This window comes from Pituophis catenifer, unplaced genomic scaffold (assembly GCF_029215685.1).
Source record: "Pituophis catenifer annectens isolate HBS135680 unplaced genomic scaffold, rPitCat1.0.hap2 SCAF_8, whole genome shotgun sequence".
Classification (NCBI taxonomy): domain Eukaryota; kingdom Metazoa; phylum Chordata; class Lepidosauria; order Squamata; family Colubridae; genus Pituophis; species Pituophis catenifer.
In genome coordinates this window covers 12,584,268-12,706,163 of record NW_027256888.1, presented here as the reverse complement: position 1 = coordinate 12,706,163, position 121,896 = coordinate 12,584,268, and the positions used below count along the sequence as shown (strand labels likewise).

The window sequence follows — 121,896 nt, the reverse complement described above, 5'->3', positions numbered from 1 at the left end:
GAAGTCCACAAGTCTTCCAAGCGGCCAAGGTTGGAAACCCGTTAGAAGCTATTGCTATTGGGAGACAGACTCTGTTCTGGTAACCAACCAGCCAGCCAATCAGCCTAACGCCCTTTGGCGTTGCGTGCAATCGGGCTCCTCCTTCGCCTCCTCCTCCCCTTTCGGCTTCACCGTCCCTTCTTCCGCCCTTTCGCAGCGCGCCCCGCGGTAGGTAGAAAGGAAAGGCTCGAAGGCGACGGGTGCCCAGAAGGCCCCCGCGGGGGAAAGCGCATCCTGCACCCGTTTCCTTTCTCCAGGAGGCTCCTCGTTCCTGCAAGAAGCGGGCCAGAAGTTGCTTTTTTTTATTATTATTAAGGCCAAAGGCTGCACCTGCGTCGATTCCCCAAGGACCTTTCCTGGTTGGTGCCTTAGGTGGGAAGTTGGAAAAGCATGCTGGAAGGTGGTTTGTATGTGTGTATTTGTGTGTCTCCCACCCTCTTGCCAAGAGGACTTTAATGCAGGGGTGGGAAACGGTGGCCCTTTTATGACTTGTGGGCTTCAATTCCCAGAATTCCCGAGCCATCCCCAAAAAAACCACCCCTACTTCCTTGCAATTAAAAGCCCACTTTCTCCACAGTGCTGGAAATGTGGGCATAGCAATGGAACCTACTTCCACCAATGGTGGACATGTCCACTGGCAGCCAAATATTGGATGAAAATACGGCGATGGTTGCTTGAAATTACACACTGTAGAATAGAACTGAAACCTGAAACTTTTCTGTTGGGACATAATCACTGCAGGGAGACTGGCATTCGCACAAGAATGGAAGAATGAGGACTTACCAACGGACTCAAAAATAATTTATAAAATTATGGAATGTGCGGAGTCCGACAGACTTACAAAACTGATCAAAGGTAAAAGAGATTCAGATTTTTATAATAGTTGGAACATGTGGTATGATTGGATCCAGAAACGATGGGAGAGAGATAAAGGTTAATGTTGGATTATAATTATAGATGATGGTATAATTATGGTAATCAATAAGTATTGGAAATGTAAATTTGTATATAAGAATATGTAAATAATTTCTATTTTTATTTTCTGATTATTGGTGTATATATACATGGATATTTTGGTGATGTTACATCGTGATAGAAAAACTATTATATATATGTTTTTTGTTTTTTGTTTTTTTTTTGAACTATAATAAAAATTTAAAATTTTTTTTTTAAAAAGCCCACTTTTTCTTATCCCATTTTCTGGAACAACGACTCTGCCTCACTTTCTACATAATGTTCCTTCATCAGACACTGGGAGACAGTTACAGTAGTGGCCAAACATTGTGGAAACCTTTTGGGAAAAGTGTATTTTCCAAAACTAGCTAATAACTCCACTTTTTTTTTTCTTGAAATAGTAGCATAAAATTATAGATCAATGGAAAGATCATTTAATCAGGAATGCAATGCAATAACTTTTATGAAGGATTTGCTATTAGAATAGCAGTTACAGTATAAAGAAGAAAAGTGAAACGCGTAGAAAAAAACGAGATATACAAAAATGATCACCATAGAAAAAATGAGATGTACAAAAATTATCACCAGGTCAGTTAATACTTAGTTGGGTAACCTTTAGCATGGATTATGGTCTTACAATGTCTTCCCATGGAGTGAACCAAGTCTTTTAGTTCTGCAGCTGTTACAATGTGAAACCAAGATTGAATGGTTGCTTCTATTAACTGGGTTTTATTGCTGGGTCACTTCTGACTAACAAGTGTCTTTAGTCGGCTCCATAGATTTTCAATTGGGTTAAGGTCTGGGCTGTTCCCAGGCCATTTCAGCAGTGAAATATGATTATCTTGAAACTCCAAAAAAAAAGTGGTGTTATTAGCCATCAAACCTGAAAAATACACTTTTCCCAAAAGGTTTCCACAATTTTGGCCACTACTGTATCTTGTTTCTCTGCAGCCTTCTCTTCCTGAGAGTGAAGATATCTGGCTTGGGAATTCTGGGAGTTGAAGTCCACAAAGCATAAAGCGGCCATCCTCACCTGAATCTTCTGGATGTGCAGGAGCAAAATGTGAGCTTCTCTGGCGAGCCAAGGGTGAAGGCCCCTCTGTGTCTCGGACACTGCTCTTTGGCTTCCAAACTGGATCTGGTCCGGGCCTGGATAGAGTCTTCTGAAGCAGGCTGGAAAATATTCCAGTGCATCTCCTTATAGACCAGGGGTCTCCAACCTTGGCAACTTTAAGACCTGTGGACTTCAACTCCCAGATTTCCCCAGCCAGCTTTGCTTTGCATTCTGGGAGTTGAAGTCCACAAGTCTTAAAAGTTGCCAAGGTTGGAGACTCCTGTTATATACCGATAAAAAGGGTGGGGAAATGCTATTTCCACCATTTTTAATTTTTAACATAGGAAAATGAGAAATGGATCAGAACAGATGACCCTGGAATTTGTTCCCATGGCGATCAGCTAAATAGTTAACTACAGGAAATCCATAAGTTAAGAGTTCAGGGCACAAATATATATATGCGTGTGTAAAATTAAAGTTCCAAAACAGTATGTGTTTAGGTCAGTTCATCATCTTTACATGCACCTCAATATGTTGTATAAAATGTGTTGTCTGTTGGGGCAGGCTGACTATAATCATATGCACACACAACATACATACATACATACCTACCAGGGATGAAATCCAGCAGGTTCTGACAGGTTCTGGAGAACCGGTAGTGGACATTTTGAGCAGTTTGGAGAATCGGCAAATACCACCTCTGGCTGGCCCCAGAGTGGGATGGGAATGGAGATTTTGCAATATCCTTTCCCCAGGAGTGGGAAGGGAATGGGGATTTTGCAGTATCCTTCCCCTGACATGCCCACCAAGCCATGCCACGCCCACCAAGCCACGCCCACCGAACCAGTAGTAAAAAAATTGGATTTCACCACTAATATTAAAGTTTCAAAATAGTATCTGTTTAGGTGAATTCATCACCTTTGTGCATATATGTGTATGTATGTATCACATACATATATCTTGCGCAAAGGTGATGAATTCACCTAAAGACGTACTGTTTTGGAACTTAAATATTAATTTTATTCTATATCCCTGCATTCTACTTTATCTTAGCTTTTTTATCTTTATTTTATCTAAGTATATTTCATTTTACCTCACTGTACAGGTGGTCCTCGACTTACGATCACGGTTGAGCCCAAAATTTCTGTTGCTAAGTAAGATAGTTGTTAAGTACGTTTTGCTCCATTTTACAACCTTTCTTGCCACTGTTGTTAGGTGAGTCATTGCAGTTGTTAGTTGGTAAAACGGTTGTTAAGTGAATCTGGCTTCCCCATTGACTTTGCTTTCAGAAGGTCACAAAGTGTGATCATATGAATCTGGGACACTGCAACCATCATAAATATAGAATAGAATAGAATTCTTTATTGGCCAAGTGTGATTGGACACACAAGGAATTTGTCTTAGGTGTATAGGTATAATGTGTATAAGGTGTATAATATGAACCGGTTGCCAAGCCATCTGAATTTTGATCATGTGACCATAGGGGTTTTGCAACAGTCATCAGTGAAAAATATTCATGTTACCTGTTTCAGTGGTCAAGGACTATCTGTAGTCTATTTTATCTCATTTATCTATACTTCACCTTTACTCATATTATTGCATCTTACTATAGCTCATGCTTTCATATGGTCAGATGATCAGTTTTGATCCTTTGGGAATCCTGAAACAATTGTAAATGTGAGAACAGTCAAAAGTCCCTTTTTTGCTGTTCAGTTGTAACTTTGAACAGTCAGTCATTAAAGGAATAGTTGTAAGTCAATAACTATCAATATAGTAATGCTGCGTCTAACTACAACTTTGGCTTCATAACATTACTAACTGGCTTCTTTTAATTCTTTCAAGTGAAATGAGTATAACTTAATAGTTTAAAAAAACCAACTTGCAAATTTACTAGCTCTTTATGATATTTTATCTCTTTTCTATATTTTATTATTATTTATTTTAATCTTAACAGATGTTTAAGCAATACAGTACAGTACAGTAGTGCCCGATGGAACATGGGCATGTGAAAACATGAGTAATTCTCCCACTCTATGTCTGAATTATAGTATATATCTGGGCTTTCTCTTTTAAATAATAGAAAATAGAATAAAATCCTTTTGTACTCAATGCCACAATATCAGAATAATTATCAGAACTATAAATATAAATATAACGCATACTATGGAAAACATTTATTCTATTTTATATAGCCACCGATTTTGTAGAACACAGCTCTGTACATTAAAATATATATTCCTTTCAAGTTTAAAATTATCTGTTATTGGGTATGTTTTGTAAATTTTTTTAAAAGAACATTTTTATCTAAATTTTTTACCTCACCTTTATTATTTTTAAATAACTCGAGGTGAACATAACTAATACTCCTTCCTCCCTTTTTCCCCACAATAACCCTGTGAGGTGGGTTGGACTGAGAGAGTGACTGGTCCAAAACAGTGGTGGGTTGCTCCTGGTTCGCACCGGTTCGCAAGAACCGGTAGTAAAAATTTGTAGTAGTTCGGAGAACCGGTAATAACATTGGCTGGCCACGCCCCCGAACCGGTCCCCGGCCCAGTCGCCGCTCGCTTACCCCGCCCACCTCATCAGAGGCTTTTTTTTAAAAAAAACTTTTAAAAGGATTTTTTCTACAATCTCTTCGGCCGAAAAAATGCTTTTAAAAGTTAAAAAAAAAGCCTCTGATGATCGCACGGCTCAGCTGGGATCATCAGAGGCATTTAAAAATATTTTTATCTGCAACCTCTTCTGCCAAAGAGATGGTAGGAAAAAAAATTGCCTTTAAAAGCTTCTGGCAATCCCAGCTGAGTTGCCTAATTGTCAGAGGCTTTTAAAAGCATTTTTTTCTGAACCTCTTAAGGTTGTAGAAAAAATGCTTTTAAAAGTTAAAAAAAAAAAGTTGGCCATGCCCACCCAGTCACATTACCCCCCACTAAGCCACGCCCACAAAAGAAGCCACACCCATAGAACCGGTAGTAAAAAAATTTAGAACCCAAAGTCACCCAGCCAGCTTCCATGACTAAGGCAGGACTAGAACTCACTGACTCCTGGTTTCTAGTCTGGTTCATTAACCACTAGACTAAACTAACTCTCAATTAATTGATTGGTTGTTGTTTTTTCTTATTTACATATGCAGGATAAATATTGAGAATGGCTCTGCATGAGATGGTTCAGACTGCGGCCAGATTATATCCTGAAAGAAGAGCCGTGTGTTTTGATGCATGTAACCATCAGATTCCAGTTTCCTACATGTACAAGACAGTTATGAGCCTTGCTACAGAACTTACAGACTTCCTGAGGAAACATTGCAACCTTACTGAAAATTTGGAAATAGGTCTCTACTGTAACCCAGGGATAAATTTACCTTCTTGGATTCTCGGGTAATGCTAATGCTTTTACAGTTATATAAATTGGTTCACATAAATGCAGGACATGCTATTATCACCTCATTATCATCGTTTTTAAAGTATTTATTTGTATAATATGCCCTATTGAATTTGCCTCCTGCAATTTTAATATCACTATAGTAATGTATTAATTTTTAATAGGATATATGATATTGGCACAAATATCTGTAGAATCTTAACTTTTTTTGCTTCACAATTTAAGCCACTAGATGGAGTGAGACATATAGAAATAAACCCTCTTTATTTTTAAAACCTTGGCCTTTTAGTATAGGTAGCTGTGTAGTTTGGCTGCACTCATATATTAATCTTTGTCCAATATCCTGTAAAATATTACAGAACTACATAGAAAGCCATAAGCTTCTCTGCTGGTAAGAACCCTTTGTAAGTTTGGGTGCCTGAAAGTAGCTTGCTTCATTTTGCTAGACTTCTACAGGTACCTGCTGCTTATTCTCCCATCGATCCAGATGCCTTGCCCAGCCTCTCTATTTCCTTTATGAAGAAATGTGGTTTCCAATACGTCCTTGTTGAAGAAGATAAAGTTGATGTAAGTGCAATGCTTCCAATTTCTATTTTAATCGGGATATTTAAAATATAATTGGAATTCTACAAACCTTCTGCTTAGGTTACAATTCAAGGTGTTGGTTATTACCTTTAAAGCCCTACATGGCTCAGGGCCAGGTTATCTTCGAGACCGCCTTCTACCACATAGCTCCCAGCGACCGGTAAGATCCCACAGAGTTGGTCTCCTCTGGGTCCCGTCAGCTAAACAATGCTGGCTGGCGGGCCCGCGGGGGAGGGCCTTCTCTGTGGCTGCCCCAGCTCTCTGGAACCAGTTACCTCCTGAGGTCCGGACAACCCCCACCCTATTGGCCTTCCGAAAAGCAGTGAAGACCTGGCTTTTCCGGCAGGCCTGGAGCCGTTGATCTCGCTGTTGCGATCTTGTGAGATCCGGCCATGAATGGTGTGAATGGCTTTTAATGTTTTAATTTTTAAATGTTTTTATAATGGTTTTTTAAATGCATTGTAAGCCGCCCTGAGTCTTCAGAGAAAGGCGGCATATAAATTGAACTACTACTACTACTACTACTACTACTACTACTACTAATAATAATAATAATAATAATAATAATTTATTTTTATTTTTTATTTTAATTTGATTTATATGCCGCCCTTCTCCGGAGACTCAGGGCGGCTTACAATGTGCTCAGCAATAGCCTTCATCCTTTTGTATATTTATACAAAGTCAGCTTATTGCCCCCACAACTGGGTCCTCAAATAATAATACTAATACGAAGATGAAGACGAAGAAGAAGAAGAAGTAGTTCTAAATTTGCCAGACCTGAACATTTTGACTCTACAAAAAAACCACCTTACTCGGAACAGCTTACATCCTCCAACGATACCTTAACAGTTCCTAGGTCCTTGGTTAGGACTCGAGCTGCTGAGCTATTAACCAGCCTCAAAGGCTGTGAATCTCACTAAAGATTAAATAATAATAATAATAATAATAATAATAATAATAATAATAATAATAATAATATATGTACAATGAAGTAAACCCATAGAATTTTAAATAACATAATTATATCCATTTGTTCCTTGGTACTCAACTGCTTTGAAACTCATCAAACGTGTTACTCAATGCATTTTGATGCAAAAAATGTTTCCCCTGTACTCATTGTTTGTTTGGTACTCAATGCACAAGCTAGAACCTATCAGTTGTTGGCTGCCTTGTGACTCACTATATTATTCCTTTATAGGAAAAAATTGTTTGGTATTTATTGTTTTTGGAACTCATCATGCCTTCCAGAACCAATTAATGTTGAGTACCAAGGTATCACAGTAGTTTACAACCTTATGACTTCATTACAGCTGCTCAATAACTGTTTGAAATTACGATGAGCCCAGAATGGGCACTTCTGGTCATTGTAAAATATCTTGCCTCCCTCACACCTTTACGACTAATTGCAGCGTCATATGACAACAATTTGTGATGCATTTTGTCAATTTCTGCCATATTTTTTTTTGCCAGTTTCTGACAAAAAAAAATGCCCATTTGGATCGCATTTATGATCACGGTGCTTGCTTAACAACTGACGATTCAGTTAATGACCATGATGATTCACTTAAAATCAGGTCTAGTCATGTAGGTGCCTGGACGTACAACTGTTAACAACTTATGACTGGAAATCTGGTTCCAGTTGTTGTAAGTTAAGGACTACCTATAGCAGGGGTGGGCAATTGTGGCCCTTTTACAACCTGTGGACTTCAACTCCCAGAATTCCTGAGACAGCCAAGCTGTCTCAGGAATTCTGGGAGTTGAAGTCCACAGGTTGTAAAAGGGCCACAGTTGCCCACCCCTGACCTACAGTGATTAAAGTAGAAGGCTAGCAACCTGGAGAACCTTACACACAAAGCCAGCTGGGTAACCTTGGGCCAGTCACTCTCTCAGCCCTAGGAAAGAGGCAATGGCAAACACTACTGAAAAATCTTGCCAAGAAAACTACAGGATTTTATCCAGACAGTCTCCCAAGAATCAGACATGATTGAACCATTAATTTTTAAAAAAGCTTACAATATGTTCAGTGTCTCCCACCATCTTGTCTTCTCTCATCTTCTTTTTCAATTGCCTTCCTTTCCCCCCCCCCCCCCCAGTTATGAAGGTCTTCTCCAATAACTCTTTATTTCACATTTTATGTCCAAAATATCTGTTGCTTGGCAACTGACTCACATTTATGACGGGGTTGCAGTGTCCCAGGGTCACGTGATCCCCTTTTGCGACCTTCTGACAAGCAAAGTCAATGGGGAAGCCAGATTCACTTCACAACCGTGTTACTAACTCAACAACTGCAGTGATACACTTCACAAATGTGATGAGAAAGGTCGTAAAATGGGGGAAAACTCACTTAACAAATAGCTCACTTGGCAGCTATTTGGGGCTCGATTGTGCTCGTAAGTCAAGGACTACCTGTATCCTGCAATTAATGGTCATTTGGATTTTTGCAGCCCAAATCTTGGAGCCCTACCTGTTCTGTCCCAGCTACGGATCCCAAAGAACGCAGCACACACAAAGTCTGTACTAACATTAGTTTACTAAATTAAATCAGTCTTTTTCAAACAAAGGCTGTTAATTAACTTTCTTAACAGCCTACAAGAATCCAAAGAATAAATAATCGTAATCTTACTAGGATTGGCAGAAAGACCAGAAGCAATTTGCAGAGAACTAAGAGCAAGACGCGAAGGAGAATGAACGAAGTTGTTCCCTGCAAATTGCCTCAGTCGTCGTCCTTCCTTAAATAGGCTAAGGAAGTGGCCAGTTAGCCCCAAGCCTTACTCTCGAGGAGACCTCCTCCTGAGGAGCCACTCCTGCCTTTTGGCAGCTCTGAGCGCCCGTGCATCGAGAAGAGGCTCCTCCTCTTCTTCCTCTCCACTCATGGAAGCTTCTGGAGGTTCTGAAGGTCCCGGCTGAATCCCCGCCTCTGGCACCACATCTTCTCCAGCCTCATTGTCCGACTCGAGTGCCAGCTGCACAGGCTGCTGACGCAGCACCATACCAGCCTCCTCGCTGTCAGAATCAGCTACTAGCTACACAGGCCGCTGACGGGCCACAGCACTACCATAACAACCACAGTGTGTTCCTAGTTTTTGCACTTGTTGCAGAATCACTTTGGGTTAAAAAAAAAAAGCCATATTCCCTTGAAAGGTATCATATTTGATTAGCTACTCTAAATTTGTTTGACTTTATTTGTTGTGACTAGACACAGAGAAGTAAACACGCGAAAGTTGTGTTAGAATAAGTTTCTTTTTTTGTTTCCAGAAATTCACAATAACCTATGGACACTTGTACAGCCAACATTCCCTTCAAATGAGGAGAATTGGTTTAATTCTTTTCCAAAGGCACAGTGTTGTTCAGTTGACCAAATATGTAAATGCAGATAGTGAAAGTTCTGTGGTCAGAAGCATCTGTAAAGAACAGCAACATGATGTTGGAGCACCCAAAGATCTGTTGGATGTCAGAGAGAAACATTCCCTGGCATATGTTTTGCACACATCTGGAACAACAGGACTTCCCAAAATTGTGAGGGTACCTCATAAATGCATCGTACCAAATATCCTTCATTTTAGGTAAGTTTTCCATATACACTTAGTCATATATTTTGATAAGAGGAGTGATGCCGTGGCCTAGAAATGGAGCTCTCTCCTCACAGTCAGGAGGCTGTGAGTTCGATCCTAGGTAGAGGCAGATATTTCTCTCTCTGGGCACACTGGGAATATATCTGCTAAACAAAACTCCGCATTGGTGACAGGAATGGCATCCGGCCATTAAAACACTCTCCTAGCTCCATTCAGTTGCCCAGACCAATAGTGGGTTTTAATTTAGTTTGCAACCCGTTCGCTCGTGCACGCATGCGCAGAAGTGTCCGGGCAGGTGGGTGGGTGGAGCCACCCTCCACTACCACTACCGGTTCTGTTCCAGGGTGAACCGGTAGCAACCCACCACTGACCCAGACTCCACCCCGCAAGGGATCATGAGGTCATTAAATGAAGATGATAACGATATATTTTGATAAGAAGGAAAGGTTAACAAAAAGAGCAACAATAGCATAAATTGTGTTGGACTTCCAGTTGTTTGCTTCTTATATAATTGGAATAGATCTGAGATAAACTCATAGATCTTGGTTTTGTTTTGTTTTTTTAATTTGATTTATATGCCGCCCTTCTCCGGAGACTCAGGGCGGCTTACAATGCGCTAAGCAATAGCCTTCATCCTTTTGTATATTTATACAAAGTCAGCTTATTGCCCCCACAACTGGGTCCTCAATTTACCTACCTTAGTAAGGATGGAAGGCTGAGTCAACCTTGAGCCTTGGCGAGATTCGAACCTGCAGTAATTGCAGGCAGCTGGTCTTAATAACCAGCTTAATAACAGGGTGCCTTAGATCACTGTACTACCAAGGTTTGCAAGTATTCCGCCTTTAGACAAAAAAATGTGGAAAGCTATAATGTATGTTGGAAATGAATCTCATTCTGGGCTCATCTCATTATAATTCTCCAACTTTTAGAAGGGCTGCTTAGACTGCAACTCAGTCTTTCAGGGTGTAGAGTTTGTGTAATGCTGACCTGAATTAGAGGTGGAATCGGAGGATTTATAACTTGTTAGCGGGCGAAAGAGTCTGATTGATTAACTTGCAAAACTGCTTAAAGTTTCATCTAAATCTAATTTCTCAGAGATGTGTATTTTTTTCCTTATTCTAGAGAGCTTTTTAAAATTACCCCAGATGACGTAGTGTTTATGGCCTCTCCTTTGACTTTTGATCCATCAGTCATTGACCTGTTCATTACTCTGGCGAGCGGGGCATGCCTGCTAATACTACCCACAGTGATTAAAATGATGCCACAGCAGTTATCCAGGGCTCTCTTCCAGAAGCACAGAGTGACCGTATTGCAGGTAAGAAACTTGTTGTTTGGAGACTTAATTAAACTATCCACTTGTCTTGTTTGCTTGAATAAGGAGAAATCTTACCAAGGCCATTTATATTGCAGATTAGCCCAAGGCTATCGTATGCAGTCTGTAGGAATTAAAAAATTGTGTCAATATACTGTACTGTATGTAGCACCTAAACTCAACATTAAGAAAACTAAGATCATGGCATTCGGCCCTATCAATTCCTGGCAAATAGATGGGGAAGAAATGAAGTGTTAGGATATGGTTTGAGCCTAACTAGTTGTCCAGGTAATATGAGTGTACTGTAACTTTAATCTGTAAATGTATTATGTTACTTTAAAGGTATTCATTGTAATGCTGAGTCATGCTGTAATTAGGTAATGACTGGTTGTGAGAGTATTTAAGCAAGATATTGTAACTTGTTCAGTTGCTGCTATGATATACTGCCATTAATGATGAAGCTGCTATGATAAGCTACCATTGAGAGGAGTTGTTATCTGCTAATCATCGTTTGATGGATCTGCTACCATCGTGGTTTGTGAACCAGAGTGAGTTTGTTATTCTAACCAACTAATGTTTGTTTGGTAAGAAGATATCTGTAACTACTGGACTGATTTAACTGGCAAAGACTTGGAATTTGTTTAAAGACTATGAGACTGTTTTTCTACTATAAAGTAAGCTTTTGATAAACCAGTTTGCATATCTCTTATTCATTGCTCTCAGCAACGTTTCCTTGTGCATTTACTCTGCTGGTTGGTAACACAACACCAATATCCTTAACATGGAGGTAGTGACAGATTTTATTTTCCTGGGCTCCAAGATCATTGCAAATGGGGACTGCAGCCAAGAAATTAAAAGATGCTTGATCCTGGGGAGGAAAGCTATGGCAAATCTAGACAGCATACATTCTTCAGTGTTTTAGTCTCCTAATCATCTTTGTCTCACTTCTCTGCACTCTTTCAAGAATCTCAACATCTTTTTTTTTATATTGTGACCAAAACTGGATGGAGTTTTCCAAGTGTGGTTTTACTAAAACTTTATAAAGGGTAATACCAATACTTCACATGACTTTGATTCTATCCCTCTGTTATTGCAGCCTAGGATTGCATTGGGAATGCTGCAATTGTTGTGATTGTGAAAAATAAGTCATACGTCCCTTCTTTCAGTGCCGTTGTAAATTTGAGCAGACACTAAACAAACTATTGTAAAGTCGAGGAATAGCTGTAATAACCTTGAATCCTGCTTTCTTCAGGCTACACCAACTCTTTTGAAAAGATTTGGAGTTGAACATATTAGATCAAGTGTATTGACTGTGGATACTTCCCTGCGAATCTTAGCTCTCGGTGGAGAAGCCTGCCCTGCGCTTAGCGTGTTGAGAAGCTGGAAAGAAAAAGGAAACAAAACTCAACTCTTTAATATTTACGGCATTACTGAAGTTTCGTGTTGGGCCACATGTTACAGGATTCCTGAGGAGGCTTTCGACATGGATCATCGGTAGGAAAATGTTAGTTTTTGCTGCCCATAAGGCTCAATCAGAGGTGGGCTGCTGGGGGTTTGCAGGGGTTCGGGACAAACTCTAGCTAAGATTCTGTGCAGTTCGGAGAACCCCCACATCCCACTTCTGGCTGGCCCCACGCGCCCCTCCCAGGAATCCCCACGTGGTCCCACGCACCTGTTCAGGAAGGGTGAAAAACAGGCATACCAGAAAATCGGGAAGGCCGGAAATGGGCCTGTTTCTGACCTCCAGAGGGCCTCCAGAGCCTGGGAACGCCGTTTTTGCCCTCTCCAGGCTCCGGAGGCTTTTCTCAAACCTCCGGGAGGGCGAAAATGGTGTTCCCAGGTGCAGGAGGCTGACTAGGCCACGCCCACCATGGCCACGCCCATCCAGCAACCGGGCAAAGAACCCCTTGCTAAAATTTTTGAAGCCCACCCCTTGGCTCAATGCTGTGGGGATTTTGAATTGGGAATGTTTCATATGTGAAATGGGTTGTTTTATCCATTCCAGAAACATTTTGAGTTCAGAGTTGGGCGTGCATCACTTGAACCATGCATACTTCTGGAATGAGCCAAATCATTCATTCCAAACGCAGAACACTTGAACTCAAAGCAGTCTTTTAAATTCAGCATGTTGTATACTTAAAAGTACACAACTGAACTTGAGTGCTGGACATAATTAAAAGTGACTGAGCCACGTTCTGCAATATTTGACTTGTGGATAAAACATGTAAATGTTGGCAATGATTTTACTTTCTATTTTTTTTATCTAATTAATACGCGTGAACAATTTGGATAGTGGCTTGATTCTTTTTCTGATGGTCTGAATGAAGAAATTAGTTCTTTACTTACTGTTCATCCTTGTTTCACATCTCTCTCTCTTCTGCCGGCTCACCCCATCCTTTTTCAGATTTGATTCCCCTGTACCACTGGGAACACCATTATCTGGAACAGCAGTTGAAGTTAAAGATGCCAATGGCTTACTTGTCCAAGAAGGTGAAGGACAAGTATTTATAGGTAATTTTATTTTTTATTTTTTAAATTAAAATAATCATTACTTGAAGATGATCATAATAGCCATTGGATTCCAGTGAATGAGGAAACTATTTCCAGGGCGCTAACCAGAGGTGGTATTGAGCAGGTTCTGACCAGTTCTGGAGAACCGGTAGCGGAAATTTTGGGTAGTTTGGAGAACTGGTAAATACCACCTCTGACTGGCCCCGCCCCCATCTATTCTCTGCCTCCTGAGTCCCAGCTGATCGGAAGATAATAGGGATTTTGCAGCAACCTTCTCCTGGAGTGGGGTGAGAATGGAAATTTTACAGTATCCTTCCCCTGCCACACCCACAGAACCGGTAGTAAAAAAATTTGAATCCCACCACTGGCGCTAACGTTTTACTTCAAACTTCTAGAGATTTCTGATTAGGTAGTGCGCGAATTAGTTTGGCCAGAGTATTAAAATAGCAGGGTTTTTCTTACCTATAGTTAGTAATTGGAATAATTGGGAACAGCCCAGTTATTATATTGAAGGCTTTGAATAAACTTAAAAGATTTCCCCAAAATAAGCGATTTTTTTTTCTAACTGGGATTTAAATATTTTGATTTCTGAACACTATAAAATAAAAATGCAGTTAAAAGGTTTTTAAAAACTGGCATCAGATTTTAATAATTTGACATAATGTTTGTTTTCAACCTCATCAGTAAGGCAAGGTCTGGGGTTAATTGGAATACAGGTAGTCCTTGATTTACAACAGTTTGTTTAGTGACTGTTTGAAGTTACAACGGCACTGAAAAAAGTGACTTACAACCGTTTTTCATACTTGCAACGGTTGTAGCAGCCCCATGGTCACATGATCAAAATTCAGATTGCTTAGCAATTGACTCATATTTATGATCATTACAGTATCCCAAGCAGGGGTAGGGTTCTACTTACGTTTACTACCGGTTCGCAACGGGATTGCGCAGAAGCTTCTGCGCATGCGCAGATCGCTGATGACAACATCCGGGACAGTGGGCGGAGCCTCCCGCAGGTTTTATGACCAGTTCTTGCGAACCGGTCTGAACCGGGGGCAACCCACCACTGGTCCCAGGTCATGTGATCACCTTATCTGACTTTCTGACAAGCAAAGTCAATGGGGAAGCCAGATTCACTTAACAACCATGTTACAAACTGCCGTGATTCACTTAACAACTTTGGCAAGGAAACACAGATTTTGAGCTCTTCATTCGAGGACTACCGGTATTGTGTTTTAAACACTTTATTTTGAGCGCTACATTTTCTTGTAATGCTATGCAGTTATGAATCCGGATTCTCGGAATAATGTACCCCCAATTCCCATCAATTTCAGCTAACACAAAGAGTAGCTATGAATGGAAGTTTTAACCTAGTGATGGAAGGCGCTATAATTAGTTTGCATCACAGTCAGAAGTGGCTATCGGCTATCATGCTAAAGAATTATAATATGCACAAGGCTCTAATGTTTTTGCATTTTCTCTTATCTCACATCAAAATAAGCCAATATCAAACCATGGGAAGCGAAGTAGGCTTATTAAAAATAATCACAGTTAATGTTTACGCACAGGAAGCTATATTCAACAAAAATGAAAATAGAGCCTTCTGCATTCTTCATGGAGCAGATAGGATGGTGGCAGCGTGCAAGACTGAACTCTTTCTCACGCTACATGCAGTAGTTCAGTGTGATAAAAATTACCGTATTTTTCGGACTATAAAACGCACGTTTCCCCCCCCCCCAAAAAAGTGGGTGGAAATGTCTGTGCGTCTTATAGACCAAATACGGGCCTCTTTTTGGCGTCCCATTTTTGCCCTCCCTGGCCCCCAGAAGCACTCCCGAACCCTCTGCGTGTCCTGTTTTCACCAAAAATGGGCCTGTTTTTGGCCGCCTGAACCCTCTGCACGTCCCGTTTTCACCAAAAATGGGTCCATTTTTGCCAAAAACGGGCCTGTTTTTAGCTTTCTCAAACCTTCCGCGCATCCTGTTTTCACCCTCTCTGGCCCCCAGAAGCACTCTGCAGGCCAAAAACGGGCCTGTTTTTGGTAAAAACGAGACACGCGGAAGCTTCGGGAGGCCAAAAATGGCTCCGTTTTTGGCCTGCAAAGTACTTCTGGGGCCGGGGAGGGCGAAAACGGGACACACGGAGGCCAAAACCTATTTTTTTTTCTTGTTTTCCTCCTCTAAATCTAGGTGCATCTTATAGTCTGATGCGTCTTATAGTCTGAAAAATATGGTAGCTATTAGATGGGCAAGTTGATCAAGTTTGAAAGACTCTTTGTGTTGTTTTCCTGTATTGAGTTAATGGTATGTGGGAATGACTTTGGTAGACAGGAGGAAGAGCCATACAGCAAATAACAGTCAGATAAGAGGCAGCTGAACCTGAGGTGTGGCAAACATTTCAGAAAGGATTTGCCCTAATTTCTTGGGCTGTAAAAACAATGGGGAGAAATACACTTTCAGACTTGCAAGATTCTGATAATGTAACCTTACAATAAAGTAGAATTCAGCTCATCTGGGTATGCTTTGCGTCTGAACTATGTCACAAGGCTGATAAATCTCATTTTAGGGCAGTGGTAAAATCCAATTTTTTTTTACTACTGGTTCTGTGGGCGTGGTGTGGCTTGGTGGGCGTGGCAGGGGAAGGATACTGCAAAATCTCCATTCCCACCCCATTCCAGGGGAAGGATACTGCAAAATCCCCATTTCCTCCCCACTCCTGAGGGAAGGATATTGTAAAATCTCCATTCCCACCCCACTCTGGGGCCAGCCAGAGGTGGTATTTGCCGGTTCTCCAAACTGCTCAAAATTTCCACTACCGGTTCTCCAGAACTTGTCAGAATCTGCTGGATTTTACCCCTGCTTTAAGATCATTTTTAGCCTGCATTATATGGATTGATAAGGGGAAGCCTGACTTACTGCTTAAAATTGCTCTGCATAGGAGGAAATGGACGTGTCTGCTTCATTGACGGCGAAACAACATTACCTGTGGACACCATGAGAGCCACCGGAGATTTCGTAAAAGTTAAGAACGCTGAAATGTTTTTCTTGGGGCGGAAGGACAATCAAATTAAGCGTCATGGCAAGCGTCTCAATACTGAGTATGTACAGCAGGTGAGGTAATAGGTAACTATGAAAAGTTTTTTTAAAAACTAATACAGAAGTGAGATTGGGCCATGAAGAGTCTGAAAGATAGATATTACCTGAGTTTTTAAGATTACTTCGATATTAAGGTAAAGGTTCCCCCACATATGCGTGCTAGTCGTTTCTGGCTCTAGGGGGCGGTGCTCATCTCCGTTTCAAAGCCGAAGAGCCAGTACTGTCCAAAGACGTCTCTGTGGTCATGTGGCTGGCACGACTAAACGCCAAAAGCGCATAGAATACTGTTACCTTCCCACCAAAGGTGGTCCCTATTTTTCTACTTGCATTTTTTACATGCTTTCGAACTGCTAGGTTGGCAGAAGCTGGGACAAGTAATGGGAGCTCACCCCATTACATGGCACTAGGGATTCGAACTGCTGAACTACCGACCTTTTGATCGACAAGCTCAGCATCTTAGCCTTTGAGCCATCGCGGCCCTTTACTGAACACGCGGCCCTCCCGAGCTCCATTTTCGCTAGCAGAGAGTTGCAGGAGGCCGTTCCAGCCAAAAACAAAGATTGGGAGCCAGTTTTCACTGACAGAGCACTGAAGCCACCACAGGCACCCCGACACGAGTGAAGTTGACCACACCCATCCTGCCCCCCAAAACGTTCCCCCCCTGAGGTCAAACAACTCTGAGGTGGCCCTCAGTGAAATCAAGTTTGACACCCCTGGTCTCTGCATTCATGGGACTGAAAGTTACTTGAATGACGAGGTGAAGAGAAATATAGGTGTTCATCTTCATGGATTTCTGCACGTTTTCTCAGAATTATCGTGGTTTTATTTTCCAGGTGGCAGAGAGCCTCTGCACAGTGGAAACCTGTGCCTTGATATGGTACCAACAAGAAAAATTAATTCTGTTTGTTGCCCCCAAAGCTGTTTCAAAGCAGCACCTTTTAAAAAAGCTCCAGGAACGTCTCCCAAGCTATGCAATTCCAGATGAAGTTTTGCTGATTGATACTTTGCCATTCACATCCCATGGTAAATATACGTATATATGCCTACTGTGTGTATTTTTCGGACTATAAGACGGACCTAAATTTAGAAGAGAAAAACAACAACAAAAAGTTTTGGCCTACTTTTTTTCGGCCCTTTTCCAGTCTTTTTTTGGCCTGTTTCCTGGGCTTTTTTCATCCTGTTTTGGGAGCTTTTTTCAGCCTGTTTTCAAGGCTTTTTTTGGCCCATTTATTAGGCTTTATTGGGGCTGTTTACTAGGCTTTTGGGGGCCATATTTTAGGCTTTTGGGGGACATTTTTTAGGCTTTTTGGGGCCGTTGTCTAGGTTTTTTTGGCCCATTTTGAAGCTTTTTTTGGTCTGTTTTTTCAGAAAAAACGGGCCAAAAAAAAGAGCCTTGAAAACAAGCCAAAAAAAGCCCCAAAAACAGGCCAAAAAAACCCTCAAAAACATGGCCCAAAAAGCCTCAAAAACAGGCCTAAAAAGCCCTGAAAATGGCCCTAAAACCCCCCAAAACGGGCCGAAAAAAGCCTCGAAAACGGGCCCAAAAAAGGTCGAAAAAAGGCCCGAAAACAGGGCGTGCAGAGGCCAAAAAATGGCTGGTAGGTGAGCGGGGCTTTGGAAATATTCGGTCTATAAGACACACAGACATTTTCGCCCTCTTTTGGGAGACAAAAAAGTGCTTCTTATAGTCAGAAAAATACAGTATATTTATTTCTTAAATTTATAAGCCTCTCAATTCCATCACGACTCGGAAGGCAATACGGCCCGGACTAATTAAGACAGAACGACATAAAACCAGACGAGAACAAACGTACTGATGGAACACCAGTTCTACCAGATCAAACATCACACAAGGGAGCCATCTGCCACTCTGGCTCATTAATTCAGAGACCGATTGGGTGTTTTCTTCGGCTTCCAGATGTAAATAACATTTTATTGGAACATCTTGTTATGAAAATAGCTTGTATTTTTAGAGCATGGGGAAACCTGAGAGAAGCCAAGTCAGACTGATTATGTGCCATCAAGTCAATGTCAGTTCTTATACGGATCACATACAGAAATTTTCTCCAGGATGACCTGTTTGTGTGTGGTCCTTCAGATCTTGAAGTGCACTCACAACTACTTTGATACTCTGTCCATTCAGTTTGCTTCTAGTCATCCTCTTTTTCTTTCCACCTTTTCCAGCATTATAGACTCCTCAAGGGAGTTGAGAATATGTCCAAAGTCTGAAAATTTGTTCTGGTTATTTTTAACTCAAGTGAGAACACTGGATTGAGTTGTTCTGTGAGCCTCGTGTTTATTTTCTTGGCTATCTGTGGAGATTCTCAGTCATTCAGATCATGGTTGTCCCAACGGTGCTTTTTCAAGAGGCAACTGGACTTTTTGGTTTTTCTTTGAAGACGTTTTGCTTCTCATCCAAGAAACTTCTTCAGCTCTGACTGGAAAATGGGGAATGGAAGGATTTATACTCCTTGCAAACAGCTGGTCATTTGCATTCTTTTTAGTGAGTTGTTGAGGCCACTTGGAGGTTTATCTGTGTCCATTTGCATCCCTCAGGTGATCCTGGGGACAGAGATAAACCTCCAGGTGGCCTTAACGACTCACTAAAAGCATGCAGATGACTGGCTGTATAAATCCTTCTATACCCCACCATCCAATCAGAGTTGAAGAAGCTTCTTGGATGAGTAGCGAAATGTCTTCAAAGAAAAAAAGAAGAAAGTCCAGTTGTCTTTTGAAAAAAGCATCTTTGGGACATTTCTTGGCTATCCGTGGTATTCTCAGGAGATTTCTCCAACTTCAGAGTTCAAAAGCATCGATACTTTTTCTGCTCTTCATTGTCCAGATTTCACTTCCATGGAGTGTCACGTGGAAAAGTATTCCTCGCACCATTCTGATATTTGTAGATATGCTGGCACTCCTCGACTTACAACAGTTCATTTAGTGACCATTCAAAGTTACAACAGGACTGAAAAAAGTGATTTATGACCATTTTTTCACACTTACAACCGTTGCAGCATCCTCTTGGTCACATGATCAAAATTTGGATGCTTGGCAACTGGTTCATCTTTATGACGGTTGCCATGCCCTGGGGTCAAGCAATCCCCTTTTATGACCTTCTCACAAGCAAAGTCAACCGGGAAGCCAGACTCACTTAACAACCATGTTACTTACTTAAACAACTGCAATAGTTCACTTAACAACTTTGGCAAGAAAGGATGTAAAATGGAGCAAAACTTACTTAACAAATGTTTCACTTAGCCACATAAATTTTGGGCTAAATTTTGGTCACAAGTCGAGAACTACCTGCACATATATCGCAGCATCTGAATTTTATTTATTTATTTATTTATTTTATTTTTTATTTATATGCCGCCCTTCTCCGAAGACTCAGGGCGGCTTACAATGTGCTCAGCAATAGCCTTCATCCTTTTTGTATATTTATACAAAGTCAGCTTATTGCCCCCACAACTGGGTCCTCATTTCACCTACCTTAGAAAGGATGGAAGGCTGAGTCAACCTTGAGCCTTGGCGAGATTCGAACCCTGCAGTAATTGCAGGCAGCTGGTCTTAATAAGCTTAATAACAGGGTGCCTTAAACCCCTGTACTACCAAGGCTCTTGAATATATTTTCCAAGGGCTTCTTGGTTAATGTACCAAGTTTTAGTTCGTGGCATATTTCTTGATTGCTGGTCGGTTTGCTGTGAAAACGGATGGCATAAGACGGAAGCTATCCACCGTTTACATATTCTACGAAAATACATAGTCACATCTCATTCCCTTGATGACCTGGAGCCAGTCCATTTCTCTATGTTTGATTCACAATTGGGCTTCCTGAATTGTATATACTGTATTTTTCGGAGTATAAGACGCACTTTCCCCCCCACCTCTAAAAGGGGGTGAAAATTTGGCCGTGTCTTATACACCTAATGTATTCCCACCCACCCACTGGCCCCCACCCTTTGGCCTCTGCCTCCCAGCAATTTACCTCCAGCAGCAAACAGCCCGTTTCAGCTTCAGCACAGCCTGATTAGCACAAACAATTGATTGTCAGTTGGATCAGCCTCCCGACCCTCAGCTGTTTCAGGCTGCAGGGGTTGCCATTGCCTATTGCTGCGCTGGCCTCCGCTGTTTGCTGCAAGGAGGTAAATTGCTGAGAGGCAGATTTTTTTTTCCTTGTGCTAATCAGGCTGTGCTGAAAATGAAAATGAAACTAAAGCAGGCTGTTTGCTTTTTGCTGCAAGGAGGCAAATTGCTCAGAGGCAGAGGCAGATTTTTTCCCTTTGTTTTCCTCCCCAAAATAGGTAGGTGCGTCTTATAGTCCGGAGTGTCTTATATTCCGAAAAATACCGTAGGTGTTGCATGAAGACAGAGAGATGTTCTGAGATTCCCATTTTTCTAGGCACGTGGCTGGCACAGTTCAAGACAAATAAATAATATACTGATTTCTTTTTGTTGTCCTTTGGCTGTCTCAATTTTCTAGGATACATTAGCAGTAATGTTGCTTGTTCTTTGACTTATTCTAAAGCCAGCTTGAACAGCTGGCATTTCCATCCTATTTTAGGGCTCTAATCTGTGTTGGATGATCCTAAGCATTATTTTAATAGTATGTACGAAGTCCAGCTAACCTGAATTGATGGCTAATCTGTGTACCGCTGATTTGTGTTCTAACCAGAATCTCACTCTGCATGCTATGATGATGTTCTTATTTCTCTTATTCAGATATATCTATATCTACACTATATCTAAGTGTCTGAATGTGTGATTTGGAATATATATATTGCATTTAGTACAGTATATAGTACACATGGGAGTGGTGTGGTGGTCTAGAGGTGGATCAGGAGGCTGTGAGTTCGATCCTAGGTATAGGCAGATATTTCTCTCTAGGCACGATGAGAATATATCTGTTGAAAAAAAAACTCCACATTGGCAACAGGAAGGGCATCTGGCCAGTAAACACTCAGCTCCATTCAGTTGCCCAGACTCCACCCCGCAAGGGATTATGGCTGTGATGGCAAACCTATGGCACGCGTGCCACAGGTGGCACGCAGAGCCATATTAGTGGGCATGCCAGCCAGCTGATTTTCAGGCCTTCTGGGACCACCAGAAGTAGGGAAACAGGCTGTTTCCTACCTCCGGAGGGCCTGGGGTGGGTGGGTGGGCAAGGCCCGATTTTCTTTCTTACCTGGCTCCAGATCCTCTCTATTTATCTGGGAAGGGCGAAAACAGCCTTTCCCACTCCCTTGGAGGCCCTACGGAGGCTGAAAGGGCCCATTTCCCAACTCCCGGTGGGACAGGAAGTGACTTTTTTGCTGTCCCCAGCCTCTAGAGACTCCTAGAGAGGCTCCTCTCTAGGAGGGGGGGAAGAGGGGTTGCCCGCGCATGCGCGTGGGCACGTGTGCCGTGACCCTCCCCCGCCCGCCCCTCTCCTGGCACGCGATGGCAAAAAGGTTAGCCATCACTGGATTATGGGGTCGTTAAAATATGATGATATAGTACGTGTGTGTGTGTGTGTGTGTGTGTGTGTAACCTGTTTGTAGTTCTACTTTCACTAAAATCATTTGTGGACTCAAACATACATATAGATTGGGCCTGCAATGGAGTGTTAAGTTACAATAAAGATATAGGATATAATATTTGTTTTATTATAACAAAAACTTGTTTTATTTTTCGCTTTGTGCAAAGGCAAAATTGATGTGTCCGAGCTGAACCAGATTTACAGCAGCCACCTGAATTCTCGAAAAAATGACAGCAAGCTAAGCGAAGAAGAACTATGGCAAGGCTTGCAGAGTCTCTGGCAGGTAGTCCATTAAACTGCATTATTCCCATATCGTAAGAATTCTCTTAAGCATCCATAATTCAGTCATTTGAACAAGGGAGAGAAGAACAGGAATGAATATTCTTGGGTCTTTGCATGCTGTAGCTTCTATCATTGACTTGGATTCTTTGCAATAGCTTTAGAGAAATTATTAATATTTCTCTAAAACCTCAGGACTCAGATAATGGTAGGCAGTTGTAATGAATAGCGCTGTGCCCAATGAGCCATTAATGCTTGCCTCTCTGGGATAAGTTGAAACGCGACTTATTTTTTTTAATAAAGGCATGACCAAAATAATCAAACAGATCCAGCATTTCTGCATAGATTGAATATCAGATATTCAAAGTATCTGTTTTATTCACTGCAACTGTTTCTGATTTATTATAAGTGAGAAGACACGTTGAGGATTAACTGCCCTGTCTAATAAGCAAACCCTAGAACAGGATTAAATTAAATTAAACATTGAGCTTCTAATTTTTATGAGCTAGAATCCATAGTGGCAATATAGGTATTCCAATAAATTGCGTCCTTCTACTGTGCTTGCATGTCGTTTCCCTATATACTGTAAAATTATAAAATGGCTACAGTCCTATATATCGGTAGACGTTCCTATCCATTTTATGCTACTAAAATGTTCAACCTGTACTGCATAAAATTTGATCAGGTGCTGTATCCAGAAACGTCCATGGCAATTAAGCATATGAATCAGTTACAGCTTTGCTCAGATGGTGACTTTATCCATCACTTCATTTTAATACTGTTGCTTCCTTTTTCCCAGAAGTTTTTATCTGCTTTAAAAGATTGAAAGATAGTCTTCTTATCTAGCTTCAGAGAGCTGATGTCTCTTCTTAAGTATCAGTAGCGTCTATAGCTTGTCTTAGTTTCTCTTTGAATCTATTTGGTCCTTACTGCTTTGTAGATTACTCACTTGCTTTGCTACTAGGTGTGTACTTCTGATGTAAGTTAATCTATACACAATAACCAGTGGTAGGATTCAACCAGTTCGGGCCGGTTCAGGCAAACCAGTTTTTAAATTGCTGGCTGGCCCCGCCCTTTCCAGGAGTCCCCAGGCGCCCCGTTTTGTCTCCCAGATAAGTGCAGGGAGGCCTACTAGGCCCAAAACGGGGCACGGGGGTGTGACGCGCTCTCCCCGCGGCCTGTTTTTGCTCCCAGGAGGCTGCAGAGAGGCCTACTAGGCCCAAAATGGGGCATGGGGGACAGTATGCCCCCCATGGTCCGTGTTTGCTTCAAGGGGGGTGCAGGAGGCTGAGTGCTGCCTGTCACACCCCCTGGCCACGCCCACCATGGTCATGCCCACCCAACCGGTCATTAGGGCAGAGAGCCTGTTGTTAAATTATTTGAATCCCCACCACTGACGATAACACTTTGCTTCTTCCTTTTTCTCCCTCTGCCCCCAGGCTATTCTTAATCTTCCAGATGGTTCCAGTTGTATTTTGGAAGAGTCACAGTTCTTGCCTAGTGGCGGGGATTCTTTAAAATTGCTGCAACTTCATGACGAAATTGAACGTATGGTAGGTAGGCCTGTTCCTGACTTAGTAGAAATTATTCTCAATCATTCCATTAGCGAGATCTACAAACACGTCCTAAAATCAGCTTTCCCAAGGGACAACCTAACTATAAGCCCTCACAGTGCTGTAAAAAGAAAACCGAGTGACCCTCTCGGTGAAGAACCGAACAATAAGTATGTGGAGCTTACCCCTGAAAATTCACTGAAAACTGACGTGGGCCCCATAGGTTTTATTGCCGTTAGTCGAGGAAACCACTTGGTGTCTATCAGTGAGCCTGTGAAAAATCAGATTGAAGCAGAACCGGCAGAAAAGGATGAAGTGTCGCCAGATAGCGACACGAATCTAAATATAACAGAAGATTATTCTGCTGAAGGAAATTTGGACGAAGCAAATCTTGGTGAAGTTACCCAAAAGCTGACACTGCATGTAAGATGGACCTCGGATCTCGGCAAATGTGTCGATGCCTCTCCGCTACTTGTAATCCCAGTTCCTGACAGATCGTCTGCTCTTGTTTATATCGGATCTCATTCTCACGTGGTTCAAGCGATTGGCTTACATTCAGGCAAAGTGAAATGGACAAGAAACCTCGCAGGCCGCATCGAATCCTCCGCCTGTGTATCTAAGTGTGGAAACTTCATTGTTGTTGGTAAGTATTCAGAATCCTTGGTCGTATCCCGTGGAAAATACTATCAAAGAGTAATATATTTTGTAACGTAAAATGAACAAGTGTTGCAGGATCTAATCTCGGTTTGTCATCAGGACCAGAAGCTTAGGTCTTCTGAGCTTCCAGACACATTCTGTTCTGCCCCAGCTACGGACCCCAAAGAATGCAGCACACACAAAGTCTGTACAAACCTTAGTTTACTCAATTAAATCAGTCTTTTTCAAACAAAGGCTGTTAATTAACTTTCGTAACAGCCTACAAGAATCCAAAGAATAAATAATCGTAATCTTACTATGGTTGGCAGAAAGCCCAGAAGCAATTTCCAGGAAACTAAGATCAAGACACGAAGGAGAGTGAACGAAATTGTTCCCTGCAAATTGCCTCAGTCGTCGTCCTTCCTTAAATAGGCTAAGCGAGTGGCCAACTAGCCCCAAGCCTTACTCTCGAGGAGACCTCCTCTTGAGGAGCCACTCCTGCCTTTTGGCAGCTCTGTGCGCCCGTGCATCGAGAAGAGGCTCCTCCTCTTCTTCCTCTTCACTTATGGGAGCTTCTGGAGGTTCTGAAGGTCCCGGCTGAATCCACATCTTCTCCAGCCTCCTCATTGTCTGACTCGAGTGCCAGCTGCACAGGCTGCTAGCGCAGCACCATACCAGCCTCCTCGCTGTCAGAATCAGCTACTAGCTGCACAGGCCGCTGACGGCCACAACACATTCTGGAACCCATCCTCGGGGAATATGTTTGTGCTTTGGGCTATTCTGTGTGTGATATTTATACCGTGGCTTTTGTGTGTGGCTTTTTAGTTGTTGATTGGGGTGTTGATGGCTGGCTATTAAGTTGATGGCTGTTGTTTCCAAGCCCTTAGGACGGGTGTCAGCAACCCACAGCTCCAGAGCCGCATGCGGCTCTTTCATCCCCCTGCTGTGGCTCCCTATTGGCTGAACCCACCACTGGCTGGCCCCACCCCTCACCTTCTTCCAGTCACTCCTTACCTGGCCTGAGAGAGAGGAGAGAGAAAGAGAGAGACAGAGAAAGAGACACACACAGAGAGATACCTTTTCCCACAGAAAACACTGGTAGCCACAAAACCTGGGTAGGCGTGGCGGGGGGGTCATGTGACTGGGTGGGAATGAGTGACGTCGAGTTGATCACACCCACTCAGATTTTGTGGCTCCCGGTGTTTTCTTTTCTGTGGGAAATGGATCCAAATGGCTCTTTGAGTGTTTAAGGTTGCAGACCCCTGCCTTAGGAGGATGGGCTCCAGCACGCGTCCGAAAGCTCGGAAAACTAAAACTCTGGTCCCAGGTGACCGACCTAAATTGGATGCTGCAACATTATCCTGGAACACGTATATTCGCCTTCCTTCGTGAATGAACAGTATTGTAGATTCAACAGTGATGGTTTTATGAATTCACCTTAATTATTTGAAAGTTTGAAAACTGGTTTAGTGGCTAATATAGTGATTAATTTTGTCTGCTGCAAATGAAATAAGCATATACAGGTGTGTGAAAAATATTTTGAGATTAGACCACCCCCTGCAAAGTGAGAAAAGCGTCAGCACCAGGGGCTCCAGAGAAAGGCCAGCATTGGCAAGATGGCGGACATAGTGTTGCAATCCAAACTCTGGTCCTTTGGTATATGCCTGCCTTGCCAATTTTCACCACAAGGCCTACAGACATTCCTTGTGATCAGAACTGCCTATTTGGAACTTGAAAATATTTTCACATCACCCGTTACAACATTTTTCCAAAGCAACTGTGTTTCTGTGGCTGTGATTTTTTTTTTTTTTATGCAGGTTGTTATAACGGACTGGTATATGTTCTCCAGAACAGTAATGGGGAAGTCCACTGGGCATTTCCCACACAAGATGCTGTGAAAAGTTCTCCGGCTTTGGATCCTTCCACAGGATTAGTCTTTATTGGCTCTCATGACCAGCATATATATGCTTTGGATATCTATGTAAGTAAATGTGAATGTCGAGTGCTAGTTTCATCCAGTTGGGTTAAGGCGGGGGGGGGGGTCCACAACCCACAGGCCACGGCCCAGTACCAGACCACAGCCCTTTCGGAACTGGGTCGCACAAGTGGTGGGCGAGTGCATATGCGCAAAGCTCCATTTCTCCAAGCAGCGTGTGTGCGCGCCCGCCATTTGCAAATGGAGCTGCGTGTATGCGCTTGTGGGACCATCCCCTCTCTCTCTTCCCCACCCCCCCACCCGCTGCCACCACAAAGCCAGAATGGTTGGGAACCACAGTATTGCAGGCTACTTCTGCTGACTGCCGGCCTCCTGCAGTTTGGCAATTCGAGTCTCACTGGCTCAAGGTGGACTCAGCCTTCCATCCTTCCGAGGTGGGTAAAATGAGGACCCTGATTGTTGGGAGCAATATGCTGACTCTGTAAACCGCTTAGAGAGGGCTGCAAAGCACCGTGAAGCGGTATATAAGTCTAAGTGCTATTGCTATTAAGAGCGTTGAGCTAAAAATTAAGAGGCTAAGAGTTCTAGTCCTTCCTTAGGCACGAAGCCACCTCGGTTTATTTCAGTTCTGTCACTCCCTCTCTCTCAGTCCTAAGAAAAATACAATAGAATAGAATAGAATAACAGAGTTAGAAGGGACCTTGGAGGTCTTCTAGTCCAATCCCCTCTTAGGCAGGAAACCCTACATCACTTCAGACAAACGGTTATCCAACATCTTCTTTAAAACTTCCAGTGTTGGAGCATTCACAACTTCTGGAGGCAAGTTGTTCCACTGATTAATTGTTCTAACTGTCAGGAAATTTCTCCTTAGTTCTAAGTTGCTTCTCTCCTTGATTAGTTTCCATCCATTGCTTCTTGTCTTACTCTCAGGTGCTTTGGAGAATAGCTTGACTCCCTCTTCTTTGTGGCAGCCCCTGAGATATTGGAAGACTGCTATCATGTCTCCCCTAGTCCTTCTCTTCATCAAACTAGACATACCCAGTTCCTGCAACCGTTCTTCATATGTTTTAGCCTCCAGTCCCCTAAAAAAGGTCATGGCAAACATGTGAAAATGTTACCAAGAAAATTGTGTGTACACCTGTCCAGCTAGTCATCAGGAATGAAGACTGACTCAAAGGAATAATTAAAAAAAAAAAACAACAACTAGGAATGTTGTTATTAATGGGAATGTTTTCCAGCCTAGCGTTCATTTCATATCAAATCAAGCCATATGGATTTCAGTGGAACGAATGCCAAATCAGGGCACTAAGACATACCCAGTTCCTGCAACCGTTCTTCATATGTTTTAGCCTCCAGTCCCCTAAAAAAGGTCATGGCAAACATGTGAAAATGTTACCAAGAAAATTGTGTGTACACCTGTCCAGCTAGTCATCAGGAATGAAGACTGACTCAAAGGAATAATTAATGGGAATGTTTTCCAGCCTAGCGTTCATTTCATATCAAATCAAGCCATATGGATTTCAGTGGAACGAATGCCAAATCAGGGCACTAAGAACTGCAGCCTTAGAGGTTGACGTTTAAAATCGAATTCCCGTTCCAGAATACATTGTCAACAGGAACTATAGATCATAATCAGCTACTGGCCTTGCTTTGGTTTTGATTGATCGATTAAAAATATTTCGGTTCCACTTCTTATTTTAAATGTCCCAAAATATAGTGCTGACGACTCTAGCCGTTTAATTATTTAACCACGCCATTATTATTTTTTTGCTTCTGCTCAGAGAAATAAAACCCCTGAGAGATCACACACATTTGCAGCCTGTGGTTCTTAATTCATTATTTCCTCCATTGCCTTCACCAAGCAAGAGCTTGGTGGTTGTGATGCTACTTTTATTATGCTTGCATGCTATGCTGCAGCGTTATTTTTAACACAATATTTAAGGTACATCCTTCTGTATTTTGTATTAGTTTGTGATATACAGTGGATCATTCTTCTGCAAAGAAGCAATTTAAATACTGATATAATAATAATAACTATAACAATGGTGGAATAGATATAGATGTAGAAATTGCTACTAAGCATAAGAAAGCTAGTTGGTGTATCAGACTAGAAACCAGGGGACCAGTGAATTCTGGTCCTGCCTTAGTCAAAAGGACAGCTGGATGGCAAACTACTTCTGAAAAATCTTACCAAGAAAACTGGAGAGATTTGTCCAGGCAGCCTCTGAGACAGTGGTGGGATTCAAACTATTTATTTATTTATTAATTAATTAATTAATTAATTAATTAATTAATTAATTAATTAATTATATTTCTATGCTGCCCACTCTCTGAGGACTCTGGGCGGCTTACAACAATCGACAGTATACTAAATAGCATATTGCCCCCAACAATCTGGGTCCTCATTTTACCCACCTCGGAAGGATGGAAGGCTGAGTCAACCTTGAGCCGGTGAGATTTGATCTGCTGATCTGCTGAACTAGCAGTCAGCTGAAGTAGCTGCAGTACTGCACTCTAACCACTGCGCCACCTCGGCTCATTTAACAATCAGTTCTCTGCCCTAAGGACCAGCTAGGTAGGCATGGCCAGGGTGGGACAGGCAGCACTCGGCCTCTTGAACCCCCCTGAGAGCAAAAATGGGCTGTGGGGGGGGAAGAATGCACCCCCCCCCCCGTGTCCTGTTTTGGGCCTAGTAGGCCTCCCTACACTTACCTGGGAACCAAAATGTGGCACATGAGGACTCCTGGAAGGGGCGGGCGGGAAGGGGCAGGGCCACCCAGCAATTTAACTACCGTTTCATCTGAACCGGCCCGAACCGGCTGAATCCCACCGCTGCTCTGAGAATCATATACGATTAAAAGGAAAAGGAAAAAAAAAACCCTGATCATAAAGATTCATATCAAGATAATACAATATTTTAAAATAGATTGCTCTAAAGCAGGGGTGGGGAACTATGGCCCTTTTATGACTTGTGGACTTCAACTCCCAGAATTCCTGAGCCGGCATGTCGGTCTTGGGAATTCTGGGAGTTGAAATCCACAAGTCATAAAAGGGCCATTGTTCCCCACCAGAGGTGGGTCTCAGCAGGTTCTGACCAGTTCTGGAGAACTGGTAGCGGAAATTTTGAGTAGTTCGGAGAACCGGTAGTAAAAATTCTGACTGGCCCCGCCCCCATCTATTCTCTGCCTCCCAGCTGATCGGAAGGAAATGGGGATTTTGCAGTATCCTTCCCCTGGACTGGGGTGGGAATGGAGATTTTACAGTATCCTTCCCCTGCCACGCCCACCACGCCACACCCACAGAAGCGGTAGTAAAAAAATTTGAAACCCACCACTGTTCCCCACCCCTGCTCTACAGTAAGGCCTTCTATGTTAACCTTAAATTAAGGTGTATCATATTGTGAAATGTAAATTTTGTTACTCTGACAGAAGAAGGAATGTGTTTGGAGGTTACACAGTGAGTCTGGAGGTATATTTTCTTCTCCTCATCTACACCTGTTTCCACATCACCTGTACGTTGGTACTCTGGGAGGACTACTACTTGCTGTTAATCCTGTACGTAACTTCCTAGTTATGTATGCATGAAGTTCTAGATTCACTGTAGGCTTTAAAAACTCTGAATAAAGGGGCTACAGAGAAGAAGACTTTTGATAACATTACAGTTACTGAATATATTCAATATATTCTTTTCTGATGCAAGGATTTCAAACTATGTTAGCATTTATTAATTCAATGTAATGATAGAAATGGCACATGTTAAGGGATCAGAAGCTAATTATTTTATTTATCAGCTCCTTGTTAATTTAATTCTTGTGGAATTGTAACCACCTATGTAAAATGATATTTATTTATTTATTTATTAAATTTTTATACCGCCCCTTCTCCCGAAAGACTCGGGGCAGTGAACAGCCAAAATTAAAAACACACAATACAAATATTAAAATACATTAAAACGAAATTAAATTATCTTTGGCTTCTCCAATTTAAAACCCCTTGCCCATAAAATTCCCCAATTAAAAGATTTTTATAGTATTTACAAAGATGTACACAAGTAAAACTTAGTGAATGATTTTTGCATAGGTATTACTGCAGTAGTGAATTAATCCCTCTTCGTTATTTAATATGATTTCATGTTGCCTCATTTCAACAACAGATGCTTTTTCTTTAAAATATTTGAAATATAGGAAAGCAGAATTGGCAGTTGCTCCTTTGTTATCTGATTAAGTTAGGTAGCTATAACAATCTGTCCCTCCCTATGTGAGAAGGCATAGAAAATGACCTTGAAGGACAGGAAAAAAAGCTTGTTACCAAAGCAATGGTTAGATAAACAGGACTTGAGCTCAGGCTAGCAAAGTAATTAGAGAAAACAGCCCCTTCCCTAGCTCATATGAAGATGACGTAAGGGAGGGGGAAGCACATTCAGACTTGCAAGGTTCTGTAACTGTAGCTCTTACAATAAAATTAGTCCTGTCCTATACGGCATTGTTTTCTACTATGATCTACCTTGTCAGGTTGACATATAGGCGTTTCTGAGAATCTGAACTTAGAAAAATTCTTTCCACTGCTGCTTTTTAGTTAATTGTTTGTTTGGTTCCAGTCTTTCTTTGAATGCCTTAATTTCTCATTAGTTTAACATATGGAGCATCTTAAAGGCAGCTTGTGTTAATTATTTGCTTTTGCAGGTTATGGGGAAAACTGTTTGGAAAACGATTTGTGGGAAACCTATCTTCTCCTCACCCCATTGCGACAAAGATTATGTATACGTTGGCTGCGTGGATGGAAATTTTTACTGCTTTAGTCACTTTGGAGAAAAGGTTAAAAATTATTGTACTATTTAATAGTTGAAACCTCTAAAATAACAACTTCAACCTGGAGTTTTTTTTTTTACTATTAACTTTAAATTTGGTTTTTATGTTGCCCATAGAAGCTTTTGTTTTAATATCTGTCATTTTGCTTCCCACAGTAGTTCCCATTAAATGCCTGTGAGAAGCCCCAAAAGAGCACAAGAAGCAGGGGTGAAATCCAGCAGGTTCTGACAGGTTCTGGAAAACCGGTAGCGGAAATTTTGAGCAGTTCGGAGAACCGGTAGCGGAAATTTTGAGTAGTTTGGAGAACCAGTAGCGGAAATTTTGAGCAGTTCGGAGAACCGGTAGCGGAAATTTTGAGTAGTTCGGAGAACCGGTAGCGGAAATTTTGAGTAGTTTGGAGAACCAGTAGCGGAAATTTTGAGCAGTTCGGAGAACCAGTAGCGGAAATTTTGAGCAGTTCGGAGAACCGGTAGCGGAAATTTTGAGTAGTTCGGAGAACCGGTAGCGGAAATTTTGAGTAGTTCGGAGAACCGGTAGCGGAAATTTTGAGCAGTTTGGAGAACCGGTAGCGGAAATTTTGAGCAGTTCGGAGAACCGGTAGCGGAAATTTTGAGTAGTTTGGAGAACCGGCAAATACCACCTCTGGCTGGCCCCAGAGTGGGGTGGGAATGGAGATTTTGCAATATCCTTCCCCCAGGAGTGGGGAGGGAATGGGGATTTTGCAGGATCCTTCCCCTGCCACGCCCACCAAGCCACAACATGCCCACCAAGCCACGCCCACAGAACCGGTAGTAAAAAAAATATTGGATTTCGCCACTGACAAGAAGCCACAGCATTGTTCCAAACCTGTCTTCTCAAATGCAGCATACATGATTACAATAGATAAGATAGTACCAATCTATACTACCAATAGATAGTACCAATCATAGAACGGGGCAATTTTGGATGGGTGTGAAACTCACTTGAGCAAAGCATAGAATGAGACTCCTGTTTTTGATTTGCGGTTCCAGAATACCGAAAAGCACAAGACATTATCAATGCAAGCAAAATAGAGCTTTTCTGGATTATTTTTCTAATTCTTTGACACCTGATAGAGAAACTCTTGGTGCGAGAAGGGAAATTTGGATCTATTGTTGATAGCTTCTTCATCAAACAATACTGAATGTTGTGTCTGGGCAGTTTCTGAGATTGTGAGGAATTGACACAGTCATTGTTGCTTATATCACACTTTCCTGTTGAGCAGAATCTTTATTGTGGTAGCAATCTGATGCAAAGAACCAACTGATTAATGCTTATATCATTCTTGGCCTCTCTTGATTATACTTCATTTAGCTCCTTCCATCTCCATTCCTTCCTTCCTTCCTCTTCGCTTCATTTCTTTTCACAGCGTCTTCTGCTCTTTTGATTTGCCTTAAAGACATTTTTGAATTGCTCTTTGAAAATTCTTCTCTCTTGCTCGTTTGTTCTTCCTGCCGATTGTTCATTATTGTTCGCTTCTGTTTTTTGTTTTGTTTTTTTCAATCATGTAAATAATTGCAAACAATGCATTCTTGTATGTGTGTGTCATCGTCCTGTGGGTTTAAACATTTTGCCTCTTTATAACTTTGTACGTAACTCTGCATCTGCATCTCGGACCCGTTTGGGCTCTACTGATAGGGAATGGCTGCTGGTGGTATAATAAATAGTGACATCACAGTGATTGAGTGTAGAATGTCCCTGGGGGAAAAAAATGTACCAAAACTGGACTGAGGAAGCCTTTGCTATGATTTAAAGAAACCCTTTAAATCCCCATATAGATAGTCCTTGACTTACGACCACAATTGAGCCCAGCGTTTCTGTTGTTAAGTGAAACCAGGCTCTAATCTATTTTTTACATTTATTTATTAATTCAATTTGTATGCCGCCCCTCTCGAAGATTCAGGGCGGCTCACAATGCATTTAAAAAACATTTAAAAATTTAAAACATTAAAACTCATTCACACCATTCATGGCCGGATCTCGCTGGATCGCAAGAGTGAGATCAACGGCCCCAGGCCTGCCGGAAAAGCCAGGTCTTCACTGCTTTTCAGAAGGCCAACAGGGTGGGGATGGTCCAGACCTCAGGAGGTAACTGGTTCCAGAGAGCTGGGGCAGCCACAGAGAAGGCCCTCCCCCGCGGGCCTGCCAGCCGGCATTGTTTAGCTGACGGGACCCGGAGGAGACCAACTCTGTGGGATCTTACCGGTCGCTGGGAGCTATGCGGTAGAAGGCGGTCTCAAAGATAACCTGGCCCTGAGCCATGTAGGGCTTTAAACATAATAACCAACACCTTGAATTGTGACTGGAGACCAATAGGGAGCCAGTACAGCTCACGGAGAATTGGTGTAATGTGGGTGCACCTAGGTGCACCCATGACAGCTCGCGTGGCTGCGTTCTGGACCAACTGTAGTCTCCGAACACTTTTCAAGGGTAGCCCCATGTAGAGCGCGTTGCAATAATCTAACCATGAGGTGACAAGGGCATGAGTGACTGTGAGGAGAGCCTCCTGATCCAAGTAGGGTCACAATTGGTGCACCAGGTGAACCTGTGCAAAGATCCCCCTAGCCACAGCTGCTAGATGTTGCTCTAATCTTAGCTGACATGTTGAACTGTTATATACAGTACATTAATATTGTTGCAATATATGACTAAGATTTACAAAAGCAAATACAGATAGCCCTCGACTTCTCACCACAATTGAGTCCAAAATTTCTGTTGCTAAGTGAGACATTTGTTAAGTGAGTTTTGCCCCATTTTTACAACCTTTCTTGCCACAGTTGTTAAGTGAATCCCTGGCAGCTGATAAATTAGTAACCCGGGTTGTTAAGTGAATCTGGCTTCCCCGTTGACTTTGCTTGTCAGAAGGAGATCACACAACCCTGGGAAACAGCAACGGTCATAAGTATGAACCAGTTGCCAAGCATCTGAGTTTTGATCACATGATCGTGGGGATGCCGCAAAGGTTGGAACTGTGAAAAACGGTGATGAGTCACATTTTTAAATGCCGTGGTAACTTTGAGCAGTCACTAAACAAACTATTGTAAGTCAGAGACTATCTGTACTGCTTCCTATGACACTGGATAAATTTACATTTCTTCCATTCTAGTGAAATTCTGTGACGCTAATAACCCAGTTTGTAAAGGAGTGTAATTTGGACCCACCCTTGTGCTGATTTCTGTGGAGTTGGATGGGCTTTGTCCTTTTTATAATGGCGTATCTTTTCTTGGAAATGTTGAGCCATTCTGGGTTTGTTTGTTTTTTGTTTTTAATTTGATTTATATGCCGCCCTTCTCCGGAGACTCAGGGCGGCTTACAATGTGCTCAGCAATAGCCTTCATCCTTTTGTATATTTATACAAAGTCAGCTTATTGCCCCCACAACTGGGTCCTCAATTTACCTACCTTAGAAAGGATGGAAGGCTGAGTCAACCTTGAGCCTTGGCGAGATTCGAACCCTGCAGTAATTGCAGGCAGCTGGTCTTAATAACCAGCTTAATAACAGGGTGCCTTAAACCCCTGTACTAGCAAGGCTCTTTAATGTCACAAAAGCCAACAGCGTTCCTGTATTTCCTGTTTTAAAACATTGGGAAGGTAGAGAATCCGGAACGCGTTTCAATGCGCTACACTCCACCTCTGAATTAACAGAAAGATGGTTGAGTTTTTTTTCCAAGCTAAGGATCTGGCCTCAGATGGATCCCTGTTAGTTATCTGAGTTGTTTTCTGTTTTTGAAAAGCTCAAATACTGAAAATTCCTTGGTGTCCTTGGAAGAAAGCTGTTCTATGAAGAAATTTCATTATAGTTTGGGTGACTTTTTCTGCATCCTTTCCAGCAATTAGTTACCGTATTTTTCGGAGTATAAGACACACTTTTTCCCGCCTAAAAGAGGCTGAAAATTTGGGTTTGTCTTATATTCTGAATGTAGCTTTTTCAAAGCTTTTTCTCAGCCTTAACGAGGCGCTAGCAAGTGCAGCGATCTTCTGGGCTTTGCCTGCTCCCTCTGAGTCCCAGCTGTGTTTTAGAAGCTTTTTTCAGTGAAGCAATCTTCCCTGCTTTGCCTGCTTCCTCCTACTCTCAGCTGTGCTTTAGAAGCCTTTTTTACAGCCCTAACGAGTCCGTGCTTTGCCTGCTTTTCTCATTGCTTCTCTCTCCAAAGATCAGTTGTGCTTTAGAAGCTGTTTTTTATCCCCAAGCAGGGGATAAAAACCAGCAAATTAATGTGCTGAAGCTGACCAGACTAAGGACGCTAGCCAGATGAGTCCCTGGTATGCAGATTTTTTCCCCCCTAGTTTCCTCCCCAAAAACTAAGCTGTGTCTTATACTCTGGTGCGTCTTATATTCCAAAAAATATGGTAAATGCCTCAAGTTGGCCCAGTCCCTAGTTGAATGGGTCAGGGATTGTCATCTCAGTCTCTCCTCTGCAGAAATCTGTAGCTCTTCCAAGACTTATCTAGTTTCATTTTTATCTTCTTCAATAATTTCCTATTATTTGCAAACATGGTTGCAGCCCGGATCGTTTATTATTCTAAATCATTTCTAAACCAGCACATTATTCTGTACAGTTGCTTTACAGACCCCATATTTTGCATACTGTAATGAAGGATGTAAGAAACATTCCATTTATTTCTAGAGTCTGGTTTCAATTTTTTAACTTGTTACTAATTCATAAGTAAAGGTAAAGGTTCCCCTCGCACATATCTGCTAGTCGTTCCCGACTCTAGGGGGCGGTGCTCATCTCCGTTTCAAAGCCGAAGAGCCAGAGCTGTCCAAAGACGTCTCCATGGTCATGTGACCGGCATGATTAAACGCCAAAGGCGCACAGAACACTGTTACCTTCCCACCAAAGGTGGTCCCTATTTTTCTACTTGCATTTTTTACATGCTTTCGATCTGCTAGGTTGACAGAAGCTGGGACAAGTAACGGGAGCTCACCCCGTTATGCTGCACTAGGGATTCGAACCGCTAAACTGGCAATTTTTCAATCAACAATCTCAGCGTCTTAGTTGCTGAGCCATCACGTCCCTTTACTAATTCATAAGAGCATAGTGTGATTTTAAATAATCATTCTGGAAAGATCTTAACCATCTTGGTTTGGTTGGAATTTTCTTTTGAAATCAACTATGATCGCTACGATTGAGTTCCTGAGAGTTTCTCACTTAGCAAACTGTTGAAATCGGCCTTGATGTTAGGATTAAATTCAAGGTTCTTCCTTTGACTTAAATTCAGTGATAGATTGTCCTACAGCACAATGATCTATGTTGTATAAAATGCTGTTGGAGAAGTATGCATTGACCAAAACTATCCTAGAGAAATGATTGTCAAAAATCATGACAAAGCTATCTTCATTTCTGGTATAACCTTGGTATTTTCTCCAGGGTACAATGGTAAAATTCTCCTACTAAATTACTTGTGGCTCATTAAAATATACCCTTTTTAAATGTTCTAATTTGTTTGGCATGCCCAATAGGATCATTTTTTTTTTTAATTTGATTTATATGCCGCCCTTCTCCGAAGACTCAGGGCGGCTTACAATGTGCTCAGCAATAGCCTTCATCCTTTTGTATATTTATACAAAGTCAGCTTATTGCCCCCACAACTGGGTCCTCAATTTACCTACCTTAGAAAGGATGGAAGGCTGAGTCAACCTTGAGCCTTGGCGAGATTCGAACCTGCAGTAATTGCAGGCAGCTGGTCTTAAGCAGCTTAATAACAGGGTGCCTTAAACCCTTGTACTACCAAGGCTCTTATTTCTGACTCTAACCGAAACAATTTGCTATACTGTTTGTTCAGCATACAGTATATATATAGGACGCGGTGGCTCAGTGGCTAAGACGCTGAGCTTGTTGATCGAAAGGTTGGCAGTTCAATCCCTAGTGCCGCGTAACGGGGTGAGCTCCCGTTACTTGTCCCAGCTTCTGCCAACCTAGCAGTTCGAAAGCATGTAGAAATGCAAGTAGAATAGGGGCTACCTTTGGTGGGAAGGTAACCGCGTTCCGTGCGCCTTTGGTGTTGAGTCATGCCGGCCACATGACCACGGAGACGTCTTCGGACAGCGCTGGCTCTTCAGCTTTGAAACGGAGATGAGCACCGTCAAGAACGACTAGCACATATGTGCGACGGGAACCTTTACCTTTACCTTTATGTTCAGCAGGCCCTCTCAATAAGCAAAAAATATACAAAAATGGAATGCATTGGCCTGAGTATCTTATATATTGAATATATAATATATATATTATATATTATATATATTGAGATATATAATTGATTGGAAGAATTAGCCCTTTTCTTAGATATTTTGTAAACATGGCTATAAAGTTGAACGTTTGTATATGCATCATAAACTTATAACAACGTATACAATGATTCTATCACACTAACTGAAATTACAATAACTGGTTTAATATTTTATTACTGTCCTACAGGTTTGGGCATTTTCCAGCAGTGGGCCAATCTTTTCATCACCTTGTGTTTCACCTTTTTCCAGAGATATATTCTTTGGGTCCCATGACCACTTCATTTATTGCTGCAACAGGGAAGGAAATGTATTATGGAAGTTTGAAACTACATCAAGAGTTTATGCAACTCCATTTGTTTTCTGCAGTCCTAAGTTGGACAGTAGAACATTTCTGGTGGCGACTTCCACAGATGGTAGAATATGGATCCTGAATGCTAAGACTGGGGTGGCCGAAGGTCGAGGACAACTTCCAGGAGAGGTCTTCTCTTCGCCTATAGCCTGGGGATCGACAATTGTTGTAGGGTGTAGAAACAACTACCTTTATTGTTTAGATCTACGTTTATCTAAAGCTAATAAAATTCTGTAACGATGAGCTTTGTAGAGTTTTTAATTTTTTTTACTTGAGAGCTAAATATTTTCCTTGGTGTGAACTTTCTGGTTCAATATGTAGGGGAGGAAAGCTAATTTTACATTTGATTTAAAGCATTTTAAAAGCAGGGACATCACCCTGCCAACAAAAGTGCGTATAGTCAAGGCGATGGTTTTCCCAGTTGCAATGCATGGCTGTGAAAGTTGGACCATAAGAAAGGCTGAGCGCCCAAAGAATTGAGGCCTTTGAAGGTTGGTGCTGGAGAAGACTCCTGCGAGTCCCTTGGACTGCAAGCCCATCAAACCAGACAGTCCTAGAGGAGATCAACCCTGACTGCTCTTTAGAAGGCCAGATCCTGAAGATGGAACTCAAATACTTGGGCCGCCTAATGAGAAGGAAGGACTCGCTGGAGAAGAGCCTAATGCTGGGAACGATGGAGGGCAAAAGAAGAAGGGGACGAGAGAGAATGAGGCGGCTGGATGGAGTCACTGAAGCAGTTGGCATGAGATTAAATGGACTCCAGAGGATGATAGAGGACAGGAAGGCCTGGAGGAACGTTGTCCATGGGGTCGCGATGGGTCACACACAACTTCGCAACTAACAACAACAAAAAGTACCATGTCAAGACCCCTATAAATCTGGGAGTTAGTGCTCTGTATTGAGTATTATATCCAAAATGGAATATGATACTTCTAGAAACCAAACTGATGAATATTTATTTATTTACAAATTTAAAATTAAATTTTTTAAAAAATTATAACATATTTTGGCAGAAATTATTTGGGGTTGTGACTACATTACAGGTTAAAGGCCAAATATTAGGCTATGTGGGAAAAGGTTATTGGATGTTGCAGATATCTAAAGAAATTATATGTTCAGTTGAGAGTTTGGTATATAATAAAACTTGCCAGGTACTAAAATTCTAAGTATAATTATGAAGGTTGGAAAGACATTGTCAAAAGAATACCTGGAGTTTATGACATCAATTTAACATTGATTTCAAATAAAATGGAAGATTTCTAACCAACACTGTGATTTTCTTTCTTATAGCTGTCCTTTTTATTTAGGGTTACTACCCTGTTTCCCCCAAAATAAGACATCCCCTGATAAGAAACCCAATAGGGTTTTTGAGCGCATGGCAATAAGGCCAAGCACTTATTTCAGGGTTCAAAAAAATATAAGACAGGGTCTTATTTTCGGGGAAACACGGTATAACAAGGATATTATAATATACTGTATAATTATATCATTATCGTTATACAATGATACTGTTATACAGTGTGGAAGAGCAATATCCTACAAAAAGTAATTGTACATAGGAACCTTTTGCAATATAGTTTCTAACCGAATCACTGTATGTCTTAATGTGATGTCTAAATATCGCAAAAAAGGATTTCCAAAATTATGATTTATTTATTTACCACTTTAAACCAAAAATAAGCCAGCCATCCTGCGGGTTAATGTGATCTTGAAGCGTTGATTATCCATCTCGAAATAAAAGAGTTTTCTCTTGTCTCAAGACATTTCAGCAAAACTCTTGAGGGAAAAGCATTGCTCAGTCTTTTTTCTCCTCTCCTCGTAAAGGTAGTCCTCAACGATCACAGTGGAGCCCAAAATTTCTGTCACAAGCGAGACATCCGTTAAGTGAATTTTGTCCCATTTTACCACCTTGTTTGCCACACTTGTTAACTGCAGTTGTTAAGTGAATAACGTGGTTGTTAAGTGAATCTGGCTTCCCCATTGACTTTGTTTGTCAAAAGGTCACAAAAAAGTATTTACATGACCCCAGGACACAGCAGCCGTCATAAATATGAGTCAGTTGCCAAAGTTCTGGATTTTGATCAAGTAGCCATTGGGGATGCTGCAATGGTCGTAAGTGTAAAAATGGTCATAAGTCATTTTTTTCATGCTGTTGTAACTTCAAACGGTCACTAAACGAATTGTAAGTTGACTACCTGACAGCCTGACTAGGTGGCTCAGTGGCTAAGACACTGAGCTTGTCGATCAGAAAGGTCAGCAGTTCGGCGGTTCGAATCCCTAGTACAGGTCTCCTGTGTGAATAGGGGGTTGGACTACATGACCTCCAAGGTCCCTTCCAACTCTCTTACTGTATTTTTAAGCAGCCCTTAATAATTTTATTTATTTATTTTATTAGTCATATTTCTATGCCGCCCACTCTCCAAGGACTCTGGGCGGCTTACACCAAAGACAGTATACTAAATAGCATATTGCCCCCAACAATCTGGGTCCTCATTTTACCCACCTCGGAAGGATGGAAGGCTGAGTCAACCTTGAGCCGGTGAGATTTGATCCGCTGAACTAGCAGTCAGCTGAAGTAGCTGCAGTACTGCACTCTAACCACTGTGCCACCTCGGCCCTTTTTATGTATAAAATGCCAAGTATAGTTGCAATAAATGTGTTTCCTCCCATTAATAATTATCAACAATGGCTTTACTAAAAGTTTACTTAAGTCTTTCACACCTTTATGATTTTTTGAAATGACTCAGTAAGTAAAAATAAAAAGTATTTTCTATAGAAACACAGCTATTTTTATTTATATAGAACAAGTTTTCAGTGATGGACCATTTACATTAAAATTGTGATGATCAAAAACTGAAAATAGAAATTCTACTAACATAACCCTTTTAGTCATTGTTAATTTCGCCTGGGTTGTAATATATTCTAAAAACAGTTATAGTCATATATTAATTCAGGCTCTTGGTTTAAGGTAACCAGACACATTTAGCAAAAGATAATGAATAAATAAACCTACCAACTTTCAGCATATTATAGTTTAATTGGAATTAAAATGATATTAGTGTAAGAAACAATTGCACTTTAAAACATTTGAAAAATTAAAAAAGTACACAAAACGAAATCCACAATTATACATGTTTGTAATTTTATACACCACTTTATGAACAACCGAGGCTAATCATTCATAACCTCAAATGATATTTTGCCTTTATCTAGAAAAAGTTACGCCCCCAATACCTGTTAGTGTATAGGATAATTCAGTCACTGCTGATATAAATTCCATTAATGCCAACAAGGCTTGGATATGATTTAACTGTCTCTGGGTAAGGACCAAGTGTATGTTACCAAAAAAAAATAAAATAAAATTGAGACCACAATTGTGCAAAGTGGTTTGATCAGTTTTAAAGGGTTGGAAGTTATTCCATCCTTATATTGTTTTATTAAGAAAGGCTTCAACAAAGCTTAAGCAAAGTAACACTTCATTGGTATTTAGTGCAAAAGTTCAAGGTGACCTTATATGAAATGACAATGTTTAAAACAGGCTTCTGGAAGTGCTTACAAAGAAAATATTTTACGTAGCCCAGCTTTGATCCAATCACTATATGCAGAAATCGAGACCGTTAATACAAAACTGTTGCATGGAGAGCCAACCTTTTGGCCTGCAGGAATGTCTCTGTACGAGCAGAGAATGCAATTCACCTGTTGTCTCGCATCACCTGTGAAGTAGAGCAAAGGGAATAGATACTCCATCGCTGTCCAGGAGTCTTTTAATGCTGAAGGATAATTAGGGCTATAAGTGTTGAGAATAAATAGGTTGGGATGGTGGCTGATCCTGAAAGACCAGAGTAAAATTGGGAGAACAGAGAAAGGTCTTATTGGCCCTTTACTCTTGTCCTGCTTTCCTGGACTGAATATAGTTTTAATCCACGGTGAATCCTCATGCTTGAAAAGACTGCTTTCGAACTATTTACAAGACTATAAGTTCTGCATTAACCATCCCTAGATTTATTTTGGGAGTTCTGTTTCCCTTATTTTCTCATGCAAATGACACCCACTTTCCCCGCAAAATTACTTTCTTTTTTTTCGTTTTGCCCTGTCCACCTCACCAATATTTTTTCCCCCTCCCCAGTCCTCTTTTTTCTCCAACTCTGTTCTCCCAATCTAGAAGTCTCATTGAGTTGGAGGAAATTTGAGCGTTGTACACATATTTTATTTTATTTTATTTTATTTTTTTGCAACAGCATGTTGACAGAAGTATATGCACATTAAAATGCTTGTAAATATATTATAGGCCACCGTCGGGGTAGGGAATTGTGTGAATCTTAGTCACAACAGAACTTTTCTAAATTTGCATCCATTTCTACTAACTATACGTTGCTTGTAACATATTCAGTAGAAGCTGTTCCTGGGGGGGGGGCAGCTAATTAAACATTGCATTATCTACGATAATGAAAGCAGTAAATTGTGGGTGAGCAAAAGCCTGACATCCAGAAGAAAGGCAAACTGTTTTTGAACTGATGATCCAGGTCATTTACTGTCCCTGAAGATTGTTTAACTGCTGTAAGGGTGAGTAAGAATTAACTCACTGTTACACTGGATGAAATCGTCACATTTTATGAGAATGGCAAAAAAGAAGAGGTGGGATTCATATACTGTAGCAACTGGATTCGCCCAGCACTGGAAATGTGAGTGCGTGCCGTCCACGCATGTGTGCAACATCAAACAATATGGCAATTCGCTTGCACGCATTGTTCCCGCGTGCGTGCGGTGTAGGACAGGATTGCGTCCCGGTGGGCGGGCGTGCCCACCCACAATCCGAACCGGCTGAATCCCACCTCTGGAAAAAAGGTCATTTTTCATTCTTCAAACCCCCACCTTGGCTCTATATACTGAGGGCTAACCTTTTTGCTGTCGCGTGCCAAAAGTGGGGATCCTGCAGGGGGGTCATGCATGCGTATGCCCATACCCATAATTCAATGCGCCCCATCCCCCGCACATGCATGCATGACCCCCCCCCCGCGCTACCCCCACTTTTGGCATGTGATGGCATGGTGGGCCCGGTAGCCCTGTTTTCTGCCCTTCCCAGACTCCAGAGGCTTTCTTGGAGCCTGGGGAGGGCGAAAACGGCCTTCCGTCCCCTACCCGGGAGGCCCTCCGGAGGCCGGAAACAGCCCATTTCCCGACTTCAGGTGGGCCCGGAAGGCCCGAAAATTAGCTGGCTGGAGCTGAGTAGGGCAACGCTCGTGTGCCCACAGATATGGCTCTGCGTGACACCTGTGGTACCCGTGCCATAGGTTCGCCATCGCGGTACTAGGAGATCCTAACTTCATCCTTTAAGTTGTATTTCTAACAGGCTTTCCTGATCTCGTTTAAGATGAGTCTTGAAGAAGGTGTAGGTCCTGAATTCATTTAAAAGACCAAAGTGACAATGGCTACAAGAATAACTTTCTTTAGGACAGTTACTCAGCTATCAAACTTAGCATCTTTGTGCTTCTCCATAAACACAACAAACGTTTTCTCCTGTGCTTTGATGCCTATTCAGTAACTGCATTGGTTTAGTTGTCTTGGACCAAAATTGCAATGTTTACACTGCTCCATGAATTAGTATTTTTCCTGATTCCAGATGCATAGTGTGGGGGTTGGTTTTTGTTGTTGTTTTGAGGTGGGATTTTCAAATGAGACTGTGATTTTCATAGACTGCGCTTCTCTGTCTTAAAAGTGTTTTCATTCCAAACTGATGTTACAATTAAGAGAAATAGAAATTCTGAATTCAAACTTTGTTTCAACCATTTTTTTTTTTACCCAACAATCTGATGTCTAGTACAATACAACACTATTTTTTGCATATTTACATGTCTAACTAGAAAATATAACTGACTGATAATTTAGGAATACCCGTTTTAAAGGGCAGCAATACTCAGGGGCAAAGAGATCACATTTTCCTTACGATTAGCTTTTCAAATCAAAGGCTTTCGTAGCTCAGCTGCAAGTCTTATAAAATAGCAAAGATTTAGGAGGATTCTTTATCTTTGTTGCTGTCCAGCTGGCTGGAATTTGGCAGTCCCAATTCAGTTTCCCTCGTTAAACCAATTCCATAATCTTGAATCAGATCTAATTCCAGGACAAAAAGTAATATGTATTAACACAATAGCTACACTTTCACTTAATGTCATTAACAGGAACACTCTGCTCATAGTTTGCAAAGGTAATAGGCAGTAGCATGGCACAGACGTTGAAGCGGAAACTGCTCATGACGCTTAGGGAATGATGACCCTAAAATACAGCTTACTGGAATGAAGGGTAAAGGGGCTGGATTTTCCACCCTATTTGTCTGCTGTCCTCCAGATGTTGAAACTCAACACATCTAAAAGATAACCAACGGAAAAAGGTTGGACGAGCCTCCTTTAGATAATATGAATAGTATGGTGAAAAAGCCAAGATGATATCACTGAAGCTTTACCCATTGTTTATGGGTAACAATTATAGCCGCCATCTGGACATTTTTTTAAACCACACCTTGCAGGTGTATCTGGGGATAAATCTGCTTTCGGTCACTTAAAGATATTGTATATCATTATTTCTTGCATGACACGAGCAATAGATTTAGGACTGGAAATCCTCTTTTTAAACTGTATTTTTTTCTCTTTGTTTATACACCAATTTCCCCCCCTTTTTGTTGTTAGTGCTAGACATACGTTTTTATTTTGTTCTTCTGTTTTCTGTTCTACCTTTTATGATAAGACTGAAAATCATGACAGTTCTCTCCAAATACAATTGAGTTACTTATTCAATGTGTTCTTATTGTACAGGAGTGTGAGGATAAAATGGAGGAGAGCAAGATATCTTGAGTTTCTGCAGAGATGAGGATGTAAGTCAATAAATTAAAACATTAATGTTGCATGAATATATTTCTGGATATGAGGGAAATGAAAATGTAACAATGCAGTTTGCACGCAGGCTGTTGATGGCTCAAAGAATCATTTAGAGAAATACAAGAAATACATCTTTGATGTAACATAACTTGAGTGTGTTAATTAGTGAATCATTAAATACACTTGAGAAGTGTGACTAACGTTCAAAACTAAAAACCTCAGGAAAAACTCTTTAGAATTTTTTTTAAAAAAATGGTGCTTTCATTATTCCCCAAATTACATTTCATTATTTCTGGAGTCATTTTTTGCCAGATCAGAGGCAAATTAATTCAAAGTTATCTCGTAACTATGGCAAAAGCAGAGATCTTTCATATTCCTGTACCTGAGTGGCATTTGTAAAAATGTCCAAGTAAAATAATAGGTTTACGGGAAGCTGACATTCAACAACACTGAAGCAGTGATTCTTAAAATGGCCTGAAACTCAAAATAACTGCTTGAACATTCCTCTCATGATCCACAGTTCAATGTTTCTCATCGGTCGGAGTTTGCCCTTAAATGTGTTTTCAGGAGCATTTGCCATGTGAGAATATGAATAAAAAAAAAGGAAATGGCTCTCCAACCAGAGTAAAACACAAAAATTTTCTATTTACTTGATGATCTGAGGACAGTCGCTCCAAGCTTTTGCTTTTCTCTTGGCTAAGGCTAACCAAGCAGGTTCGGTTGAGACGGGGTTAGCATCCGGCGTAGAGAATCTCTTGGTGACTTCTTTAGCCAAAGGCGACGACGAAAGGGAATCGGTGATCTCCACTGTGAGAGAGAATGAGGAAAAGGGAATCTGTTAACCGCACCGTTGCAGAAATCTCTTAGGTTACCGCCTGTCTTCCCCGTAAGCAGAGCCCTGGGCATTTTGTTAAGAGAAGCAAAGAAGCCGAGAATAAAGATCACAAGAGTCTCCCCTGGGAGATGAGGAGGTGTAAAACAACAACAAAGTATTTTTCGGGAGCAACTCTTGTGGTTCCAGTTTTGCATCACCAAGTAGACAGAAGCATAGGTGCTCTGCAGAATAATAAAAGTTATCTGAAGGGCAGCTCTCCTTCCCACGCTAAGAAATTATTAGAACCAAAAGGCAGAAGCAACCTAAATTAAGTGGCATTTTTGCAGGGTTTTTTTTTTAAGTATTGGTTTTTTTATCTTCCTTGCTTCTGTGTGTGTATGTGTGTGTCTGTTGGGGGGAAGATAGGCTTCCACACAGTAGCCTAAACATGGACTTTACTATTTAAAGGCCACATATTACTTGGCAGAGAAAGAAAAATATGTTTGTTAGATAGCCAGCAAATACCCCAGAAACCGAGAATGCATCTTATTTGAAATCAATGTTAAATTGATGTCATAAACTCCAGGTATTCTTTTGACAATGTCTTTCCAACCTTCATAATTATACTTAGAATTTTAGTACCCGGCAAGTTTTATTATATACCGAAATCTCCTGAACTGAACATATCATTTCTTTAGATATCTGCAACATCCGATAACCTTTTCCACATAGTCTAATTTTTGGCCTTTAGCCTGCACTGTAGTCACAACCCCAAATAATTTCTGCCCAAAATATGTTTGTTGGCTAGCCAGCAAATACCCCAGAAACCGAGAATGCATCAGAGATGGGCAGACTTTCGAAGCTGCAAAATCTGCCTATCTTTTAACACATTCTTGGTTTTAGGGTATGGCAAATCTGTTTCTTAAAGCAACTGGTAAACCGAACACATATTAATATATTACCTGTGCCTTGGTAGTACAGTGGTTTAATGCACCCTGTAATTAACACAGCTGCCTGCAATTTCTGCAGGTTCGAATCTCACCAGGCTCAAGGTTGACTCAGCCTTCCATCCTTTCTAAGGTAGGTAAATTGAGGACCCAGTTTGTGGGGGCAATAAGCTGACTTTGTATAAATATACAAAAGTATGAAGGCTGTTGCTTAACGCACTGTAAGCCGCCCTGAGTCTCCGGAGAAGGGCGGCATACAAATGAAATAAAAAAATAAAAATAAAAATAAATACAGAAATCAAATTTTGTTTCTCACATGTTCTTTTTTGCATGTGATAACACAACAGCTGAAAATTAGCTTGTTCTTTTATAATTTCACCAAGGATTGATAAGACGGCAGGATGCTAATAGATTTTTTTTAAAATTTGCTGGCTAACATTATTAACAATGGAGTCTTTTACCACTTGGACAAAACAGCAGACAATTTTCCATCAAGAGGTTGGCTTTCATTTCTTCTCCATTCATTTCAAATGAAGGTAGAGTTTAGGGATGTGGTGGCTTAGTGGCTAAGACGCTGAGCTTGCCGAGCGATAGCTCGGCAGTTCAGCAGTTCGAATCCCTAGTGCCGCATAATGGGGTGAGCTCCTGTTACTTGTCCCAGCTTCTGCCAACCTAGCAGTTTGAAAGCACGTAAAAAATGCAAGTAGAAAAATAGGGACCACCTTTGGTGGGAAGGTAACAGTGCTCCGTGCGCCTTTGGCATTTAGTCATGCCAGCCACATGACCACGGAGACGTCTTTGGACAGCGCTGGCTCTTCGGCTTTGAAACGGAGATGAACACCGCCCCCTAGAGTCGGGAACGACTAGCACATATGTGCGAGGGGAATCTTTACCTTTTAGAGTTTAAGGAAGGGGGGGGGAGGAAGAGGAAGAATTCAATGCTATGTTTTAATGAGTGAATTTCATAGCATCCATAGGGTTAGTCAGATAAATCCAGATTTAAAAAACGATTAAAATGAATGCAGTGACATCATGACGTCAATCCTCTTTTGTACTTGTGGCCATGATGGTGGATATGACTCAGTGGTGAAATCCAATTTTTTTTACTACTGGTTCTGTGGGCGTGGCTTGGTGGGCGTGGTGTGGTTTAGTGGGCGTGGCAGGGAAAGGATACTGCAAAATCTCCATTCCCTCCCTGCTCCTGGGGCCAGCCAGAGGTGGTATTTGCCGGTTCTCTGAACTACTCAAAATTTCCGCTACTGGTTCTCCAGAACCTGTCAGAACCTGCTGGATTTCACCCCTGATATGAGTGAACAATAGGATTGATACTAGGCTCACATTACATTACTTCCCCTTTTCCTCTACCCATAGAAACCTAGGCAAAATTGCATTTAAGGTTATTCCCACCTTAATGGGAGCAGACACTAATTTATTCATTGAATTCTTGCCAAAATCAAAGGCTCTGGGTCAATGGTGAAATCCGAACCGGTTTACTACCAGTTCGCTGGCTGTGTATGTACAGTGCGCACCAAATGCACGCTGCACATGTTTGCATGCACAGTACACGCCAAAAGGAGGCTTGGGAAGGTAAGTAGAACAGCGAGGGGGGGGAGAAATCAGCTGTGGCACGCGAGCTTTGGAATCTTTTTCTAAACTTTTTTAAAGCATTTAAAAGGTAAAAAGGTAAAAGGTTAAAAAAAAAGTTCCAACGATCACAGCTGTGGCGTGCGATTATTGGAACCTTTTTTAAAAAACTTTTTTAAAGCATTTTTAACTACCGGTTAACCGGTAGTAAAAAATGCTTTAAAAAAGTTTTTTAAAAATTCTGAAGATCAGCTGAGCAACGGTCGATCGTCTGAACTTTTTTTTTTTTTTTTACTTTTTAAGCATTTTTTTAATAGTTTAGTTTAAAATGCTTTAAAAAGTTTTTAAAAGTTCCGACGATTGTGCATCGCTCAGCTGATCTTCAGAACTTTTTTTTAACTTTTTTTTACTACCAGTTCGTGCGAACCGGCCCGAACCGGTAGCATTTCACCCCTGCTCCGGATGCGGATTGATTCATGATTGTACAGAATACAGAATTCCTCTTTCCTTTTACCGGCAGTTCTTGACTTACAACAATTTGTTTACAATGGCGCTGAAAAAAGTGACTTATGACCACTTTTCACACTTACGATTGCAGCATCCCGATGGTCATGTGATCAAAATTCAGACCCTTGGCAACTAACTCATATTTATGCTGTATCCCGGGGTCATGTGAAACCTTTTGCAACCTTTTGACAAGCAAAGTCAAAAGGGAAGCCAGATTCATTTAACAACCATAGTACTAACTTAACAACTCCAGTGATTCACTTAACAACTGTCTCACAAAACTCACTTAACAAATATCTCATTTAGCGACAGAAATGTTGGGCTCACTTGTGGCCATAAGTTGAGGACTACCTCTATTCTATTCATCTGGTTTGGAGAGAAGAAAATGAAATCAGTGATGCTATTTTAGACAAAGTACTAAGTTATAGGTAGAGGATTTTAATTGGTCAGATAGTGTGTCTCTCTGGATGCAATCCAAAGTATTTTTGAATTTGATATTTGGAAGATTGCCTTTCAAAAGAGAAGCCAGCCTGAACATTTATAGAATAAGAATAGATTATGGTGCTTAATTTATATCCTCCACAACAATAACTTATTCTGATGGTTATGGCTCTTTTTATGTGAACGAGCTCCATCATTTAATGTTATTTTATGTTACTAGCAGAGTAACAATAAATTATATGAAGTGCATACAATTTTGTGGAGGCCTCCCTATTGTGTGCTGCCTTTCCATGAAATAAAATTCATTCACTCCCTCTTGCCTTTATCATCCAAAGCTATTGCTTGTTTTTTAATCAACGAATCAGCTTTTATGCCTGAATGGCAGCATTTAAGAACTATATAAAAGAAGCCATAATTAGGAAACGGAATAATCTAGAGATGATTTCTTCAATAAGCTTCATGGAACAACCTATTTATTATATCACCACGTCATTTGCCTACCATCGTCGCTTATAATCGCATCTGCCTCATCCGTATCCATGGTATACTTATCAATTGAGAAAAGCAAATTTGGACTTGGAATTTGCTTCCATCTGACCTGGATGATTGAGAATTTCCACAGACATTTAGCTGTGCATTTTAGGCTGAACATCCTTCGAACGGGATGGGAGTATGAATGGATTTCTAGAAAAAGTTGCAGACGACAGGATTCAGGTGACCCCCGACGGCCAGACAAATCTCCAAGTGGTCTCAGCGACTCTCAGAAGGAGTGCTAACGACCAGAGGATTGCAAAGAACATAAATCCTTCCATTCTCCACCATTCAGTCAGAACTGAGGATGCTTCTTGAACGAGAAGCGAACCGTCTTCAAGCAAAACAAGTGTTGCGGTCCGCCAGCGGCCTGCAGAACTGGCAGCAGAGTTGGACAGTGACGAGGTTGGGGAGGAACATGGGCCAGTCCTGGAGTCTGGGGAAGGCTCGGACGAGGGCTCTGCGTTGAAGGCAGAAAGGGGGCCAGGGCCATCTGGGAGTTATGTGCTGCCTCCGGAGCCTCCGGAATCTGACCTCAGCGAGGAAGAAGAACAGTTTGAGCCTGTTCCTTGTGTGCGCATGCACAGAGCTGCCAGAAGGCAAGAACAATTAAGGAAAAAAAGGGTGACTCGGGAGTAAGGCTTGGAGTTGATTGGCCCCTCCCATAAGACATAAAATGGCTTAGGGCCAGGATATTTGCGAGACCGCCTGCTGCTACCAATAACCTCCCACCGGCCAATAAGCTCTCACAGAGAGGGCCTCCTCAGGGTGCCGTCGGTCAGGCAATGTTGGCCGGCGGCCCCCAGGGGGAGAGCCTTCTCTGTGGGGGCACCCGCCCTGTGGAACGAGCTTCCTCCTGGAATATGACTGATCCTGGACCTCCGTACTTTCCGTAAGGCCCTGAAGACTTATTTATTCCAGCAAGCCGGCCTAGCCTAAATGGTTCTTAATTGGGATTTTAAATTTTATAGACTTGGGGGTTTCAAAGTGGGAAGCCAATGATTTAATTCTTTTTAATTATCTTAACTTTTTGTATTGCATGTATTTTTAATTTTGGCTGTTCACCGCCCTGAGTCCCTTCTGGGAGAAGGGCGGTATACAAAATCAATCAATCAATCAATCAATCAATCAATCAATCAATCAATAAAGGAGCAAACGGACGTGAGCCTTTTCAGGAAGCAATTAGTTCATATAGTCAATTCAAGCTCTGAGAAGTCCATTTGACTCTGTGCTCCATTTGGCCTTGCAAAACTAATTGACTGAAAGACTGTCTCAACTCGAGCAGACATCTGTCGGAATCTTCACAGACTGTTTGTGATTCATTACGGGCTGTGAATGACCATAATCCACAGCCGTCTCAATAAAAGAGGGTTTTTTTGGGGACTAAAATTGTGATTTATGCTTTCTCAGGAAGCCTAAATCAGAGCAACAAGACTAGCTGCCGTTTGAAAGAAAGCACCTTTGGGAAAGTGAAAAAAGTGACTTATGACGGTTTTTCACACTTATGACCGTTGCAGCATGCTGAAGGTCATATGACCAGAATTGGGATGCTTGGCAACTGATTCATATTTACGACCGTTGCAGGGTCACGTGATCGCCTTTTGCGACCTTCTGACAAGCAAAGATTCGCTTAACAACCGTGCTACTAATTTAACAACTGTGGTGATTCAGTTAATAATAAACCTCAAGAAAAGTCATAAAATGGGGGCAAGACTCACTTAACAAATGTCTCACTTAGCAACATAAATTTTGGGCTCGACTGTGGTCGTAAGTCGAGGACTACCTGTAGTCAAGGCAAGGTGAACCAACAAGCTCTTACATGCTCAACCGTCTCAGAAATAAAATTGGAACTACAATCGCGACACAAAATGTAAATCGTACCTGTGACGGACGAAGGCAGGGTATTCGATTTTTTGAACTGTTCTCTGCGTTCAAATCTTGATGTAGCTGTCTCCATTTTTTTCTCCTCTTCTGGGCCAGTGGACTTTTGCAGTACGTTTGACCTGCTCACATTATTGCTTTTATTATCTGCCTGGTTGTTCACGCTGGCCTAATATAAAAAGTAACAGTATAAACATTTATGTGCTAAATATATGCATACTCATACAGGTTGACTCAAAAGTACAAAGTATGGGCAAAGGACTAGTTAGAAAGCATTTGTAAATGCCTGCAACCTTCCATGTGCTATAACTCACATGGCACATGTTTAAAATAAGAAGAGAAGAGAAGAGAAGAGAAGAGAAGAGAAGAGAAGAGAAGAGAAGAGAAGAGAAGAGAAGAGAAGAGAAGAGAACAGAACAGAACAGAACAGAACAGAAGAAAATAGAAGAAAACAGAATATAACAGAACAGAACAGAAGAAAATAGAAGAGAACAGAACAGAACAGAACAGAACAGAAGAAAATAGAACAGAAGAAAATAGAATAAAATAGAAGAGAACAGAACAGAAAATAGAATAAAATAGAAGAGAAGAGAAGAGAAGAGGAGAAGAGAAGAAAATAGAACAGAAGAAAATAGAATAAAATAGAACAGAACAGAACAGAAGAAAATAGAAGAAAACAATAGAAGAGAACAGAAGAAAACAGAAAAAAATAGAAGAGAACAGAACAGAACAGAAGAAAATAGAAGAAAACAGAATAGAACAGAACAGAAGAAAACAGAATAGAACAGAACAGAATAGAACAGAAGAAAATAGAAGAAAATGAGAAGAGAAGAGAAGAGAAGAGAAGAGAAGAGAAGAGAAGAGAAGAGAAGAGAAGAGAAGAGAAGAGAAGAGAAGAGAAGAGAAGAGAAGAGGACTTTATGGTCATTTTGAATGTACACTAATTTGGCATACATTAAAAATGAAATTTTGTTGCATACAGCTCTTAAAGGGTCACCACCTCCAACTTTACATTACATAAACAATGCAAGATAAATAAATAAATGCAAAATTATGTATATGCCAACATGTGTTATATGACACAGAGAAACAAAACAGTCCAGTTGTACATGTTTATTTATGGCCGGAAAATACAGAGAATGTTTACGTGCATTTATGTGTGTGTATGGGCATCTTGTTCTTCCAATGGAACATCTTTATCAATATATTCATTTAATAAGGCCAATGTCTGGAGAGAATGGCCATAATCAATTGGATAAATTATTAATAATAATAATTATGCCTTTGAAGACCACAGGAAAAAAACTGTATTTGGTCCCATATGCAATTTGCTTGGTGACTCACATTAATGGCTAGAAGTAAATTGCATCTATCTGGCAGATTTTGCAATGTTTGTCAGCTTCATGAGGTTATCCAGATGAGAAAATAGACAATAACAGAAACTTGTGCGTTTTTTCCCCCTTCTCTCTCCCTCTTATTGCCCCAGAGAATCAAAGAGAGCCAGGCTGAGTATCTTCCTCGTGCTTTCTCCTTTCCCGGAGTTCAAGGCCTGCTTCGGAGGCTTTCATTTCCCCAGCAGCTTCAGAATATCTCACCCAAGGCCGTTTCCCAAGTAAATAGGCTTTGAAGTACAATGCAACGCTTTTGACTTTGATTTTCTATCTTTCATAGGATAAGGAATGCGTTTTATTTTTGTTATGTTCTTCCTTTGTTTTTTGTTATATGGTGGAAACTCTTTCCATTTGCATTGTAAGCTGCAATGAGCCCGGAGAAGCTCTGGCAGCAGGTACATTTGATAAAACGAATTTTAAAGAGATAGATGTGAGATGAAGAGGGTCGCCTCCTTCTCGTTAAGCCATCATCCTCTCAAAGTAGTAATGTTGGTTTTTTCTGTTTCTAGACTCAGAGCTTTACTTGAGTTTAATCATTTATTACCGGGGTGGGCAATTATGGCCCTTTTATTGACCTGCAGACTTCAATTCCCAGAATTCCTGAGCCAGCATAGGGTAGCTGGCACAGGAATTCTGGGAGCTGAAGTCCACAAGTCATAAAATGACCATATTTGCCCATCTCTGATGCAGGGGGTGAAATGCTCCCGGTTCAGACCAGTTCGGCTGATCCGGTAGTGATCGTGGCGGGTGGTTTGGAGAACCGGTAGCAATGGCGGTGCGAGGCTCCGCCCACCCGCCCGGTTAAAATTACTTCCTGGTTTTAACCAGGAAGTAATGTGTTTTTTACCCTCTATGCATTTGCTTGTGCATGCACCGATAAGGAAGGTAAGTAGATTTTTTTTTTTTTAATTTGATTTATATGCCGCCCTTCTCCGGAGACTCAGGGCGGCTTACAATGCGTTAAGCAATAGCCTTCATTCTTTTGTATATTTATACAAAGTCAGCTTATTGCCCCCACAACTGGGTCCTCAATTTACCTACCTTAGAAAGGACGGAAGGCTGAGTCAACCTTGAGCCTGGCGAGATTCGAACCTGCAGTAATTGCAGGCAGCTGGTCTTAATAACAGGATGCTTTAGACCACTGTGCTACCAAGGCTCATTACACCCCTGCTCTGATGTATTATAATGAAAAGTTAACAGTGCTTTTGTTTATCCTGACCAGTTGCATTGCCCCTGCAGAAGATACCAGATGCCCGAAATAATATACTCTTCCCCACCCCCACCCCGTTTTTCTCTGTGTTGAGATGCTTACATTTTCTTTCGCCAATTTCTCAGCCTGCTTGGCTTCTCTGGCTTGCCTCCTTTCCTCGCGGGTTGCTTGCTGCTCCCGAAAGCCCTTCTGTTTTTGCAACGCCAAAGTGATCCAGAGAGGTTGGGCGGTTTCCCCTTTCTCCATCACTTTCGAACCATCGATGGAATGCCTGCTCTGAAGAACTGGCCTTTCTGGAAGACGGAACAGAGCCCAAGAATAGTCCATGGTTAGGATGTCGGTGTTGATAGAAATGGAAGCGGTCCAAAGGAGGACACTCAAGAGACCTTATGTCTCTGGTGGGCAACCTCTTGCTTGAAACTTCTCCTAGATCCGTGATGGCGAACCTATGGCACGCGTGCCACAGGTGGCACGCGGAGCCATATTAGTGGGCATGCCAGCTCAGCTCTTGGGTGCATGCGCGCGCCGGCCAGCTGATTTTCGGGCCTTCTGGGCCCCCCAGAAGTAGGGAAACAGGCTGTTTCCTGCCTCTGGAGGGCCTGTGGGGGGGGAAGGCCCGTTTTTCTTTCTTACCTGGCTCCAGATCCTCTCTGTGTATCTGGGAATGGTGAAAACAGCCTTTCCCACTCCCTTGGAGACCCTACGGAGGCTGAAAGGGCCCATTTCCCCACTCCCGGTGGGACAGGAAGTGACGTTTTTTTCCTGTCCCCAGCCTCCAGTGACTCCTAGAGAGGCTCCTACAGACTCCTAGAGAGGCTCCTACAGACTCCTAGAGAGGTTCTGGAGGCTGGGGACAGCAAAAAAATGTCACTTCCTGTCCCACCGGGAATTGGGAAATGGGCCCTTTCAGCCTCCGTAGGGCCTCCAAGGGAGTGGGAAAGGCTGTTTTTGCCGTTCCCAGATACACAGAGAGGATCTGGAACCAGGTAAGAAAGAAAAACGGGCCTACCAGGCCATCATGTGCCAGGAGTGGGGGGGAGGGTGTTGCGCACAGATGCGCATGGGCATGTGCGCGCGCAACCCTACCCCGCCCCCCCTCTCCTGGCACGCGATGGCAAAAAGGTTAGCCATCACTGTCCTAGATGCTCTTACAAACCCATCTCAAATAAGCCACTACACATGTATATTTTCAGACATTTTGGATGGCCTTGGATGCTCTATGTGCCTAATTTATTTCATTCTGCATACGTACAATCAATATGTTTTTATATTTTTAAAGTGTGCCCATTTCTCAGGGTTTTTTTTTTTTTTTTTTTAAATTGATCTATGGTTTAGACCAGGGGTGTCAAACTCGATTTCATTGAGGGCCGCATCAGGGTTATGTTTGACCTCGGGGTCCGAGTGGGCGTGGCTGGGGTGAGCATGGCCACCTCGACGTCCCGCAGCCTTCAGCCAGCGAAAACGGAGCGCGGGAGAGCCGCACGGGTTTTCGCTCGCCAAAGGCTGCAGGAGGCCTTTGCAGCCGAAAACGGAATTCGGGAGGGCCGGCAGAGGCACCGTGGGCCACTCCTTCACTGTTTCCAGGGCAGTCCTGCGGGCCAGATCCAAGCACCCCGTGGGTCAGATCTGGTCTGCGAGCCTTGAGTTTGAAACCCTTGGGTTAGACAATTTTAAAATGGTCTGTTTTCAAAGTCTGCATAGGCTTATATCATTTTAGCATGTTCTATAAAACAAATCTGCTAGACACATTTGCTCCCATAACATGCCTTGTGTTTTCATGAAACATTTCCTTTCCTGCTAAGTTCTAACATTCATTATCTTTCTTTCAGGCCATGAAATGATGCATTTTTCTTTTTTAAAAAGGCAGAAAAGAGATAATCTCTTATAGCACAATGTTTCTTCCTCAGATGCAAATATTTGTTAGGTGGAGCACCGATAGAGCACTTCAAAATCCCATATTTTTGGTGGGAGGTTAATACGCCTCTGGAAAACATCTGGAAAATACTTCCATGTTGCCAACTTTCTCAAAGCTTTATTAACAAGCTTTGCATCCCTCAGTTCCAATGTTGGCTGCCCTAAAAATGTCAGAACTGGTTTTAACTGTAAGCATCTGTGAGTACCAACACTTCTATCTATTTCTAGAAAGTGTGGGTGTTTAATTTGGGATACATTTGATATGCTATTTTGGGTTATCCGAGCAAATTTTTAAGCTTGTAGGTGGCACATAGAACATGGAATATAGACTTCTAATTGCAGAATATCTGCAGAAAAGTCTTACACTCTTATGCAGGAAGAAGCAATACAATGTAATATCATAAGAGTTCCACTAGCAAGGACTTTTCTCAGAAGAACAAGCTGTTGTATATAAACAAAGGGATAAAGACAGAAAGGTTAAGGGAAAGTTTTGCCATGTGTAGCAGCTCTGCGTAAGTACCATATAAAAATGATTTGATACTTCCGAAAAAATCATGGCTTATTTTAAGTAACTTTTGCCACTTTTGTTAGGGATTTTCTTTTTCAGGACTAAATAAAAGTCTATGATGTCACAGATGAGTACAGATCAGGGGTGGGATTCAGAAATTTTAGCATCCAGTTCTCTGCCCGGTTGCTGGGTGGGTGTGGCCATGGTGGGTGTGGCCTACTGGGCCTCCTGCACCATGGGGGGAGGCCTTTTCACCCTCCCCAGACTCTGGAGGCTTTCCTCGAGCCTCTGGGAGGACGAAAACAGTCTCCCCCGGGCTCCAAAGGCCCTCTGGAGGCCAGAAACAGGCCCGTTTCCGGACGTCCAGAACTTCCGGTAGGCCTGTTTTTCACCCTCCCAGAGCCTCCACGCAGGTCCGGCACTTACCTGGCATCCAAAATGGCTACATGGAAATTCCTGGGAGGGGAGGGGCGGGATGGGCGGGGTCAGCTAGTCCTTGCAACAACTGGTTCGCCGAACCAGATTAAAATTAATATCCGGTTCACTCAAACTGGTCCGAACCGGCTGAATCCCACCCCTGGTACAGATGGATTTTATGGAATCTCCATTTTTCAGAGGTACCCAGTTTGTTCATGTTTGATCGATATTTTTGTTTGTGAATTCTCCTGATCGCTAAGAGTTGTTTGACAGACATGACAATGGTCTCAAATTGCCTACAATCTTTTGATACATGCCTATTGAAAAGGGATTTAGGACAACTCACCATGGCCAACTCACCGCAGCTATCTCGCCACGGCCAACTCACCATGGGACAACGTGCCATGAGATCCATGTGAGATAACGCAATAAATATTATCCAGCACTGTTTCTTTTACATTATTCCAATTTTTGTCAATGGAAATAATGACAAAGGAACAGTGGCAGATAATATTTATCCCATGGAGTTATCCCGTGTAGATTTGTCACACAGCAAGTTGGCCACCGCTAGTTGTCCTGGATGCAGCAAGATGGCTGTGGAGAGATGGCCATGGCAAGATGGCAGCAGTGAGTTGGCCACAGCGAATTGTTCCATTCTGGTTGGAAAGGGCAACATCAGTCTTTATTTTAAATGATGTGAGTACCACAGTGTTTTCAGTATTCAAGAAAGACTGCAGTCAATTGCAGATGATCAGCTGGCCGGCTCCCATGCACAGGCTGATTTTTGGCACTGCCGTGCACACAAAGGGATCACGCTCCGGAAAAGGTGAATTTCTGGGTTCTAGCATGCATGTGCACCTGGCGATCAGCTGGCCAGCGCGCATGCCAAAAACACCAGTTTTTGGCACTGCCGCACACACGAAGGACAGCTGATCATCACGCGCGCATGCAGACCAGAAACCCAGAAGACAAACAGGCAAGATCTTCGCGTGCCACTTTGGGCACGTGTGCCATAGGTTCACCATCACGGGTCTAGAAGCACAATAAAGCAGACATGCACCAAATCCATTGACTGAGGATGAATGTCTTCTTAATTTTTAATTTAACGTTACTTTGTCCACCTTCCTCATGAACCTTCCTCATGAACCTTCCTCCTTTTTCAGGAGGAAGTTGTACTTAAGAGTTGCCCTTTACTTACCTTTTTTCAATGGTTCTGGCTTTTTTTCCGCTTTCTCTCTCCAGGGCATGGTGATGGATGGAAAAAACGATTTCTTCTCTCTAGATTCTTCCTCCTCATTCTTGCTTTCACTGGGCACTTGGGAGGGGTGAGGACTCCCTTTACCTTCGCTTTTTCTCCAGCTGGTGTCAGGTTCCACTTTCGATACCCTTTTCCCGATGGGTTCGGTGAAGTGAGATCTACGGGGTTTTGTGAGAGGAGATGTCGGCGGTGTTTGGCTGATGGGCTTCGGAGCCAGTGCAGGTTTTGGTGGCAGGGGTGATTTAGAAGCAGATTTTTCTTGACTAGGCGCAGACATAGGACCAGTAGGAGAAGATACAGGTGCAACTATGGTGTAATTGCGACTAATAATAGTTAATGTGGCATTATCAGAATTAAGCCTTGCATCTTTCTTGTCTTGACTCAGAGATTTGCTATCTTTTAAGAATAAAGGTTTTGCATCTTGTTCATTGTCTGGGGTGAGCGGAGTCGGCAAGCCATCAAAGCTATCTCCTGCACTGTATCTTTTCTTCTTCTTCTGCTCGGCTTGCTGGTCGTAGTGAAAACGCAAGGAGTAATTGGTCCTCCTTAATTTCACTCCAAATGGGGAGACATTTTCTTCTCCACCTGGTGAAGGTCGGTCCAATTTTTTTGAACCAACGTTGTGTTGGGTTTCCACTGCTGAGGAAGTTTCAACAGATGGGGAGAGTTCTTTATTTGGAGAATATGGGAGGCTTGGAACGAGAAAAGATGGGAGATCTTTGGCAAACTTACAACCCTCAGTATTCCCTGCTACTTCCTGTCGCCCTCTGATTTTCCCAGGGGACGTTCCTACGTTCTTTGTACCAACCGGGGACTCTGTTTGGACTGCCTCATTGTCTGAATGCAGAGTGGACGGACTCGGCTGCACGGCTGCATTTTCTGCTTCAGGAACAGTTTTATTCTCTGCAGCAGTTTTGGGTATTTCTGAGAACTTCTGCCATGCGGGAGTTATAGAAAACTTTGCGTTTGCGGACAAAGTCTTTCGTAAGTTACCATGGGAAGTACTTTGACCTTTTGCTGTCCAATCATCACTATGCCTATTATGACTTCCACTGTCTTTCTCGTTGAATTTATCGTTTTCGGCCCCTTTTAAGATTTTTGAACGAATTGAAGCCCATTCATCCAGGATGGCTTGGTTGTCCACTGCATCTTGAATATGTTTCGCTTTAGTGCTGTTCGGCCTGCCGTCAACAGGTTTCTGGATGCTTTCGGTCTGAGCCGCCTCCATCGCTTTCTTTTCTTCTGTTAAACCAAGTAAAGATTTGCAGGCTGTATCTTTTATCTGGTTGAGGTTTACTGCAGTGCCACAGAGTTGTGCTCCAGTGACCAAGATTGCTGTATGGGGAACACATGAAGAAGTTGGAAGACTACTAGACCCTCTACTAGACTTAGGGTCCTTAAATTCTTTTGTGGCAGAAGGAAGTGGAGCCTCTTTCATAGGTGTAACTGGACTTAAATTCACTTTGGGAAATATAATTTCTTTTTCTCCAGAAGACACTTGAAAGGTGAAGCCCCTGGACATTGTTTGCCGGGCGTCAACTTCCTGCCAACGTAATTCTTCACCAAGAACTCTTCCCTGCTCCTCAACTTCAACGTTCATCGCCTGATGAACTCTTAGACTTCCTTCTTCCTTCTGCTCTTTGCCTGGCTGAGTTCTCTGTTGCTGCCTTGGTTCTTCTTTACGTAGTAGCTCTTTCTCAACGGTTTCCAAATGTTCATCTTCTCGATGTTTTTTCATGTGTAGCTGGTGGGATTTCTTCTCTTCTTTTGGCTTTTCTAGTGACTGCTGGTCTTCTAAAGAGAGGATTTTGTGTCTTTCCAATTGTTCGCCCTCTGTCCGTTGTGTAAACTCCTCCTGCTGCGCCTCCTCTTCAGCCCGCAAATGCCCTGTTTCTGCTGGCGCTATTTTACTATGTTCTGTTGATCCAACCGATTTTGCAGATTTTTGCTGCTTTTGTTCATTTGTACTAAAATGCTTTTCATTCAGATTTTGCTGTTGCTCTTCTTGTCCCTTCAGTTTCATAGCCTTCTCTTGCAGTTTGTTTCTATCGTCTAAGTTTTTGCTGTTTTCTTGTTCTTTCTTTTTCTGTCCTATTTCTCTTTTTTGCTCCGGAAGTAGCTGTTGGTTCAGTTCAGACAGCTTTTCAGTTTGAACTGTTTTAAGTTCTTTCATCTTCTGCTTTTCCAAATACGGATGGCTTATTTTTTCTTCCTGAGCCTTTTGCTTTTCTGGTTCTTCCTTTTTCTCCTTCCATCCCTGCTGGATCAAATTGTCATTAAGTTCTGTTTCTTGATGTCTCTTTTCTTCTTTTGGATCTTTGACTTTCTGCTCTTTCTGTATCGTACAATCTTTATGCTTTTGTTCTTCTTGTTCATATTGTTTCTTTTCCTCCTGTTGCCTTTGTGTCTCCTGTTCACGCCGCTTCTGTTCTTCCTGCCGTTGTCTTTGTATCTCCAGTTCACCTTGTCTCTTTGCTTCCTCCTCCCTCTGTCTTTGTATCTCTAATTCACGTTGTCTCTTTTGTTCTTCCTCCCGCTGTCTCTGTTGTTCTAGTTCACGTTGTCTCTTTTGTTCTTCCTCCCGCTGTCTCTGTTGTTCTAGTTCACGTTGTCTCTTTTGTTCTTCCTCCCGCTGTCTTTGTAGTTCTAGTTCACGTTGTCTCTTTTGTTCTACCTCCCGCTGTCTTTGTAGTTCTAGTTCATGTCTCTTTTGTTCTTCCTCCCGCTGTCTTTGTAGTTCTAGTTCATGTCTCTTTTGTTCTTCCTCCCGCTCTCTTTGTAGTTCTAGTTCACGTTGTCTCTTTTGTTCTTCCTCCCGCTCTCTTTGTAGTACTAGTTCACGTTGTCTCTTTTGTTCTTCCTCCCGCTGTCTTTGTAGTTCTAGTTCATGTCTCTTTTGTTCTTCCTCCCGCTGTCTTTGTAGTTCTAGTTCATGTCTCTTTTGTTCTTCCTCCCGCTGTCTATGTAGTTCTAGTTCACGTTGTCTCTTTTGTTCTACCTCCTGCTGTCTTTGTAGTTCTAGTTCACGTTGTCTCTTTTGTTCTTCCTCCCGCTGTCTTTGTAGTTCTAGTTCATGTCTCTTTTGTTCTTCCTCCCGCTGTCTTTGTAGTTCTAGTTCATGTCTCTTTTGTTCTTCCTCCCGCTGTCTTTGTAGTTCTAGTTCATGTCTCTTTTGTTCTTCCTTCCGCTGTCTATGTAGTTCTAGTTCACGTTGTCTTTTTTGTTCCGTCTCCCGCTGTCTTTCAATCTCCAGTTCATGTTGTTTCCTTGCTTCTTCCTGACGTTGACTTTGAACCTCCAGTTCGTATTGTCTTTTTTGTTCTTTCTTGTGCTGTCTTTGGACCTCCAGTTCAAGTTGTCTCTTTGCTTCTTCCTGCTGTCTTTGTAGTTCCATTTCACATTGTCTCTTTTGTTCTTCCTGCTGTTGTCTTTGGACCTCCAGTTCACCCTGTCTTTTTGCTTCTACCTGCTGCCTTTGTGCCTCTAGTTCTTGTTGCTTCTTCTTTTTCTCCTTCTGCCATTGCGTGTCCATTTCACGGGGTTTCCGCTGTTCCTGCTGCCTTTGTGCCTCTAGTTCATGTTGTGCCTGTTCTTGGTCCGTTTGTTTTTGCTCCTCAAGATCCTGAGATTTTTTTGGGATTTGTGCCTGTAATTTTTCAGGCCCTTCTCCGTTCCTTCCCTGTCTTTCTTGTTCTTTTAGCCCTTTTTCCTGATGATCTTGATCTTTTTTCTCCTCCATTTCGTAAAGTTGTTCTTCCTGAAGTTTCAGTTTCTTCCCTACTTGTTCTCCTTGGCTTCCCTCAAATTCTTGAAGTCTTTTGTGTTCCATAGGGCTTTTGAATTTTGTTTCAGCCATTTGTTCCTTCTTCCCTGCCTCAAGATGTATCCAGTGGTCTTGTTTTCGTTTTCCTTCAGTTTTCTGTTCGTGGACTTCTCCATGCTGGGTTAACTTGTCTGGTCTATAATAGCTATCATCTTTTGTCACTTTATCTTCAGTGCCCTGCGATTCTAGGATATCTTGTCCAAAGTCAGTTTCTATTAAACTTTGTACCTCCTAGAATTGGGAAATAAAAATAGGTTTACTTAATGCAGTAGAAGGCTACTATAATCAAATTCCTATTTTATATAAATCTTAAGATTTGTGATGAATTACAGTAGTCCTCAATTTACAACAGTTCATTTAGTGACTATTTGACGTTACAGCAGCACTGAAAAAGGTGATTTAATGACTGTTTTTCACACTTAACAACTGTTGCAACATCCCCATGGTCATTTGATCAAAATTTGGACGCTTGGCAACTGGTTCATATCTAGGACAGTTGCACTGTTCATGTGATCCTCTTTTGGGACCTTCTGACACGCAAACTCAATAGGGAAGCCAGATTCACTTCCTGGAACAACCGTGTTACTATCTTAGCAACTGCAGTGGTTCACTTAACAACTGTGGCAAGAAAGGTTGTAAAATGGGGCAAAATTCACTCAACAACTGTCTCACTTAGCAACAGAAATTGTGGGCTCGATTGTGGTCGTAAATCGAGGACTATCTGTATTTGCTTTTATCAACCTTAGTCATATATTGCAACAATACTAATGTACTCTATATAACATTTCAATATGCATAAAATAGATTAGAGCCTAGTAATTTGTCTCATGTTGACTCCATCTAGGTTTCAAGCATTTCCAACTGGCAAGTTCATTTTCGAGACTGATGTGTGTGAGTGTGTGTGTGTCTGTCTGTGTTGTGTGTGTATTCTAAACACCCAGGCATAGCATTGAGCTGCTATATATGGAACAGTGGTGGGTTGCTCCCGGTTCGCACCGGTTCGTAAGAACCAGTAGTAAAAATTTGTAATAGTTGCGAGAACCGGTAATAACATTGGCTGGCCATGCCCCCGGCCCGGTTGCTTACCCTGCCCACCTCATCAGAGGCTTTTTTTTTTTAACTTTTAAAAGCATTTTTTCTACAACTTCTTTAGCTGAAGAGGTGGTTAAAAAAATGCTTTGAAAAGCCTCTGACGATCCCAGCTGAGTTGCCTGATCGGCAGAAGCTTTTCAAAGCATTGTTTTCTGCAACCTCTTTTTTTTTTTTTTAATTTGATTTATATGCCGCCCTTCTCCGGAGACTCAGGGCGGCTTACAATGCGCTAAACAATAGCCTTCATCCTTTTGTATATTTATACAAAGTCAGCTTATTGCCCCCACAACTGGGTCCTCAATTTACCTACCTTAGAAAGGATGGAAGGCTGAGTCAACCTTGAGCCTGGCGAGATTCGAACCTGCAGTAATTGCAGGCAGCTGGTCTTAATAACAGGGTGCTTTAGACCACTGTACTACCAAGGTTCTTAAGGTTGTAGAAAAAATGCTTTTAAAAGTAAAAAAAAAAAAGTTGGCCACGCCCACCCAGTCACATTACCCCCCCCAAGCCACACCCACAAAATAAGCCATGCCCACAGAACCGGAAGTAAAAAAATTTTTTACTTCCATACCTATTTTGCTGGGTGGGGGGAGGGGACAATTAGCATTCTACCATTTAGAAAAGGTATCCATTCAGAAATTCACTATTCACCTAAGAAAATTGCAGGATACATAGCTGGCAAGATCTTGTATTCAAAGACATAAGGAAGAATACTTTTTTTCCCCTTTAAGTAAGAGAATAAGAGCCCAAGATGCATGTATGTAAATGATGAAAAATTCATAAGCAAAGCATCTTCCAGTATCTCCTAATAAGATCATGCAGATTGTAAAAAGAACGAAGGCATAAATGCATACTACACTCAAACTTAACATGTACAATTTGTTCTACTTCTAATTTATCTGTAACAAAAGGTAAAGGTTTATCTACAATAGTACGTGAAAGTTGTGATACAATAATTTACTCTTCAAATTGCTCATGATTCTTTGAGATTTTGCCCAACAGATTTATAAAAGTTTCCGCTCCAATAGAATATTTGTAGCTCAAGGTTGAACTGTGCAGTCCTTGGTGTTCTCTGAGCTTGGTGGTTTTCTTGTAGTTATTTGATTATCAGGCTAGGTAACATCTTTAGTATTACCAAATATTAGTATTACTTAGTACATACTCCTGTTTATCTATAGTAGCTTGCCTTACCAGTATATAGAGGGGGAAAGTGGAAGTGTGCTTTTCTTTTTGGCATCTCCTTGATTAGGAAATTATTTTCTGTTAAGATTGTTTGTCTGGTGTTAATCCCTGCTTATCTGGGTGTTGGTTGTTGTGGAGGATGCCTTTTTGTTTCCTCCTTAGCTTTTTATTGTCTCTTTTAAATAGTGTGTAAATATCATTTATCTCTATGGTATATATGTTTTTGAAGTCTATGTACATTTCTTTTACAGATGAACAGGAAAAAAGCATATTGAATGCAGGTCAGTCAACAAAATAGCGGAACTTAACCATTATGACTTTATATCTGAGAAATGATCATCGTATATAGCAGGGCAGCGAATCTCCCAAATGGTGTGAGGTTGATTCAAATCCATGAATACCAGCGTAAGTGTAATACTGAAAGATTCGAAGGTTACTTAATATTCTTACAAGAGCTCTAATGTCTTACTATCAGCAGCTAAAAGTCAGAACTCCGTAGGAATCAGTTCAATACCTTTGACAATCTGTGCTTTTTGGAAACCCTCTGATTCTTTGGCCTGACTGAGAGTTTGTGCTTTGCTGCACTGTTGTCCAGGCAAGAAGTGGGTAATGGGATAGCATCAAGGTTGACGGTTTCGATGGTTCCAGAAGGGGAATGGTGTCTTTTTGGCCGAGATGACACTTTGACAGGCGTCACCTAGAGAAATCCCAAGAAAAAGGAAAAATGATGGAAAGAAACGAGATCCTGTTTAAAGCAAAACAAATTCCAAATCCAGTAACCACTCTAGAAATGAATTCAAAGCCAGGTTCGGGAGTTTCTTTTTAGAACTTTCCTTCTTTATTTTTATAGCTTCCTGTGTCCCCAAGTAGCTTCAACAACTCTCAGAGAGAGTGCTAAAGACCAGATGACTGCAAGAAATAGAAATCCTTCCATCCCCCCACCATTCAGAACTAAAGAAGCTTCTTGGATGAGAAGCGAAATTGTGGAGTTGGGATCGTAGAAACACCCAGGAGCATAGAAGAATTCAGAGGCAGGTGCATAAATAAATGTCTTAAACATATTTATTCATATGATAAATCATATTAACTATGTACAACAGAGATCAAGTCTCATGAGGAACAAACATTAAAAGAGAGAGATGGAGAGAGCGCAAGGTGGAAAAGGTTGGAGGGGGTTTTATACTCAGGGTAAGCTCCTCCTTTCCACATAGGGGTGGAGACACTCTCTGCCTCCACTGGTGTCTATATGACACATGTGCCAATGGCTTGCAAATACTTGACAGAAATGTCTTCAAAGAAAAGACAAAGGAAGTCCAGTTGCCTTTTGAAAAGGCCCCCTGTGGGACAACCACAACTTCGATGACTGAGAATCTCCAGAGACACTAACTCCAGGGGTGGGCTGCTGGGGGTTCGCAGGGGTTCGGGAGAACCTCTAGCTAAGATTCTATGCAGTGCGGAGAACCCCCAAATCCCACTCCTGGCTGGCCCTTCCCACCCAGCCCCTCCCAGGAGTCCCCACACGGCCCGTTTTGGATGCAGGTAAGTGCAGGGCGCACACACAGGTGCAGGGAGGGTGAAAAATGGGCCTACCGGAAGTTTGGGAAGTTCCTCCAGAGGGCCTCCAGAGCCTGGGGAGGCCATATTTGCCCTCCGTGAGGCTCAAGGAAAGCCTCTGGAGCCCAGGGAGGGCAAAAATGTCCTGTCCCCCCCCCACCGTGGTGCAGGAGGCTGACTAGGCCACGTCCACCATGGCAACGCCAACTCAGCAACTGGGCAGAGAACCCCTTGCTAAAATTTTTGAAGCCCACCCCTGACTAACTCCATAATCTGACAGAGGGCACCCTTTCCCCCCCCCACCCCCGCTCCGCACCACACAATATGATTTTTTACCGAGCTGTCTAGTTCAAGACTCATTGCAACTAAAAACGCATTGGCACGAAACTCATTTTAGCTGAACAAACTTTCAAGAGCAGTTCCTTGAATACAAACGGATTGCTTTGTCATCATGAGTTAACTTCTTCTAAACACCTTCTTCGGTGATCTTCCACCCACTGAAAGAACAGCATGGGGAGCTGATTGGAGACCTTTCCCATGATAAACGCTTACCCCTGCCACTGCACACGTAAGAACTGGTACCAGGCAAGTATTTCTTTGGCTTTCACAACAGCAAATGTATGACAAAGTGCATCCTTTGAACATCCCCACTGTTAACAAAACCATGTGACAAAAATCTCTTCAGAATGGTAGCTTCCCCTATGAATGATGTTCCCATATTTATGCCTTATTAGTGAAGTCCTGAACTAAGCTGTGGAGAATCTCTCTGCAGACATAGTCTATTATATAGGACCTCTCATGGACTATGAATGTTAACATGAGGCTGCCCTTGGGATGCACCAGAGGCTACAGCTAATCCAGAATGCGGCCACGCGGGTTGTTACGGGGGCTTCTCGTTACTCCGGTGTGACACCTCTCCTGCGCCAGCTGCACTGGCTGTCGGTGGTCCTCCAGGTCCATTTCAAGGTGCTGGTGCTCACCTATAAAGCCCTACATGGCTTAGGCCCAGGGTACTTGCAGGATCATCTCCTGCCATCCTCCCATCGTCCTGTGCACTCCCACAGAGCGGGCCTCCTCAGGGTGCCGTCAGCCAGACAATGTCGGCTGGCGGCCCCCAGGAGGAGAGCGTTCTCTGTGGGAGCGCCGACCCTCTGGAACGGTTTGCCCACCGGGCTTAGGACAGCCCCCGACCTCCTCTCCTTCCGCTGCGAACTGAAGACGTGGCTCTTTTATCAAATGGGCTGATCCGTTGGGGGATTTTTACATTGAAATAATTTTAATTAATTTTAATTGGATTTTAATTTTTATGTAATTTTCGAATTGTTGAATGTTTTCTTTGTAAGCCGCCCTGAGTCCTTCGGGAGAAGGGCGGCATATAAATTACATACATACATACATACATACATACACAAACAAACAAACAAACAAACAAACAAACAAACAAACAAACAAACAAACATGCTTGTGAAGAAGGCACAGAAGAGGCTATACTTCCTGAGAAATGCTCAGGAAGATAAATCTATCTCAGCATCTACTTCTGTCCTACTATCGCAGCACCATTGAAAGTGTCTTGACATATGGCATTCTTTCATGGTATGGGAGCAGGTCTGTAGCGGACAGAAAAGCTCTACAGAGAATCATTAAAACTGCCCAGAATATCATTGGGCTCCAGCTACCAGCCCTGGACGACATCTTCGAATCTCGCTGTTTGAGGAAGTTGCATAACATTCTCAGAGACTCTTCCCATCCTGCTTACAATCTTTTTGGACTGTTGCCTTCTGGCAGAAGATACAGAACAATTAAAACTCGGACCACACATTTTCTGAATCGTTTTTATCTCAGAGCTATAATTGCATTCAACCATGAACTAAAAGGGCCACCGTCAATGAGCTGTTGGACAGCATTACTTGGTCTATTGTGTGAATGTTTCAGTGGTTTAGGGGTGGGGAATTTGTGGTGGGTGGGAGTGTGTTTGGGAATTGTTATGTGTGTTGGACCTGGTCTTTGGATGTTAAGTGAATTTCGTTGTATGGGTATACTGTGTATATGCATACAATGACAATAAAGTTGTTGTTGTTGTTATTATTATTATTATATTATTGGTTAATCTTTAGTGAGATTCACAGCCTTTGAGGCTGATTAATAGCTCAGCAGCTCGAGTCCTAACCAAGGACCTAGGAACTGTTAAGGTATCGTCGGAGGATGTAAGCTGTTCCGAGTAAGGTGATTTTTTGTAGAGTCAAAATGTTCAAGTCCAGCAAATTTAGAATTTCTAAATAGCGGGGTAGCCCTTTGGGTATTGCTCCAAGGGCTCCAATTACAATCGGGACAACACAAAATTTCTTTTTCCACAGTCGCTCAACTTCAGTTTGCAAGTCCCGGTACTTTGTGACTTTTTCTTGCTGCTTATCTTCAATCCGTGTATCCCCAGGTATTGCAATGTCAATGAACCATACTTTTTTCTTTTCAACTATTGTTATGTCAGGTGTGTTGTGGACCAAGTGCCTGTCAGACTGAATCCTAAAGTCCCACAAGATCTTGAGTTTCTCATTCTCTAAAACTTTCTCAACCTGATGTTCCCAGTGGTTTTTGCTGTACTCAAATCCAAACTTCTGGCACAATTTCCAGTGAATGTTCTTAGCAACACGGTCATGGAGTTGTTGTTGTTGTTGTTGTTGTTATTATTATTTATTGGTTAATCTTTAGTGAGATTCACAGCCTTTGAGGCTGGTTAATAGCTCAGCAGCTCGAGTCCTAACCAAGGACCTAGGAACTGTTAAGGTATCGTCGGAGGATGTAAGCTGTTCCGAGTAAGGTGGTTTTTTGTAGAGTCAAAATGTTCAAGTCCGACAAATTTAGAATTTCTAAATAGCGGGGTAGCCCTTTGGGTATTGCTCCAAGGGCTCCAATTACAATCGGGACAACACACGATTTCTTTTTCCACAGTCGCTCAAGTCCCGATAAGTCCCGGTACTTTGTGATTTTTTCTTGCTGCTTATCTTCAATTTGTGCATCACCAGGTATTGCAATGTCAATGAATTATTATTATTATTATTATTATTATTATTATTATTATTATTATTATTGCAATGTCAATGAATAATAATAATAATAATAATAATACTATTACTATTATTACTATTACTATTACTATTATTATTATTATTATTATTATTATTATTATTATTATTATTATTATTATTATTATTATGCTTGCTTTCCCCAAAAAATCTGGACTACAACCTGAAGAAAAGTTTACATTTTAGTAATCCAGGAAGTATAGCCATTCTCCGCTCTATTGTAGTAGTGTGGAAGCCAAGGAAAGATAATGCCTTGGTATGGCTATGGACCAGAAGCTGAACTGAAGCTGAGGCAGAGTTTCATGCTAAACTCCCAGTTATCCTTTCTATTGCAGCTTGCAGTAATACTGTCATCCTCAAATAATTCTGATCCATGGGACATTTGGAATTTTGAGAATAACTGTATAATAATAAATGAGAGCAATTAACCAGTGGAACAGCTTACCTTCAGACATTGTAGGTGCTTCATTACTGGAGGTTTTTAAGAAAAGACAAGACAGCCTGTCTGAAATGGTAACAGGTCTCCTGCTTGAGCGGGGGTGGGGGGTTGGACCAGAAGGCCTCTAAGGTCCCTTCCAGTTCTATTCTGATTGATGTCTGATATGCCTCACCAAAGAAATGCTATGGGTAAATTCATCGAGTCACAAAATGGCAGCCATTGTGAGTTTGACCAGATGAGAAAATCTACTTTTGATAGCTCCCCAGAACAGTATGTAGAGTTGAGGTTCTCTTTATAGCTAAGCAAAAGAAACTGACTGGAACCAATAGAACGTCAACAGGCACAGACAGATAAATGTCATAAAATTGAAAGCCATACCATGGTTTTAACTCAGCGGCCTACAACTCAAGATTCAAAGGTAGAAGTTTAGCTCAGTCTGAGTCAGTGGTGGGTTGCTACCAGTTTGCCCGATCCAGTGCGAACTGGTAGCAGCTGTGGCAGGAGGCTCCGCCCACCTGCCTGGACGCTTCTGCACATGCGCAGAAGCACTGCACGTGCGTGTGAGTGCGCGCCCACAAGCGAACCGGTAGCAACGGAATTTGGAACCCAACCCTGGTCTGAGTTGCCCATTAAGAAATGTGATTAGACATTTTGGTGTAATTTGTTGCAATTTTAGAAGTGGCCCTTAAGAAAGAAGTGCCACTAATGTCTTATTTCTGTTACCTTCTCATCTCTGTCATGACTTGTTTCACCCAGACTTGTGGGACTTAAGGAATCTGGCATCACAGCTGACTAGAAAAAAAAAATGAATATCATACAAAACTATTGCAACTTCGGATACATTGTAGACTCATGTTTTCTAGAAGCACCAAATGCTTTTATATCACAGTCATAATAAGATCCCATTACAATGTTTTGTTGTAATACCTAATCTAATTCCATTTCAATTTGTTGGGCAAATTGACTGAATAAACAGATTTGTTCCCTTCTTTTCCAGCTATTTTAAATCGTGAAAGAGGAAGCTGGATTGCAGGCCTAATGTCAGGTTACGATGTCGTCTCAAATAAATTGCATTTCCAAACAAATAGTCTTTGATGAAATCTTTCATTTATTGAGCACAACAATCTGTCCCCGAGTCCATCGTAGTCAGCACTGACCTTCTGACCCCAAACCCTCCCTTTCCGTTCCCCAATTCTCTGTGTCTCATTGGCCATCTTCCAAATCACTCTCCCCATATCTACTACTTCAGCTCACAGGAATGTCCCCCCTCCCATCCCATCTCCTAGGGGATAATATCTTCAGGGAAAATAAGTAGGTGAAGAGTCAAGCGTCCTCTTCTCTTCCTTATGTCAGCACTGGAGTGAATATAGCTTGGAGTGCTGACACCTAAAAGGATGGATGTTTTTCTGTTTTTCCTCCCTTTTCTCCCTTTCCTACAGCTATGAAAAAACAACAGTAAAAAGTCAGGCTTATTAAAAAAAACCTATGAATTTAGTAAGAGTTTAATGAAGGTTACTCATAAATGCATGTGCTACTTATCTAAGGGAGTGGGTCAATTGTGCATTATAAATTCAAATATTCTCATTTTAAAAAAAATTGATTGGGTCAATTGAATGTGCACTATAATCCAAATTCTCATCTTTCTTTCTTTCTTTTAAAGTGTCCAGTCCTACTAAAAACTCAAGGTAGAGGCAAAACATGTATTCATTTTCTCTCCTTTATTAAAAGCCTCTTCCTGTTTTGGGTGCTGTTAAGCAATATATAAACAGTCCTAGCCAAAGCTCCCATGCTGGCTGGAGAAGAATGTTCCTAAACGACCTTTTAAAAAGTTTTCCCCAGTAGGAAGCATTTGATCTTCATCAAAAGCCAAGAAATGTGGGGGTTTGGTGCAGTTATCTTTAAAAGGTAAAAGTTCCCCCACATAATGCGTGCTAGTCATTTCTGGCTCAGGGGGCGGTGCTCATCTCCGTTTCAAAGCCGAAGAGTCAGCGCTGTCCGAAGACGTCTCCATGGTGTTGTGGCTGGCATAACTAAACGCTGAAGGTGCACAGAATGCTGTTACTTTCCCACCAAAGGTGGTCCCTATTTTTCTACTTGCATTTTTTACCTACTTTCGAACTGCTAGGTTGGCAGAAGCTGGGACAAGTAATGGGACTCACCCCATTACGTGGCGCTAGGGATTCGAACCGCTGAACTGCTGACCTTCTGATCGACAAGCTTAGTGTTTTAGCCACTGAGCCACTACGTCCCAAAGTTGTCCTTGGGCAATCATTTATCTGAGGGATGGGGGTATACAAACCACAGGCCACACATGGTGTGCCAACCCTATATATCTCCGGTTTTGGCCTCTGAGCATCGTATTTTCGGGCAGTGATTGGCGGCAATGTGTTTTGGTGATCCCTGGAGCCTTGAACAGCTCTCAAACAGAACGTTTGGAGGCTGAAAACGCAGGACGTGGAGCCCAAAATGGCAATCCAGAACAGCTGCTGCCTTGTCGTACCGTTTCCGCGCTTCGCCTGCTTTACTCACTGGAGCTCCCTCTGACAATCAGCTGTGCTTTTGAAGCTGCTTAGCAGCCCCAACGAAAGCACGCTCACAACCAGCGAACTAATGTGCTGAAGCTGACCAGTCTAAGGACAGTAGCCAGATGAATACCTGGTAGGCAGAGGCAGAATTTTTTTCCCCTATTTTCCTCCCCAAAAACTAAGGTGCATCTTATGCTCCGGAGCGTCATATATTCTGAAAAATACGGTATATAAAGTAGTGTACCTAAGCTTATATCTACTAATTTTGTAACTCACTGAACTGGTACCTACAAATTCTCTCTCGTTGCAGGGACATATGAACATATGAATTTTGGGGAATTACTTATTAACATTTTGTACGTTTTCCAACATATATTAACTACGTTGGACCGCAGAATTGAAAGTTACTTATCTGCCTTGAAAAGTCTCCATGGACTTTCCTATGTTTCAGCAGATGTCATTCTAGTTTCATTGTGAAATACGTTGCCATGATATGCTTATGTAATGCCTCGTCCCAAGGGCTTCGCAAGGCAAGTTGTAGAAAATAAAGAGAGCAGGAATGGAAGGGAGGAAAGTGTGGGTTAGGATGAAAAGAAAGAGAGAGAATGTACAGCAGCAAAGTAGGTGCGGAAGGAAAAGCAGAGAAGATGAAAATAAGAAATGCAGGAGGAAAAGAAAAGAAAGCAGCAGAGTGGTCCAGAAAAGACATAGACAAGAATCTTCAACCAGTAAAAACTCTATTTACATGAATCAACAGTACAGTACTTTGAAATGCTCTAAAAGTCATGATGTTATTAGCGATTAGATGGATGCTATTATCCCTTAGACGCTAAACTTGTCGATCGAAAGGTCGGCAGTTCAGCGGTTCGAATCCCTAGTGCTGCGTAACGGGGTGAGCTCCCGTTACTTGTCCCAGCTTCTGCCAACCTAGCAGTTCGAAAGCACGTAAAAAATGCAAGTAGAAAAATAGGGACCACCTTTGGTGGGAAGGTAACAGCGTTCCGTGCGCCTTTGGCGTTTAGTCATGCCGGCCACATGACCACGGAGATGTCTTCGGACATCCGAGTATTGCCGGAATGTCGCTCCTAATAAATCACTATATTTCCTTTGAAGTTTGGATCATGGCTCGTGAATTAATTAGGGCATCTTTCGGAAACTTGACAGCTGGCTCTTCAGCTATGAAACGGAGATGAGTACCGCTCCCTAGAGTCGAGAACGACTAGCACATATGTGCGAGGGGCACCTTTACCTTTATGACAGGGAAATCAATGTCAAAATATAAAGACAAATCACTGAAAACGTTACATTAATCTTTATAGCAGAAATCTCCAGCCCCCTTTCCTGGCATAACAGGAGTTCTGCATTTGTGTCTCTTTTCCAATTGTCTGAGGACATCGCTAGAAGGCAAGAGTCTCCACCAAAGACCACTGCTTTGCATTCACTGGGCTTAAATGGCATTTCCAGTTCAAAGATAAAATACTTTGAATGTAAGAACCCATCTCACCCGCGATTTCCACTACCGGTTCGGGCAAACCAGTCCAAACCCGTTGAATACCACCTCTGCACCCAAGGTCCTAAAAACTTTAGGACTACCACACTGTCTCCCAAATGGCTGGATTTCTTTGCAATGCATAATTCATCATCCAATTAATGTCATCGAACATCTTCCATAAACATATATATTCGTTCATTTAGAAGATTGGCAACTGGCTCCTCACCATCAATTAGACTTACTTTGTGGTGGTTTTCTGGAAGGACCACATCCGGTGGCATCACAGTCTCCATGGGGTTATTCAGCAACACATCTGCTTCCAAACTTCCACTAGCTTCCCCAGGTGTTTTCACAGATACTGTCATTTGTGAGGGTTGGCCAAATTTAATATTCTTGGCCAGCTGTTGCTGAAAATCAAAATACAATTGTATATCAGAAAGGGGAGCAGGGACAGTGCATTCTTAATTAGATAGCTTGGGTTTAGCTATCAATCAAAGGCATTCATGCAGCAGGCAAGAATGTCAAGATGGCACCTATGTCAAGATGACACTGAGCCGTGGTGGTGCAGTGGTTAGAATGAAGTATTGCAAGCTAATTCTGCCGACTGTCAACAGTTCGATTCTGAACTGGCTCAAGGTTGACTCAGACTTCCATCCTTCCGAGGGCGGTAAAATGAGGAGCCAGATTGCTGGGGGAAACAGGCTGACTCTGTAAACCACTTAGAGAGGGTTGCAAAGCACTGTGAAGTAGCATATAAGTCTAAGTGTTATCGCTAGTGCTATAACTAGGTGACAAAAGCCCATTCTTTTTTTAAGAAGTTTTATATGGGTCACATATGTAAAAAGCAACTACAGCTTGAGATACACAATCACATTGACTTTTTGACACAACGTCCCTTATACACATAAACGTTTCTATTAGGAACAATGAGATATCAATATTAAAATATTAGGTGAACGAGAAAACAATTTCCACAAAAAGTAATATAATGTGGGGCTCAACCATCCATACAGCCTTATCAGTTTCAAAGGACTAGTCTAGGTTTAAGTGGAGTTTTGCATGAATTGGTCATAAAATGTGACCAATTCATTTTGGTGACCAAATGTGACCTTTCCCTGCCACGCCCCACCAAGCCACTCCCAACAAGCCACATCACACCCACCAAGCCACGCCAACAGAACCGGAAGTAAAAAAAAATTGGATTTCACCACTGAGGTAGATGTTTCTTCATCTCATATTATGCCATAGGCATTGCCAGCCACTGTTTATAGATGTCTTCAGTTATCTTTTTTTCAGCAATGGGTTTCGGTACTTAAGAGGAATCCCTTCCCTATCCATTATTTTTCTAAGTGGTACCAAGAGGAATGAACAGGTGGACATGTACTTTTTATAAGAATTAAACTGTCATAGAATATATTGAAGGAGCAAGTGGGTACTTTAGTATTCCTATCTTCAAATTACTAGCTGAATCAAGCTCAGCTGGGAGAGGAGACACTGCCAATTATTTTTATTTTCTAAATTACAGGGAAATTTCCCGCAAGGTCTCATTCTTGCTGTCTGTCAACTGATATGTGATAACGCATAGGAAATGAATGCTCAAATGGAAGGGTGAATAATCTCATGGGTTTTTCAAAATAAAAGTATTCTCCTGAGCAGAAGAAAACAAGATGCACAATGAAAAATTATACAAAATTAGAACAGTTAGAACTATTATGCCAAGGTTTCGGAATGCTTCCTGCTAGATTTAACCCTTAAAAACGGTATGACTAATAACAAAGAAGATTTAGTTGTGTGTGTATTTGCATGCATGTTGAGCTGAGCTCCTGATGACAGCATCCATGAATGCTTCCCAACAGAGCTGTATAATTGATGTGATATTTTCTTCTCCCAAAATTCCCCCCTTTTTTTTATTTTTACACTTATTCAATAACCTTGAAATTACCAAGTAATCCTCAATCCGAGCAATACTGTAACTAACTCTGCTGAATTTTGGAGAACCAGAGGATGAAAACAGTAGCATTATCTAATTACAAGGCACTCTAAGCAGCTTCATTTTGGACCTTGCACAAACTCTTTGATATTTAGAGAATTTTCAGATTTTATCTTAGATGTGTTTAAGCTTCATGTGGAATGGTATACACTCTGACAACCATATCTGTCCCCATTATTTTGACATTTCTTTTTCCTCACATGTAAAACCTGTGACAATTGGCATTTTATAATTGGTTAAGAAGAGATAAAATAATACATTAATATGTCTCAAGAATGCAAAATGTCACTTTGGGAGAGTCCAGAATGAAGGATTAAGGAAAAACTGAGAGAAATACTTATGCAGTATTGGATGCCGTAGTTTCACAAAATAGTTTTCGAATGGATTTTTTAAAAAGTTGGGGTGTTTTTTTATTTATTTATCTGTCCTAACATATAAAATCAGTCAACTGACAATCTCAAAGAATCTCAATGTTTCTTCTCCTTTTCTCTTGGTCAGAGAAAGGTAGCGCATCACTGTGCTGGTTCTTTTCTGAAGACAACATTTTTTGGAGATGTTCCTTGTTCTTTCATAAAAGTTGAATTTTTATTTGAATTTGAATGCTTAAATTTGCAAAGATATATAACCTTCCAGAAATCCTGGCTCACAACTTTCATTACCGTATTTTTCGGAGTATAAGATGTACCTTCCCCCCCCCCATCAAAAAAGAGGGTGAAAATCTGGGTGCGTCTTATACTCTGAATGTAGCCTCGCAAACAGAGATTTCAGAGGCTGAAAGAAGCCTCTGAAAGAAGCTTCAGAAAAAAAGCCTCCAAACAGAGCTTCAGAAAAAAAGCCTCTGAAACGCTTTTATCTAAAACAATATGGCAAGCAACAAAAGAAGAATCAGTAAAGGTTCTAACCAAACTATGCTAACAAATCTGGAGAATGACACAATAACCAACAGATCGGAAGAGGTTAATCTATATACTAATACCAAAGAAAGGAGATTGAACAGAGTACAGATAGTCCTTCCGAATAAAAGCCTCTGAAAGAAGCTTCTGAAAAAAAGCCTTTTTTTCCCCTGAAGCTCTGTTTTGGAGGCAGTTTTTTCTGAAACGGAGTTTCAGAGGCAGGAAAAAAATCCAGGCACAGAGCTCACAACCAAGGAACCTATTGCTAAAATTCACCTCTGGGAACAGTTGATTGGAGGTATTCCAGGAGGGCGATCTACCCAACATCAAGCTTTTTTCTTATTTTCCTCCCCAAAAACTAAGGTGCGTCTTATACTCCGGTGCATCTTATACTGTGAAAAATACGGTAATTTTTAAGCATTGCAAAGGGACAGATTGGGAGAGGATGATTTTGAGCACTGTTTTGGAGCATCTTCGGGTTTAGGCATTTCTCTGCCAATCTTCAGCTCTAGCATGGTATTTTTATTCCACTGAAATCTTTGGGGGAGGTTAACCTTCAGATGGAAATCAACGTGGGCCTCCTACTGTATGTATGTTATGGTGTTGCCTGCTCAAGCATTCTGAATATCGAAAAAGGCATCTGAATGGATCTATTGTTGGGAACAGTATGGGCTTTTCAAAGGAAATTGTTCAATGCATTCCTCTGTATTAAAGAAATGTATTGTAATCTGCAAGAGTTTGAAAGGCATGCAGCTACTAAGCAAATAAACAAGCAAGCTGGAATACACTATGTTTTTTATCTGGCTTTATTGAGATTTCCTTACAATAGAATATTTGCCATAGCTATCTATTAGGGATATCAGAATAAACAAGTGATGAATGAAACCTTTAGGGCTATTTCAAAGTGAAAGTTCAGTGTCTGGTTACTTTCTTTCCTCAACATTTTAGTTTTAATTATATTCATTAAAAACAATTTCAGTTTTCTTTCCATATCTCTGAGAGGCGGGATAATTTAAAATATCTTTTTTATTTCTGTTCTTCCATTTGTTTATGGTGAGATAGTCTTTTAATAGGAATAAAGGTAAAGGTTCCCCTCACATATATGTGCTAGTCATTCACGACTCTAGGGGATGGTGCTCATCTCTGTTTCTAAGCCGAAGAGCCAGCACTGTCCAAAGACGTCTCTGTGGTCATGTGGCCGGCATGACTAAACACCAAAGGCACATGGAATGTGTTGTGTCCTTATATGGGCATCCGCCGGTGGTTGGCTAATCCACCGGCGGGAAGTTTAAATGGATGTCATTGGCCGGCTAGCTTGCCGGAGCTGTACATAAGGAGGGCTCGGCAGCTCAGCCGACAGTTCCACATGAGCTGAATAAAGTGCTGAATGGACCTCTGCTGAGTCGCGTCTTCTTTTCCCTGCGCCAATCTAACACTGGCGATGAAGGACACAAAAGAACCGACAGCATACCTCGTGGCACGGTCGCCACCATCTACCAAGAGCTGAGTCACTTGAGCGAAGTCACTGAAACTGAACCACAGAACCATGTCTGGACCACAGATCTCGCTGGCTCCGTTTGATCCTAACCAGGAGAAATGGAAGTCCTTCATGGTCCGGTTCAGACAATTCCTGGCGGGCAGCGGCTTCACTGACCTGGACGACAACCAGAAGCAAGCCCTGTTCCTGGCTCACTGCAGCTCCGGGGTCCTGGAAATGGCCATGGATCTCATGGCACCGAGGGACATTGAGCTGATGCCTTGGACCGAACTAGAGGAAGTCCCGCAAGAGCATTATGCTCCAACTAGCACCCCATTGGCCAACCAGTTTGATTTCCACCAGGGGAATCAACGGGACGGCGAATTTGTTAAGGACTTTGTATCTGCGCTCCGGACAATCACAGCCAGCTGTGAGTTTGAGAACGTGGACATCCAACTGAGAGACCGGATCGTCTTTGGGATGAGGGACGTTTCTGTCCAGAAGAAACTCCTCGGCCGTAAGAAGGTCTCACTGAGAGATGTGATCGAAGAAGCTACAGCTGCAGAATCGTCAGAGAGAGCAGCAGCCGCTATGAGGAGGTCTAAGGGGATTCATAAGATCCACAAGAATCCCCAACCGTCATCAGACGAGACCACCACGGGGTCAGAGTCCGAAGCCAAAATGGCCGTCCACAAGGTTCTCAGACCCCAATGGCGGGAAAACCCTCAAGATGGCGGACGAGAGGAACGCTGTGCCAGCTGCAACGGGGATCACGTGCGCGCCAGATGTCGCTGGTGGGATGCGACCTGCAGGCGTTGCAGGAGGAAGGGCCACATCGCCGAGGCATGCAGAGTGACAAAACCGGTCATGGAGGCTCCCAGAACCCACAACCGTGAGAACCAGAGGTCATCCAGACGGTCCCAATACCCCAGGCGTGAGGGAGAAGGCTACGCAAAGAGCAGAGGAGTCCATCAGACCACCATAGCGCACGCCGCTGCTGAGGGATCCAACAAGTTCCACGTGACCGTCCACGTGGAAGGGACACCATGTCCCATGGAGATTGGCTCCAGATCGCCCTATTCTATTATAGACTGGGTTCAGCTCAAGAAATTCAAGCCGCAGATTGCCAAAAGCCACCTCAAGCCGCTGCAAGCAAAATTGGTGGATTTTGGAAGCCATCCAATCGGAATCCTGGGAAGGACCAAGCTCAGAGTCCATTACAAAGACTTCCTGGGGACCTACCCATCGCAGTCGTCAAGGAGACCTGACCAACCCTTCTTGGAGTGGAGTGGTTCAAGCTGTTGTGGCCCCGCCCTCTGAGCCTGTCCCATCGGAGGAAGAAAGCTCCGAGCATGAGGAAGAGGAGTCAGCCAGGCCTCCCTCTCCAGGCCCCTCCCCTCTGGCATTGTCTCAGGTGCCGGCCGAGGGAGAGGAGATCAGTAGGGAGACAGCTGGCTCGGATCAGAGTGACGAAGAAACATCATTCCTGGACGCACGCCTCCGAAGGCGTGATAAACGTTTGCAGCAGCTTAGGAGGCGTGCTAGGGATTAGAACTGAGTCACTGGACCACACCCCAGAGACTATATAATAGAGGGTAGTGGTCAGTGATCCTTGTGATGAACAAAAGTAAACCTTGGATAGTCACTAAAGCCTCGTTCGGAACTGCAGAGAGAAATATTATTTCTGCTTGGACTTTTTGCACGTTAAGTACCTTATCTTTCTGTTTGTGAAAATAAAGGCATTTGGCAGACGGTGTGTCTATCGCTGCCAAGTGGGAGATAAGACCTGGGTGCGTTCCAAAGTGTTTCCTTAACCCTCGGCTGGCTGTGTTTGTGTGTGTGTGGGTACGGGGACAGATCACAAGCCTCTAGGGCTCACCATTGGCGGGATTAATCAGATCAGACAGAGCGAACTCGACAAGCTCCTAGAGGACTTCCAGGACATCTTCAACGGGAGCCTAGGTAAATTTTTGGAGAAACCCATCTCATTCAATTTAGATCCAACAATTACTCCAATTCAGCTAAAGCCCCGCAGGGTTCCATTCGCCCTCCGGCCTAAAGTTGATGCCCAACTGGACAAATTAATTGCCCAGGGCATATTGGAGCCGATTGATCATGCTGCATGGGAGACCCCCATTGTGACCCCAATGAAGCATGATGGATCTGTGCGCATCTGAGCTGATTATAAATGCACCATTAACAGGGTGTTACAGCAGAGTGCATACCCAGTCCCAGTGGTGCAACATCTGTTGCATTCGCTAGGGAGTGGAACCATATTCGCATAACTGGACCTGGCCCAGGCTTAACAGCAACTGCCAGTCGACAAAAAAACTGCGGAGACTCAGACTATTGTCACTCACCGGGGCGCATTCAAATGCAACCGCCTCCAATTTGGAGCCAGCGCTGCCCCAGGCATTTTCCAATCGATGATGGAACGCCTTCTGCAAGGCATTCCAGGGGTGGTGCCATACTTCGATGACGTCTTGGTCTCCGGCCACTCGGAAGCCCAACTATTAGAACGGCTCAGGCTTGCCCTGCAGCAGTTTCAGGCGAAGGGCCTAAGAGTCAGGAGAGACAAGTGCATCATCGGGGTCCAGGAGGTCGAGTTCTTGGGCTACCTAATTGATAGCAAAGGCATCCACCCCACCAAAAGTAAAGTCAAAGCAATTCACGAAGCTCCAGCCCCCCAAAACAAAGCAGAGCTTCAGGCTTTCTTGGGACTACTGAACTTTTACAGTGTCTTCTTAAAACAGAAAGCCACAGTTGCTAAGCCGCTCCATCGACTTTTAGGGAAGGCGATCCCTTGGAAATGGGGAGAAGAAGAAGAGGCAGTTTTCCGGAACATCAAAAGACTACTCTCTTCGGACAGCGTCCTCATGCAATACCATGAGACACTCCCCCTGCTTCTGACCTGTGATGCCTCGCCATATGGAGTAGGGGCTGTCCTCAGCCACCAACTTCCGAACGGATCAGAAGCTCCCATTGCATTCTGTACATGTCGCCCAGGATGACACGCTGGGCCATCTTCCTCTCAGGCTACTCGTACAAGCTGATACACAGACCTGGCAAGACCATCTGCAACGCCGATGCCCTCAGCAGATGCCCCATCCAAGAGCCAGTGGAAGACCCAGCACCCACTCTCGGACTGTTCCATATTGATGATGACCAGTTGTGCCCAGTTTCATCCACCACTGTGGCGAAGCACACCCAAAGAGAAAAAACACTCAGGCAAGTCATGTCCTGGATCTTGAGGGGCTGGTCAACTGGGAGAGTGAGTGAAGAGTTCAGTCCGTTCGTGTGGAAACAAGAACTCTCCACAATGAAAGGATGCATTCTCTGGGGCGACAGGGTGGTGATTTCCCACACCCTACAGAAGCAGACCTTAGAGACACTGCACAGCAGGCATCCTGGCATCGTCAGGATGAAGGCCCTGGCACAGAGCTATGTCTGGTGGCCAACGCTGGACAAGGACATTGAGGAATGGATCGCCAGATGTGACTCGTGCCAGGAGGCAAGACCGGCGCCACCGCAAGCTCAGCCAGCGCAGTGGGAGATGCCCAGCAGCCCCTGGTCGAGAATACATGTCGATTTCGCAGGACCAATAGATGGCAAGTCTCTCCTTATCATGGGGGATGCTTTCTCAAAATGTCTGGAAGTAGTCGCGATGCCCACCACCATGACAGAGTCCACCAACAGGGCACTCCGCCGGCTGTTCACCACGCATGGCCTTCCAGACGTCCTGGTCTCGGACAACGGCCCCCAGATCACTTCCAAGACCATGGAAGCCTTCTTAGCAGAGCTGGGCATTAAGCATGCCCTCATCGCCCCTTACAGGCCGGCAGGAAACGGGCAAGCAGAGAAAATGGTGAGACTCACCAAAGACACACTCGCCAAAATGGGCGCAGGAGACTGGCAGGAGAAAATTGATGAGTTCCTGCTCGCCCAGCACATCACTCCGCAGACCACCACAAAGAAGAGCCCGGCAGAGCTCCTGATGGGGAGAAGACTACGATCACCTTTGGATCGGCTACACCCCCAGTACAATCCGCAGTGCCAGCAAAACAATTCCCAGCTGCCGCGGACTCTCGGAATCGGAGATCCGGTCTTCGCGCTAAATTTCCAGGGCCATCCGAAGTGGCTGAAAGGACTGATCGGGAGAGTGACCGGCCTGAGGTCATACGAAGTGGAGCTGGACAACGGACAAACCTGCAGACGTCACATCAACCAGCTCCGGAAAAGGTGGAGGGGAGTTGAGGAAGACCCACCAGACGAGGTAGGCCTGCGCCACCCCAGCAAGGTAGACTTCCACCACCCTGACGAGGTAGGCCTACACTACCCCGATGAGGTAGGCCTACACCACCCCGGCGAGGTAGACTTCCACCACCCTGACGAGGTAGGCCTGCACCACCCCGACGACACCACCCTGGTGAGGTAGACTGCCACCACCCCGACGAGGTAGGCCTGCACCACCCCGACGAGGTAGACCTACATCACCCTGGCAGGGTCGAGCACCGCCAGCCCAGCAGGGTCGGCCAGCGACAAACACCACATCAACCGCAACCACAGCTGCAGGGACGTCCCACCACGACAGTCCGCCAGGGGCCCGGAGCGCAAGCCAAAGAAGGGAGAAAAGAACCCAAGGACCTACCGCGGTTCAGCTGCCCAGCCCGGGTCCAAGGCGAACTGCAGCGGCCGAATCTCCATCATCCCGGCCAGGGAGAGGGACTCCGCCACCCGCAGGACAATCCAACAAACCCAGCCGGAGATGCTAGGCCGGACCCAGCGCACTCAATGGCTGAGTTCCAGACAATTCTACGTCGGGAACGGGAGAGGGCAGAAGCCCGACCCATCCGGATCAACAATGAAGCAAGAACTGAACCGCGCAGGTCAAGTAGGGCTATTAGACGCCCCGCCTACCTGCGCAACTACGTGACCTATGTCGGCCACGGATTGACAATCTGAGAACTAGGAGGGGAGGGGTGTTGTGTCCTTATATGGGCATCAACCGGTGGTTGGCTAATCCACCGGTGGGAAGTTTAAATGGATGTCATTGGCCGGCTAGCTTACCGGAGCTGTATATAAGGAGGGCTTGGCAGCTCAGCCGGCAGTTCCGCATGAGCTGAATAAAGTGCTGAACGGACCTCTGCTGAATCGCGTCTTCTTTTCCCTGCGCCAATCTAACAGAATGCTGTTACCTTCCCACCAAAGGTGGCCCCTATTTTTCTACTTGCATTTTTTACAGGCTTTCAAACTGCTAGGTTGGCAGAAGCTGCGACAAGTAACGGGAGCTCACCCTGTTACCCGGCACTAGGGATTCGACCAGCTGAACTGTCGACCTTTCGATCGACAAGCTCAGCATGTTAGCTACTGAGCCACCGCGTCTAAATAAATAAACAATAAATAAATAAATAAACACACTCTAAATATTAATGCAATACAAGAGTCTATTCACATGTCCATGAAAGGCCGTGACATTTCTGGTTGGGTTTGCTTGTAATCTGTGAGGTAAAAATTAATTTTCTGATGGTAGACAGCAAATGTCAGACACCCTATTGAGTCATTTGTCAATGCACGTCTGCTATTTACATCAGAGGCTGAAATAAGATTAGTTTTATTCACAGGCCTGTTCTGGAATATAAGGAGGTGGATTTATTGGATGGATGTTGTGTAGGTTGGTCAAATGTTGAGATGGGAAAATGGATGGGCTCATTTTAATCTGTGAAAATACAGCAAGCCTACAGTATGGTAGATAATACAGCAAGTGGACTGCAATGGGAATGACTGTTTGAAAAGTGCGACTGCAGAACAAGAAAAGATATAGTCAAGAATGTATGGATGCGTAACGAACATAGTGTCAACTCTGAAGTGAACCTGGCTGAAGCCATTTTTGAGGCATCATGGTTGCCACAAGGCAGAGGAGGAGACAGGGAGGGGGAAAATTAGAGCTCGGCTTTGCAGTCAAAATAAAAAGTTTTCTTGTGGGAACCAAGGTCATTCTAGCAGGTGAATGAGAAGAGGAGGAGTGGAGTAACCAAGCAACCTGCCAGCACCTCTATTGGACAATGTGACCAGTGACCTGAGGAGGGGGAAGGGGGAACTTTCACTTTTTAATTAGGTGAAAACTGCGGGAACTTTCAGAGTTGGTTTTCATCAGTTGTGCCAATATGATGTATCCAATAAATTGTTCTTTGAGGAATCCATCTGCCTCAGAGTTCTTCTTTCTATGGGTGCATTACTTGGAACGCTGATTGAATGACTAAAGGAGTGACAGGTGTGAAACAAGTACACTGAAACAGGGGTGGGTTCTACTTACCTTTACTACTGGTTCGCAACGGGATCGCATGCGCATGCACAACGGGATCACATGCGCAGATCGCTTCTGATGACATCAGGGTCAGTGGGGCGGAGCCTCCCGCCGGTTTTACTACCGGTTCTATAGAACCGGTCCGAACCGGGGGCAACCCACCACTGCACTGAAGTGATGTGGTCATTCAGAAAAAAATGAATTGAGAATCAAAAAAAATGCCGCAATGGTAATAAATGTGAAAAACGATCATAAATCACTTTTTTCAGTGCAGTTGTAACTTTGGACGGTCATTAAATGAACTGTTGTACCTGAATAATGCTTCTGTTAAATATTTACCTTCTCAAATGCTGCCAGTTTAGGCAGACATTTTTATAAATTACCAGAGCCGAGCAGAACTCTTAAGAAAGCTGGTGGCGTATAACTTTTTAAAATCATGAATAAATTAAAATTTCTCTTTAGTCTGCTGAGCCTGGTGGCGCAGCCTTCCATCCTTCTGAGGTAGGTAAAATGAGGACCCGGATTGTGGGGGCAATAAGCTGACTTTGTATAAAAAAGAACACCGCTTGGGGGGGCCCGAAAGCCCTACTAAGCAGGTATATACAAAAGTATGAAGGCTATTGCTTAACGCATTGTAAGCCGCCCTGAGTCTCCGGAGAAGGGCGGCATATAAATCAAACTAATAAATAAATAAATAAAATAAATAAATAAATAATAAAATACCTATAAATTCCCCCAATGTCATTACAGTATATAAATACCTCAAATAATCCAGACTGACACACATGCTTTCTGTTTTCCATTCACATGCCCTTCATGCACTATCATAGCACGATGCGTCTTTCAAGCGTATTATTGAAACTTGTTTTTCTTTGCTTCATTTAGTGGTTAATTATTCAAATCTGATCTAATGAAGATTTAAATCCTCGATCGTCTCTTAGTCCTATAGCAGCCATATGTTTTGCTTACTGAAACTTCCGATTGAAAAGGAGAAAACCATTTAGAAACCCTCTGGACAGCAACGGGAAGAAATGTTTCTGTCAGCAGGGGGAAAATTAGGAGTTTACTCAGCCAGAGCAAACTTCCATATGGCTGGCAGATTTATTCCCCTCAAAAAGTCATATTTATTTTTTTTCTTAAGGTACTGAAGTGTAAAATTACAGAAGGGACTTGAAAAATGGAGAGTATTCTGAGGATGAAATTTCTTTTCAATCTCTGGACTAGAAGATCTCCAAAGTCCCTTCCAACTCTGTTGTTCTGTTCTGTTCTGTTCTACTAACAGATTAACAGAATTGGAAGGGACTTTGCAGGTCATCTAGTCCAACCCCCTGCCAAAGCAGGAGATCCTATATCTGCCTCTACCTAGGATCAAATTTACAATCTCCTGATTGTGAGGCAAGACCTCCACCTCTAGGGCAGCTGGGCTAAATATATGATCAATATATTGGTACTAGCTATACCCGGCCACGCGTTGCCGTGACTCAGTCTTGTGGGTATGCAATATTTTTTGACCGAGTGGCAATAATTTCCCTCTGTAGCTCAGGTCACGCCTACTTTGCCTCCGTCCCACCAGTCTTTTCACTCGGTCGATTGGATTCAGACCTGAGTTGCCTTTCTCTACGTTTCTTTTTGGACTTTAACGTCACTTAATCAATTGCTTTCTTGGACTTTTACCTATTTGGTGCTTGTATCGGGAGAGCTGCGCGTCGTGGGAGTGGCGGAGGCCTCTGGCCGGGCTTCACAGCAGTTGACATTTCCCGCCATTTTGCTTATGGGTTTGGCGGCGGCTGCGCTGAGGGGAAAACACCCGGCTGAGGTCTGAATCCAATCAACTGAGTGAAAAGACTGGTGGGCTCTGCATTTAGCGTGTGTTGCTTTTACGTCCAACAGATGGCGCTGTTTTTCAAAAAAACATGTTTTTACCTGTCACAGGTGTGACATCTATATAATATAGGTATATAAAAACACACACATATTCGAATGCAATGTTGTGTCAAAATTTCAAAGCAATCGGTGAAGAACTTTCAAAGATTTAAGATTTTGAACAAACGAACATTTACATTTCTATCTTGAGGTGGCCTAATTATAAAAATCTTCTCAACCAACTATTTCAAATCACTTGCAAGAATGATTCCTCCCATCCAGTCCTCTCCTCCCCTCCCCTCCCCTCCCCTCTCTTCTCTCAAGGGATGGGCACCGTATATCTAGCACATACCCAGAAACTATACAGACTTGGTGAGACATGTTATTTGTTTTCATTATTTCATTATTTACTTCTTAAATCTGCCTACTCGCTCTTCAACTACATTTCTGTCTACCAAGCAGCACCATTGTGGAGGACTGAGATTATATGATTTTCTCAGTGGTGGGATCCTGCCGGTTTAACAACTGGTTTGATGATTGTACACTTTGCGTGCACAGTCACGCTCTGTGCATGCATGTATTTGACGCGCACACAGTGCACAGTTTTACAAACACTTACCTTCCGGATTAGTGCTGTGGAGTAACACAGCTGAGGCGCGGCAATCCGCTCTGCGTGCGAATCAGCTGAGAAGATATAGGTCAGTAAAGCGCAGGAATGGGTGGGTGGGCCCAACTGATCGTCAGAGTGAACCGGTTAGTCCGAACCGGTCCGAACCAATAGAATCCCACCCCTGGATTTACTATTGTGTTTTTCTTAGTTTGCCTTTCTCCTTCCTCCACTCATTCATATTCCCTCAGAAATTCCATATCCATATGTAAGGTATGTATTCTTGATGAACTATGTAGGGAGAGTACATATTCTGTAGGATCCAAGCTGGGTCGGTCACCGGAGCCAGAGGTTTTGTCTTTTCAGTCTTATTCTGGAGCCCATCCTCAGGAAATGTCTCCCTAGCAGTGTGTTTTGATTTGGGCTATTCTGAGTGTGGTATTTATATTGTGCCTGTTGTATGTGGCTTTTTAGTTGTAGATTGGGGTGTTGCTGGCTAGCTATTAAGTCATTGGCCGTTGTTTCCTTGTGCTGCAAGCCCTCGCCTCCTAAGTACCGTATTTTTTGGAGTATAAGATGCACCTTTTTCCCCCAAAAAAGAGGGTGAAAATCTGGGTGCGTCTTATACTCCGAATGTAGCCCCACCCAGCTTCTCAAACGGAGGTTTCAGAGGCTGAAAAAAACATCAGAAACGAAGCTTCAAAAAAGAAGTCCCCAAACAGAGCTTCAGAGTTCCTGGAAAGATGAACAGGCCGCATGGAGACTCCTGGGGGAGGCGGGGTGAGCGTGGCCAGCCAGGAGTGGCATTTGGGTGTTCGCCGAACCCCGGTGATCCTTGACTAGAGGATTGCCCGAACCCTGCCGAACCCCCAGGAGCCCATCCCTGGAAGTAAACAACAACAGCAGCAAAACCAACAAACGGTGTGTTTGGTGCGCAGTGTGCATGCGCGGATAGCGAACCGGTTGCAAACCGCGGAGAATTTTACCACTGATCATTTGTATTTAGAGGTTTCAGCGTGGGCAGGTTTGACAGACTGGATGTGTGCAATAAAAAATATGTGTGTGCATTGTAGGTAAGTATGTATACCCACAGATTGATTGATTGATTGATTGATTGATTGATTGATTGATTTTTCGTATTTCTATGCCGCCCAATTCTCCGAGGACTCTGGGCGGCTTACAACAAAGACAATATGAACAATATACAAAGAAGACGTTAAAAAACCCATACACACCCACAAATACACAGAAAGCTCTACCCACAAAAAAGAAAGCAATTGGCTCTTGCTTTTTTTTTTTTTTTTTTAATTTGATTTATATGCCGCCCTTCTCCGGAGACTCAGGGCGGCTTACAATGCGTTAAGCAATAGCCTTCATTCTTTTGTATATTTATACAAAGTCAGCTTATTGCCCCCACAACTGGGTCCTCAATTTACCTACCTTAGAAAGGATGGAAGGCTGAGTCAACCTTGAGCCTTGGCGAGATTCGAACCTGCAGTAATTGAAGGCAGCTGGTCTTAATAACCAGCTTAATAACAGGGTGCCTTAGACCACTGTACTACCAAGGCTCTTTTCTGGAATGGAAAGGCACAGCGGAGGGGAAACTGTCTTAGGCAAGACATGGTAGCCACACTATTTGGAATTAATACTTTGTGAGGTGTGTGGTCAAGTGTCTCTGTCCAGACAGGCTTTTAAAAAACTGGCTTAGAGTCGAACCACATGAAGAAAGAACAGAAAGTGCTAAAAGACGAAGAGCATACAACCATACAACCAAGCTCAGAGAGCACCACAGACCTCACATTTCAACCCTGGGCTACAAATATTCCCTTCTGTTGGTAGGACACAGTGTGGATATGGTTTCATTCCCTTCCTTTCCAACTGACCTCTAGAGCACGGGTCTCCAAACTGGGCAATTTTAAGAGTTGTGGACTTCAATTCCCAGAATTCCCCAGCCAGCCACGCTGGGGAATGTTGGGAGAGCCCTGCTCTAGAGTCTTTATTATGACTCTATGATCATATAGATCAGTGGTGGGTTCCTCCCGGTTCGGCCGAAATGGTAGCGGTGATATTATGATGTCACCAAACTGGTTCTCTTTGTCTGGGAGTTGGACCCTCCCGCCTGCCCCCGCGTTATTCCTACCTTATATTTCTTTATTTTTAGCCCAGCTGATAGGCACGGCAAAGTGAATTTCCGCACCTCGGCTGGGCATATTCCTAACGTGCTTGCGTGGAGCGCAAGTTTGGCGTGCATGCGAGCGAAGCGAGCATGTGCACGGCGATCACAAGCAAAGCACGTGCACGAAGAGAACCGGTAGTAAAGCCGGTTAGAACCCACCACTGATATAGATGTAATTACATATATGATGTATATGATGTAATCAGATACCAGAAGAATTCAAACTCTTACAATGGAAGCCCAAAGTTTGCTCACTGTTACCTGAAGAGTTTTGACTTTGCCAACGAGATTATCTTGTGACATTGCTTGAATCGACTCTTCGCTCTCTGTTCGCCCATCAGGCATAAAAATACTCTCATGGGAAAAGGCCCGTGTTCCCATGCTATAACTGGGAGACCTGAAAGACAATTTGGATACATAGGATTTTAAGTATGCCCTAAATTATCAACACAATGGGCTTCTGCTGGATTTTCTTTCTCTTTTTTTCCCCCTAGTACCAGGCCATTTTTTAATGTCTTTGAATATGTAATACATTTTCCCCCCAGAGGAATGGATTTATTATACCTTTACTTTCACCGCTTAAATAATGGGTATGCATCTGTACATAATTCCAGAGCTCCTATACAAGTTGCTGCCAAATTATAATTTGCATTATGAAAGGAAAATGTCCTGGTACACGGGGACCAATTCTGATGACCGTATGCCATGAATTTCATTCAATTTAAATTGTATTTAAAACCGATTATGTTCAAACCCATTTTAATTTTGCCTTGTCCCTGCCCATTTCTTTGTTGCTGTCACTTTCATGCTTGCAACTGCAGCTGTCCACGTGCGGCTTAAAAGACAAATATGGTTCTTGGCTTGAAAGAGACCGAGCGTCTTTGGCTTAAACATTTGCCACAAGAACATCCAGTGAATATGAAAAGGAACAGCTCTGTAAAACCAGGTTATTCAAAAATGATTAGGGGATTGGAGGCTAAAACATATGAAGAACGGTTGCAGGAACTGGGTATGTCTAGTTCAGGGGTCAGCAACCTGTGGCTCTGGAGCTGAATGTGGCTCTTTCACCCCTCTGCTACAGCTCCCTGTCACTCAAAAAATGTATCGCAACCGCCAATGTGCGACAACCACCAGTACGCCATTTATTGAGTTTTTCAACCCCCGGTAGGTCAACCATGGATAAATCCAAGAGAAGAAAACAGAACGTTTAATTCAACTACATATGCTAGTTTTGTGGCCGCTCAATAAATAGGCAAAGGAAGGGTTTTGTGGCTCCCGGTGTTTTCTTTTCTGTGGGAAATGGGTCCAAATGACTCTTTGAGTGTTTAAGATTGCAGACCCCTGGTCTAGCTTCATGAAAAGAAGGACTAGGGGAGACATGATAGCAGTGCTCCAATATCTCAGGGGCTGCTATAAAGAAGAGGGAGTCAAGCTATTCTCCAAAGCACCTGAAGGTAGGACAAGAAGCAATGGGTGGAAACTAATCAAGAGAGAAGCAACTTAGTGCTAAGGAGAAATTTCCTGACAATTAGAACAATTAATCAGTGAAACAACTTGCCTCCAGAAGTTGTGAATGCTCCAACACTGGAAGTTTTTAAGAAGATGTTGGATAACCATTTGTCTGAAGTGGTGTAGGGTTTCCTGCCTAAGCAGGGGGTTAGACTAGAAGACCTCCAAGGTCCCTTCCGGCTCTGTTCTGAATTCTACATTGGAAACAGGATTCCAAATATGGCAATATAACCGTGCTGTGGTCCTACTGTGCTTTGCACAATTCTAAGAACATGATCATTCCAAAAAGATCAAGTTGTTATCACCTATTTTTAGAGTGCAGGAATCTGCCTCCCACTCCCATATTGAAACACGCACAAATAGAAATGAGAAAATGTAGAAGATGAATAATGCTATGGGTGGCCCTGCTTACAAAACTCCCTTGAGTCTCCCTGCCTTGATATTGATGTTCTTCTGAAGATTGCCATTCAAAAATAAGAATCTGTTGCGATTATTGGTATCCTGTCATATCATAGAGGAACCGTCAGAAAAGAAAAAGCAAGTTTGAACAAACAGATATGCTTGGAGCAAGCTCCCGCTATGTGCTCAATGGCCCTTAAATGGCATGGTAATGCTATGACAACTGTTGCCAGGATACACGTGAGGTACTCCTTAGACCACAGCGATGATCACATCCAAAGACAAATTAACAGTAGAACGTTATTAGAAATTTAAGATAGAATTGTATCTCCTAAATCAGATTTTTTTTTTTAGTCCTTCGGTTGGTATTTCTATATTTTATTAAATAACTGCCTCTATACTACTACAACTTGCAGTAACTACAGTAAGTGGTCTGCGTAAACAGTTCCACCATACAAATTTACTTGAAGTGATATAGTAGGTAATGCTATAATTATAGCATTTTCTTACCAACGGGAGATGTGACTGACATCAGGAGAATCAACACATGAGCATATCCTTTCTGAGATTACAGGACTCAGATACCCTGACTGTTCCAATATTTAGGAGGCTGCCACAAAGAAGAGGGGGTCAACCTATTCTCCAAAGCACCTGAAGGCAGGACAAGAAGCAACGGATGGAAACTAATCAGGGACAGAAGCAACCTAGAACTAAGGAGAAATTGCCTGACAGTTAGAACAATTAATCAAGGGAGCAATTTGCCTCCAGAAGTTGTGGAAGCGCCAACAAGTTTTTAAGAAGAGATTGGAACAACCATTTGTCTAAAATGGTATAGGGTTTTCTGTATGAGACGGGGTTGGACTAGAAGACCTCCAAGGTCCCTTCCAACTCTGTGATTCTGTTATTCTGATTATGCTTCTATATCTTTCTCTTATTATGTTACTAGCTGTACCTGGCCACATATTGTCATGGCTCAGTCTTGTGGGTATACAATATTTTTTGACCGAGTGCCAATAATTTCCCTCTGTAGCTCAGGTCACGCCTACTTTGCCTCCGTCCCACCAGTCTTTTCACTCAGTCGATTGGATTCAGACCTGAGTTGCCTTTCTCTACGTTTCTTTTTGGACTTTAACGTCACTTAATCAATTGCTTTCTTGGACTTTTACCTATTTGGTGCTTGTATTGGGACAGCTGCGCATCGTGGGATTGGCGGAGGCCTCTGGCCGGGCTGACGTCAGTGAGTTTGCGTTCCCGGGGCTCCGGGACGGTGGCCGCCGACAAATATTGTGAATCCAGCAGCCATCCGGAGGTTTGTCTTCGGACGCCTCCGAGGATACTTTGCCGCGGGTGTAAGAGCTGGTTTCCCGGCTTGCCGGTATAACCGCCTACACATTCGCAGCTCTCCGCACCACAGGCAGCATCGGGGTCCCTGCCAAAGGTACGGCATTCTCCGTTAGTCAGGAGAACGCTTTGCGGCGGTTGACATTTCCCGCCATTTTGCTTGTGGGTTTGGCGGCAGCAGCGCTGAGGGAAAAAGACCCAGCTCGCGCCTGCCATTGTGGTGCTGCAACATTAAAGTCCAAAAAGAAACGTAGAGAAAGGCAACTCAGGTCTGAATCCAATTGACCGAGTGAAAAGACTGGTGGGACGGAGGCAAAGTAGGCGTGACCTGAGCTACAGAGAGAATTGTAAAATATTTAGTATAGCGTGTGTTGCTTTTACGTCCAACAGATGGCGCTGTTTTTCAAAAAAGCATGTGTTTACCTGTCACAGGTGTGACATCTATATAATACAGGTATATAAAAACACGCGCGTATTCGAATGCACCGTTGTGTCAAAAGTTCAAAGCAATCGGTGAAGAACTTTCGGAGATTTAAGATTTTGAACAAACAAACACTTACATTTTTATTTATATAGATTACTTTCTCTTATTATCTGATCCTTCATTATAGGATGGCTATCAGCTGAATGTCTGAAATAATGTATGATGGCTGTATTACACATGTTGAGAAAGGGGAATGTCCTCTAATGCTAATCAACAGGAAATACAGATACCCTTGAAATAGGCACAACTTTCAGTGACGAGCCTCAATTGTAATTTCCAATAGCAAGAAGGAGGCCAATTATCTTCAACCCACAGTTGTCTCACCTCAGAAAATGCTGTACTTATGGCATTACAGGCTGCCTTGGGTTTTATTATATCCTGAGCATGGCACAGTCTGATAGATGAAGATACTGAAACTGTCATCTTGAAATTATTTCCTTTGGTGAACAAATTATAGAATCAGTTCCTTCACAAGAAGTGTGTTGAAGTAATTATATTATATATGCGTATTAGAAATGTCTCCACAACACACCACTTCTGTATTAGTTCTAGGCTGCATAAACAGAGGGATAGAATCAAGATCACTTGAAGTGTTAATACCACTTTATAATGCCTTGGTAAGTAAGGCCACACATGGAATACTGCATTCAGTTTTGGTCGCCATGATGTAAAAAAGATGTGGAGACTCTAGGAAGAGTGCAGAGAAGAGCAACAAAGATGATTAGGGGACTGGAGGCTAAAACATATGAAGAACGGTTGCAAGAAATGAGTATGTCTAGTTTAATGAAAAGGAGGTCTAGGGGAGACATGATAGCAGTGTTCCATTATCTCAGGGGCTGCCACAAAGAAGAAGGAGTCAAGCTATTCTGCAAAGCACCTGAAGGCAGGACAAGAAGCAATGGGTGGAAACTAATCAAGGAGAGAAGCAACTTAGAACTAAGGAGAAATTTCCAGACAGTTAGACCAATTAATCAGTGGAACAACTTGCCTCCAGAAGTTGTGAATGCTCCAACACTGGAAGTTTTTAAGATGTTGAATAACCATTTGTCTGCAGTGGTGTAAGGTTTCCTGCCTAAGCAGGGGGTTGGACTCCAAGGTCCCTTACAACTCGGTTTTTCTATTATCCCTTAATAAACCGCTCCCATGTAACACCTCTCCTGCGCGAGCTGCACTGGCTCCCATTGGTCTTCCGGGTGCGCTTTAAGGTGTTGGTTCTCACCTTTAAAGCGCTCCATGGCTTAGGGCCAGGGTACCTATGAGACCGCCTGCTGCTACCGATAACCTCCCACCGGCCAATACGCTCTCACAGAGAGGGCCTCCTCAAGGTGCCGTTGGTCAAGCAATGTCGGCTGGCGGCCCCCAGGGGGAGAGCCTTCTCTGTGGGGGCGCCCGCCCTGTGGAATGAGCTACCTCCTGGAATACGACTGATCCCAGACCTCCGGACCTTCCGTAAGGCCCTGAAGACTTATTTATTCCAGCAAGCCGGCCTAGCCTAAATGGTTTTTAATGGGATTTTTAAATTTTATAGACTTGGGGTTTTAAATTGGGAGGCCGATTGATTTAATCTCTCTTAATTATTTTAACTTTTGTATTGTATGTATTTTAATTTTGGCTGTTCACCGCCCTGAGTCCCTTTTGGGAGAAGGGCGGTATACAAATTAAATTAAATGAAATAAATAAATAATAAAATAAACACCAAAGGTTAGATTTCATTCAAATGAGATTTTCAGAACTTTAACTACTACACCTCTCCTGGTCCTGGAAGATTCTTGGATGAGAAGTGAACCTTCTTCAAGGAAAAACAAAGTCCACCTGCCTTTTGAAAAAGCACCTTTGGGACAACCATGACCTAAATGACTGAGAATTTCCACAGACTCACCTCTCCTGGCTTAGCCTCAAGGCAATGGATTAGATTCAGCAATGGCAGCATGCCAAAATTTCATTACCTCAAGCCATTGTTGGTCTCTTCATCAGAAGACAGCGCTCCGTTACAGACATTTCCGAAGGAACTGCTTGCCTTCAACTTGGTGGTCTCACGATCTGGCGTTGTCTCCCGTTTTTTTCTCCTTCCAAACAACTTCTTGAAGGGCTGAAACTTACTGCCCTTTTTCTTATCTGCAGATAACAAGGCAAATTATACATAAAGGCTCATCATAATTTCATCCGCAAACATTCTGGGAAACAAAAACTTAGTTAAGAAGCCACTCAAAAAGATGGAAGTCCAAACCAGTTGCAAATCTATGGGAATATTTAGACCAGGAGTTCCCAAACTTGGCAGTTTTAAGACTTGTGGACTTCAACTCCCAGAATTCTCCAGCCAGCGGGAGTTGAAATCCACAAGTCTTAAAACTGCCAAGTTTGAAGGCCTCTGATTTAGACAATAAAAACACATCTGTCTATTGCAGTTGAAAACCCTATCTTGCAAAAACAGAACAAAATTCATAAAAAATGTGCATGCTGCAGTGTTGTAGTTTTTTCCTTCACTTTTTATAAATAGTAGATATTGGGTCGGTTTGATTATTAGATAGAGAGTGAGAACTCCTCATCCGAAATATCTGTTTATATATTTTTCTTGTAAAAATAAGTTATGTCAACTCTGGACATAAAGAACCCTAACATAAGGATGAGAAATTTTATAACTATTCGTAAAGGGAGGATAATTTATCAGGACTTTTTTTTTAAAAAAAATTCAGCATCCAGCCGGAGTGGCTTTGTTTATGTTTGATGTTAGATGTTTGGATCATTTTTTTTTCCTTTTTTTCCTTTTTTGTACATATTTTTTTAATGTACTGTATGTTGTTATTTTTGGATGTATGTTTTTTCTGTTTTTTATTCCCATTGATAAAACATAATAAATATATATTTTTAAAATGTTCTTTTTGGGCTAATTCCTTTTGGTTTATCAAATTCAGTTTATGCTTAATTATGTTCCATTCTTCTTTTATTATTTTATCCTGGGGTTCTTTCTGCAATTTTTGTTCTATTTGTTTTAGGTCTTTCTCTAATTTATCTTCTGTTCATGTTTTTGGAATTTTGGCTTTCTCCATAGCTTCGTTGTATAACCGCAACATATTTTCTCCCAGTGCTTCTTGCATTGTTTTATATACTTCTACCGGTAGCCCATCAGGTCCCGGTGTTTTGTTATTTTTTTGCTTTTTCAGTACTTCGTCTAATTCTAATTTAGTTATTGGCCTGTTGAGAATTTCTCTTTGGTCTTCTGTAATTTTTGGCATTTCAGATTTTTCTATGTATTGTTTTATCTTTTCTTCCTCTATTCCTTCTTGTTTATATAAATTGGCATAAAATTTCTTAATAATTTCTTTTTTGGCCTCTCTGTTATGTTGGATTTCCCCTTTGTCGTCTCTCAATTGATGTATCATTCTTTTATTCCTTTCTTTCTTCAATTTATAGGCTAACCATCTGCCTGTTTTATTTGCGTATTCAAAATAGTTTTGTTTCGCCATGTTCATCCTGTAGTATTTAGACAATCAAGATACTTCTTTAAAGAAATGGTAGACAACAACAAGAATGCTTCATTGGTATAAAACTGAAAGAGGAAAGGCTAGTATTTAGATTTTGGTGGCATTGGGCGTGGCTTTTGCTCATCTTCCTAAAGGAATGGCAAGGACGATAGAAACTAGTCTTATAATGTAGTGAAAGAAAATTGCATTTAAACTGCAGAGAGTGAGAACTGATGGCAAATGGTAATTCTTGTTTTTATGTTATGCCTTGTCTTTATGAGCACGTAGCAACCACTCTGGACTATGTCCGTGCCACAGCATAGCACTGAAGTATTTATGGTGAATTAAAATATTCAGTTCTCAGTCATTGGTTGGTACAAGTGATGTGATGGGTAGGCAAAGAATTTTAACTAACAGTGATCCTTTTCTCCGCTCTCTGAAAGGCCAGCTGGAATGACCAGGGTCCATATAATCTTATACTGACTGTATAAATGATGGGCATAGCGGTGCAGTGGCCTAGAAGTGGAGCTCTCACCTCACAATCAGGAGGCTGTGAGTTCGATCCTAGGTAGTGGCAGATATTTCTCTCTCTCTGGGCTCAGTGAGTAATTATCAACTACGAACTCTGCATTGGTGCAGTGGTGGGTTTCAACATTTTTTACTGCCAGTTCTGTGGGCGTGGCAGGGGAAGGATACTGTATAATCTCCATTTCCTCCCCAATACAGGGGAAGGTTACTGCAAAATCCCCATTTCCTCCCGATCAGCTGGGACTTGGGAGGCAGAGAATAGATGGGAGCGGGGCCAGTCAGAATTTTTTACTACCGGTTTTCCAAACTACTCAAAATTTCCGCTACCGGTTCTCAAGAGCTGGTCAGAACCTGCTGAAACCCACCTCTGCATTGGTGACAGGAAGGGCATCCGGTTAGTAAGCACTCAGCTCCATTCAGTTGCCCCGACTCCACCCCGATGTAAGGGATTACGGGGTCATTAAAAGACAAAAAAAAAAACCCCGATGGGCATGATCCACATAGGATCATGGCCAGTGGTGGGATTCAAGTAATTTAACAACCGGTTCTCTGCCCCAAGAGCCTGCGGGCCTGGGTTGATTCTAAACTGATTTTGTAGCTTTTTAAATTCTTAAATCTTAAATTGGAATTGGTATTCCCACGTTTAACCTTATTTATTGGATATTCTGTTTTAATTTGTCTTTCAACTTTTGTATTCTCTGTTTCTTATTGTTGTGAGCCGCCCTGAGTCCTTCGGGAGAAGGACGGCATATAAATCAAATAAAAATAAATAAATAAATAAATAAATAAATAAATAAATAAATAAATAAATAAATAAATAATTCTTCCAACAACCAGTTTGCCAAACTGCTCAGAAAGTTAACAACCGGTTCTCCCGAAGTGGTGCGAACTGGCTGAATCCCATCACTGATCATGGCCTTCATTACTTTAAAAACTGCATTCACAGTTGGACTGCCAAATACAGAATAGGAGGCAATTTGTAAACATAGCTGCATTTGAGATTCTGTATGAAAAAAGCACGGGTCCTGTGATTATTCTGGTTAATCCGTTCTAATTCACTTTATTACCTTGTAAAATGTTAAAAAAAAATCAGACCTTCATCGGACATGTTTCCCAGTGTTGATAGAGATGACTATTTACCAAGTACCAATTGTTCAAGTTGCCCTTGTAACTCCTTGTTCCTTATTTGCCATAGGGAAGATATTTTTGATAAACTGCAAACATAGGAGATACTGTACAACAGTATCTCGCTAACTACAGCTAGGATACCAAAGACCTTAATACAGAGGTCTTCAAACTTTGCAGCTTTAAGACTTGTGGACTTCAACTCCCAGAAGTTGAAGTCCACAAGTCTTAAAGCTGCAAAGTTTGAGGACCCCTGCCTTAATAAATCATAGTGGTAAATTTGGTAAATGATTTTTATACCCCAAAGGCCAATAAAAACTCAGCTCTAAAGAGAGAAGAAAAAACAGCAGATCATAAGAACAATTACACTTAAAATGAACATACAGTATATCATTAACAGATGATATTTTAGTTTTTATAACTGCAAAACAGAAAAATATTGGACATATTCAAGATCTGGTTGAAGCCAAAGCAAATAAAATTAGGATATATTTCAATTAAAAAAAAATACCACAACACAAATGGTGTTAAATACATTGTCATTTAAGGAGACCCTTAATGAAATTCAAGCTGGAAATGGGATATTGCAAACCATTTTTCTTTTTTGTCTAACCCATAATTACCTCACTAAAACTAAATTGCAAGTGAAGCATCTAATTTCAAAACAAATTGCACTTCATATGTTGCTAATACTATATTACTTAAACAAGCTGAGCCAATTAATGATATAATAGCTAAAGGCACATTTCCATTCCATGGGTTAAAGCATTAGTAAATTTATTTTTCACAGGAGATCAATTTAGAAAACACAATTTCAGGATTTATATAAATGAATTGTCACTGTAATAGCTCTAATTTGTTAATTTAATATTTTTGTTGATTTTCAGACAGAAATGATAAAAGTTAAGAGGCCTCTTATGAACTAAATCCATCCATTTTGATTTAATTACTTTTTTTCGCTGCACTAAATTCATTTTAATCCATTTCTATGTCTTTACTTTTTAAAATCTATCTCAAATGTGCCTGCATGTACTATGTGTTCTCCTTCAAAGAACCTTTTTATTCCATTCCTTTGAGATATGCCTTTTTGTGCAGTTTTCTATTGTATCCATTTCATAAATGTTTGCCTATTGCAATGAATTTTATTTTATGCACATCATAAATTTCCTTATAATTTATGGATTTGAACTGTGAACTTTTATACAATACTCAGAAAAGCACAAATCTTAGGATACTAATTGTATTTCTGTTAATATATAGAATTAGTAAATGCCAAAGTTTACCCTTCATTTAAGTTTGTTTACCAGTTTTCATAGTTTTATTTTAAATATAATCCTACTACAATTTGTTTATATTTTAAAACATTTCCCTCCAAAAACATTTTAAACCACATTAGAAGTTGTCCCTCTTATATTTCTGACCATTTTTCAACCATATATCTTTCTTATTATTTTAAAGTCTAAAATGTAAATGCAAATATTTTTATTTTAAAAAAAATTTAATTAAAAAGACAAGAAAAAAAAAGACTTAACGTATCTAATGTATTTTCCAATAAATCTTCAAGCTTTTATACAATCCCAGGTTAACATTTCAAACTACATAAAGACTAATTACAGCCTCTTGTCTGTACGACTCTCTTTGATGTATCTCACTATCAAAGAGCTTTTCAAACTAACTTTACAAATTATTTGAGTGCTAGACAGGAAAAGAGGTCAGATAGAGAGCAGCTCTCAGAAGGAAGACTAGTTCACACATCCTTCTTGATAATTTGATGATTAGCAAGGTTGTTAGCTAGATTGTGCATGACCATCTGGGACCAAGTTTGATCTCAAACATAACAAATAGAAATTCTGTTATATAAAAGGTAGTATGTTTCTAAAAAATCTTTGCAAGGGTTGCCAGTAAGCTTCCAAGCCCAATTCAAAGTTCTGGTTAATATCTATAAAGTCCTATTTGAAGTAGCACTAGGACCGTGATGGCGAACCTATGGCACGCATGCCACAGGTGGCACACAGAGCCATATTAGTGGGCACGCCAGCTCAGCTCTGGGGTGCATGCGCGCGCCGGCCAGCTGATTTTCGGGCCTTCTGGGCCCACCAGAAGTAGGGAAACAGGCTGTTTCCTGCCTCTGGAGGGCCTAGGGGCGGGGTGGGGAAGCCCGTTTTTCTTTCTTACCTGGTTCCAGATCCTCTCTGTGTATCTGGGAAGGGCGAAAACAGCCTTTCCCACTCCCTTGGAGGCCCTACGGAGGCTGAAAGGGCCCATTTCCCCACTCCCGGTGGGACAGGAAGTGACGTTTTTTCCTGTCCCCAGCCTCCAGAAATTCCTAGAGAGGCTCCTAGAGACTCCTAGAGAGGTTTTGGAGGCTGGGGACAGCAAAAAATGTTACTTCCTGTCCCACCGAGAGTTGGGAAATGGGCCCTTTCAGCCTCCGTAGGGCCTCCAAGGGAGTGGGAAAGGCTGTTTTCGCCCGTCCCAGATACACAGAGAGGATCTGGAGCCAGGTAAGAAAGAAAAACGGGCCTACCAGGCCATCATGTGCCAGGAGCGGGGGGGGAGGGGGTTGCGCATGCATGCACGTGCGCGCGCGACCCTCCCCCGCCCCCCCCTCACTTGGCACGTGATGGCAAAAAGGTTAGCCATCACTGCACTAGAATATATCTGTATCTGATATATCTGTATCATGATGTATCAAATCATGATAGCAGCTTTCCAATATTTGAGGAGCTGCCACAGAGAGGAGGGAGTCAATCTATTCTCCAAAGCACCTTGAAGGCCAGACAAGGAATAATGGATGGAAACTGATCAAAGAGAGATCCAACCTAGAACTAAGGAGAAATTTCCTGACAGTGAGAATGATCAACCAATGGAACAGTTTGCCTTCAGAAGTTCTGAGTGCTCCATTACTGGAGGTTTTTAAGAAGATATTGGACAGCCATTGTCTGGAATGGTATAGGGTCTTCTTCTTTAGACAGGATTTTAAGTATTTCAATTAACAGACTTTTAATGACACGGGAAAACACCCGAGATTTTAATTATTGGGAAGTACCTTGGCAACGTTTCAACGAAGTCTCATTCGTCATCTTCAGGCTGGTGTCTTCGGCCTTGTGCTTCTAGGAGCAATGTGTGATCATGGTTGTTTCTTCTTTTCAACTGCCAGTGGGGGTATGAACTGATTGGGTGGGAGCATGGCTGTGTTCTGATTGGGTGGAGGTGTGTTCTGATTGGGAGGGGGCTTGGCTGTGCTCTGATGGGATGGGGGTTGGCTGTGTTCTGATTGGGGGGTGTTCTGATAGGGTGGGGGCTTGGCTGTGCTCAGGTTGGTCTGACTTGCAGGGGGATTTGAACTCGTGACCTGCGTTGCTGTTGTTTGGCTCCGCGTTCGTGGTCATGCCACATCTTTATGGAGTGTGTCAGTTTGCTTCATGTATGGATTGGAGGGGTTTAAAGTGGTTAATGATGCACACCTCCACCCAATCAGAACACAGCTATGCTCCCACCCAATCAGTTCATACCCCCACTGGCAGTTGAAAAGAAGAAACAACCACGATCACACATTGCTCCTAGAAGCACAAGGCCGAAGACACCAGCCTGAAGATGACGAATGAGACTTCGTTGAAACGCCGCCAAGATACTTCCAATTTTACGCGGGACAAAACCCAAATAACCAAAGACCTACATACAAATACCCACGAAAACTTCAGAAAACATATATATTATTTTAAATTATTTTAAAAAGACAATTCAATTTTCATATTTTCATGAGGCACTGCATTAAGTGGTACCATTTGTATGATTAATGTTAAATGACCAAAATAAAGGACAAGGGGGGGGGGGTTGTTTTGTTTTTGAAAAATAAATAAAGCTAAAGGGCAGCTTTCTAAAATAAACCACTTATAATAAAGGACATATGGTACTGGCAGAGCCTTCTTATGCAATAATTTTGGGAACAGTAGTGCTGCTAAGGCCAGAAATGAAAAACCTCACCAAGTAAAATGGGAAGGAATGCTCTAAATCAGAACTGGGAATGATGGCCCCTGTATGACTGGTGGACTTCAACTCCCAGAATTCTTGAGCCAGCATGGCTGACTCAGGAATTCTGGGAGCTGAAGTCCACCAGTCATACAGGGGCCATCGTTTCCCACCTCTGCTCTAAATGGTACAAGGCTAACTTCTCACAACTAGTAGAGTTTGTTGCTACCCAAAAAAGTGCTTCCTCAAAACAACTACGAGCACAACTTAAAACTACTTAACAGCATCACAAACACATTGTCCCCGGAAAAAACTGGGCTCGGTATTTTTCTACAAGTATCACAAGAGGTAACAGTAGACTACACCATCAAAAAATGTAGTAATCGCAGATTAATGTCCTGGATGATGCTAGGTGACAGCTATGGAGGCGAATTTTGTAGGAACAGCTTATAAAATACCTTAGGGTTGTCTACTGCGCGATCAAAATATATGCCAGCTATTAATCTTTCCTTCTTTGTGGATCTTCATATTACTGTGGAAAATCACGTTAAAGCATCTGCACTTTGTTTTGATAAGAGTAAGATCAATAGACACAGTATATGCCAGCCTAATGGAAAACAAGATAACTTGCTGAGATTTAAAACCAATTAACCAGAAATTTATATAATATGCTTCCCCTTTTAGAGCTAAGTGAAGAAAAGCTGAAGCTTAACTTTGGCTTTGTTGAGCTATTGCAAAATGGGATGCCATAAGTAATTACTGCAAATTCAAAACAGCACGGATAAATTGCCAGGTCTTTGTATAGCTTAGCCCATATGAGTTTGCTAGGGCTTGACAAAGGTAATTCCATATTGCAACATGGACCTTATTTATACAATTATGAATCTTGTTCTAATATCTTTTCCATCTTAATTAATAGAGAATATGCTTTTAGCTCAGTGGCTAAGACGCTGAGCTTGTCGATCGAAAGGTCGGCAGTTCAGCGGTTCGAATCCCTCGTGCCGCGTAACAGGGTGAGCTCCCGTTACTTGTCCCAGCTTCTGCCAACCTAGCAGTTCGAAAGCACGTAAAAAATGCAAGTAGAAAAATAGGGACCACCTTTGGTGGGAAGGTAACAACCTTCCGTGCGCCTTTGGCGTTTAGTCATGCCGGCCACATGACCATGGAGACGCCTTCGGAAAGAGCTGGCACTTCGGTTTTGAAACGGAGATGAGCACCGCCCCCTAGAGTCGGGAATGACTAGCACATATGTGGGAGGGGAAGCTTTATCTTTACCTTTATACTTTTATTAATGCTGGCTGGAAGAACTATTTCAACATGTTCTGGGAGAAAAGGAATCCTTTTTTTCTTTTAGCCTGGCATGTTCAAAGATCTTACATTTTCAATAAAAACCATGTTTCACCCACTGTAATTTCCCCAGTACTTGTTTCTGTTCTATCTTTAATGTAGATTTTTAACTCTTGGTGTTGTCAAAAGGGAGAAGAGAAATGTAGGCAGAACGTATAAAAATGAATGTTTCAATCCTTCCATACCTAAATGTAGGCATTAAAAAAAACCCTGAAATAAACATAAAAGCCCTTCTGAAAAACAGCTCATGAAGTATACATGTAGCCCTCGCTTAAGGACTGACCTGTATACTTCACGGTGCAAAGACAATCATTTTTAAAGCAAGTAGATAAAAGCAATCTTTAAGATGCACAAGTAGCTGACTTTTACTTTGAATGCTAATTGACCTAGTTAGTTAGTAGGTTAGCTTTTATGTGACTCCATTTCCAAAGATTCCAGGTGGCTAATAAACAACATAAAATGCAAACATAAACATCAGGAATGTAAGGTCCTGATGTGTCCCCATTTTGGCAGCAAAATCTTCAAATGTTTTTTTTTTCCCCAAATAGCCAGGTTTTCATGGTCTTTCAGAAGAATAAGCAGGGGTGATCTGAATAAGTGAGGTAGTTGATCCAGAAGCAGGTGACATCTGGAGAGAGAACTAACTGAGCTTCCTGCATAGGGTTTTCCAGCAGATCTAAAATCCTCTCCATTCCATCTGACCAGATGGACATACTCAACTAGGAGAAAGCACCCTTGAAGATATCCCAGCTGGGAATCAGAGGTATTTCACGAGAAGAGTCCTCCGCTCCTCTGTCCACAACAAAAGACCTTATGCCACCAAATTTTAGGCTTGGACAACCTAGAACTGTGATGGCAAACCTATGGCATGCGTGCCACAGATGGCATGTGGAGTCATATTGGTAAGCACGCGAGTTCAGCTCCGGCACGCATGCACGCACTGGCCAACTGATTTTCGGGCCTTCTGGGCCCACCGGAAGTCAGGAAACAGGCCATTTCTGGCCTCCGGAGGGTCTCCGGGGAGTAGGGAAGGCCGTTATCACCCTCTCCAGGCTCCTAGAAAGCATCTGGAGCCTGGGGAGGGTGAAAAACGGGCCTACCAGGCCTACCGGGACATCACATGCCAAAAGCGGGGGGGAGGGGGGGGTCGTGCGCACACATGTGGGGGGGTGTGGGGTGCATAGAATTATGGGTGTGGGCACATGTGTGCGCGAGCCCCCCCGGCTCACCCCGCTTTTGGCACGCGATGGCAAAAAGGTTAGTCATCACTGACCTAGAATTATGCCGCCTAAGCGTAGAACACAAAATTATCCGCTACAACGTCCTACCTGTCAATGACTACTTCAGCTTCAACCGCAATAATACACGGGCAAACAATAGATACAAACTCATGGTAAACCGCTCCAAACTTGATTGCAGAAAATATGACGTCAGCAACAGAGTGGTCAATGCCTGGAATGCACTACCTGACTGTGGTTTCTTCCCCAAACCCCCAAAACTTTAACCTTAAACTGTCTACTGTTGACTTCACCCCATTCCTAAGAGATCTGAAAGGGGTGTGCATAAGGGCACCAGCCTTCCGTCCCTGTCCTACTGTCCCCATTTATTTGTACCCATTTCCTGTATTAACATCCATGTTTATACTTATTCCTGTTATCTCGTACATGTTTGACTAAATATATAAATAAAATAAATAAATAAAATCATTCCGGACTTGAACTACCATCTCAAATCACACCTAGAAGCTGACTAGTAATCAATATAGCTCCTGGAATAAAGTACATGGATGAACCCAAGGACTATTTGGGATACCGCAAGTTGAACTAGCTCCACATGCTTTAAGAGTAACCTGATGGCTTGAGACATTTCATTAGCTGTTGGCTGGGAACAGCAGACGCCTCCTAGGTTGGTTCATTCAACAGACAGAATCTGTTACCAGCTCTGCTCCATTTCAGATGTGGATCTGGAAGACTTAGATCAATCCCTAGTCCGCAGACAGGCACCGGTGCGCGGCATGCCAGAAACTGGGCCGCGCAAACAAGCGAAGCTCCATCCACAGAATGCAGGCAGCATACAAAACCATGCCCCCTCTGGTCCACAGAAAAACCTCTATCCACAGTACCAGTCAGAGGTGGTATTCACCCTGTTCGGACCGATTCTCCTGAACCGTTGTGGAAATCACGGGTGGGCCCCTCCACCTGTCCCAGCTCTATGCCATCCTATTTAGGCTGGGCGCATTCGTGGAAGGCGCGTGCAAGAGCAAAATGCATGCGTGGAAGGCGGGCGCACATGCGAACCGTGCACACGAAGCAAGTGTGCACGCGGGGAGCCAACTGGTAGTAACATAATGTGAAACCCACTGCTGGTACCAGTCCCTGGTGCCCAAATGGTTGGGGGCCACTGACTTAGATGATTGTCTCATTGTCTGGATGAGCTCTAAATGTAATCCAAATTCCCACACATCCTTTAGCTCAAACAAACTGCGGCAGTCCTTATCAGAATGGCTTGCCCCAAAACTTTTTCTACCATTTTAACAGATGAAAATGTTCGATATTTATCGTTCGTCATACGGCTATTGGATTCCCAAGAGACCAGTGCAATTTTTCAGGCGCTAAAATTATTTTAATCATCCCTTCTGCTAAGGGATGATGGTACCAGTTTTCACGACTAAAATGATGATTTAAAAAATGAATTTCCTTTCTTTTTTTCGATGCATTGGAGAGCATAGGATTACCGTTGAGAAACTTTGCTAAAAGTACGCAGGGGGAAAAAAAATCCACGCTCAGGAGAACTGCATTTTTCCAAATGTCACATTGCATAGTAAAGGCTGAAAAAATAGCATATAAGGAACAACAGATGATACATAGAAAATTTTATTCAATGTAAAACTTGTTTGCAATTATTGAAAGTCAGCATTGCCTTTCCACAATACACCACAATAAAAACTGGCAACACGTCTGTTGTAAATAACATTTCAGATATATTTCGTGAAGAGGACAGGTATATTTAAAAACCTTCTGCTAATATTTCAGACCTGTATTTTTTTTTCTTAAAACCAACTTAATTAATTTTCTAATACTGCAAAGAATGTCATTATTAAATCCCTGCCACTGAAGCTGTGGAACTTCCTGGAGAAGATAATATATGCATGAGATGTACGTGTCATGTATCTATTATCTTTCTATAGATATAAAAATAAAAATGCCGGAAACAAAACGATCTTCCAAATGCTTCTTAAAGCAGCACTTTAGCCGCTTCCATAAAAGGCAAATTACTCATTTTCATTAGCTTTACTATAGATTTTGTTACCGATCAGATAAGTAACTTTACAGCAGGGGTGTCAAACTGGCGGCCCGCGGGCCAGATGAGTCACACGCAGGCCACGCCCACCCCAGCTCCGTGAAGGGGGAAAACGTCACGAAACGTCATGTGACGGCAACGTGACGCTGCAAGTTTGACACCCGTGCTCTACAAGCTTAGAAAGCTATATTTTTTTATTGTCACTGTGATCAGAAATGCTTTTTATCACTGCATCAAATTATTTGCAAAAATAATTGATCTAGGTTCAATTGCATCATCAGGAATTGGTAAGCAATTGGCAGCTAGCCAGTCACGAATATGAGAATGTCATTGGTCTACTCTAAAACAGTTGCCAAAGCCTTCACTTTGATTTCTGAACTATGGTAGCATAAAAGACAAGCTTGTTCTCCATATTACCTACAAACTAATTTACCAAAATGTCTCCACAATGCTTTCACCACCCCCTCCCCCAATGGCTTAACAGTACAAGTCAATTGTTGATGCATTGCATAATGAGAACCCTCTATGAACATGTCCTTTTTGTGGCTTTACAGCAAAAGCAAACTTTTAGCAAGGGTTGCTCAGTTGCTGGGTGGGCGTCAGTGGTGGGTTCCTCCCGGTTCGGTCTGGTTCGGCCGAGCCGGTAGTGGTGACGATATGACATCACCGAACCAGTTCTCCCCCCCCCCGCCGCCCTCCCGCCCCCCCACCCCCCCACGTTATTCTTACCTTTTATTTGGTCCCACCCCCAATCTATTGCTGCCTCCTGAGTCCCAGCTGATGACTAGAGGGAAAAAAACTGTTTAAACTCTTGCCACGGGGCTTCAAAGGGCCGTCCTACAGCTGATCAGTGTTAAAAGCAAACAAATGAGTCGGGTCGTAAGTGCGAGGACCTTCCAGAAATGACTCTGACCAGCTAGCGACGCCCACCTAGTCACATGACCTCCAAGCCACACTCACAAAATAAGCCACGCCCACAGAACCGGTAGTAAAAAAATTTAGAACCCACCCCTGGTGGGCATGTCCATGGTGGGTGTGGCCTAGTCAGCGTTTTTGCCCTCCCCGGGCTCCGGAGGCCTTCCTCAAGCCTCCAGGAAGGTGAAAACGGCCTCCCCAGGCTCCAGAGGCCTTCTGGAGGCCAGAAAAGGGCCCGTTTTCAGCCTTCCTGAACTTCCGGTAGGCCCATTTTTTGCCCTCCCCGAGCCTCCACGCATGCTCTGCACTTACTTGCATCCAAAACTGGCTGTGTGGGGACTCCTGAGAGGGCGGGGGCGGGATGGGATGGGCAGGGCCATCCAGGAGTGGGATTTGGGGTTTCTCCGAACTGCACAGAAACTTAGCTAGAGGTTCTCCCGAACCCCTGCGAACCTCCAGCAACCCACCCCTGTGTATGCATCAGTCCAGTCAACATCAAAGCAGTTTATCTGCTTGTTTCCCATTTTTTATTTAACCTCCCACTTAATGAACAACATGGCGGATCTCACTTGTTGTTATTCAACATCTTGGCTGTTCTCAGAAAAATATATTGCCGGCACTTTTGCTTTCAGAACTGAAATAAAAGTGGCATTTGGAACTTTTAGCTTTGCATACAACTGTAACCTGCTTAGCCAAGCTGAGAATGTAATCCTCTATTGTATACTTGTAGGAAGTTAGCACCTACCCCTCTCCTAGGAAAACGAGATACTTTAGGAAATATTAAAAGGGCAGAATATTTCCCCTTAAAGGGAGGCAAAAACTCACCCCCGCCCCACCTTTGTCAATGGGCTATTAAGGTCTGGGCCAGTTTCTTCTACATAACAAAGATCTACCTCCTTCAGGCAGAGCCATAGTAGGAATTGCCCAAAGCCCTTTCATTACATCATCACCCAGAAAAGCTCAACCAAGCCTGGGACTCAGACAATCTACAAAGTTACCCCTGCATGGCCCCATGGGAGTCTGACAACCAATCAGAATACAAGCTCAAATTCAAAGCCCAACAGAGGGTATAAATCTATCTCTGTCTCTCATCCATGTGCCTTTTTGCACCATTAAACTATATTTTCAAGCAGTCTCCGTGTTTCCAGTGTCTTTCTCTCCACTTGGAACTGAACCCAGATGGACATTTCTTCCAACACACTTTTACTCGGTTAATATTTGTAGGATTAAAAAATAGGAGCCCAAGCAAAATATGTGAAACTCTTCAGAACTCATTAGGGAGGAATGTTTGAACTGGGATCTCCATACACAGACATAGTCACTTCTTTGTGAGGTATACATGAAGATTCTTCTCTTCCTTGACCTATCTTGTTTTTTCCAATTCCCATCAAAGCCCCCCCTTTTTTGATACAGGTAGTCCTCGATTTACAATAGTTCATTTAGTGACCATTCAAAGTTACAACATCACTGAAAAATAGTGTTTTTGCAGCATTCCCATGATCATGTGATCAGACACTTGGTAATTGACTCATATTGGTGGTTGAAGTGTCCTTGTTAGGAAATGATTATTATCTAACTTGTTGGGTTGGCAATATATAAACCCTCAATATAGCTTTAAGACTGCTGTATTGCATCATACTGTGTCCTGATTGGTTAGCTCTGTAGTCAATCTCCTTAAGAGGGCGCTAGAAACATGGTTTGTTTCTCTTTGCTGTTCTTGCTCTCTGATATCTCTGTATGCTACTGTTTGCAAATCCAGAAGAACTGTTTATTGGGAATGACTACGACGACTGGTAAGAAGACTTTGTTATTGGATTATCCCTGGACTGTCGTTTTTGCTATCTCCTGCTTTATATGTGTATGACCTGGACTGTTTATTGAACTGTGTCTTACTATTTCCTAAAAGTAAACACAACTTAGTGTATCTGTGTGTTGGCTGTGTTTATTCGTAACTACTCTCAATTGATTAGGAACATTTTGGAGAAATATGAACAAGTCATATACAATCTATGCAACTACTGATATTAGAAAAGAATAGAAAGAGCTGAAAGGGACTTAAGAGGTCTTATAGTCCAACCCCATGCTCAGGTAGGAAACCCTATACCATTTCAAACAAATGGTTGTCCAATCTCTTCTTAAAAACTTCCAGTGTTGGAAGTTTTGGATTAGTATTAGTAGGACTGTGCAAAATTGGAAGGGGTGCCCTTGCCTTGACAATGCTTCAGATGCAAGGAGTGTCACACAAGGTATGGTCAAAAAAGCAGTTGCGACAGTGCAGGCAAAGTTGTGTTTGTTATTTGCATCACACTTTTAAAAATGGATGGTGCGCAAACATAAAAATGGGTGCAACTTCAATTGTGCCCATTTTTATGTTTTAATTGCAAGAGCCGTGATGGCGCACTGCTTAGAATGCAGTCCTGCGGGCTACTTTTGCTGCCTGCCGGCTGCCTGCAATTTGGCAGTTCGAATCTCACCAGGCTCAAGGTTGACTCAGCCTTCCATCCTTCCGAGGTGGGTAAAATGAGGACCCAGATTGTTGGGGGCAATAGGCTGACTCTGTAAACCGCTTAGCGAGGGCCGTAAAGCACTGTAAAGCATTATATAACATAAGTCTAAGTGCTACTGCTCTTGCTACCATTGTGATCGCCATCCTTAGCTTTTTGACAATACCCAATGGACATCCCTGCAACATCACTTCAAAGTTGCTTTATAAGCTGATGCGTAGCCTGCAAAGTGTAAAGGGAAGTTGTATTGCTTTATTTTGCACAACATTGCATGAAGTGCGCAGGCACTAAAGCCTTTTCAGCTCCATCAGAGGAGACAGTTGGAATGATACAATGTGCTTTAACAAGGCAAATTGTGTATAGCCCATATAGCTTCTCTGCAGTGGTGGGTTTTACTACCGGTTCTGTAGGTGTGGCTTGGTGGGCGTGGCATGGCATGGCATGGCTTGGTGGGCGTGGCAGGGAAAGGATACTGTAAAATCTTCATTCCCACCCCACTCCAGGGGAAGGATACTGTAAAATCTCCATTCTGTCCCCAATCCAGGGGAAGGTGACTGCAAAATCCCCATTTCCTCCCGATCAGCTGGGACTTGGGAGGCAGAGAATAGATGGGGGCAGGGCCAGTCAGAATTTTTACTACCGGTTCTCCGAACTACTCAAAATTTCCGCTATCGGTTCTCCAGAACTTGTCAGAACCTGCTGAAACCCAGTCTGCCAGTGACTATTAAAAGCAGGTGAATCTAAACCTCTGAATTGAATTGAGGTGTCAGAATATTTCTTCAGCAGTAGCCAATATTGGATTGTTCATAAGTTTAAGATGTGAAGTGTGCAAGAGAAGAAAAAAATAGTGTTTATTACCCAGTGTGTAGTAAAAATAACTTTCCTCCTATACAAAGAAAGGTCTCCAGATCAAAATAAACCGAACAATTTCCTTTTGTATTCTCCTAGCAGTGTGTATTCCCCCACTCACTTTAGAAGCAGAAGCAGCGTTATAATTCTGATCTATAGAGCAAGAAGCCAAATGAAGCCTGAAGCCCTTGAAAGAGAAATAATTATGGGTTCCCAATCATTCAGATGTCATTTTAAGATTATCATCAGTCCATCTCTAAAGAAACTTGGTGCAAGATCTCTAGCCTTGGATGGATACCGGATTATCTGAGCTGCAGAAATGAAAAGCCCCAATGATCTGTAGCAGATCTGCCATTAAATCAGTTAAATATCAAACGTTATGAGCCTTAAGAAGAAGAGTAAAGAACTATTTAGTGGCCCAAGGAAAAAATAGAGGGATAGGAAAAGAAAACATGATACGAAGTGCTTAAGACCCCATCATAAAACTAGGCACAGCCGAAATTTGCTTGGAATTAGGAATTTTGGTCAAGTTTTGCAAACAGCAATAAGCCTTCTGGCCACAGGATACCAACCCGTAAGAGGAGCAAAATCACACGTTGACTTCAAATGCTAGAGCAGAATGGAACTTGCAAATAGATTAGAGAGTTGCTTGCTTTGGTATGATGGGAAAACGGCTTTTAAACATACCACTGGGGATTTTGTGACTGAACGTATTCTGACAATTGCACAGCACAAGTTGCAAGCCAGCGCAGTCACATTGCAAGGCAAGAAGCAGATCTTGCTGTTCTTACGCTCCAGGAAACCAGTTTTCCTTTCTATTGTGACTCCATGTCTAATAAAACATGCATGATGCAGTGTTTCTCTTGCGCACCTTACACAGACAGCCTGCCTGCCTGCCTGCCTGGTGCGCCTTCAGTCTCCTTGCTCATGTTTCACACTCATTCAGCCAGGCACAGCAAGGTTCTGAAGCCATCTGTGACCTGCACTCAGTGAGAACCAAGCAAAGGAGAACCGTGGCGAGCGCAAGGGTGCTATTCAGCAGGTTCTGACAGGTTCCGGCGAACTGGTAGCGGAAATTTTGAGTAGTTTGGAGAATCGGCAATTACCACCTCTGGCTGGCCCCAGAATGGAGTGGGAATGGAGATTTTGCAATATCCTTTCCCCTGGAGTGGGGAGAGAATGGGGATTTTGCAATATCCTTCCCCCAGGAATGGGGAGGGAATGGGGATTTTGCAGTATCCTTCCCCTGAAGTGGGGTGGGAATTGAGATTTTGCAGTATTCTTCCTCTGGAGTGGGGTGGGAATTGAGATTTTGCAGTATTCTTCCTCTGGAGTGGGGTGGGAATTGAGATTTTGCAGTATCCTTCCCCTGCCACGCCCACCAAGCCACGCCCACAGAACCAGCAGTAAAAAAATGTGAATTCCACCACTGGAACGGATTGCAAATCAGAGGCACTGCGATGTGCCAGGGTTATCTGCCAATCAAGTGCTATCCAATCGATCAATCAATGAGCAAGCAAATGCGGTCATAGGTTGCATCAACAGAGGAATAGTTTCAAGAGCACATGAACTTAAGAGTAACGCTTTATACTGCACTGGTGAGATCACACTTGGAATATTGCATCGAATTCTGGTCACCACAATAAGAAAAGATGCTGAGACCCTAGATAGACTGCAGAGAAGAGCCACAAAGATGATTAGGGGACTGGAGGCTAAATCGTACAATGAACAATTGAGAGAATTAGGTATGTCTAGTCACTGATAAATTCGGAAGGAATACCACTAGAAAAAGTTGAAAGGATCACATACTTCTGCAACGCTCTCTACATGGGGCTCCCCTTGAGGAGCACTCGGAGGCTCCAACTGGTGCAGAATGCGGCCGCATGGGTACTTATGGGAGCGACATGGCGCTCCCATGTGACATCTCTCCTGCGCGAGCTGCATTGGCTTCCAGTGGTCTTCCGGGTGCGCTTCAAGATATTGGTTCTCATCTTCAAAGCGCTCCATGGCTTAGGGCCCGGTTATTTACGAGACCACCTTCTGCCTCCGATAACCTCCCACCGTCCAACACACTCCCACAGAGAGGGCCTCCTCAGGGTGCCGTCTGTCAGGCAATGTCGGCTGGCGACCCGCCGGGGAAGAGCCTTCTCTGTGGGGGCACTCGCCCTCTGGAATGAGCTACCCCCAGGGATACGACTGATCCCGGACCTCCGGACCTTCTGCCAGGCCCTGAAGACTTTTTTATTTCAGCAATAAAAAAGGGTTAAAAATCTTTTAATTGGGGAATTTTATGGGTAAGGGGTTTTAAATTGGGGAAGCCAAAGATAAATTTAATTTCGTTTTAATGTATTTTAATATATGTATTGTGTGTTTTTAATTTTGGCTGTTCACCGCCCCGAGTCCTTCGGGAGAGGGGGCGGTATAAAAATTTAAAAAACAAATAAATAAATAAAATAAATACTTCGATTTTAATTTACATGAAAGCTGGGACATGACTAGTGAAGTAAAGACAAGGATAGAGAAAGCTTAAACAGCATTCTTCAAAATGAAAAAGGTCTTCTAAACCTAAGACTGAAAATCAGGCTTGTCAGATGTTACATCTTTTCTACCCTGCTCTACAAAGTAGGGAGTTGGTCTCTGACAGAAAACCACTTGAAGAAACTAGAAGCATTTGAAATGTGGATTTACAGACGGCTGTTATGTATAAATTGGGTTAATAAAATCACAAATGAGGAGGTGATACGCTGCCTGGGAAAGCAAAGGGAAAGCAAATCATCAAAGCCATTAAAAAGCAAAAGTCAGAATATTTTGGACATGTGATGCGACACCCAGAAAAATACGGCATCCTTCACTTAATCCTCCAAGGAAAGATTGAAGGCAAACGAGGTCCAGGCAGAAAAAGAACATCATGACTTCAAAACCTAAGGGACTGGTTTGGACAAAACTCAGCAGCACTTTTTCATGCAGCTGTTGACAAAAATAGAATTGCCAACATGATTGCCAACGTCCGATGACGGATATGGCACAAGAAGAAGAAGTAGTAGTCTAATGGAGAGAAGGACTAGGGTGACATGATAGTAGTCATCCAATCTTTGAGGGGTTGTTACAGAGAAGAGGGAATCAACTTCTTCACCAAAGCATCTGAGGGTAGAACAAGATGTAACGGGTGGAAGATCATTAAAGAGAGATCCAACCTAGACCTAAGAAGAAATTTCCTGAGAGTGAGAAATATTAATCAGTGGAACGACTTGCCGCTAGACAGTTTTCAATAACAAACTGAACAGCCATTTCTTTGGAACAGTATAGGATATGCTGGATGGGCAAGGGATTGGACTAGAAGATATTCCAACCCTATTATTGAATGTTCTAAATAGGGCAGCGATGGCTAACCTTTTTGCCATTATGTGCCAGAAAGGGGGGGCGGGGGAGGTTCGCGAGCATGCACGTGCCCACAACCATAATTCTATGCACCCCACCCTGCGCATGCATGCATGACCCCCCCTCCCCGCCCCCGCTCCTGTCACACAATGGCCCGGTAGGCCCGTTTTTCTTTCTCACCTGGCTCCAGATCCTCTCTATGCATCTGGGGAGGGCAAAAACAGCCTTCCCCATCCCCTCGGAGGCCCGAAATGACTCGTTTCCCAACTTCCGGTTGGACAGGAAGTGACATTTTTTGTTGTCCCCAGCCTCCAGAGACTCCTAGTGAGGCTGAGCTGGCGTGCCCGGTGACATGGCTCCATGTGCCACCTGTGGCACGCGTGCCATAGGTTCGCCATCACGGAAATAGGGAATGATGTGGGAGAGAAGAGGGGCCAGTATGAAAACACAAATTGTATGCAAAAGTTCTCAGATTCAAACCTAAATATCTCCAGATAGATGTATATAGCAGGCCTGAGAAAGATTTAACATTGCAAATTTTACCTGTTTCCACTGGTTGATCTTAAGATTTTGTGAATTAGTGGCTGATTTTAAGAAGGAAATGTTTTCTTTTGATGTTTTATACAAATCGGCCCAACTCTGAACATTGGCATTTGAGTGGGGGGTGAAACTCTGTCCCTTTTTACATGGGGTTCTGATCAGAGGTGGGTTTCAGTAGGTTCTGACCAGTTCTGGAGAACTGGTAGCGGAAATTTTGAGTAGTTCGGAGAACCGGTAGTAAAAATGCTGACTGGCCCCGCCCCCATCTATTCTCTGCCTCTCAAGTTCCAGCTGATTGGGAGGAAATGGGGATTTTGCAGTAACGTTCCCCTGGAGTGGGGAGGGAATGGAGATTTTACAGTATCCTTTCCCTGCCACGCCCACCAAGCAATGCCATGCTTACCAAGCCACACCCACAGAACCGGTAGTAAAAAAATTTGAAACCCACCACTGATTCTGATCATATAGCTGTGATTTCCATCTTGACTTTTTCCTCACACTATGCCTTTTAGAGCCAAAAATGAAGATGATCAGCTGAAAATTTTTAGGAATTGCAGTTGCAATTAGATCTGGAGACCATCAGAGGCTCCCGCTGGATGGACCACTAATCATTTACAAGATACGTCAGGTTTATATGCATCCCTGAAGAATTTATTATTTGCACCGTCACAATTGGGGGATTTTTTATACCGGATAAAAGGGAGATATAATGCAAAAGCAGACCTGACTATATAGGATTATGGCTCCTAGAGATAGCTAAGGATAACCTGAATGGCTGCTCAACTTTAAAGAGAAAAGAAAATCGAAATCTAGATCAATAATTAGTATGGATTTATAGCATTTTTGTCTGCTCCCCCTCCAAAGCCTTACCATCCCTCGATCACCTTGTGATGGATTTTTTGGAGATTTCTCTATCTCCTTCCTTAAGCAAACATGCACAGTGACAAATACGCAGTAAGAAGTTTAACATTACACTTCCCATCTTTTAAGATGGTCTATCAGAAAAAGTTCAACCACATGCCCAAGAAGTCAACATGTCCGTTCATTTATATCGCCTGAGATTTCTCTGAGAAAAGGTTTGACGCAAAGATGTAGTAGGCACTTTTGCAAGTGTAGGATCTCAATATCCAATCAATGCATTGTTGCGATAGAAAATGGCAATGGATTAGTAAAATCAAAGTAGGGAACGGTGAGAGAAGGTCTTGGGCATTGTCTCAATTTGGAAAGTATCTTCTTCTGCAATCCTATATTCCTTCAAAAATAAGACTCAGTGAACTTAAGAAGGCTTACTTTTGGCTTACTTTTGGCTAAACATTTATAGAACCGTTATAGAACCTTTATCTGCCACAAAATAATACTGCATAATGCAAATATTGTTACAAAAAGGTAAGGTCCAACAATTGCATACAACATTTGGGTTTATTGTTCCATGGTTAGGAATTGACGCAAAAACATAACATTGTTTGTCTCTTTACAGCGGAATTAAACAATAGACTTGAATTAAGGTACAACTGGCATATTTTAAAACACCGACACAAGAATTTCCAAAATAGATCCTCTAGTTGCTGAGTAACAGCTAGTAGAAGAGCTTTCAAATATCACAGTTAATGTTGAGATTCCCTTCCATGGGCTGTAGCCATGGGGATTCAAATGGATAAATGAAAAGAACAGAAAATATCAGTTGTACATCAACTGCAGTTTTACTGCCAATGAAATGATATGTCAAAATTCTTCCATCAATGTGCAAATAAGTTGTGCGGTTATTGTTAATGGAAGCAAGGTCAAACAACTGACAAATGAAAAACAAACTGATCTTATTGAATCTATAAACAGGTTTAATTTGGGCATACACTTTAAAAAAAAAAACCCAGAGAATTAAAACCAACCGGAACCAAGATCCACAAATAAGAATCACAGCAAATTATATTTTTATCCATCATTTGCCTGAGGTAATAAAATCAAGCACTAATCTCTATTATTATTATACTAATTTTAAGTCAGAGATCATCGTATGCTTCTCAATTTAAAAAAAAAATAAGGCTTTTTTACTTACAAGGTTTCTTAAGCAAATTGATCATTCTGGACAATTGCAAGCCCGAGACAGAAAAAGGATTTCTTCGTTTGACCCTCTTCGAAAGAATCACTGAATCTATGAGATCACGGATGGAAAATTTTATCTCCAAATTGCTGAAAGGAATATTTGAAAGCAAATGAAGTTTGTGTGGGCACAGCCTGGTGGATCTCGTTGAAAATACATGGTCTATATTTGGGTATAGAAAGAGGAGGGGAAAAAAAGAGGGGGGGGATGAGAAAGAAAAAAGCCACCCACAAATGTCTTTGAAAAAGAAAGAAGCTTCTGGGAGAAATTGTTCTTGTTCGGGAAAAAAAAAATCAGTTAAAAATGTGCTCAAATTATGGGCAGGGTGCGATGGGAAAATGGGGGGGGGTAATTGCCTATGCAAGCCCTAACCTAACCTGTCTCCCCCTTCACTATTTAGTCAGACCATGATCTAGCCAGAGATTGATGCCAAGGTTGAGAAACATTGATCTAGAATAACACAATTGGAAGGGGCCTTGGAGGTCTTCTAGTCCAGCCCCCTGCTTAGGCAGGAAACCCTACACCACTTCAGACAAAACGGTTATCCAACATCATATTAAAAACTTCCAGTGTTGGAGCATTCACAACTTCTGGAGGCAAGTCGTTCCACTGATTAATTGTTCTAACTGTCAGGAAATTTCTCCTTGGTTCTAGGTTGCTTCTCTCCTTGATTAGTTTCCACCCATTGCTTCTTGTCCTGCCCTCAGGTGCTTTGGAGAATAGCTTCACTCCCTCTTCTTTATGGCAGCCCTTGAGATATTGGAACACTGCTATCATGTCTCCCCTAATCCTTCTTTTCATTAAACTAGTTTCTGCAACCGTTTTTCATTCTAGATCAGAGGTTTGGGATCAATGGCCCTTTAATGACTTGTGGACTTCAACTCCCAGAATTCCTGAACCAGCTCGCTCAGCAATCCTGGGAGTTGAAGTCCACAAGTCATAAAAGGGCCATCCGTCCCCATCCTAATCCTGATGATCAAAGCCTCACCCCCTTTGGGACTTCAAAATTACCCTTTGGACCTGTTTTACCTTTTCTAAGCCTCATTCTCTAACTCAGACTGAAAAACATGTGTCTGTATTGCTAACCAGGCCTACTGCTGAAAATGGCACCCAGAGTTTCCTTCACCACTTGTATTACTATAGGGAGGTTCACAGTTTGCATTAGGCCTAATGTGATTTGGTTTTTTTTTTGTTTTTGTTTTTGTTTTTTTAGTGAAGGAGCCAAGTCACCCTGTAAACCAGGGGTCTCCAAACTTGGCAACTTTAAGACTTGAGGACTTCAACTCCCAGAATTCCTCAGCCAGCAAAACTGGCTGAGGAATTCTGGGAGTTGAAGTCCCCAAGTCTTAAAGTTGCCAAGTTTGGAGACCCCTGCTGTAAACCAATTCAAGGGTGACCATTGTATGTGAACATGGTCATGCTGATTTATTTCCCAAACTATAGAAAAATACAAGCCATAATAGCTTGGTGCTAAAGGAGGATACCAAGTTTCACCATCATGTTTCTTAAGTTTCCATCAGCATGTTGGCTGAGCAGAGGCAGAAAATATATTCTGTCTTATACAACCAAGCCATAAAATGTTGTGGGTGTCTTTGAGGGGAAGAGAATACACAGGAAAGAGCTGCCATTTTAGTGGAAATTTTGTGTTTCCTCAAACCTTTTGTTTTTCCTACAATGAGTCATGTTCCCAAAACGTACCCTGCTCTTTGAGAAGCCAAAAAAGTAGCTACTGCTTAAAACAGAAAAAGGGAATTAAGATTCTCTGTCACCTTTGCTATTAGTTCTCTCTCTCTCTCTCCCTCCTCCATGTGTGTGTGTGTGTGTGTGTGTGTGTGTGTGTGTGTGTGTGAGAGAGAGAGAGAGAGAGAGAGAGAGAGAGAGAGAGAGAGAGAGAGAGAGAGAGAGAGAGAGAGAGAGAGAGAATATGAATATGAATATGAATTACTGGAGAAGGTATTGGACAGATGGAATAAAATTTCCTGGCCTTTCAATCACTTTTGAACTGAAGCCATTTTCTGCATAACGTTTTCTTACTCTGGTCACCTTCAGTGGAAACTTTGCAAGAGCGAATTAGCGATGAAAAATCTTCCATATGTTCTTCTTTCTCCGCATCACCATTTATTTTCCTAATGCATTTATTATTTTTTTTGCCAGCTGGTTTCCTGGAGCTTCTTGTACCCTTTTGCAAGCTACGGGTTGAACAAAGTCCTTTGATTTTTCAGTTACTAATTGCAGCTTTTGTAGACCACGCACAGAAAACTTGGAGCATGCATCGAACACCTGGTTGTGTGGTGCAGATTTCAGTGATCCCATTCTCTCAGGTTGAAAATTAGGAAATGGTTCCCACTCAACAGAGCCAAAGGTTTGGTTCGCATACTTGCCCACAGTTAAGTAACCAACCAATACAATTTTCCAGATGTTGGATACTTGAATCGATGGTCAACTTGCTTTCCCATCTCTAGCCAGTGCTTCTTGAAGCCACACCATATCTGCATCTGGGGAGTATCCAAGTCTCTTAATCTACCATCAAGATCACTATATAAGTATAATTATCAAAGCCCTCAGAATGTTTTTATAGTTCTTATGGAATTCTGTAGAGAGTCTCGATCATGGTTGTCCCAAAGGTGCTTTTTCTGGAGGCAACTGGACTTTGTTTTTTCTTTGGAAGACGTTTCGCTTCTCATCCAAGAAGCTTCTTCAGTTCTGACTGAACTGTGGGGAATTGAAGGATTTATATTGCTTGCAGACAGCTGGTAATCTGCATCCTTTTAGAGCCGTTATGGCAAACCTATGGCATGCGGAGCCATATCTGTGGGCACGCAAGCGTTGCCCTAGCACAGCTCCAGCGCGCATGTGCGCGCTGGCCAGCTGATTTTTGGGTCTTCCGGGCCCACCAGAAGTGAGGAAATGGACTGTTTCTGGCCTCTGGAGGGCCTCCAGGGGTGGTGGGGAAGGCCGTTTTCGCCCTCCCCAGGCGCCAAGAAAGCCTCTGGAGCCTGGGGAGGGGGAAAAAACAGGCCTACCAGGCCCACCGGTAACCTTTTTGCCATTATGTGCCAAAAGTGGGGAGAGCGTGTGTGGGTTGCACGTTCATGCGTGTGGGGGTGGGGCGTGTGGGCATTGAATGATGGGTGTGGGCACGCACGTGCACGACCCCCCGTGCTCCCCCCCCGCTTTTGGCACGCAATGGCAAAAAGGTTAGCCATTACTGTTTTACAGGGTCGTTGAAGCACTTGGAGATTTATCTGTGTCCTCATGGTCACCTAAGTATTGCTCCTTATGGAATCTTTTTTGAGTCCTATTTATCCCTCATTTAAACTCTTTCTCTCTCTTTCATGGTTTCTTGTCTCCCAACCAACACCACTAATTATTATTTTTTTTCTTCTACGTTAGGAAAAAAGAAATAAGCAATGAGGCCAATTTTGATTGGCTGGCCCTGTTAGCGCAGGAGCAGATGGTCAACCTGGTCCCAAGCCACACAGAGCTTTCTAGATCACAATCGAGCATGTCGAATTTACGGAGAAATAGTCCAGTAGCCAGTGGCATAAATATGCTCCATACCATACGCCCAGTCTCAGTTAGCAATCGTGCACCTGCGTTTGGTATTAATTGCAGTTTGTTAGCAACTCTAGACATAGCACAAATGTCTAGACAAAGTGTTCTCTGAATTTTGATGAGGATGGTCAGGCTGATATCTCCAGCCAGTACACACACACACACACACACACACACACACACACACACACACCTCCAGTACACTTCCCTCTGTTACAACTCTCTTTTGTTTGGCTTTTTACTGTACTGGTTTGCTGTTTTTACAGTTTGTATGCCATCCAGAGTCGATCATGTTGGGCAGCCTTAGCAATCTTAAATTACTGTGTTTCCCCGAAAATAAGACCCTGTCTTATATTTTTTTGAACCCCAAAATAAGCGCTTGGCCTTATTTTCGGAGAGGTCTTATTATTTTGGGGCGTGTGAAAATAGGTGGGGCTCCTTTTGCTGTCTTACTTGATTTCCAGCTCTGCGTTTAAATATTTTTGGGGAGAGCTTATTTTCAGGGGGAGGCTTATTTTAGCGCATGCACTCAAAAGCCCGATTGGGCTTATTATCAGGGGATGTCTTATTTTCGGGGAAACAGGGTATAATTACAAATAAATATGCATATTGTACCCCTGAGGTCATATGCCCATTCAAAGATCTAATAGCTTTCCAAAGGTAAGATTTTATTACAGTCATAGCCCAACTCAAAAACAAGAGAAAACAAAATATAAGACCAAAATAAATAAATAAAAACCAATAAGTATAACATTGGCATGGTTAACTTGTGATGCATTTTTACAAAAGGTAAAGCAAAACCTAGCCATGTTAAGAGAGGTTATATCTCATTGATCAAATGATAGCAATTGTAAATAAAATGGATCTGGGTGGCATTAAAAAATCTGAGTAGATGAGGGATGTTAGCCTTAACTGGGTAATATAGCAAAATAACAGGACAAGAGTTGGTGCTTCAGGGACTGATTCACTAATGGGCAAAGTCTTTGTTCAAATAAGACACTCGTAATTTCCTCTTGAGAACAGCTGTTGAAGGGTATTACTCAGTGGTGAAATCCAAATTTTTTTACTACCGGTTCTGTGGGCGTGGCTTGGTGGGTGTGGCAGGACAAGGATACTGCAAAATCTCCATTCCCTCCCCACTCCTGGGGGAAGGATATTGTAAAATCTCCATTCCCACCCCACTCAGAGGCGGGATTTGCCGGTTCTCCGAACTACTCAAAATTTCCGCTACCGGTTCTCCAGAACCTGTCAGAACCTGCTGGATTTCACCCCTGGTATTACATCTTGCCAAGGTTAGGGCTCTTCTGATTTTGGGAATTCTTCCTTTAGATATCTAGCTAATTTTTTTAAAAAAGGTGAACAACTGCCCATTACCGCATCTTTGATTATAACTTGTATGCCCCTTTTTAATTCATCAATCTTACAAACAGGGATTCATCACACTCACCTTCTTTGGTGAAAAAGAAAACCAGTTTCAGTTGCTTCATAGGTTATATGGCAGCTTACAGAAGCATCAATTGACCATCGTGCTAATGAAGTCACAATAATTGGTTATTAACATATGCAAAAACTTAAAGCCAGGGACTTGTAACCTTCTATCTGGAGCCTCCAGCACTTTAGAAATATGAAAAAAATAAAATAAAATGAGAAATGGCTTCTGACCCAAAATGGTTTAGAGTTTATTAAAATAGAAACATTCAAGCCATGGTTTGTTGACAAACTATATCCTGCATATCATAGCCAGCCTCAATCAGTAACTACACTGATTTGGACACGTGCTACTAAGTCAAAAAGCAAGCAGACCCCATTCCGTTTTATTCTTACATGCGATCTAGGCTTTTAACCTCTAAATTTAGATTTAAAAGTGACTAAGGACCCTTAGGTCTTATAACTACTTCTGGAATTGATATCTGGTATTTTTCACTTGTTTTATTAGAATAAAATACCCTGTTTCCCCCCAAATAAGACATCCCCTGATAATAACCCCAATCGGGCTTTTGA

At 42.5% G+C, this 121,896-nt stretch overlaps 2 protein-coding genes across 2 annotated transcripts; one reads left to right on the top strand and one right to left on the bottom strand.

The window, feature by feature from the left end:
* The first annotated feature begins 308 nt into the window (after positions 1-308).
* Positions 309-37,844, top strand: AASDH (aminoadipate-semialdehyde dehydrogenase). The gene is made up of 16 exons (XM_070948741.1): positions 309-439; positions 781-894; positions 5,178-5,421; positions 5,872-5,992; positions 9,266-9,573; positions 10,705-10,897; positions 12,147-12,388; positions 13,299-13,405; positions 16,340-16,512; positions 17,331-17,520; positions 22,180-22,295; positions 23,731-24,487; positions 26,298-26,461; positions 29,845-29,970; positions 31,098-31,229; positions 37,722-37,844. Exons 3-16 carry the CDS (start codon positions 5,192-5,194, stop codon positions 37,743-37,745), a joined length of 2,883 nt encoding a protein of 960 aa, XP_070804842.1. The 5' UTR covers positions 309-439; positions 781-894; positions 5,178-5,191; the 3' UTR covers positions 37,746-37,844.
* A 7,492-nt stretch (positions 37,845-45,336) lies between these two features.
* Positions 45,337-88,971, bottom strand: CRACD (capping protein inhibiting regulator of actin dynamics). The gene is made up of 8 exons (XM_070949122.1): positions 88,852-88,971; positions 73,523-73,687; positions 69,987-70,055; positions 64,705-64,887; positions 58,034-62,147; positions 54,099-54,289; positions 51,396-51,564; positions 45,337-45,497 (listed from the first exon to the last, which is right to left on the bottom strand). Exons 1-8 carry the CDS (start codon positions 88,969-88,971, stop codon positions 45,337-45,339), a joined length of 5,172 nt encoding a protein of 1,723 aa, XP_070805223.1.
* Positions 88,972-121,896: the final 32,925 nt, after the last annotated feature.

Bases quoted from the DNA above. Each gene is read 5' to 3' on its own strand.
- AASDH (XM_070948741.1), top strand. From the start codon at position 5,192: ATGGCTCTGCATGAGATGGTTCAGACTGCGGCCAGATTATATCCTGAA. The intron at 5,993-9,265 runs GTAAGTGCAATG...TTTTGTTTCCAG, and splicing joins TTGAAGAAGATAAAGTTGAT to AAATTCACAATAACCTATGG. The intron at 29,971-31,097 runs GTACGTAACTTC...TTGCTTTTGCAG, and splicing joins TACTACTTGCTGTTAATCCT to GTTATGGGGAAAACTGTTTG.
- CRACD (XM_070949122.1), bottom strand. From the start codon at position 88,971: ATGGGAACACGGGCCTTTTCCCATGAGAGTATTTTTATGCCTGATGGG. The intron at 73,688-88,851 runs GTAACAGTGAGC...TTTGATTTTCAG, and splicing joins GCAAAGTCAAAACTCTTCAG to CAACAGCTGGCCAAGAATAT. The intron at 54,290-58,033 runs GTAAGTAAAGGG...TCCGTCTTCCAG, and splicing joins GCCAGAACCATTGAAAAAAG to AAAGGCCAGTTCTTCAGAGC.